The 112,809-nt window shown below is 33.3% G+C and overlaps 4 protein-coding genes across 4 annotated transcripts in view; 3 read left to right on the forward strand and 1 right to left on the reverse strand.

Moving 5' to 3' along the window:
- The window catches only part of LOC141299814 (putative transcription factor Ovo-like 1), an 18,870-nt gene extending 4,127 nt beyond the window's left edge, over window positions 1–14,743 (reverse strand). Inside the window, exons 1-2 of the mRNA XM_073830183.1 lie at window positions 14,706–14,743; window positions 14,518–14,564 (exon numbers count right to left, since the gene is read on the reverse strand). Of these exons, the coding sequence (XP_073686284.1) occupies window positions 14,518–14,564; window positions 14,706–14,743 (85 nt within the window). The remainder of the gene's footprint in view (window positions 1–14,517; window positions 14,565–14,705) is intronic.
- A 7,745-nt stretch (window positions 14,744–22,488) lies between these two features.
- Window positions 22,489–50,688, forward strand: LOC141299565 (ankyrin repeat and LEM domain-containing protein 2-like). The gene is made up of 13 exons (XM_073829934.1): window positions 22,489–22,623; window positions 25,335–25,691; window positions 27,667–27,828; window positions 30,015–30,202; window positions 35,250–35,438; window positions 39,863–39,985; window positions 40,059–40,122; window positions 40,210–40,394; window positions 42,483–42,589; window positions 42,661–42,809; window positions 47,013–47,352; window positions 47,439–47,570; window positions 50,148–50,688. Exons 2-13 carry the CDS (start codon window positions 25,346–25,348, stop codon window positions 50,308–50,310), a joined length of 2,148 nt encoding a protein of 715 aa, XP_073686035.1. The 5' UTR covers window positions 22,489–22,623; window positions 25,335–25,345; the 3' UTR covers window positions 50,311–50,688.
- A 7,102-nt stretch (window positions 50,689–57,790) lies between these two features.
- LOC141299698 (palmitoyltransferase ZDHHC8B-like) lies at window positions 57,791–94,107 on the forward strand. Its single transcript, XM_073830080.1, has 10 exons — window positions 57,791–57,873; window positions 70,834–70,955; window positions 74,317–74,474; window positions 76,852–77,024; window positions 79,302–79,404; window positions 79,465–79,556; window positions 81,159–81,288; window positions 83,410–83,518; window positions 83,603–83,709; window positions 90,537–94,107. Exons 1-10 carry the CDS (start codon window positions 57,791–57,793, stop codon window positions 91,350–91,352), a joined length of 1,893 nt encoding a protein of 630 aa, XP_073686181.1. The 3' UTR covers window positions 91,353–94,107.
- Window positions 94,108–103,624: 9,517 nt separating this feature from the next.
- Window positions 103,625–112,809, forward strand: part of arvcfa (ARVCF delta catenin family member a) — a 50,852-nt gene continuing 41,667 nt past the window's right edge. Inside the window, exons 1-2 of the mRNA XM_073829457.1 lie at window positions 103,625–103,960; window positions 111,228–111,356. Coding sequence (XP_073685558.1) covers window positions 103,940–103,960; window positions 111,228–111,356 — 150 coding nt within the window. The 5' untranslated portion in view covers window positions 103,625–103,939. The remainder of the gene's footprint in view (window positions 103,961–111,227; window positions 111,357–112,809) is intronic.

Here is a 112,809-nt window from a genome sequence, read left to right on the forward strand (position 1 = left end):
ATGAAAGACTTAGTGACCCTTTATATTTTCTCAAAATATCAGACTCTCAAAGATCAGACATATTTATGTAATTACACTACATACAGTATGTGCATTTTGTTCAAAGATGGTCTGTAGAATGGCTCTCTACTCTGTCACCCTCTCTGCCTCTCCCCCCTCCCCCCTGCAATAATGAGCTTCTCTGTGCCTGACTGAACGCACACACATACTGTAGAGACATTCACCAGAGTGACAGCAGGTTTCTGAGTTATCTTTTTAATTTTCTTTAATTCATTGAAGCTTGTATAAAATTTATATTTCCAGCACTTGCTCAGAATGATTAGATCTCTGTGTGAAAAAAGTTTTAAAGAGTTTGGATGCTGCACTTTAAAGATATAAAAATATTTTTTACTATATCTTTAAAAAATCACCATGTCCACACCGTTCAAGATATCCAAAATCCGCTCGCAATTTAACATCTTCAGAATCTTCTCTTCATGTTAAAAAAGTTTGGTGTGAACAGCTGGTTGTTCTTAGAAGTAGTGTGAATTTGTTTACAGCCTGATTTTTCAAAAAATCCACCTTCAAATCAAAATAGCCGGCTTCCTGTTGGTCTTAGCTAATGAGTTTGATTTAGAAAGTTGTCCAGATTGATGAGATTAATATATGTACAGAGTTTGGTGACTGTAGGAAAAACTAACCCCCCAACTTTTGTCAAAAGATGGCGCTATAGAGTGCCTGCTCCACGCCCATTTATGACCTTTTGCCAGTGTCTAACTATCATTAATATTGATGTGTGTGTTGAGTTTCATGAAATTCTAAGCATGTTATCTGCCTCGAAAAGACAGGAATCTAATTTTAAAGTTTGACATGTTGCCATGGCAACAGCATTCGATTTATCATCGACCCCTTTACATATTCTTATCGGCCGTGTTTTGACATGATTTTGATGAAGTTTAAAGAAAATCGAGTAAAATTAAGAGGCTGATTTCAAAGCATTTTGAAAATGACACACTTCCTGCTCCCAGTTGGTGGCGCTATAACTTTGACTCATAATAGTCACATTTATGGAATCGGCATCATACAACGAACAAACTGGTGAAGTTTCATCAGAATCAGGCAATGTGTGCAACAGTTATTAGACACTTCCTGTTTCTCATTTCTCGCCATAACTTTGTCGCCTTGCCACGGCCAAACCGTTCGAGATATCAAAAATCTCCTCGCAATTTAGCGTCCCCAATGTCTTGAGATCATGCTGACCGAGTTTGGTGACAATCCCATGGAATTCCTGGGAGGAGTACGTTAAATTCCAGAGCATGTGCTTTTTAAACAGCCCTAAATATCTCACTTCCTGTCAGGTGGAGCCTATGACATAGAGTACAAAAGTTGTTTGGCTCAGTGAGATCTATATGTGTACCGAGTTTCATATCAATACATGCAAGTATGTGTGCGCAGTACATCAAGTTTTCAAACTGTGTTCCAGGGGGCGCTGTAGAGGCCCTGAACCACGCCCGGGTCCCAGCCTCTTTGGCGTCCTGATGGCCGCAGATTCCGACGTGTGTGCAAATTTTCAAGAGTTTTTGAGTATGTTAAGACCCCCAAAAGTGCCCGGAAGGTTGAAAAAAAGAAAAAAAAAAAAAAAAAAAAAAATAATAACCCTTAGAAGAACAATAGGGCCTTCGCCCTTTTGGGCTCGGGCCCTAATTAAAGCTGCAAGCAGCGTTGACCGGGCCCTCGCCGTCTGGCAGTCGCCATCCCGATAGCATCAGGAAAACGGTGCCCAGTTGGCACATGCATTCACAGTAACCCTTTGGACTAACACTAACTGTCTCCCCTCCTGTCTGACTCTTTCTCTTGCCACCCATCCCCCCTCCTTACACTCAGCCACTTACCACACAAACACACACATAGAGTGCAGAGCAGAGTGAGATCAGATATGTTTTTTAATTTTCTTTCATTCGTGGAGTTTTGTATAATTATGAAATGAACTGTGTTTAATCAGAATGAATAGTTATTTGTATGAAAAAAGTTTCAAAGAGTTAGGATGCTGCACTTTAAATATATAATAAATCATTGAAAATTGAAAATGGAAAATTAAATTCTAGGCACGATATCTGCCTCACAAACACAGGAAACAAATATTTGAATGTATTTTGTATTTTTATTTATTTGCCATGGCAGCAGCATTTGATGCATCAGGGACACCTTTACAGACTCTCATCGGCCGTGTTTTTACATCATTCTGATGAAGTTTGAAGAAAATCGAATACAAATATATTGTTCGTTGTTCGTTCGTGTGTTAGTTCATTAACCATTGTTAACAAAAGAGACCCTATTTTAAATAGTTACCATGTTTTATGATCTACAACCATTTTTAAATATTATTTTAATGATCTATAAGCATCTGTGAAATAATTATAAACAAATTTATTAAAAATAAATACATATTAACTTAGTTGATGTATTTGTTTCTCATTCTAATTAAGTGAACTGAGCAGTATAGTGTCATACTTATAAGATTTTTTATTCTATCAGTGAGATTGTATATATGTATATAAATCATATAAGTTTTCCTTAAAAGATTAATAAAAGATTCTAATGCTCTTTAAGCACCTATACAAAATAATTATGTAAAAGTACACTGACAGTACAGTATATATAAACTGATTCTATGGATTATTTTCATTCTTATACACTGAGAATGAGCTAAATAGCATTATTGTTCAAACGATTCCTTATCTTATGAGGACCTCTAGTGTTCATCCCTGGTACTAGAGCTTTAATCTGACAAATTTATATGACACTTTTAATGTTTTTGGGGCCTCTGAGCATGATAACCTTTTGAAACTACACGTATTTCCTAAGAATTTCTTGTTCTTTATATGTAAAAAGTTTTGATGAGTTAGAATAATGCAATTTAAAGATATATGGAAATAACTCTTCATCTTTTTTACTGTTACTTTCATAAATCACCACATCAACACCGTTCAAGATATCCCAAAGCCGTTCACATTTTAACATCTTCAGTATCTTGGCATCATGTTGACAAAGTTTGGTGTGAACTGTCTGATTCTGCTATGAGTGATATGAATTTATTCACAGCTATATTTTTCCAAAAATCCACATTCAAATCAAAATAGCTGACTTCCTGTTGGTCGTAGCTAATGGGTATAAATTTTTTGCAAAAAAAATCTGGTGATCAAAAATGATTAGGCTGTAGTTAAGAACTGTTAGTTTTATGGACAGTTAGAATGTTTTGTATATGCAGACAAGGGCTTTATGATGGGCCTGATTTGAATTTAGAAAAATGTTTTATTTCTTAAACATGTTTGAAGTTCTTAATAGATTTCACTGTTGCACATTTAGTCTTTTTATTTTTTTACAGTAATGTGCATTTTGCAGTTTGTTTACATGGTGTACATTGGATGCACATATTTATGACTTCTTGTTACAGTATTCATTTAAAATAAAAGTTGTTTAAAATAAACAACTGTGTGCACCCTATTATTAATGTAGATGTGTATTTCAGTAATACACTTAAGTAGGGGAGTTTTAAGTTACCAGCATTTATATCAAAATATGGATCCCATGTCTGCAAAACTAACATTTTAAATGAAATATTGATAGCTAATCGATATCGAATCGAATTGAATCGAAACCATAAAAATAAGAATCGAATCGAATTGCTAAATTGGTCACAATACCCAGCCCTAATTCACATCCTAATGAATAAACAACCAAGAGTTTAAATATTCCCTTCTATCTCTTCCTCTCTGACTCTCTCTTTCCACCCATCCCCCCTCCCCACTCTCACCCTAACACTCAACAAACACACACCCACTTACCACGCACACACATAAGTGCAGAGCAGAGAGGGATCAGATTTGTTTTTTAATTTTCATTAATTCATAGATCTTTGTATAATTATGAAATGAACGGTGTCTGATCAGAATGACTAGTAGTCTGTATGAAAAAAGTTTCAAAGACTTTGGATGCTGCACTTTAAAGATATAATAAAATTACGGCTATCTTTTTTTACTCCGATTTCAATCAATCACCACATCAACACCGTTCAAGATATCCTAAATCTGCTCGCAATTTAGCATCTTCAGAATGTTGGCATCATGTCAAAAAAGTTTGGTGTGAATTGGTTGGTTTTCCCGAGAGAAGTATATAAAATTCCACAGCCTGATTTTTCCAAATATCCACATTCAAATCAAAATAGCTGACTTCCTGTCGATCGTAGCTAATGGTTGTAAATTGGAAATGTTTCTGGCTTGATGAGATCAATATATGTACCGAGTTTGGTGACTGTAGGACAAACTAAACCCCCAACTTTTGTCAAAAGGTGGCGCTATGGAGCGCCTGCTCCACACCCATTTATGGGCTTTTATCAGTGTCTAAATATCATTAATACAGATGTGTGTGTGAAGTTTCATGAAATTCTGAGTATTTTAAGTGGCTCCAAAACACAAAAAGCTAAAGTTAAAGTTTGATACGTTGCCATGGCTACATGATAAAAGTTATCGATAATGCAATTCACAGATTCTCATTGGCCATGTTTCAACATTATTGAGATGAAGTTTGAAGCAAATTGAGTAAAATTAAGAGGTTGATTTAAAAGCATTTAGAAAATGTTGCGCTTTGTGCTGCCAGTTGGTGGCGCTATAACTTTGACTCCTAATAGTCACATCTCTGTGATCGGCATCATAAGATGAACAAACTGCTGAAGTTTGGTCAAAATCAGACAAAGTGTGTTAAAGTTATTAGACACTTCCTGTTTCTCATTTCTCGCCATAACTTTGTCGCCCCGCCACGGCCAAACCGTTCGAGATATCAAAAATCCCCTGGCAATTTTGCGTCCCCAATGTCTTGAGATCATGCTGACCGAGTTTGGTGGCCATCGGTGGAAAGGTCTAGGAGGAGTATTTCAAATTCCATTGCATGCGCTTTTTAGACATCCCTGAATAGCTGACTTCCTGTAGGGTGAAGCACTGACTTTGAGCATGAAAGTTTTTCAGCCCGATGAGGTCTATATGTGTATGAATTTTGATAACTGTAGGTCAACCGGTGTGCGCTCCAGAGTCCCTCAAATGTATTTTTTTTTCATGCTGTGCCACGCCCCCCCCAGGTGACCCCCCCCATGTCAAAGTTGGTCCGGCCCTGATGGCCGCAGGTTCCAATGTGTGTGCAAAGTTTCAAGAGTTTTCGTGTATGTTAAGGGCCCCGAAATTACCCAAAACATTGATGAAATAATAATAATAATTAAAGCTGCAAGCAGCGATGAACGGGCCCTCGCACACGGGCTCACCGCCGACCGGTGGCTTTAGGAACACAGCAAACGGTGGGCAGTATGCTTTTAATACAGTAAATGTAGGAAAAATAGATCAAAGTCACTTAAATGTGCCAAACTTCCTGCTGCCAGCTGGTGGCGCTATGCCTATAACTGATTATTGGCATGTAGATGTGTTCAGGCCAGCACTTTCATCAAACATATGAGGTTTGGTGCAGATCGACCTTGGTATGTTTGAGTTAGTGAAAGATATGATATATCCTCGTGCCAACAGGTGGCGCTATGATAATATTTGAATATTGGCCTTTAGATGTCTTCAGGCCAGGACTCTTACCAAACCTGTGAAGTTTGAGGCAGATCGGATATTTTATGGCTGAGTTATAACAACTTCTATGTCCATGGCGAAACGTCAAACTTTGTCAGGCCACCACGGACACGCCCTTTGACGAAAACTCAAGATCTTCGCAATTTAACATCTCTAAGGCCTCTAGATCAGACTGACCAAATATAATGTTGATATCATTAAATCTCTAGGAGGAGTTTGGTACAAGTCATTTCCTGTTGCCAACAGGTGGCGCTGTGATTATAATAGAATATAGGCCTTCAGATTGGTTCAGGCCAGGACTCTTATCGAACATGTGAAGTTTGAGGCAAATCGGACATTTTATGGCTGAGTTATAACAAGATTTATATCCATGGCGAGACCACGAAATTTGCCAGGCCGCCACGGACACGCCCTTCAACGAAAACTCAAGATCTTCACAATTTAACATCTCTAAGGCCTCAAGATCAGACTGACCAAATATAATGTTGATTTACTTCAGATAGATGCCAACTGTGAACCAGTATGCTACAAATAAGAACATGTAATTCATGATGATAGCAAAATGTTATTATTGCTTCCTTTATATCCACCACTTCTGCTTAAATGTCATTGTTACCTATCTGTAAAATTTTTGTATAATATATTTTTGTATAAAATCAATTGTTGTCATAACTAAGAATCAATAAGGAAGACGGTGCCCAGTTGGCACATGCATTCACAGTAACCATCTGCTAGTTTGGATTTTAAGTTTACAGAATTGAAAGGGTTACACTTTAAAATCAACACACAGACACATACACACAAAATATAAAATGTTGCCATCCAGTTTCATTTGTTAAAATTAACTATATCAGTTAACATGACCAATAAATAAATAGCATTTATTAATGTTAATTAATATTAAGCTAAAAAAAGTATTCATATAAAGTTTATGTACAGTGAATTAACATGAACATGAACACAGTTCATGTGGGTGTACAGCAATACACAATAAAGTGCTCTATAAACGCTTCATTCTTTCAAAATATCTTTAAAAATCAAGTTGAGTATTTTAACGGGGTGATATATATATTTATAACTGTTCTTAAAATTATGGTTTTCAAATGTTTTGAAGAGATAACAGTAACGTTTGTTTTGTTGTCAAAGTTTGTCTTAATTTTTTATTATTATTATTTTATATTCAATAAATAACACTATGTAAATATTGTCTATCAATGAAGATAAATTGATCATGCTAAAAATCTTTTGCTATGTGACTGAATAGGACAAGTTCATGGTACAGTTAAGTAAAAAATAAATAAAAAACAACAACTGCAAAATACGAACAATGAAAGACTTAGTGACCCTTTATATTTTCTCAAAATATCAGACTCTCAAAGATCAGACATATTTATGTAATTACACTACATATGTGCATTTTTTGTTCAAAGATGGTCTGTAGGATGGCTCTCTACTCTGTCACCCTCTCTGCCTCTCACCCCTCCCCCCTGCAATAATGAGCTTCTCTGTGCCTGACTGAACGCACACACATACTGTAGAGACATTCACCAGAGTGACAGCAGGTTTCTGAGTTATTTTTTTAATTTTCTTTAATTCATTGAAGCTTGTATAAAATTAATATTTCCAGCACTTGGTCAGAATGATTAGATCTCTGTGTGAAAAAAGTTTTAAAGAGTTTGGATGCTGCACTTTAAAGATATAAAAAATTAGGTTTATGTTTTTTACTACATCTTTAAAAAATCACCACGTCAACACCGTTCGAGATATCCCAAATCCGCTCGCAATTTAACATCTTCAGAATCTTCTCTTCATGTTAAAAAAGTTTGGTGTGAACAGCTGGTTGTTCTTAGGAGTAGTGTGAATTTGTTTACTACCTGATTTTTCAAAAAATCCACCTTCAAATCAAAATAGCCGGCTTTCTGTTGGTCTTAGCTAATGAGTTTGATTTAGAAAGTTGTCCAGATTGATGAGAACAATATATGTACAGAGTTTGGTGACTGTAGGAAAAACTAACCCCCCAACTTTTGTCAAAAGATGGCGCTATAGAGTGCCTGCTCCACGCCCATTTATGACCTTTTGCCAGTGTCTAACTATCATTAATATTGATGTGTGTGTTGAGTTTCATGAAATTCTAAGCATGTTATCTGCCTCGAAAAGACAGGAATGTAATTTTAAAGTTTGACACGTTGCCATGGCAACAGCATTTGATTTATCATCGACCCCTTTACATATTCTTATCGGCCGTGTTTTGACATGATTTTGATGAAGTTTAAAGAAAATCGAGTAAAATTAAGAGGCTGATTTCAAAGCATTTTGAAAATGACACGTTTCCTGCTGCCAGTTGGTGGCGCTATAACTTTGACTCATAATAGTCACATTTATGGAATCGGCATCATACAAGGAACAAACTGGTGAAGTTTCATCAGAATCAGGCAATGTGTGCAACAGTTATTAGACACTTCCTGTTTCTCATTTCTCGCCATAACTTTGTCGCCTTGCCACGGCCAAACCGTTCGAGATATCAAAAATCTCCTCGCAATTTAGCGTCCTCAATGTCTTGAGATCATGCTGACCGAGTTTGGTGACAATCCCATGGAATTCCTGGGAGGAGTACGTTAAATTCCAGAGCATGCGCTTTTTAAACAGCCCTAAATATCTCACTTCCTGTTGCGTGGAGCCCATGACATAGAGTACAAAAGTTGTTCAGCTCGATGAGTTCTATATGTGTACCGAGTTTCATATGAGTACGTGCAAGTATGTGTGCGCAGTACATCAAGTTTTCAAACTGTGTTCCAGGGGGCGCTGTAGAGGCCCTGAACCACGCCCGGGTCCCAGCCTCTGTGGCGTCCGGACGACGGCAGATTCCGACGTGTGTGCAAATTTTCAAGAGTTTTTGAGTATGTTAAGGCCCCCAAAAGTGCCCCAACGGTTGAAAAAAAAAAAAAATAAAAAAAAAAAAAAAAAAAAAAACAAATAAGAATCCTTAGAAGAACAATAGGGCCTTCGCCCTTTTGGGCTCGGGCCCTAATAATCCTTAGAAAAACAATAGGGCCTTCGCCCATTCTGGGCTCGGGCCCTAATAATAATAATCCTTAGAAAAACAATAGGGCCTTCGCCCATTCTGGGCTCGGGCCCTAAAAATAAGAACCCTTAGAAGAACAATAGGGCCTTCGCCCTTTTGGGCTCGGGCCCTAATAAGAAACGGAGCAGATCCAATAGGGTCCTCACACCATCGGTGCTCGGGCCCTAATAATTAAAGCTGCGAGCAGCGATGAACGGGCCCTCGCACCCGGGCTCACCGCCGACCGGTGGCTTCAGGAAATCAGCAAACGGTGGGCAGTATGCTTTTAATACAGTAAATGTAGGAGAAATATGTCAAAGTCACTTAAATGTGCCAAACTTGCCGCTGCCAGCTGGTGGCGCTATGCCTATAACTGATTATTGGCATGTAGATGTGTTCAGGCCAGCACTATTATCAAACATATGAAGTTTGGTGCAGATTGACCTTGGTATGTTTGAGTTAGTGAAATATATGAGATATCCTGCTGCCAACAGGTGGCGCTATGATAATATCTGAATATTGGTCTTTAGGTGTCTTCAGGCCAGGACTCTTACCAAACCTGTGAATTTTGTGGCAGATCAGACATTTTCAGGCTAAGTTATAACCACTTCTATGTCTATGCAGAAACATCAAACTTTGTCAGGCCACCACGGACATGCCCTTTAATGAAAACTCAAGATCTTCACAATTTAACATCTCTAAGGCTTCAAGATCAGACTGACCAAATATAATGTTGATTTAACTAAATGCAATCAATGCAAGGACTTCAGATAAATGCCAACTGTGAACCAGTATGCTACAAATGATGATAAGAACATGATTCATGATGATAGCAAAATGTTATTATTGCTTCCTTTACATCCACCACTTCTGCTTAAATGTCATCGTTACCTATCTGTACAATTTTTGTGTGGATATTGCTTTGCTGGTGACTCCTGTTATAAGACATCACTCTTAAGTGCTACATAACTAAGAATCAATAAGGAAGACGGTGCCCAGTTGGCACATGCATTCACAGTAACCATCTGCTAGTTTGGATTTTAAGTTTACAGAATTGAAAGGGTTACACTTTAAAATCAACACACAGACACATACACACAAAATATAAAATGTTGCTATCCAGTTTCATTTGTTAAAATTAACTATATTAGTTAACATGACCAATAAATAAATAGCATTTATTAATGTTAATTAATATTAAGCTAAAAAAAGTATTCATATAAAGTTTATGTACTGTGAATTAACACGAACATGAACACAGTTCATGTGGGTGTACAGCAATACACAATAAAGTGCTCTATAAACGCTTCATTCTTTCAAAATATCTTTCAAAATCAAGTTGAGTATTTTAACGGGGTGATATATATATTTATAACTGATCTTAAAATTATGGTTTTCAGATGTTTTGAAGAAATTAACAGTAACGTTTGTTTTGTTGTCAAAGTTTGTCATAATTTTTCATTATTTTATATTCAATAAATAACACTATGTAAATATTGTCTATCAATGAAGATAAATTGATCATGCTAAAAAGTTGTATTTTTTTTAATCTTTTGCTATGTGACTGAATAGGACAAGTTCATGGTACAGTTAAGTAAAAAATAAATAAAAAACAACAACTGCAAAATACGAACAATGAAAGACTAAGTGACCCTTTATATTTTCTCAAAATATCAGACTCTCAAAGATCAGACATATTTATGTAATTAAAATACATATGTGCATTTTTTGTTCAAAGATGGTCTGTAGGATGGCTCTCTACTCTGTCACCCTCTCTGCCTCTCACCCCTCCCCCCTGCAATAATGAGCTTCTCTGTGCCTGACTGAACGCACACACATACTGTAGAGACATTCACCAGAGTGACAGCAGGTTTCTGAGTTATTTTTTTAATTTTCTTTAATTCATTGAAGCTTGTGTAAAATTAATATTTCCAGCACTTGCTCAGAATGATTAGATCTCTGTGTGAAAAAAGTTTTAAAGAGTTTGGATGCTGCACTTTAAAGATATAAAAAATTAGGGTTATGTTGTTACTATATCTTTAAAAAATCACCACGTCAACACCGTTCGAGATATCCAAAATCCGCTCGCAATTTAACATCTTCAGAATCTTCTCTTCATGTTAAAAAAGTTTGGTGTGAACAGCTGGTTGTTCTTAGGAGTAGTGTGAATTTGTTTACTACCTGATTTTTCAAAAAATCCACCTTCAAATCAAAATAGCCGGCTTTCTGTTGGTCTTAGCTAATGAGTTTGATTTAGAAAGTTGTCCAGATTGATGAGAACAATATATGTACAGAGTTTGGTGACTGTAGGAAAAACTAACCCCCCAACTTTTGTCAAAAGATGGCGCTATTGAGTGCCTGCTCCACGCCCATTTATGACCTTTTGCCAGTGTCTAACTATCATTAATATTGATGTGTGTGTTGAGTTTCATGAAATTCTAAGCATGTTATCTGCCTCGAAAAGACAGGAATGTAATTTTAAAGTTTGTCACGTTGCCATGGCAACAGCATTTGATTTATCATCGACCCCTTTACATATTCTTATCGGCCGTGTTTTGACATGATTTTGATGAAGTTTAAAGAAAATCGAGTAAAATTAAGAGGCTGATTTCAAAGCATTTTGAAAATGACACGTTTCCTGCTGCCAGTTGGTGGCGCTATAACTTTAACTCATAATAGTCACATTTATGGAATCGGCATCATACAAGGAACAAACTGGTGAAGTTTCATCAGAATCAGGCAATGTGTGCAACAGTTATTAGACACTTCCTGTTTCTCATTTCTCGCCATAACTTTGTCGCCTTGCCACGGCCAAACCGTTCGAGATATCAAAAATCTCCTCGCAATTTAGCGTCCCCAATGTCTTGAGATCATGCTGACCGAGTTTGGTGACAATCCCATGGAATTCCTGGGAGGAGTACGTTAAATTCCAGAGCATGCGCTTTTTAAACAGCCCTAAATATCTCACTTCCTGTTGCGTGGAGCCCATGACATAGAGTACAAAAGTTGTTCAGCTCGATGAGTTCTATATGTGTACCGAGTTTCATATGAGTACGTGCAAGTATGTGTGCGCAGTACATCAAGTTTTCAAACTGTGTTCCAGGGGGCGCTGTAGAGGCCCTGAACCACGCCCGGGTCCCAGCCTCTGTGGCGTCCGGACGACGGCAGATTCCGACGTGTGTGCAAATTTTCAAGAGTTTTTGAGTATGTTAAGGCCCCCAAAAGTGCCCCAACGGTTGAAAAAAAAAAAAAAAAAAAAAAAAAAAAAAAAAACAAATAAGAATCCTTAGAAGAACAATAGGGCCTTCGCCCTTTTGGGCTCGGGCCCTAATAATAATAATAATAATAATAATAATAAACGAAGCAGATCCAATAGGGTCCTCACACCATCGGTGCTCGGGCCCTAATAAGAAACGGAGCAGATCCAATAGGGTCCTCACACCATCGGTGCTCGGGCCCTAATAATAATAATAAACGAAGCAGATCCAATAGGGTCCTCACACCATCGGTGCTCGGGCCCTAATAAACTGAATCCAACTCTATTGTCAATTGTTTTTCAAATCCTTGATTGCTCACAATTATATTCACACTATTTTATCTACTAAAAGACCTGCTTAGAACAGCCAATTTAACTGATTGATATTCACCAAGACAAAAGTCCAAACTTAAGTCAACCTACATGATTTCACAAAGTATTTTAGCATCTTCTGAAACAATTTGGTTCTGTACAGTAATAATTCTATGTAGTCAACTGGATGGCATCAGGTAAAAGATAAAGCAGTTAATTTATAGAACCATATGTTTTCACACTGTTCACAGCTCTGGGTGTATGTAAATACTCATTTGAGCACAAATAAATGACTTGATCAGTAAATATTTCTTCTCAAATTTCAAGTTTTTCAAGTCCAATTTTTTCACTTCAAATGGACTGCAACCAAATAAAATGAGTAAAACAACATCTAACTCCATAACTAACAGTCTTATCTGACCCTTACTGAAACTGTTGATCTAATTTACTGTAGACAAAACTGATATCATGATTATATGCCTCAGTATATGGGAAGAATTCAGGGATGTGAATCACTTCATAAATGTGTTACATGTAGGTCTTAAATCTTTTTTAAATAAAAGTGTTGACAAATTATTTTTTGAGGAAAATAATCACTGAACAAGTTGTTTGAGAAACCTCTTTGATAACGATTATGTTGTGTATATTAATATGTACATATTCAAGGTGTATGGAAAAGACTGTTTTATTTAATGGGGTATAGCTGTAACTGTTGTAAATGACTGTGGACTAGGACACTGATTTATTTTTAGACATGCATCATATATGGCCCATCCTCCCTACTATATGTGACCCTGGAGCACAAAACCAGTCTTAAGTCGCTGGGGTATATTTGTAGCAATAGCCAAAAATACATAGTATGGGTCAAAATTATTGATTTTTCTTTTATGCCAAAAATCATTAGGAAATAATGTAAAGATCATGTTCCATGAAGATTTTTTGTAAAATTCCTACTGTAAATACATCAAAATGTAATTTTTGATTAGTAATATGCATTGTTAAGAACTTAATTTGGAGAACTTTAAAGGTGATTTTCTCAGTATTTTGATTTTTTTGCAACCTCAGATTCCAGATTTTCAAATAGTTGTATCTCGGCCAAATATTGTCCTATCCTAACAAACCATATATCAATAGAAAGCTTATTTATTGAGCTTTCATATGATGTATACATCTCAGTTTTGTAAAATTTAACCTTAATTTTTTTTCTCCTCACCAGATCAGTAGAGTAACCATACATTCACTCTGCTTTATGTAACTGGTAGACTCCCACTGTAATGGAGACTGTTCAAGGACAACTTGGTTTATAATTTATTATTAATGTCTAAATTGATTTCTGTAAATATGTGCATAACAACTCAACATACATAAAATATATGATTTAATGTGTAAAAATGTTTTATTTATTTTTTTTCAATTTGAATATACTACAAATACATTTTTAGATATTAATAATTGAGGGGTGCACAATAATCAAAAACCTTAATCAAGATTCATTTTCACTTAATCTTAAAATATCTTTACTTATTTGGAATTAATTTAAAAAAGACAACAAACTTAACACTTACAATGAGATTAGTAAAACGACAATAAACATTAAGATGTGATTGCACTTGATTAACATACAAGCGGTAAGAACACACGCACATATAGAAATAATTGTATTCAACGTTTTATATATAAAGGCTGAATTACTTGGTAAAAGACCACGATGTTGTTTATATAGCAAACACGGACTTTTACCATGGTAACTTCAGCCTTAAATATGTTAACAAGGCAGGTACGGATCGCTAACCACATTAATCCTCAAATATTAGCGGTTTTTATCTTTTAAAACCAACACTATTACAACTACATATGTATACATGTATACATTATTTTATAAATAATGTAAATAAATCATTTTTTGTCAACTAAATACCAAAAATTGCTGTTCTGTCCCTCTAACTCAATGTATTCCAATTGCCCGCTATGAACTTCCTGGAACTATTTGAGGGCTGCGTGTATCACGTGACGATCGAGCGTTTTGGACTTCCGTTGTCGCAACTCTCTCTCTGTATGGCTCTGCTCCATCATTACTTCTAACTGGTGACGCGGTGCGCAATGACAGTTGGGTAGTTTTCCCCGTCCACTTCCTGTGAAGTGAAGTACCGATGTTCCCTTATTCCCTATGCCGTTCACAGTGCCCTTCGAACTGAACATGTTCGCTCCCTTCGGTTTGGAATCTCACTTAAGATGGCGGAATACCCTGTGAAGTCCACTTCGCAGTCCACTTACGGTCGAATGGAACGCACCTTCGGTTTCGCCGGCGACACCCACAAGACTGACCACGCCAAAACAACTACAACGAACGAACAACAAGCAGACATACAATATACAACAAAACCAGACAATGCATGTATGTATGCAGGGTTCGAATTACGGGGGAGCTAAGGGGAGCTCGGCTCCCCTGAAAAGGACCTGGGCTCCCCTGAAAGCCTACTTTGAGACATTTAGGGGGAGCTCTAAAACACTTTCCATTTTTTGTGTTGCATATAGATTTTGATTTTCTGTACATTAAGGTTCCTGAAATAAATGAAGATATTAAAAATGTGTCAATGTTGTGTGTTTATTCGCTCATTACATTACTATTTCCGAACACTATTTTCTGCTGTCTCCTGCTGTGACCATCCATGCGTGGCGGCGCTGCACTGAAATTACTACGTTTACGTCACCACTTGAACTTCTCACTGAGTTGGTATTTGACTGTTAGCTTAAAGGTTGTACACTGTTTGTTTTTGTGTGGAAAGGTTGGTAGTGCCGATTGTTTTTTTGGCATATCTCGGACCCTAGGCTGACCAGAGAGACGCGGTTTTTTCACAGACAATTTATGGGGCAGGCAGCGAGCGGATCGTGATGAAAGGTCAGCTGAATTTGACACTATGTTTTAGGCTAGAAATCGCTGATACAACCGTTAAAGTCCCCCTGAAATCAAAATTAAAGTTTGTGGGCTTTTAGTATGAATATATTAGCCTTAAGATTATCTATAAGCTAGTGTGCTTCAAAACAATGACAAAATTCGCTTTTACAAGATATGGGCATTCAAAACTTACAGTCTCGTCACTTTCGCCAATATGAATCAACGATTTTGATGATATCACCGTGCACTTCAGCTTCTCATCAAACGTTCTGTCCAATCAAATGCTCTCTAGAGTCCGTAGCGTCCCGCCCCCTACACAGAGACGCAATACACGGAGCAGATCATATGCGCTCATATGTGCGATCGGCATGTATTAAACTAGACAGCCTCAGCATGATTATGATCACTATTTTGTTTTAGTAAGAGTTTCATATTGAATCTGTGGGGTAATTTATTAGACTGCTGTCATAAGCTTACAAATGCGACTTTAGGAGCTCAACGGCTCTGGCCCGAGCAGATATTAATGGAACGCTATTGGCTCTTCAAAATAAGTGGGCGGTGCTTAGCGATATGTTTTTGTTTCAGTTAAAAGTACGTCACCACATAGAATAACGCTGCGTGTTTCAAGGCACTTCAGTGGACCTTTAACTTCAACACTTGGAACACTCTGTGGATACTAATAAGAATGTCAAAAAGAAAGCAGACAAACCTCAGTCAATTTGGATTTACAAAACAAACGAAGAGGAGTGATGACAGCGCACCAGCTACAACAACTAGCTTGCCGCCGCCGCATCTGTCAAACAAGGTGCTTGCGTTTTGAAGTAAACGGTTTACATTAAGGCTACGTTTACATTAATCCGGATACATTTGAAAACTGAGTTTTCATTTTAAAACGCTCTCCGTCCACACTCGCGTTTCCAAGCGTTTTAAAAAAAGTTTCTCATCCACTGAAACGTAGGAAAACATTAAATTCGCCTTACTGCGCATTCGTAAAGCCTCCAAAATTATACAGACGTAATAAGTTTTCACGCAATTCTTCTGGCGGGATAATTTATGGAAATATCTCATCCACCACTGACGCGTCTATATCGCGCTCATTCATATTTTATCTGAAAAGCAGTTGTTGTTATGTTTTGCAGGACAGCAACTGTGAGTAAATTTCATCATTTTAGGACTGTAATTTGAAGAGTGTACAAGGTAGCCTAAATCTTTTTAGCAGCAGTACTGAATAGCACAGGCACAATTACTGGTGTAAACATAGATATCTATTGGTACAATATGCGTCACATGACTATAAATATGCGTCATCGTTTTCAAAAGCCTCCGTTTTCACAGTCCACACTACAACGTGAAAACGGCGTTTTCAAATTTATCCACTTTGGCCGGAGTTTTTAGAAATAATCGTTTTCTGTGGTAAAAACGGGGTTTTCGTGTAAATGAGAGGCCAAACCGCAGGGAAATATCTACGTCTTTCCTTCGTGTAAACGGGGCCTAAGTAAACAATAGGTGCGTTCGACTTCATGCGGCGCCGAAAGAAATCGGCTGCCGCCTTACAAAACAATGCATTCTGGTAAGATCATTTGTCCGACTTTGATCGGCGCTGCAGCCGCCTTTCGATCACGTGTGCCATCAAAGTAACGTGAGAGCAAAACGAGAGCAGTCGCAGAGGTCAGGCGCTGCAGTTGCTTAAAACCGACTGCGAAAGCCTTGATGACGACACACTTTATTCTCATTGGTCAGATTATGTGATGACAAGCACGACGTGTGCTGCGTGTTTTTCTTAAAAAAGTTCATGTGTGTAATCAATCTTTATATCGAATATCTGATATTCAAACAAAACATTATTGATAAAAATGAAGACTAGGCGATATGGTAAATATATATTCTTATTGTATAAGAGTTAAAAAAAAAAAAAAAAACTGGTCAACCAGAGGCCGTTTTTTAATGGATGTTGTGAGAGGCTTCACTACACTGAATAAACTGCTTATAAAAACTGAAAAATGTCCTATAGCTAACTACAAAACCAAGATACAAATAATAAGCGTCATATTTCATTACATTGAAGTAACTCACATACTTGATATGATCAACAAAAAAGCAAAACGATTGTAGCATATAGAATAAATGATAGGGTAACTTTTTTCTTTTATTTATTTATCTTATGTAGTTTCATTTCTTCTTTTTCTTTATTCCTTTTTTTTGTGTATGTTTGAAATACAGTCTCATCGTCTATAAGTGTCCGACTTGACGGCCGTCTCTTCACTCCTCCCCCGACTGCAAGCGGCTGCTCTCGCCAGCCGGCGGCAGGCTAGTGTAATGCATCTCGAACGCACCTTATAGGTTTACTGTAAACCTATTGTTTTAAATGCCCGAACATGCACCAAAAGCGTTAAAGTCAGTCAGGGAGGATCGGAAAATAGGGCTCCCCCGAAAGCCACTTTGTAATTCGAACCCTGTATGTATGTTTGATCGGGATGAATCTGGAACAGGGTAATGTAATGTAAGAAACTCTCAAGAGGGCGTGTGTACCTGCTCAACTGGCAACCAAAAGGAGAGGAAGTGGTGAGTATGAGTGTAATGTATGTGGTAGTAATGGGAAAATGAAGCTTTTCGAAGCACTGAGGCTTTACCCTCAACTGTATCGTAAAAAGGTTCATTACTCGAAGCTTTTCAACACGTTGCACACTGATGACATCTTGTGGTCAACTCAAAGGTGGAAAAAGTAGCTTTCGCGTCCCAGATGTCCAAGCGATTTTTAGACAGTTTCACAAAATAAATCAATTTGTGCTACGAAAACCATAAGAAATAATCAAATAAAAATGTAATTTTACTTACACAAGTTAGGGTCTATTCAATAAAAATGCATTTGGTTAGAGATGCGGGAGATCGACAAGACGTAATTGTCGTTAGTTCAAAAACAAAAAAATTACTTTTTTGACACTAAACTCCTGCGATCGCAATCGGGTTATGAACCTGGTTTATATCAATAGAAAATGTTTTTATTTGTGAAAAAAACTGACCGCGGTTGCTGAACGGAACAGAAAGATTGCATATATGAATATAACACGCATTTGTCATGAAGCGTATTGATTGGCAGACAAGTGTTTGAGGCTACAGAATTTCAAAATGACATGATTTTTTTTAAAGCAGACTTCGTGCGATTGTTGACAGGTATCTGAGGTTAGGGTCTATTCAATAAAAATGCATTTGATTAGAAATGCGGGAGATCGACAAGACCTAATTGTCGTTTCAGTACAAAAATACAAATGTACTTTTTGACACTAAACTCCTGCGATCGCAAAGGGGTTATGAACCTGCTTTATATCAATAGAAAATGTTTTTATTTGTGAAAAAACTGCCCGTGGTTGCTGAACGGAACATAAAGATTGCATATATGAATATAACACGCATTTGTCATAAAGCATATTGATTGGCAGACAAGTGTTTGAGGCTACAGAATTTCAAAATGACATGATTTTTTTTTAAGCAGACTTCGTGCGATTGTTGACATGTATCTGAGGTTAGGGTCTATTCAATAAAAATGCATTTGATTAGAAATGCGGGAGATCGACAAGACATAATTGTCGTTACAGTACAAAAATAGAAAATGTACTTTTTTGACAGTAAACTCCTGCGATCGCAATCGGGTTATGAACCTGCTTCATATCAATAGAAAATGTTTTTATTTGTGAAAAAACTGCCCGTGGTTGCTGAACGGAACATAAAGATTGCATATATGAATATAACACGCATTTGTCATAAAGCATATTGATTGGCAGACAAGTGTTTGAGGCTACAGAATTTCAAAATGACATGATTTTTTTTTTAAGCAGACTTCGTGCGATTGTTGACAGGTATCTGAGGTTAGGGTCTATTCAATAAAAATGCATTTGATTAGAAATGCGGGAGATCGACAAGACATAATTGTCGTTACAGTTCAAAAACAAAAAAATTACTTTTTTGACACTAAACTCCTGCGATCGCAAACGGGTTATGAACCTGCTTTATATCAATAGAAAATGTTTTTATTTGTGAAAAAACTGACCGCGGTTGCTGAATGAAACAGAAAGATTGCATATATGAATATAACATGCATTTGTCATAAAGCGTATTGATTGGCAGACAAGTATTTGAGGCTACAGAATTTCAAAATTACATGATTTTTTTTGAAGCAGACTTCCTGCGATTGTTGAGAGGTATCTGAGGTTAGGGTCTATTCAATATAAATGCATTTGATTAGAAATGCGGGAGATCAACAAGATGTAATTGTCGTTACAGTACAAAAATACAAAATGTACTTTTTTGACACTAAACTCCTGCGATCGCAAACGGGTTATGAACCTGCTTTATATCAATAGAAAATGTTTTTATTTGTGAAAAAACTGACCGCGTTTGCTGAACAGAACATAAAAATTGCATATATGAACAGTGTTGGGCAAGTTACTTCCAGATTGTAATACATTATATATTACTGTATATATTATATATTAGTTTCTGTATTTAAAATGTATTTGGCAAACTTGTATGAGATCGCTGAAACCGTTAATATTACAATACAAAAATATAAAAAGTACTTATTTGACACCAGAGCTCTGCATACGAGAAACTTAAATACATTTTCCATTTCCGTTTTCCTTTACATGAACTTTGGATCGTGTCACAATGAATCGAAACTCATCACATTTTTCTTATTTTCTTTTGTTAATCTGTTAATGATTTAAGTAAAATATATATTTATGTTTTTGTGCTCTGGTCCGCTGCTGCGCTTCTCTGACAATGACCTGGCAGCGGTTCACTGACGAATTGTCACCAGACTTTTCCATACAATTTATCGTTCGTTCTCGAAATTGAAATTATCAAGACATTTCTCCGGAGCACAACGTTACAAGAAAGACTGTCCAGTTTAGCTCTTCTAAGTATTGAGAATGCCTGCGCTCGCAACATCGACATAAAATCTGTAGTCAAAGTCTTTGCACACCACAACGCTCGCAATATAAATATAGACTAAATATTTATTCCTGCATGGATTTCAGTCTGATTGAAAAGCAATCAAATACCCACATCATATGAAATATGCTATTAATAATAAGGTCAAATGAGTCAAAGCAATGATAATTCACCACATTCATTACTGATAAATCAGTTATGCAAGGTGCACAATCAATTTTCATGCATGACATCACTGCTGGTGGGAGGGGCCCCATCTCGTTCTTTGCGGGGCCTCTAAGATGTGCGGTACACCACTGTATGTAATCCGTAAAGATGTATTTCTATATAAAGGCACGTCCAATGAGGAGATGGCCAGTAATTTTTTCTTCATCTCCATTATATCAGCATACCAGCATACTATCATCTTAAAAACACTGCAAGAATTAGATGTTTTGTTTCCCGTCAAGATTTGGAGAAACTTGTTCATGTCTTTATCACCAGCAGGGTGGACTATTGTAATGGTCTCCTCACCGGCCTTCCCAAGAAGACCATTAGACAGCTGCAGCTCATACAGAACGCTGCTGCCAGGATTCTGACTAGAACCAAAAAATCAGAGCATATTACACCAGTCCTTAGGTCCCTACACTGGCTTCCAGTTATGTTTAGGATAGATTTTAAAGTACTTTTACTTGTTTATAAAGCACTCAATGGCCTAGGACCTACATACATTGCAGATATGCTCACTGTATACAAACCTAACAGACAACTCCGATCACTAGGATCGAGTCAGTTAGTAATATCAAGGGTTCACACAAAACAAGGGGAATCCGCTTTTAGCTATTATGCCGCCCGCAGTTGGAATCAGCTTCCAGAAGAGATCAGATGTGCTAATACATTAGTCACATTTAAATGCAGACTCAAAACTCATCTGTTCAGTTGTGCATTTATTGAATGAGCACTGTGCTACGTCCGAACAGATTGCATTATTTTATGTATAATCATTTCTGTATTAATTAATTTGAAATCATTTTCTTTTTTAAATCATCTTAAATGTTCTTAATTTTGTTTTTATTGTTGTGATTATTATTTTAAATTTTTATGATTTTTATGCTATTGTGATTTTAATTCCTTTTTATGTACAGCACTTTGAATTACCATTGTGTATGAAATGTGCTATATAAATAAACTTGCCTTGCCTTGCCTTGCCTATTGGTGAATGTCTAAATATAAAAATAAGGAAAAGCCCAAAACAGGCCAGATTATATTTTTCGTTTTATTTTATAATTCTATTAAAATATAAAACAAATTATAATGGGGGGTTAAGAATATTTAATAAATAACACATTTTGCACAAACCTCCCTTTTTATTATTATTTTATTTTAATTAGGGTCCAGAATATTCTCCAGTGAGAACATAAACCACAGTTTGAAACAAATCTCCCTTTTTATTTTCATTTTATTTGTGTTTTTATTTTTTATTTCCATTTTATTTAGGGTTATTCTCCAATTCTCCAATTAGGGTATTCTCCAGTGAGAACATATACCATATTTTGGAACAAATATACATTTTTATTCTCATTTTATTTTATTTTAGTTTATTTAGGGTTAAGAATATTCACCAGTGAAAACATAAACCATATTTTGAAACAAATATCTGTTTTTATTTTCATTTTATTTGTTTTTATTTTATTTAGGGTTAAAAATATTCTCCAGTGGAAACCAATATTTTATTTTATTTTATTTTATTTTATTTTGGGTTTTTCTCCAGTGGGAACAAATAGCACATTTTGCACATATTTATTTTATATTTAATTATTTCATTTTGGGAATATTCTCCAGTGAGAACATATACCACATTTTGGACATATTTCTTTTCTTTAGATTATTTTTACTTCCTTTCACAATTCAATGTTACAAAATAGTTACAAAAATTATAATTAAAAAATAAATAAAATAGTTACATAAAAAATAAAATAGTTACAAAAAATAAAAAGGTTACAAAAAATAATAATTAAAAATTAAATAAAATTGTTACAAGAAAAAAAAATAAAAGTTACAAAAAAATTATAATAAAAAATAAAATAAAATGGTTACAAAAAAATAAAATAAAATGGTTTAAAAAAATAAAATAAAAATGTTACAAAAAATAATAATTAAAAAAAATAATAATTACAATAATAATAATAATAATAAAAAAATAATATGGTCAATGTGACCATTGCATGCGGTTCTGTGCTAAAACCGGCGGTGCTCAGTGAGTGTCTGTGCGGTGGCGCCCTCTGCTGGATCGCGCCGGCACATGCGCAGTGAGGCGCGCACACTCCTCCCTCAGCAGCGTGTCTCTTCTCTTCTGTTTGTAAAAATAAAACAAGATTGACTGTATTTAGTGTACGTTAGATATGTTTCCATTAGCGTTCAATTTGAGGTTCGGAAGGGTTTGTGATCATCTCCTTGTCTTTGTTTCGTTCTGTGGACGCGTTTGGACTCGACAGTGACGCGTTTCTACAGTAAATGTGTTCAAGTGTTCGACTTCTGGATCACTATCAGACTTTACTGCTTTGACAACCGACTGGTAAGAGTTTTGTCTTGTAGATTATTGTTTATTACATATATCTAAGTTGAAATCCAGCGGTGTAAAGCGTGTTCAGGCCTGTTTGTTTGATTAAAATATTCGCGACAGTCTTTCATCATCATCCTCCATATTAAACTGGTTCAGTGACTCACAGCAACAGAATGAACAGAAGTTCAGTCGATTATTAATAGAAGTTTCAGCTTTTAGTCAGAGATTCAGTTTATATGCTGGACACATTATTAACACTCCGTCATTTCAGTTCAAGTTCAGAAATCGTGTCGAAAAACGAGTATGTTGACTAGTTAACACTTTACTTCAGTATATACTGCAGCATAATTGACGTGAGGTATATTTTTGGGGTTCTTTATTCTTAATAACAATAAAGAACAATTAATAATCATCGTTTTTAATGTATATAGTTTCAAAGGAATTTTTAAGCTGTATATAAGCTCTATATATATATATATATATATATATATATATATATATATATATATAATACATGTTAATTATTTATATAATAAATATTATGTAATATTAGTGTAATTATATTTACTTTTGTTATATAAATATTTATAATATATATATATATATATATATATATATATATATATATATAATGTTAATTATTTATATAATAAATATTATGTAATATTAGTGTAACTATATTTACTTTTTATGCAAATATTTATAAAAATAGAAATATATTTATATATATAATTCATGTTGATTATATAATAAATATTATGTAATATTAGTGTAATTATATTTACTTTTGTTATATAAATATTTATAATATATATATATAATGTTAATTATTTATATAATAAATATTATGTAATATTAGTGTAACTATATTTACTTTTTATGCAAATATTTATAAAAATAGAAATATATTTATATATATAATTCATGTTGATTATATAATAAATATTATGTAATATTAGTGTAATTATATTTACTTTTGTTATATAAATATTTATAATATATATATATGTTAATTATTTATATAATAAATATTATGTAATATTAGTGTAACTATATTTACTTTTTTATGTAAATATAAAAATAGAAATATATTTATAAATATAATACATGTTGATTATATAATAAATATTATGTAATATTAGTGTAATTATATTTACTTTTTATGTAAATATTTATATAAAAAATATTTATATATATAGTACATGTTGATTATTTATATAATACATATTATGTAATATTAGTGTAATTATATTTACTTTTGTTATGTAAATATTTATAAAAAATAGAAATGTATTTATAATAATTTATTTATTAATAAATATATATTCATAATCAATTAAGGAGTTTATTCATAGTAAAAGTGTGTTGACCTGTTTGTTTTATTGTATAGTGTTTAATAGAGGCGCTAAAACCTTTTAATAAGAAGGGGAAAAATCAGTCTTCATTTAGAGCTGAAGAGATACAAGTTAAATGTTTTACATATTTTTTTTAATGTAATTAAACAAAATGTAAATTAATACATTTGTGTATATATGCAAAAATGCTAATATAAAATGATGATGATAATAATATTAATTATTACAAAATTGTTACAAAAAATAATTATAAAAAATTGGTTACAAAAAATATATAAAAAAATAATAAAAAAAATAAAATAAATAAAAGTTAAAAATAATAAAAATAAAATAGTTAGAAAAAAAATAGAAAAATAATTAAATAAAATAGTTACAAGAAAAAAAATAGCTACAAAAAAGAATAAAAATAAATAAAACAAATAGTTTAAAAATATATAAGGTATAATATATATGTATATAAATATATATAAAAAATAATAAAAAATAAAATATAAATATTTATTTATTTTATTTAAATTAATAAATTAGTGTATATATGCAATATATGCAGTATATATTTATGTAACTGTTACATATAAGTTTATTTTCTTTTTTGAAACAATTTTTTGCTTGATTTCAACTTATATATATATATATATATATGAGATGATGATGATAATAATATTAATAAACCTCTATTTTATTTTTTATTTTTTTGTTTGAATTTTTTGCTTCGTATTAATATTTTTTATTTATATTTAAATAACTTTTATATATAACTTTTGCAAAATATTTAACTATTTTTGCAAAATATAAATACATAATATCACAGACAAATATATTTCAAATATATAAAATTGCTAAAATAAAATGACGATGATAATAATAATAATGATAATAATAATAAAACTACCTCTTTTTTTTGTTTTACAATTTTTACTTTATTTTTGGCCAAAAATTTTATATATATATATATATATATATATATATATATAAAATTTTTGGCAAAAAAATATTGTATATCATCATTACTTTATTTTAGCAATTCTGCAAAAGTATATATATATATATATATATATATATATATGTATATATATGTATATGTATATATAATTTTGCAGAATTGCTAAAATAAAGTAATGATGATATACAATATTTTTTGTTTTACATTCTTGTGCAATAACAACAGCAAAAAAAAAAAAAAATTTTTTTTTAATATATATAAAATATATGATAATGCATTCAGCAGACGCTTTTATCCAGGTGAATCAAACATCTCATATTTGCTTGAAAGCTTTTTAATTAAATGTTAGAAATCAGTGCACTATTATATATTCATATATTTGACCGTTAATCCTAAAAAGTAGTGTGTTTGTGATTGTTCTCCAGTGTTGAGCGTAATGGAGGCGGTGCTGAAGAGACTCCAGACACTGAGCGCAGATCAGCTGAGAGGCGAGCTCAGCGGCGCCGGAGTCAAATGCGGCCCGATCACGGCCACCACCAGGAGCATCTTTGAGAAGAGACTGGCTCGAGCTCTTCTAGAAACACAGACGGATGGCAGCGGCGAGGCCGCGGTGCATTCTGGGAACTCACGTCCTGCCGAGGAGCTCCAGCAGCCAATCAGTGAGCAGAACAAAGAGGAAGCGACTCACGAAGCGGAAACCCCAGAGACGGAGTCGTCCTCAGAGAGTCCGAGTGTTTATTACGGCGTGTGTCCGCAGCCGGACGACCCAGCGGCTGAAGAAGGTCTGTGTTCTTTGTAGACAGATACGTATAATACAATATTACTCCAGTTAAAGTAAAAGTACTCCTTTTTAAATTTTTTCTCGAGTGAAAGTACAAAAGTACTACATTTTTTGTGTACTTAAGTTAAAAAGTACTTAACTATTTAGCAATTTTATAGGCTACTTAATTTAATTTTATATTAGCATATATTTTTTAATAATCCTCCTGTTCAAAAAGCCTTGGATTTGAAGCCATTTCGTTTTCACCAGTAAGAAAAAAGTGTTTTAAAGCTTGTTGTTTTGCAGAACGTCACAGTTATAAATGATACGAGAATAAGGCCTGAAGTTAGGAAGAACATTTTAAGGAAAATGTAATTATATTTTCATAATATGTTTCTTTTTTTCTCAAACATTGTGGTGTAAAAGCACCCCTGGACAAACGCCCCCAGACGGCATCACTTCCCACTTTGATAATTACTGTAGTTACCATGATCTGAACATCACATCTTTTCTTTTTCCCCTCAGATGTAATCTGTCTAGGTGGTTGATTATAAATATTTTGGTATAATATTTGGATAATATGTGCTCAAAAACATGTTGAAAAAAGCTGAGTATAATTTTTTTCAGGTTTCTTTGTTGTATATAAAGTTCAGAAGAACAGTATCTGAAATAGAGATCATTTGTAACATTATAAAAGTCTTTATCATCACTTTTGATCAATTTAAAGCGTCCTTGCTATATAAAAGTATTTTCTCTATAAATGATACTGACTCCAAGCTTCTGAATGGTATATTGTATGATGTTACAAAAGCTTTTTATTTCAGATAAATGCTGATCTTTGTTTCTATTCATAAAAAAATCCTGAAAAAATTTACTCTATTGGTTTATTGATAATAACAATAATAAAAATGTTTCTTGAACAGCAAATTAGCATGTTAAAATGATTTCTGAAGGATCATGTGACACTGAAGACTGGAGTATTGTAGAATGCGCACTCTGTGCCTCCGAAGGTTTCGCGCGATCATTAAAACGAAACCAAAAGTCAAACACACGCGCATTCAAAAGCAATTTTTTAATAGCCCACGTTTAGAGAGTGACTCCCCAATGCGTGCAAATAAGGCTACATAAAATAAATAGGCTGTTATTAGTATGTGGGCTATAATAAGTTGTGTAGTTGTTTATAACTCTGTATCATGCTTGAAAATTCGTTTTCTATTTGCATTTTGAATATTGAAAGAGTAGCTTACTTTGATTATGGCTGCATTTATTGTCTACACGACTAAGAAAGAACTGTGTCGTTTATTTTTTGTTACTTATACTGTAGATTTTTTAAAAATGCAGTGGTTGCCTGTAATTTAAATGGCTGAACCTATAATAGAAAACATAAACATCTTGTTCATGTACTCATATTTTAGTATTTTTAGTATTTCCACTACATACCAATTTGTTTAATAATATTTTTTTAAATTAAATTTTGTTTAATATTTATTTTTATAAAAAAAAAAAAAACAGGCAAGCAAAATATTTTGTTTAAACAATGCTCTTAAGTGTATGGTTACATGTAAATAAAAAGTTGTTTGTGTTTGCAGGTGTATGGTAACAGAAAACCAGAAATCAGAATATCTGCCGAGGTTTTAAGTCACTGAAAAAATTCTAATTTTTAAAAAAAAAGTCTAAATGTTTGCAACTGCCTTGACATAGTTTTTTTTTTTTAAGCCAGAATTAAATTTAATTCAATCAGACAAATATCTACCTGTTTATTTTAGTATGATCATTACATATATAAATGATTAAAAAAAAGCTAATAATAATAATAATAATAAAAAAGCATTTCTATAGGGAAATGTTATATCGCAAGAAATATCGTTATCGCGATATTCAACAACAATATCGCATATCGCTTATTTTCCCAATACCTTGCAGCCCTAGTTCTTTGTGTTTCTGAAAGTGTGTTTTATTGTGTCCGGTGCTGATGAAGTGATTTGTGATGGTTTCAGGTTCGCCGCACGTCTACGTCAATCAGACGAAAGCGCTGAAGGTCGTGATGAAGCTAAAGGGCAGTCGATTCAAAGCCTTCGCTAATAAAGAAGATGCTGAGAACTTTGCTAAAGGTGTCCGTGTGTCGCCACACAAACCCTCTCCTGAGAAAACCAGCGCAGGTCAGTCCAACTCTCACGTACAAACATGTAGGACCCTGTCCTGTGACCAGAAAACCAGTCTTAAGTAGCACGGGTTTATTTGTGGCAATAGCCAACAATACATTGTATGGCTCAAAATTGTACGTTTTTCTTTTATGGCAAAAATCATTAGGATATTAAAGGAACACTCCACTTTTTTTGGAAATAGGCTCATTCTCCAACTCCCCCCGAGTTAATAAGTTGAGTTTTACCGTTTTGAAATCCATTCAGCCGTTCTCCTGTTCTGGCGATATCACTTTTAGCATAGCTTAGCATAGATCATTGAATCCTATTAGACCAATAGCATCGCGTTCAAAAATGACCAATGAGTTTCGGTATTTGTCCTATTTAAAACTTGACTCTTCTGTAGTTATATCGTGTACTAAGACCGGCGGAAAATGTAAAGCTGCGATTTTCTAAGCCGATAAGATTAGGAACTACACTTCCATTCCTGTGTAATAGTCAAGGAAAATGACTAAATATTTTTTCATAGTCGCACGTAGTAATTTTTAGTCGCAAATGCGAGTGAAATGGTCGCACTGTAGAGAAATTTGCTACCTTAAATATATTAAAACTTAATTTTTGACTCGTGATATGCATTGCTAAGTACTTCATTTGGACAACTTCAACGGTGATTTTCTCAATATTTAAATTGTTTTGTATCATTAGATTCCAGATTTTCTAATATTTGTATCTCAGCCAAATATTGTCCTATCCTAACAAATCCTTTTATTTATTTATTTATTTATTTATTTATTTATTTATTTATTTTTCATTTTTTACTTGAATTTAGTTTTTGTTTTCCATTTGAATTTGTCTCCATACCATTCATTTTTTTCTTTTCTGGTTCTGATTTTTCTTGAATCCTTTATTTGTATTTTTTTCTTGTTTCCATTCTTCTGTTGTATGTATGTATTTATTTATTGTATTTTATTCTATTTATTTATTATTTATTTCTTTTTTCTTTTTTTTCTTTTCTGGAATGCTTTTTTTGTATTTTTTTTTCTTGATTCAATTGCTTCTGTTGTATATATTTATTGATTGATTGATTATTTTGATTCTTTTCTGGTTTTAATTTTTAAAACCATTCTATTTTTTTTTCTCTCCATATACTTTTTCCAGATTCTATTTTTCCCTAATTTTTCCTTTTTTTGGATTGAGTTTTTTTAATTTTCTTTTAATTAAAGTTAAATTAAATTAAAGTTCTTTTTTTTTATTATTTTTTGGATTTAGTTTGTTTGTTTTCTTTTTTAAATAGTTTTAGATTCCATTTTTGCCTAGATTTTGCCCCCCAACCCCCCCCCCCCCCCCCAACATTTACTATTTACGGATTAGATTTTTTTTTTTTCTCTTCGATTTGTCTATTTTCCATTTTCTGGTTTCAGTATTTTAAGTTCTACTTTTTCTGCATTCCATTTAAAAGGTTAAATTAAATTTAACTGATCACAAATCATGTCTAATTAATAAAACTCATGAAACTTATACAATATTTATACAGTTTTTAAATATTATTATTTTTATTTATTTTATTTAGTTTTTTAAAAATCCTGTTTTCTGGATTTCAGTTTTTAGTTGTACTTTTTCTGGATTCAGTTTTTTAATGGTTTAATTAAATTTCAATAACAAAAAGCATGTCTAGTTTAACTTTAATAATTAATTTTTTTATAATTTAATCATTTATTACAGTTTTCAGTAGCATGCTTTAGTCTTTAAATAAATTGTGTGTTGTTTGAACTTAAGTTTGCTGTATTTATGGTTTACTGTTAAAATTGAAACATGAATAAATAATTGTGATATTCCTTTAACATAAAGCTTATTATTATTACTACATTTGTACATTCTACTGAAATTTGTTTTAATTGCATTTTTGAAAAATTGAGACTTATGACTGGTTTTGTGGTCCAGGGTCACATATTGAGACACAACGAGCATCACGTCGCCTACAGATTCACATTTATGTTCACACACTCGTCCACATCTGATTCAGTCTGCAGACCTGCATTTGATTGATTGATACAAAATTTACACTGTAAATTAAAATTTTATGACTGGATTCTTCGATTCTCTTTGTTTTCTTCATGACTGAGATCGTAGTTGTCTAGACATGAAGCTTGTTAAGATGCCCCATGTGAAGTGCATGATGTGTTATTGATGGATGGTGTGTCCAGAGTGTCTGCTGAGTTCAGACGCAGTGAATCTGGAGAAGGCCAATGACTTTAAGAGTCCTCGAACACAAGACCTGACGGCCAAACTGCGCAAAACCGTGGAGAGAGGAGACGAGGGGACTTTCAGAGAACTCGTCTGGGGAAATCCACGATATCTCATCGGATCTGGTGACAATCCTACTATCGTGCAGGTGTGTTTTTTTGTTTTTGAAAGTGTTTGTCTCTTCCGCTCACAAAGGCAGTTTTTTTAATCAGTAATACCAGGGTTCGAGTACTGGAATGTGACTTTTTGAACTTTAAGGTCTGGAAAAACCCTTGAAAACAGCAACATTCCTGAAGAGATACTTGAAAACTGCTTGAATTATTAACCCGCGGCTACAAATAACTATTGTTCCTAAATGTTTAATAACTCTTGAACCGCTAATCCAATTTGAATGCTTTAGAAAGTAAAAAAAAAGTAAAAGTAAAAAGTAAAAGTCTTGTAATGCACAAATTCATATCACATTTGTCTCATTTGGATATTCAGAGGCTCCATCACATTTTCTCAGCACTGATTCGTCAGATCAAACCAATGCATTTGGGTCCTCTGAGCCAAACAGGAATGAATGTTGATGCTTAGTCCCACCCCTGTGCCCAGATTGGCTCAAACTGGCATCTATTCAACCAATAAACATAGGTTTTGGTCTTTTGTACCACCGATTAGCAAGTTTCTTTGGAAATCTGAACAAACGCAGAGTGAAAGTAAAGTGTAAAATTTATTTTTAAAACCATTCTATTTTTTTTCTCTCCGTATGCTTTTTCCAGATTCTATTTTCCAGAGTTTTTTTAATTTTCTTTTAATTAAAAAGTTATTTTGTTTTCTTTTGATTATTTTTTTCAGGAGTATATTTTTTCCCCCCGTTTTATTATTATTTTTTGGATTTAGTTTGTTTGTTTGCTTTTTTAAATAGTTTTAGATTCCATTTTTGCCTAGATTTTACCCCCCCATTAACTATTTATGGATTAATTTTTTCCCCTGGTTTTAATTATTTATTTATTTTTTTAGTTTTGTCTATTTTCCGTTTTCTGGTTTCAGTATTTTAAGTTTGGAAATCTGAACAAACGCAAAGTGAAAGTAAAGTGCATCTTGCGTGCATGAAAACAAATGCAAAATAAGACATTTGCATGACAGCATTCTTTGAAAAAGCACAGAAATACTCAGGACAGAGCCCTTTGACATAACACAAACCTAAAACAAGGATGAAACAGCAGGAATTTAGGTTTTGTTGTCACTAGGCGATGTCCCAGTAAAATAGATTCGGATGCAGACTACAGCCAGCAGATCCATCTATTTGGTTGTTATATTATGTAACTAATTCTTATACAGTTGATTATTTGTACTATTTTTTTTTTTTCTGTTGCCCTCTGTATATTTATCTCTCATTTTGTGTGTACAGTCGTGGCCAAAAGTTTTGAGAATGATACAAATATTAGTTTTCACAAAGTTTGCTGCTAAACTGCTTTTAGATCTTTGTTTCAGTTGTTTCTGTGATGTACTGGAATATAATTACAAGCACTTCATTCGTTTCAAAGGCTTTTATCGACAATTGCATGACATTTATGCAAAGAGTCAGTATTTGCAGTGTTGGCCCTTCTTTTTCAGGACCTCTGCAATTGGACTGGGCATGCTCTCAATCAACTTCCTGACTGATAGCAACCCATTCTTTCATAATCACTTCTTGGAGTTTGTCAGAATTAGTGGGTTTTTGTTTGTCCACCCGCCTCTTGAGGATTGACCACAAGTTCTCAATGGGATTAAGATCTGGGGAGTTTCCAGGCCATGGACCCAAAATGTCAACGTTTTGGTCCCTGAGCCACTTAGTTATCACTTTTGCCTTATGACACGGTGCTCCATCGTGCTGGAAAATGCATTGTTCTTCACCAAACTGTTGTTGGATTGTTGGAAGAAGTTGCTGTTGGAGGGTGTTTTGGTGCCATTCTTTATTCATGGCTGTGTTTTTGGGCAAAATTGTGAGTGAGCCCACTCCCTTGGATGAGAAGCAACCCCACACATGAATGGTCTCAGGATGCTTTACTGTTGGCATGACACAGGACTGATGGTAGTCCATTCTCCGGACAAGCCTTTTTCCAGATGCCCCAAACAATCGGAAAGAGGCTTCATCGGAGAATATGACTTTGCCCCAGTCCTCAGCAGTCCATTCGCCATACTTTTTGCAGAAGATCAATCTGTCCCTGATGTTTTTTTTTGGAGAGAAGTGGCTTCTTTGCTGCCCTTCTTGACACCAGGCCATCTTCCAAAAGTCTTGTCCTCACTGTGCGTCAGATGCGCTCACACCTGCCTGCTGCCATTCCTGAGCAAGCTCTGCACTGGTGGCACTCCGATCCCGCAGCTCAATCCTCTTTAGGAGACAATCCTGGCGCTTGCTGGACTTTCTTGGACGCCCTGAAGCCTTCTTAACAATGCAGTGGAAAGTTTTTTCCGGGATTAAGTTAATTTTCATGGCAAAGAAGGACTATGCAATTCATCTGATCACTCTTCATAACATTCTGGAGTATATGCAAATTGCTAATTGTGAATAATTTGGACTGTTTATATAAGACAATTAGTGCAATTGTTTTCACTATTTCCTACACTGTTGGTGTTTATTGTTCATACTCAGATTTAAGAATATATTTATCTGAAAAATAAACTTTTTTTTTTTTTTACTTTGTTTTGCTATTATATAACACTGTTTCTGCTATGACTTTACTCCTGAAACATTTTTTGCACAGGTCTATATTGTCAGTAAACTAAATAGGCCTGTTTTTCACTGAAAAGCGCCTATAATAATATTGTAACATATGGCTATACCTTGCTTGGGGAATGCTATTTATAGACAAAATTTTATTTGGAAATGTAAAACACTTAAATACAAATTTCCAAAGAAAAAATTCCAAACTTCAGGAGTTTTTGTTTGAGTACACAGTAAAAAAAACACCCAGTTGTTGCTAGCATTTTTCCTAAAATTCTAGAACTTCACAAATTTTCAGAGAAAACTAAAGGAAAATTGTCATTTTAAATTTGTTCTTATGTTTATATTGATATATGACAATTGATGCAAACTGCTAGAATAGGTCTGAAAAAAATGTACAAGTGCCTCAGGTGCCCCAAAAGTCCTTGAAAGTCCTGGAATGAAATTTTACAGTGTCTGTACAAAACCTGTAATACAGCAAAAATTGTAAAATAATGTTAGAATTCAAAAAAGATGTTTTCTATGAGAAAATCTGTAAAACTGTAATTTATTTCTGTGATGTGCAGCTGAATTTTCAGCATCGTTACTCCAGTCTTCAGCGTCACATGATTCTTCAGAAATCATTCTAATATACTGATATGAAAACAATGGATAAAACACAATCATTCAAAAGTTTGTGATAAGTGAAAAAAAACTAAAAAAAAAAGGAAAATTCATCGAGTAAAAAAATGTTAAATATTCTTACAATTTTAAACAGCTGATTTCTATGTGAATGTCTGTTTAAGTGTAATTTATTTCTGTGATCAAAGCTGAATTTTCAGCATCATTACTCCAGTCTGTAAGTAAAAAAAAAACCACTAAATAAATAAAGGAAAATTCATCAAGGAGTAAAAATTTTAAAATATTTTTTAAATGTGAAACAGCTGTTTTCTATGTGAATATCTGTTTAAATGTAATTTATTTCTGTGATCGAAGCTGAATTTTCAGCATCATTACTCCAGTCTTTAAGTAAAAAAAAAAAACTAAATAAGAAAAAAAGAAAATTCATCAAGGAGTAAAAATTTTAAAATATTTTTTAAATGTGAAACAGCTGTTTTCTATGTGAAAATCTGTAAAACTGTAATTTATTTCTGTGATGTGCAGCTGAATTTTCAGCATCATTACTCCAGTCTTCAGCGTCACATGATTCTTCAGAAATCATTCTAATATACTGATATGAAAACAATGGATAAAACACAATCATTCAAAAGTTTGTGATAAGTAAAAAAAAAACTAAATAAAAAAAGGAAAATTCATCAATGAGTAAAAAAATGTTAAATATTCTTACAATTTTAAATACCTGTTTTCTATGTGAATGTCTGTTTAAGTGTAATTTATTTCTGTGATCAAAGCTGAATTTTCAGCATCATTACTCCAGTCTGTAAGTAAAAAAAAAACCACTAAATAAATAAAGGAAAATTCATCAAGGAGTAAAAATTTTAAAATATTTTTTAAATGTGAAACAGCTGTTTTCTATGTGAATATCTGTTTAAATGTAATTTATTTCTGTGATCGAAGCTGAATTTTCAGCATCATTACTCCAGTCTTTAAGTAAAAAAAAAAAACTAAATAAGAAAAAAAGAAAATTCATCAAGGAGTAAAAATTTTAAAATATTTTTTAAATGTGAAACAGCTGTTTTCTATGTGAAAATCTGTAAAACTGTAATTTATTTCTGTGATGTGCAGCTGAATTTTCAACATCGTTACTCCAGTCTTCAGCGTCACATGATTCTTCAGAAATCATTCTAATATACTGATATGAAAACAATGGATAAAACACAATCATTCAAAAGTTTGTGATAAGTAAAAAAAAAACTAAATAAAAAAAGGAAAATTCATCAATGAGTAAAAAAATGTTAAATATTTTTACAATTTTAAATACCTGATTTCTATGTGAATGTCTGTTTAAGTGTAATTTATTTCTGTGATCAAAGCTGAATTTTCAGCATCATTACTCCAGTCTATAAGTAAAAAAAAACACTAAATAAATAAAGGAAAATTCATCAAGGAGTAAAAATTTTAAAATATTTTTTAAATGTGAAACAGCTGTTTTCTATGTGAATATCTGTTCAAATGTAATTTATTTCTGTGATCGAAGCTGAATTTTCAGCATCATTACTCCAGTCTGTAAGTAAAAAAAAACTAAAGAAAAAAAGAAAATTCATTAAGGAGTAAAAAATGTAAAATATTTTTTAAATTTAAAACAGCTGTTTTCTATGTGAATGTCTGTTTAAGTGTAATTTATTTCTGTGATCAAAGCTGAATTTTCAGCATCATTACTCCAGTCTTCAGCGTCACATGATTCTTCAGAAATCATTCTAATATACTGATTTGTTGCTCAATAAACATTTCTGATTATTATCGATGTTGTTTTTGGAAGATTTTACAAGCATTTTTTTTTTTGTACAAATTAAATTTTTGGTTGAGCTGTTCTTTTAACACCAAGTATAATTTTCTCATGGTTCAGGAGGGCTGCAGATATAACGTCTTGCATGTAGCGGCCAAAGAGAACCAGGCGGGTATGGCTCGTCTGCTGCTGGAGACGCTGGAGGACCCTGAGTTCATGCGGCTCATGTATCCTGACGATCAGGAGCTCATGCTGCAGCAGCGAATACGATACATCGTCGACCTGTACCTCAACACTCCTGACAAAGCTGTGAGTAATTATTAGTAGTAGAATTAATATCTTACCGAAGCAGTGAGTGATTAAGTTGGCTTTCAACTTAATATTATTATTCTTCTGAGACTAAGATTTCTGACTAACTCCTCCTGGAGCTTTAACTCTCCAAACTCCAAACTCAGGCCAGATCTTCAGACTGATCCGACTCACAGTTTTCCTAAAAATGACGAATAAAACTGGGAAAAATCCCATAGACTTACATTGAGGGAATGTTTAAATGATCAACGCTATTCAAACTCACACTGACCAAACTCCCACAATCCCTTGAGACTCAATCAAACTTCCCTTCTATCAACTATATTTTTATTATAATAAAACTCATTTAAATTATGCTAGTAACTTGCTAATCATGCTAACAACATGCTAGTTACTTACTAATCATGTTAGCAACATGTTAGTCATGCTAGTAACTTCCTAATCATGCTAACAACATGCTAGTAACTTACTAATCATGGCAGCAACATGCTAGTAACTTGCTAATCATGACAGCAACATGCTATTCATGCTAGTAACTTGCTAATCATGCTAACAACATGCTAGTAACTTACTAATCATGACAGCAACATGCTATTCATGCTAGTAACTTACTAATCATGCTAACAACATGCTAGTAACTTACTAATCATGGCAGCAACATGCTAATCATGCTAACAACATGCTAGTAACTTACTAATCATTACAGCAACATGCTATTCATGCTAGTAACTTGCTAAGCATGCTAACAACATGCTAGTAACTTACTAATCATGGCAGCAACATGCTAATCATGCTAACAACATGCTAGTAACTTACTAATCATGACAGCAACATGCTAGTCATGCTAGTAACTTGCTAATCATGCTAACAACATGCTAGTAACTTACTAATCATGGTAGCAACATGCTAGTCATGCTAGTAACTTGCTAATCATGCTAACAACATGCTAGTAACTTACTAATCATGGCAGCAACATGCTAGTCATGCTAGTAACTTGCTAATCATGCTAACAACATGCTAGTAACTTACTAATCATGGCAGCAACATGCTAATCATGCTAACAACATGCTAGTAACTTACTAATCATGGCAGCAACATGCTAGTAACTTGCTAATCATGCTAACAACATGCTAGTAACTTACTAATCATGGTAGCAACATGCTAGTCATGCTAGTAACTTGCTAATCATGCTAACAACATGCTAGTAACTTACTAATCATGACAGCAACATGCTATTCATGCTAGTAACTTGCTAATCATGCTAACAACATGCTAGTAACTTACTAATCATGGCAGCAACATGCTAATCATGCTAACAACATGCTAGTAACTTACTAATCATGGCAGCAACATGCTAGTAACTTGCTAATCATGCTAACAACATGCTAGTAACTTACTAATCATGGTAGCAAAATGCTAGTCATGCTAGTAACTTGCTAATCATGCTAACAACATGCTAGTAACTTACTAATCATGACAGCAACATGCTATTCATGCTAGTAACTTGCTAATCATGCTAACAACATGCTAGTAACTTACTAATCATGGCAGCCACATGCTAATCATGCTAACAACATGCTAGTAACTTACTAATCATGGTAGCAACATGCTAGCAATGCTAGTAACTTGCTAATCATGCTAACAACATGCTAGTAACTTACTAATCATGGCAGCCACATGCTAATCATGCTAACAACATGCTAGTAACTTACTAATCATGGTAGCAACATGCTAGTCATGCTAGTAACTTGCTAATCATGCTAACAACATGCTAGTAACTTACTAATCATGACAGCAACATGCTATTCATGCTAGTAACTTGCTAATCATGCTAACAACATGCTAGTAACTTACTAATCATGGCAGCAACATGCTAATCATGCTAACAACATGCTAGTAACTTACTAATCATGGCAGCAACATGCTAGTAACTTGCTAATCATGCTAACAACATGCTAGTAACTTACTAATCATGGTAGCAACATGCTAGTCATGCTAGTAATTTGCTAATCATGCTAACAACATGCTAGTAACTTACTAATCATGACAGCAACATGCTATTCATGCTAGTAACTTGCTAATCATGCTAACAACATGCTAGTAACTTACTAATCATGACAGCAACATGCTAATCATGCTAACAACATGCTAGTAACTTACTAATCATGGTAGCAACATGCTAGTCATGCTAGTAACTTGCTAATCATGCTAACAACATGCTAGTAACTTACTAATCATGACAGCAACATGCTATTCATGCTAGTAACTTGCTAATCATGCTAACAACATGCTAGTAACTTACTAATCATGGCAGCCACATGCTAATCATGCTAACAACATGCTAGTAACTTACTCATCATGGTAGCAACATGCTATTCATGCTAGTAACTTGCTAATCATGCTAACAACATGCTAGTAACTTACTAATCATGGCAGCCACATGCTAATCGTGCTAACAACATGCTAGTAACTTACTAATCATGGTAGCAACATGCTAGCAATGCTAGTAACTTGTTAATCATGCTAACAACATGCTAGTAACTTACTAATCATGGCAGCCACATGCTAATCATGCTAACAACATGCTAGTAACTTACTAATCATGGTAGCAACATGCTAGTTATGCTAGTAACTTGCTAATCATGCTAACAACATGCTAGTAACTTACTAATCATGGCAGCCACATGCTAATCATGCTAACAACATGCTAGTAACTTACTAATCATGGTAGCAACATGCTAGTCATGCTAGTAACTTGCTAATCATGCTAACAACATGCTAGTAACTTACTAATCATGGCAGCCACATGCTAATCATGCTAACAACATGCTAGTAACTTACTAATCATGGTAGCAACATGCTATTCATGCTAGTAACTTGCTAATCATGCTAACAACATGCTAGTAACTTACTAATCATGGCAGCCACATGCTAATCATGCTAACAACATGCTAGTAACTTACTAATCATGGTAGCAACATGCTATTCATGCTAGTAACTTGCTAATCATGCTAACAACATGCTAGTAACTTACTAATCATGGCAGCCACATGCTAATCATGCTAACAACATGCTAGTAACTTACTAATCATGGTAGCAACATGCTATTCATGCTAGTAACTTGCTAATCATGCTAACAACATGCTAGTAACTTACTAATCATGGCAGCCACATGCTAATCATGCTAACAACATGCTAGTAACTTACTAATCATGGTAGCAACATGCTAGTTATGCTAGTAACTTGCTAATCATGCTAACAACATGCTAGTAACTTACTAATCATGGCAGCCACATGCTAATCATGCTAACAACATGCTAGTAACTTACTAATCATGGTAGCAACATGCTAGTCATGCTAGTAACTTGCTAATCATGCTAACAACATGCTAGTAACTTACTAATCATGGCAGCCACATGCTAATCATGCTAACAACATGCTAGTAACTTACTAATCATGGTAGCAACATGCTATTCATGCTAGTAACTTGCTAATCATGCTAACAACATGCTAGTAACTTACTAATCATGGCAGCCACATGCTAATCATGCTAACAACATGCTAGTAACTTACTAATCATGGTAGCAACATGCTAGTCATGCTAGTAACTTGCTAATCATGCTAACAACATGCTAGTAACTTACTAATCATGGCAGCCACATGCTAATCATGCTAACAACATGCTAGTAACTTACTAATCATGGTAGCAACATGCTATTCATGCTAGTAACTTGCTAATCATGCTAACAACATGCTAGTAACTTACTAATCATGGCAGCCACATGCTAATCATGCTAACAACATGCTAGTAACTTACTAATCATGGTAGCAACATGCTATTTAATGCTAGTAACTTGCTAATCATGCTAACAACATGCTAGTAACTTACTAATCATGGCAGCCACATGCTAATCATGTTAACAACATGCTAGTAACTTACTAATCATGGTAGCAACATGCTATTCATGCTAGTAACTTGCTAATCATGCTAACAACATGCTAGTAACTTACTAATCATGGCAGCCACATGCTATTCATGCTAACAACATGCTAGTAACTTACTAATCATGGTAGCAACATGCTAGTCATGCTAGTAACTTGCTAATCATGCTAATAACATGCTAGTAACTTACTAATCATGGTAGCAACATGCTAGTCATGCTAGTAACTTGCTATCTATCTATTAAAACTTTAAGCTTTTAAAACTACTTTAAACTTCAAACTATTTCACACTGAAAACTGTCAAACTTAATTAAAACAGTAATTTAAATTTTTTGGCCTGGTTTTTTCAAGCCAACTTAAAGTTTGTCTTGACAAATTTTTTAATCTAGTTATTAACAGTACTAATATCTCACCGAAGCAGTGAGTACTTCATGCACATATGTCACACTGACAGATCTGATGTGATGTGATGTTGTTCCTAGAGCAACGAGACGCCGCTGCACTTCGCGTGTAAGTTCGGCTGTCCGGAGGTGGTGGATGTTCTCTGTTCTCATCCCAGCATCGACAAACACTGCAGGAACAAATATGACCAGAAACCTTCCGCTGTAAGAAACTACAATCATATTGAACATGTGTCACTCTCACATGTAAAAATAACGGCCTGTGTTCATTTGGCAGATGATCTGTGAGCGCAAAAACAAGAGTAAGGAGGTGAAGCAGAAGATCATGGAGTATCTGGAAGGTCTGTTTCCATCGTGTCGCTCTGGTTTTGTCAGTGCAGTGATGTAGGATGTGTTTCACTGCTGGGTTTTTGGTGTTTTTGTCGCAGACAGATTTTATGTGCCGTTGTTGAGGGCCGCAGATAACACACTACATCCAGTCATCGGCGTTCCCTGGTGTTCCAGTTCACCAGAGTCCGGGGATCAGTTATTCAGTCCCAAAAAGATAATATACAGTCCCAAAAACCCAATGATGACCGTCAAGGCTTTTGCTGGGCCTCTGAATTTATCAAAGGTACTTTATATCTCTTTGAATCTCATTTTTTATTGCAAAAATGAATGCCAATCAAAATAATGACGTTATTAATTACAAGAATTTTAAAGTAAATGTAATAAATTTTTATTAAATTATTATTTTTATTTAAAAATATAATGTTATGTTTTAAATAAATTAAAATAATGCTAATAAAATTATAGTGATTACAATTTCTGTTGGCGCACAAAGTATAATAATGGTTTTAAACCATTTTAAAATTAATAACATTAATTATATTATTTGTTATTACTGTAATATTATTATTAATAATATTAACAAGCATGCATGGAATTATTATATTTATAAAAATTATTAAAGTATTATAACATTTAAAAAAAATACATTTTATTATATTATTATAATATTTTTTTAATTACTATTAGTAGTAGTAGTAGTAGTAACAGTAATATTAAAAAGGGATTTTTAGGTACTACATTATTGTTGTCATTATTACAAACAATCATAATAATTATTTTTATAATTTAAATAAATATAATTTATTGTTATTAAAATTATATTATATTACAGTTTTGTTAGCACAGAAGTTAGTATAATAATAATTTTAATAATAATTTTAAAATTAATAACATTATTATTATTTTCAATAGTAAAAATATAATGTTATTATTTTTTAAATAAATTGTTTTAAATATTGTTGTCATTATTACAAACAATCATAATAAATTATTATTTTAACAATTTACATAAATAAAATTTATTAGCACAAAAGTTATATTAATAATTGTAATATTTTTTTAACTAATAAAATTAATATTTTTAATTTTTAATAATTTAATATTATCATTGGTAATAATGATAATATTTTTAGTATTCATTTTATATTATATTTAGTCATATTTTTAGATATCATAGTATTGTCATTATTATTACAAACTAGCAAATTGTTTTTTAAATGTAAAAAAATATTGTTAAAATTATATTTTATTACAATTTTGGTAGCACAAGTTAAAATAATAATAATAATAATAGTAATAATTATAATAACAGTTTTTAAATAATATTATCATTTGTAATAATATTTTGTGTTGTTGTTTTTATATTATAACATTTAGTGATGTTTTTAAATATCACAGTATTGTCCTTAGTATTGCATGAGTTATTGTTTTTAAAAGTAAAATAAAAATTATTAAAATTATTATATTACAGTTTCTTTTGGCACACAAATTATAATAATTTTAATAGTAAAAATATTAAAATAAATAACCATATAATTATTATTTCAATATTAGTATTATTATTGGTGGTAGTAGTAGTAGTAGTAGTAGTAGTAAAAATTGTGTTGTTTTATTTTTAAATAAATAGTTTTAAAATTTGTCATTATTACGAAAAATCATAGTAAATTATTATTTTACTAATTAAAATAAATACATTTTATTATTAAAGTTATATTATATTACAATCTTTGTTAGCACAGAAGTTATAATAATAATTTTAATAATAACTTAAGATTAATATTATAATATTTTTTTAGTATTATTTTTATATTATAATATTTAGTAATATTTTTAGATATTACAGCATTGTCATTATTATTGCAAACTAGCCAATTGTTTTTATTCTTTTACATTTTATTGTGAAAATTATATCTTATTACAATTTTGGTAGCACAGAAGTTATAATAATAATTTAAATAACTTTTTTAACATTAATATTATCATTTGTAATAATAATATTTTTGTGTTATTATTTTTATTTGTAACATTTAGTGACATTTTTAGATATTACAGTATTGTCCTTATTGCATAAGTTATTGTTTTTAAAAGTAAAATAATTTTTTATTAATTTTTATATTACAGTTTTTTACAATAACAATTTTAAAATTAATAATACTCATTTTATTAGTAGTAATAATCATCATTATTATTAATAAGAGAGACAAAGAACATTAAACAAATAGTCTAAAAAGTCTAAACAGGGGGTGGGAGAACATACAGAAATGTCAAACAAATACATCATTCAAACTAAACACAGATTGGCAAATAACAAACAGTAAAACAAAAGTCAGATTCACAAAGCAGTTAAACTGAGGTCCTGATTTCCTTTCAGGCCGAGGAGTTTCACAGACTGTGGAAGACGCCGCCGCGGGAGCGAGCCGGATACTTCCATCACATCCTGAAGACTGATTCAGAGCGCGGCGCAGAGAGAGTCGGCAGGTGAGGACCTTCATTTAATTAATAACATTAAACTCCATTACTCCAGTAATCCTGCATGGCTGTGTCCACAGAGAGCTGGCTCATGAGATGGGACACCCGTGGGCCGAATACTGGGATTTCCTCAGCTGCTTCATCGACCTGACCAGCACTGATGGCCTGAAGATGCTGGAGGAGCATCTGAGCTTCACAGAGGACAGTCTGATCAACCATTCATCCACAGGTACAGCAGCACACAGTCACTTTCCGGAAAAAGGTTTTTTTAGATTTAACATTATTGCTATTATACGATGGCGTTTTAGTGCCAAGGAGAAAAAAAATCTCGAAATACTACGAGAATAAAGTCGGAATACTACAAGAATAAAGTCGCAATACTATGAGAATAAAATCTAAATATTACGAGAATAAAGTCGGAATACTACGAGAATAAAGTCGCAATACTATGAGAATAAAATCTAAATATTACGAGAATAAAGTCGGAATACTACAAGAATAAAGTCGCAATACTATGAGAATAAAATCTAAATATTACGAGAATAAAGTCGGAATACTACAAGAATAAAGTCGCAATACTATGAGAATAAAATCTAAATATTACGAGAATAAAGTCGGAATACTACGAGAATAAAATCTAAATATTACGAGAATAAAGTCGGAATACTACGAGAATAAAGTCGGAATACTACGAGAATAAAGTCGGAATACTACGAGAATAAAGTCGGAATACTACGAGAATAAAGTCGGAATACTACAAGAATAAAGTCGGAATACTATGAGAATAAAATCTAAATATTACGAGAATAAAGTCGGAATACTACGAGAATAAAGTCGGAATACTACGAGAATAAAGTCGGAATACTACGAGAATAAAGTCGGAATACTACGAGAATAAAGTCGGAATACTACGAGAATAAAGTCGCAATACTACAAGAATAAAGTCGCAATACTATGAGAATAAAATCTAAATATTACGAGAATAAAGTCGGAATACTACAAGAATAAAGTCGGAATACTATGAGAATAAAATCTAAATACTACGAGAATAAAGTCGGAATACTACAAGAATAAAGTCGGAATACTACAAGAATAAAGTCGGAATACTACGAGAATAAAGTCGGAATACTACAAGAATAAAGTCGCAATACTATGAGAATAAAATCTAAATATTACGAGAATAAAGTCGGAATACTACAAGAATAAAGTCGCTATACTATGAGAATAAAATCTAAATATTACGAGAATAAAGTCGGAATACTACAAGAATAAAGTCGGAATACTACAAGAATAAAGCCGCAATACTATGAGAATAAAATCTAAATATTACGAGAAAAAAGTCAAAATACTACGAGAATAAAGCCGTTGAAACGCTCCGAGAATGAATTGTCGAAACGCTAAATATTATAACTTTAATTGCTACGATTTAATTCTCATAATATTTTGACTTAATTCTCCTATTATTTTGACTTTATTCTCATAGTATTTCGAATTTATTCTTGTTGTTTCTATTTTATTCTCAAAATATAACTTTAATTGCTACGATTTAATTCTCATAATATTTCGACTTTATTCTCGCAATATTTAGATATTATTCTCGTAATTTTGACTTCATTCTCAAAATATTATAATTTTAATTGCTATGGTTTAATTCTCGTAATATTTCAACTTTATTCTTGTAATTTCTATTTCATTCTCAAAATATTATAACTTTAAATACTATGATTTCATTCTGATAATATTTTGACTTTATTCTTGTAATTTATTTTTTATTCTCAAAATGTAACTTTAATTGCTATGATGTAATTCTCATAATTTTTCGACTTTATTCTTGTAATAATTTAACCTTATTCTCATAATATTTAGACTTTATTCTCCAAATATTATAACTTTAATTGCTACAATTTAATTCTTGTGATATTTTAACTTTATTCTCTGAATATTTAGACTTTATTCTCTGAATATTTCGACTTTATTCTTCAAATATTATAACTTTAATTGCTACAATTTAATTCTTGCAATATTTTAAATTTATTCTCTGAATATTTAGACTTTATTCTCCAAATATTTAGACTTTATTCTCAAAATATTATAACTTTAGTTGCTACAATTTAATTCTCGTAATATTTCGATTTTGTTCTTGTAATATTTAGATATTCACGTAATTTTGACTATTATCAAAATATAATAACTTTAATTGCTATGTTTTAATTCTCTTAATATTTAAACTTCATTCTCGTAACATTTCGACTTTATTCTCAAAATATTAACTTTAATTGCTACGTTTTAATTCTGATAATTTTTCGACTTTATTCTCGTGATATTTTGACTTTATTCTTGTAATTTCGACTTTATTCTCGTAATAATTTTACTTCATTCTCGTAATATTTCAGCTTTTTTCTCGTAATATTTTGACTTTATTCTCGTAATTTCGACTTCATTCTCAAAATATTATAACTTTAATTGCTATGATTTAATTCTTGTAATATTTCAACTTTATTCTCGTAATTTCGACTTTATTCTCGTAATAATTTTACTTCATTCTCGTAATATTTCAGCTTTTTTCTCATAATTTCGACTTTATTCTCGTAATTTCGACTTCATTCTCAAAATATTATAACTTTAATTGCTATGATTTAATTCTTGTAATATTTCAACTTTATTCTCGTAATTTCGACTTTATTCTCGTAATAATTTTACTTCATTCTCGTAATATTTCAGCTTTTTTCTCGTAATTTCGACTTTATACTCGTAATTTCTATTTCATTCTCAAAATATTATAACTTTAATTACTATGATTTCATTCTGATAATATTTTGACTTTATTCTTGTAATTTATTTTTTATTCTCAAAATGTAACTTTAATTGCTATGATGTAATTCTCATAATTTTTCGACTTTATTCTTGTAATAATTTAACCTTATTCTCATAATATTTAGACTTCATTCTTGTAATATTTCGACTTTATTCTCAAAATATTATAACTTTAATTGGTATTTCATTCTGATAACATTTTGACTTTGTTGTAATATTTTGACTTTATTCTTGTAATTTATTTTTTATTTCAAAATGTAACTTTAATTGCTATGATTTAATTCTCATAATTTTTCAACTTTATTCTTGTAATATTTTAACTTTAATTGCTACAATTTAATTCTTGTAATATTTTAACTTTATTCTCTGAACATTTACACTTGTTTCTCCAAATATTTTGACTTTATTCTCAAAATATTATAACTTTAGTTGCTACAATTTAATTCTCGTAATATTTCGACTTTATTCTTGTAATATTTAGATATTCACGTAATTTTGACTATTATCAAAATAGTATAACTTTAATTGCTATGATTTAATTCTCGTAATATTTAAACTTCATTCTCGTAACATTTCGACTTTATTCTCTAAATATTAACTTTAATTGCTACGATTTAATTCTCATAATATTTGACTTAATTCTCCTAATATTTTGACTTTATTCTCATAGTATTTCGAATTTATTCTTGTTGTTTCTATTTTATTCTCAAAATATAACTTTAATTGCTACGATTTAATTCTCATAATATTTTGACTTAATTCTCATAATATTTTGACTTTATTCTCGTAATAATTTTACTTAATTCTCGTAATATTTCAGCTTTGTTCTCATAACATTTCGACTTTATTCTCGTAATATTTATTTTTTATTCTCAAAATGTAACTTTAATTGCTATGATTTAATTCTCGTAATATTTAAACTTCATTCTCGTAACATTTCGACTTTATCCTCGTAATATTTCGACTTTATTCTCAAAATGTAACTTTAATTGCTGTGATTTAATTCTCATAATTTTGTGACTTTATTCTTGTAATATTTAGATACTCACGTAATTTTGACTATTATCAAAATCGTATAACTTTAATTGCTATGATTTAATTCTCGTATATAATATTTTAACTTTATCCTCTGAATATTTCGACTTTATTCTTGTAATATTTCGACTTTATTCTCAAAATAATAACTTTAATTGCTATGATTTAATTCTCGTAAAATTTAAACTTCATGCTCGTAACATTTCGACTTTATTCTCGTAATATTTCGACTTTATTCTTGTAATTTTGACTTTATTCTCGTAATATTTCGACTTTTTTTCTTGAAACATTTAATCTTGTAATTAAAAAACTATTATTCTTTTTTTAATGTAATTAAAATAATTTTTATTAACAATTTTTGTTAAAACAAACATTAAAATTGTAATAATTTTAATGACAGTTGCATTATTATTATTATTATTATTTTTTTTTATAAGTAGTAGTTGTAGTAGTAACAGTACTAATTATTATTTTTTTTTTATATATATATATATTTTGCCCAAAGCTTCAAAAATGATCTTTTTCTGTCTATTATCTCATATGTCAGTTCTCAGAAAGTCCTGTGTGTGTTTCTGTGTTAAAGGCTGTTCTGCTAGATCAAGGTCGTTTCTTAATTCATCTGGAGCAGCAGAAGTGTTCCCGGTGTGTGACCTGATGCAGGAGTTTGAGAAGGTTCTGGTGTCGTCTGAAGTGATGGAGCGCAGCGCTGACTCCGGTTGTGCGGCTGACGATGACGGCTCCAGCTGCAGCTCAGAGGAGTATTTCACAGCCGATGAAGACTCTGATGACGGGACGTCCCGAGGAACACGCACCCGTCTGGACTCATCCAGCTCTTCCAGCTCTTCGTTTAAATCAACACACAGTGTGACGGATGTCCACAGCGGCCCAATGCACCGCCGCAGAGCTGATGTGTTTATAGTGGGGTGAGATGGAGCGTACTGCTCAGATTCATGAATGGAAATGCATTTACAGAGCTCCTGTTTTATTCTTCTGCTTTTATTTTGGTTAGTAATTCACCAACCAAGCTGGACACTGATGTTCTTTTAGCGCTGAATGACTTGGAGATTGAGCAACACTCACATCCCAACCTCATCAGCTGGAAGAACAAGATCTTGGCCTTTTCTCCTTCACAGCGACAAAGGTAATGCTGCATCGAGAAAACTCGAAAATATTCTTTATTTAGTCTTGCGTGTTTATAATTTAATTCTTAAACGAAATGTTATTAAATTCACAAACTTTATTCAGTTAGGTTTGTGAATGTTATTCTTAAATGTGTTTTTTTTTTCTTAATTCAATCATATTTTCCATTCATTAATTCTTCATAAACTATATTGCATTATTATTAATTTATTAATTGTTGACATTCAATTTATTTTTTATTCTATCAATCATATTTTCCAATTATTATTTGATTCTTAAATTCTTAATTTATTAAACAATGTTATTCACAAATGTGTTCTTTATTTTGTCAATCATAATTTCCATTTATTATTTGATTCTCAAAATAAATGTCATTAAATTCATAAACCATATTAAACTATTATTAATTTAATAATCTTTGATATTAAATTTATTTTTCATCCTATCAATCATATTTTCCATTTATTATTTGATTCTTAAAATAAATGTTATTATATTCATAAACCATATTAAACTATTATTAATTTAATAATCTTTGATATTCAATTTATTTTTCATCCTATCAATCATATTTTCCAATTATTATTTGATTCTTAAATTCTTAATTTATTAAACAATGTTATTCACAAATGTGTTCTTTATTTTGTCAATCATAATTTCCATTTATTATTTGATTCTCAAAATAAATGTCATTAAATTCATAAACCATATTAAACTATTATTAATTTAATAATCTTTGATATTAAATTTATTTTTCATCCTATCAATCATATTTTCCATTTATTATTTGATTCTTAAAATAAATGTTATTATATTCATAAACCATATTAAACTATTATTAATTTAATAATCTTTGATATTAGATTTATTTTTCATCCTATCAATCATATTTTCCAATTATTATTTGATTCTTAAAATAAATGTTAACAAATTCATAAACTTTATTAAATTCTTAATTTATTAAACGATGTTATTCACAAATGTATTCTTTATTTTGTCAATCATAATTTCCATTTATTAATTGATTCTCAAAATAAATGTCATTAAATTCTTAAACATTAATAAATTAATATTAATTTATTACTCAGTGTTATTCTTAAATTTTAGTTTATTCTATCAATAATTTTTTTCCATTTATTATTTGATTCTTAAAATAAATGTATTTTTAAAATAAATTATTAATAATTTCTTAATGTTATTCTTAAATTTATTCTTTATTCCATCAATCTTATTTTCCGTTTATTATTTGATTCTGAACATAAATGTTATTAAATTCATAAACTATAATAAATTATTGTTCAATTTTTTTTAATCAATGTTGTTCGTAATTTATTCTTTATTCTGTCGAACAGATTCTTAAAATAAATGCATTTTAAAAATAAATTATTATTAATTTATTAATTAATCAATGTTATTCTTACATTTATTTTTTTCTTTATTTTATCAGTCATATTTTCGATGTATTATTTGATTCTTAACTTAAATAAAACATAAAATATTCATAAACATTATTAAACTATTATTAATTTAATAATCAGTGTGATTCTTAAATGTATTCTTTATTCTGTCAATCATATTTTCAATTTATTATTTGATTCTTAAAATAAATGTATTTTCAAAATAAATAATTCATTTATTAATCAATGTTATTCTTAAATTTATAATTTTATTCTTTATTCTATCAGTCATATTTTCTATTTATTGTTTGATTCTTTACATAAATGTTATTAAACTCATAAACCATATTAATTTAATAGTAATCAAGTTTTTCTTAAATTTATACTGTATTCTTAATTTTGTAAATCATATTTAGTTAATTTATTTCTTAAAATAAATGTTATTAAATTCATAAACAATAAATATATAATTTTTTTCCTTAATCTGTCAGTCATATTTTCGGTTTACTATTTAATTCTTAAAATAAATTTAATTAAATTTATCAACTTTATAATAAATGTATTAATCAATGTTATTCCTAAATGTGTTATTTATGCTTTTTTTTCTACCAATCAAATTTTTCATGTATTATTTAATTCTTAAAATAAATTTGTAAACTTCATTAAATTATTATAGATGTATTAATCAATGTTAATCCCCCTTTTATATCCTGGTGTTTAAGTCACATTTTATTATTACATTTAGAAATAATGTAAAATACTGATAATTAAACTAAGACGTGTAGAAACATTATAAACTCTATTCAGAACAGAACAGGAATAAAAATTAGTATAAAAACAAGCATAAATTATAGTGGCTTACATTACAAATATCATTTACTATAAACGCCATGTCTAAACAAATTAGTTTACAGCAAAAGTAAAACTAGTGGCATTTGTGAAATGCATTATACAAATAAATAAGGGCCAAATGTGTGCATTTGTGCATGTTTTGCATGTTTCTGTGGGTCTTAAAGAGTCTTAAATGTTCCTTTATTTAACCCAAATAAAACCCTGTTTGCACTGGATTTTAAGTTGCATCTGATTTTTTCCAAATTTATAATACAATATTTATTCCAAATGTGAAAATGTCCTGTATTTGTATTCTGCTGTACTGAACTGAAATGCGGTGTGATTTTCAGCTGGCCGTCGCCCTCACAGATGAACCGATCCGCTGAGAGCCGCACTTCCCCGGTCTTCAGATTGAACTGGTTAACCGTCTCGCCCAAGTTCAGAAGCCCTGGTCACTTTAACCCTCAGAAGTTCACCTTCAGCCCACCGAACAAATCCTGCAGCCATCTTTAAGCAGAACTTCAGATGCTGTCACACTTTACAAACTCTTAATGGAGCTTTTATTACAAGTTAAACTATGTTTTATGCAACTTTCGATTTTTGCACAGCCTATAATAATTGCACTAATTTTCCAGCATTATAATGTTTGTAAATGCAGGGAAAAAATGCTGCGTCTAAAGTATGGTATATGTAATATATAATAATAATTATGCATTGAACTATGTTTCATTGTTACATAAAGATTTGTTAAGAAAAAAGTCAGGTTGCATTTGGTATATTTTCTTAATTCACACGAAGGTGCAGAATGACCTAGATCTGTGTGCATGTAAGTATAACAGTATTAATCAAATGCAAAGCCTCTTTATTTCTCTGTACCAGCAGATGGCGCTAGTAAAGGACTCTTTAGCTGTAAAGCTTGATGTTTACTATTTCATTTTTAAAATTAAATTGAAAAAAAAACTAACATTTGCAATACTTGCTCCGAAATCCCGATCGGAAACAAAAGATTTGCAAACCTGCACTCAATCACGAGTCCTGATATGAATTAAATGATTCGCTCCAAAGTTATGATTTGAATCAAAAGATTTGCGAATCATTATTTTATATCAGAGCTAATCATTTGCTAATCATTCAATTTCGCGAATCCATTCAGAACTTCAGATTTAAATCAAATGATTCGCGAACCCGCTTTGAAGTTCCGATCTGAATCAAAAGATTTACAAACCATCATTTCAGATGGGGACTTCAGAGCGCAAATCATTTAATTTGTGAAATGATTTGCGAATCCGCTCCGAAGTTCAGATTTAAATTAAATGCTTTGCAAACCAATTCGAAGTTTCAAACTGAATTAAACGATTTGCAAACTGACTCCAAGGTTCTGATCTGAATCAAACGATTCACGAATTTAATTTAAATAATGAATCCGAAGTTCTGATTTAATTTAAAAAATTCGCGAACCAATCCCAAAGTTCCGATCTGAATTAAACGATTTGCAAACCGATTCCAAGGTTCCGATCTGAATCAAACGATTCACGAATTTGATTTAAATAATGATTAGCAAACCCGCTTTAAAGTTACAATCTGAATCAAAAGATTGACGAACCATCATTTCAGATCGGGACTTCAGAGTGCGGTTCGCAAATCATTTAATTTACGAAATGATTCGCAAATTCCGCTCCGAAGTTCCAATTTATATAAAATGATTTGCAAACCGATTTGAAGTTCCGATCAAAATCAAACGATGCGTGAATCCGATCTGAATAATGATTTGTGGAACCGCTTTGAAGTTCCAAACTGAATCAAAAGATTTATAAACCGTCATTTTAGATCACGACTTTAGAGCACGGTTCGCAAATTATTTAATTTCCAAAATGATTCCCGAATTTGCTCCGAAGTTCTGATTTAAATTAAATAATTCGCGAACCGATTCCAAAGTTCCAATCTGAATTAAACGATTTGCAAACCGACTCCAAGGTTCTGATCTGAATCAAACGATTGGCGAATTTGATCTAAATAATGATTCGCAAACCCGCAAAATCAAATGGTTCGCAGACTGACTCTAAAGATCCATTCTAAATCAAATGATTCACAAACCTGCTTCAAAGTTCCAATCTGAATCAAAAGATTCTCAAACCATCATTTCAGGTCGGTACTACAGAGCGCAGTTCGCAGATAATTTAATTTGCGAAATGATTTGCGAATCCGCTCCAAAGTTCTGATTTAAATCAAATGGTTCGCAAACTGACTCTAAAGATCCGTTCTAAATCAAATGATTCACAAACCTGCTTCAAAGTTCCAATCTGAATCAAAAGATTCACGAACCATCATTTCAGATCGGGACTTCAAAGCGCAATTCGCGAATCATTTAATTTGCGAATCCACTCCGAAGTTCTGACTGAAATCAAATGGTTTGGGAACCGACTTCAAAGTTCCGATCTAAATCAAAAGATTCATGAGCCATCATTTCAGATCAGGAATACAGAGCAAGTGATTTTATTTGCGGAATGATTTGCGGAATAAGTTCCGATTTAAATGAAATGATTCGCGAACCGACTCCAAAGTTCCGATCTGAATCAAACGATTCACGAATTTGATTTAAATAATGATTCGCAAACCCGCTTTAAAGTTACAATCTGAATCAAAAGATTGACCAACCATCATTTCAGATCGGGACTTCAGAGTGCGGTTCGCAAATCATTTAATTTACGAAATGATTTGCAAATTCCGCTCCGAAGTTCCGATTTATATAAAATGATTTGCAAACCGATTTGAAGTGCCGATCAAAATCAAATGATGCGTGAATCCGATCTGAATAATGATTTGTGGAACCTCTTTGAAGTTCCAAACTGAATCAAAAGATTTACAAACCGTCATTTTAGATCGCGACTTTAGAGCACGGTTCGCGAATTATTTAATTTGCAAAATGATTCCCGAATTTGCTCCGAAGTTCTGATTTAAATTAAATAATTTGCGAACCGATTCCAAAGTTCCAATCTGAATTAAACGATTTGCAAACCGACTCCAAGGTTCTGATCTGAATCAAACGATTGGCGAATTTGATCTAAATAATGATTCGCAAACCCGCAAAATCAGATGGTTCGCAGACTGACTCTAAAGATCCATTCTAAATCAAATGATTCACAAACCTGCTTCAAAGTTCCAATCTGAATCAAAAGATTCACGAACCATCATTTCAGATCGGGACTTCAAAGCGCAATTCGCGAATCATTTAATTTGCGAATCCACTCCGAAGTTCTGACTGAAATCAAATGATTCGCGAACCGACTCCAAAGTTCCGATTTGAATTAATCGATTTGCAAACTGACTCCAAGGTTCTGATCTGAATCAAACGATTCACGAATTTGATCTAAATAATGATTCGCAAACCCGCTTTAAAGTTACAATCTGAAACAAACGATTGACGAACCATCATTTCAGATCGGGACTTAAGAGTGCGGTTCGCGAATCATTTAATTTGTGAAATGATTTGCGAATTTGCTCCGAAGTTCTGATTTAAATGAAATGATTCGCGAACCGACTCCAAAGTTCCGATCTGAATCAAACGATTTGCAAACCGACTCCAAGGTTCCGATCTGAATCAAACGATTCACGAATTTGATTTAAATAATGATTCGCAAACCCGCTTTAAAGTTACAATCTGAAACAAACGATTGACGAACCATCATTTCAGATCGGGACTTAAGAGTGCGGTTCGCAAATCATTTAATTTACGAAATGATTTTCAAATTCCGCTCCGAAGTTCCGATTTATATAAAATGATTTGCAAACCGATTTGAAGTGCCGATCAAAATCAAATGATGCGTGAATCCGATCTGAATAATGATTTGTGGAACCGCTTTGAAGTTCCAAACTGAATCAAAAGATTTACAAACAGTCATTTTAGATTGCGACTTTAGAGCACGGTTCGCGAATTATTTAATTTGCAAAATGATTCCCTAATTTGCTCCGAAGTTCTGATTTAAATTAAATAATTTGCGAACCGACTCCAAAGTTCTGATCTGAATTAAACGATTTGCAAATCGACTCCAAAGTTCCGATCTAAATCAAACGATTCACAAATTTGATCTAAATAATGATTCGCAAACCCACTTTAAAGTTACAATCTGAATCTGAATCAAACTTCTGATTTAAATCAAATGGTTCGCAAACTGACTCTAAAGATCCGTTCTAAATCAAATGATTCACAAACCTGCTTCAAAGTTCCAACCTGAATCAAAAGATTTACGAACCATCATTTTAGATTGGGACTACAGAAAGCGATTCGTGAAGCATTTAATTTGCGAAATGATTTGTGAATCCGCTCTGAAGTTCTGATCTGAATTTAAAAAATTCACGAACCATCATTTCAGATCGGGACTTAAAAGCGCAATTCGCGAATCATTTAATATGCGAATCCACTCCGAAGTTCTGACTGAAATCAAATGGTTCGGGAACCGACTTCAAAGTTCCGATCTAAATCAAAAGATTCATGAGCCATCATTTCAGATCAGGAATACAGAGCAAGTAATTTTATTTGCGGAATGATTTGCGGAATAAGTTCCGATTTAAATGAAATGATTCACGAACCGACTCCAAGGTTCTGATCTGAATCAAACGATTCATGAATTTGATCTAAATAATGATTCGCAAACCCGCTTTAAAGTTACAATCTGAAACAAACGATTGACGAACCATCATTTCAGATCGGGACTTCAGAGTGCGGTTCGCGAATCATGTAATTTGTAAAATGATTTGAGAATTTGCTCCGAAGTTCTGATTTAAATTAAATAATTTGCGAACCGACTCCAAAGTTCTGATCTGAATTAAACGATTTGCAAATCGACTCCAAAGTTCCGATCTAAATCAAACGATTCACAAATTTGATCTAAATAATGATTCGCAAACCCACTTTAAAGTTACAATCTGAATCTGAATCAAACTTCTGATTTAAATCAAATGGTTCGCAAACTGACTCTAAAGATCCATTCTAAATCAAATGATTCACAAACCTGCTTCAAAGTTCCAACCTGAATCAAAAGATTGACCAACCATCATTTCAGATCGGGACTTCAAAGCGCAATTCGCGAATCATTTAATTTGCGAATCCACTCCGAAGTTCTGACTGAAATCAAATGGTTCAGGAACCGACTTCAAAGTTCCGATCTAAATCAAAAGATTCATGAGCCATCATTTCAGATCAGGAATACAGAGAGCGTTTCACGAACCATTTAATTTGCGAAATGATTTGTGAATCCGCTCTGAAGTTCTGATTTGAATAATGATTCACGAACCGCTCTGAAGTTCTGATCTGAATTAAAAAGATTCACAAACCATCATTTCAGATCGGGACTTCAAAGCGCAATTCACGAATCATTTAATTTGCGAATCCACGCCGAAGTTCTGACTGAAATCAAATGGTGCGCGAACCGACTTCAAAGTTCCGATCTAAATCAAATGATTCACAAACCCGCTTCGAAGTTCCAATCTGAATCAAAAGATTCATGAACCATCATTTCAGATCAGGACTAGAGAGCGCGGTTTGCAAGTAATTTTATTTGCGGATTGATTTGCGGAATAAGTTCCGATTTAAATCAAATGATTCGCGAACCGACTTCAAAGTTCCAACCTGAATCAAAAGATTTACGAACCATCATTTCAGATCGGGACTTCAAAGCGCAATTCGCGAATCATTTAATTTGCGAATCCACTCCGAAGTTCTGACTGAAATCAAATGGTTCAGGAACCGACTTCAAAGTTCCGATCTAAATCAAAAGATTCATGAGCCATCATTTCAGATCAGGAATACAGAGAGCGTTTCACGAACCATTTAATTTGCGAAATGATTTGTGAATCCGCTCTGAAGTTCTGATTTGAATAATGATTCACGAACCGCTCTGAAGTTCTGATCTGAATTAAAAAGATTCACAAACCATCATTTCAGATCGGGACTTCAAAGCGCAATTCACGAATCATTTAATTTGCGAATCCACGCCGAAGTTCTGACTGAAATCAAATGGTGCGCGAACCGACTTCAAAGTTCCGATCTAAATCAAATGATTCACAAACCCGCTTCGAAGTTCCAATCTGAATCAAAAGATTCATGAACCATCATTTCAGATCAGGACTAGAGAGCGCGGTTTGCAAGTAATTTTATTTGCGGATTGATTTGCGGAATAAGTTCCGATTTAAATCAAATGATTCGCGAACCGACTCCAAAGTTCCAGTCTAAATCGAATGATTCACAACACGCGCTTTGAAGTTACGATCTGAATAATGATTCACGAACCATAATTAAAGATCGGGACTTCAGTTTCATGAAATAAATCCTCTCCTAAATTCTTGTTTAAATCCAATGTTTCCCGCTCCGAAGTCACAATCTAGATCAAACGACTTGCGATATGCGCTTTGAAGATCTGATTTGAATCAAATGATTCGCGACACGCGAACCGACAGTGAATCAAGTGGCAATGCAATGGTTTAAATGATTTGGAGTTTCGACCCGAAAAGCTTAGTTTCACCCATACATGCTTTTTATCACAAGCAAGGTCAAAATTGCCTCTTTTAATGTTTTTTTGCTAGTGAACCGCTTAGACTTAATGATCGAAGTGACGACTTTGAATCAGTCAGAGCGGTTTCAGCGTAAATGACTCACTCAATTGAATCACTTTGTTCCTGCTGTTTTGCGTCTTTAGCCGTGTTTACACGACACTGTCAGTACTACTGCTGGCTTAGCTCGCTAGTTTTATGACATAACTTGAAATAAGCAGAAAAGTATGATGTTTTATAAATAAAATATGCATATTTCCATTTCAAGGATACGGATCTAGGAACATATTGAGGAGAGGTAAGCGGTTTACTGCTAACTAATGATGAAACACGCCATTAATATAACGAGCTGCAGCTCTAAATACATGTTAGAAGGAAACATTGTGCATTAAGATGGAGTTTGTAGCTTAATTCACTAGATTTGAAATAGTTTGAGCTGCAGTTCAATAGAAATTCAGTTAAAAGCATCCAGTCATCTCATACCATTAAAGTCAATCTTACATTTATCAGCTTATTTTGTAATAAATATTTGATTGCATTAGTCTATATAGAGTGATAGTCTGTGTAAAAAGAGCAAATAGGACAACAACATAAAGATGAAATGTGCACATACAGTGCCTTGCAAAAGTATTCATACTCCACGTTTTGTTTTGTTTTGTTGCAGCATTATGTTAAACTGCTTTAAATTAGTTTTCCCCCACATCAATTTACACTCCATACACCATAATAAATTTGCACAAATGTTAAAACCCTATTTTTTGCTTTGCCATTATTATGGAGTAGGGAGTGTAGATTGATGTGGGGGAAAAAAAGTAATTTAAAGTAGTTTAACATAAGACAGCAACATAACAGAATGTGAAAAAAATGAAGGGGTATACTTTTGCAAGGCGCTGTATGTGTTAAACACATCAGGTATATTTAACTGTTTGATAAAAATGATTGCTAAGGACAATTAATTAGTTGTTAGATATTGGTAGAGACATGTCCCAAGCATCCCTATAAAATTTCTACAGCCTTGTCCACAGATGATTTAAGATTGCATAAAAACAATTAATGTAATGTGACTTATCAAATTAAATTGTATTTTAATTCTACACATAAAACATGTGGGACGCTTTATTTTAGACGAGCATAAACATCCATGTCAGATTAGTGACTACTGAGCTGTGCATAAAGCTAAATTAGGCTATTAGTGTGTGAGATGTTCTGATGCCAGGCATTGTGAGCTTGCTAAGCCACACCCACCATTCCTTCCTGTCCCACCCTCTACAGGCCACACCCACTGCTCCCTCCTGCTCCGCCCACTTAGCAGCCCCCTGTATAAATAATCTGAACTCAGTGACTGAGGATTGACACACTCACACTGCTTTGATCTGCTGATGATGATGATGAAGGTGTGTTTGAGAGTGTGATTGTCTGAGTGATTGATGGCTGTTGCAGATGCAGGATGCGCAGGAACAGCGCTTACATCCCAGTGTCCACTGCTGCCGCTCTGCTGGTCACTTCGTCCACGCTGTTCTTCGTTTTCACGTAAGGAACTTTTGCTTTGACAGATGCATGAATTTTTTTCACGATAAACCTGAAGCCTTTATATATAATGCGTTATGAAAGTATTTTATTGCATTAATTATGTCCATTAATAATGCACTGTATAATTAATAATTGATTTTTAATGATTTAAAAAAATAAGTTTCTTCTGTTCATCAAGGCTGTGTTCATTTGATTAAAAATACAGAAAGAAAGGTAATATTGTGAAATATTATTACGATGTAAAACAACGTTTTTCTATATTAAAATGCATTAAAATTTAATTTATATTTGAAATTAAAGATGAATTTTCAATATTTTTTTAGAACCTGTGATACTTTTTTCAGAACTCTTTGAACAGCATTTATTTAAAATAGAAAGGTTTTCTGACAATATACACTACTGTTTAAAAGTTTGAGGTCAGTCACAAAGTATGTCTTACACTAATTATAAGTGATAGCATAGATTTACATTGTTAAAAAAGATTTATATTTTGAATAAATGCTGTTTTTTTTAACTTGTTATTCATCAAAGAATCCTGAAAAAAGTGTCACAGGTTTGGCAGCACAACCGTTTCCAACATTGATGATAAATAAATAATGAATAAATCAGCATATTAGAATGATTTCTGAAGGATCATGTGACACTTGAAGACTGGAGCAACAGCTGATGAAAAATCAGCTTTGCATTACAGGAATAAATTATATTTTAAAGTATATTCAAATAAAAATCATTATTTTATATTGTAATAACATTTAGCATTTTTCCTGTATTTTTGATCAAATAAATGCAGTCTTGATGAGCATAAGACACTTCTTTAAAAAAAACATTACAAGTTACTGATCCCAAACTTTTGAGTGGTAGTGTGTGTATTAATTGTTAAACCTATAGAATGCGTTAAAACACAAACAATTTCAAATGTTTTCACATGCAATTATAAAGAAACGGCATTTAATTCAACATGCATTTTTAACATAATTTTTTTTTTTAAACAATTAGGTAACATAATGCATAATAAATGTTTTAATGCATTAATTATGCCTTGTAATGAAGCTTATAATGCATTGCATGACCCATGAATAATTCTATAATATAATGCATATCTATTCATTGTTACACCTTTAGAAAGAAAAATGCATTAAGGCGAGACACTGCAGGTGAATAGGGTAAAAAAATGAACTAATAGTTATCACCTTGCTTACTCAGGTGATTGATTACATTGATAACTGCAAACATTTTTTGTATTACAAGTTTTCGAAAATGTTAGGTTTAAATATGCAAATGAGCATTATTTAATGAAATTTGCATGCATTTCTAGTACAAAAATCTAAACACTGGATGAAGATTTATTTTAGAGTCAAATGTTTTAATTTTGGGTGTCTCGTTTTATCACTCCATAATTCAGAAAATACTTAGAACAGGCAGAAAATTATAGATTTTTTACAGTTTTTCTGGGGAATAAAATGTTGTATAAAGTCAAGCCAATTCTATATGAACAAATCCCTCTGTAAAAACCTTTAGGATATAGACAGGAATAAAACTGTAAAGTTTGGTGTGTGTAAGTGCTACTGAAGTGGAGATTTATGGCTCAGTGTAATTGAAATCTATTGCCACAAATAGATAAACTGCTATAAAAGAAACACTAGCACTGTTTTTGGATGCTTTCTTTCCACTAGTCTGAAAAAACACTTTATGAAAAACCAAAAAGCCCAAAATCTCAAACTTGACAGGTGCACGAAAAAACAGTGTTTTTGCCTGCAGTGTCTCCCCTTAAACACATAAAGCTTCAAATATTATAATGCATTATATAGTACATAATGAATCCTTTTATAATGCATTGCACATAAAAGCTTCAGATAAAGTGTTAACTTCGTTTAAGATTATTCCTGAAAGAGTTTTGTCACAAATGAATCAAAAGCAGTGTATTTTTTCAGTATTTCTGTGTATTTTGAACACAACAGCACGTATATTGAGTGATTTGTGTGTCTGAACTGATCTGAACTCCATATTGAGACGGATTTTAATCCAGCGCTGAAAGTAGGCCAGTGAGCCACGCAAACAACCGCTTATGTCCTAATATTGCACGCTTATTTTTCCAGCGCATCCGGGACTTTCTACATGTATTGCATTGTTTTTCTCCATGCATGTGTGTTTCTTGTGGTTTTATTAGTGTGTATGCATGGCCTGGTCTAGTGTTGTCTAGTGTTGATGTGAACTGGATGTTGCTGATGCTGTGTTCGTCCCAGATTTGAGCAGATGGGAAGTTGAGGATTAGGATTTGCCGGCGGTGCCGTTTGATTCCCGTCCCGCAAGAATCGGGGTGTTGATCAGGCGTGTGACCCCTGATGAGTTTAAGCTCCACATCTGTCATCGGGACAGAATGAGCTTCACACGAGAAACACACAGCGCTCATACAGGTGATGAAGAGACACTGAGATCGGATTGAGCTCATGATAGACGAGTGTGGTGGGAAATTTGGTGAGATTAAACGAAACTCTGATAATTAAAGATTTCACTGCAGAATGATCACAGAAACTCAGTAGCAGTGGTGTAGCAAGTCAGCCCCGGGCCCATATGCAAAAAAATGGGCTCCAATTCGGTTAATTTAAGTCCATTCATTATTTGTAGCAAGTCTCAGCCTATAAATTCTGTCAATTTTATGATAAAATGCAAACAAATAACAATAAATATCTTTAAGATCTTTAATTTGTAGTGAGATAACTATATTCGCCTCAGATCAAGCGGCATGTGAATCAATGTTTTTTTCTTTATCAAGAATTCAGTCTGTGACTGACAGTTACTAGTTATGAGTGATTTCGTACTTTTGATCGCTGTAGCGCCCCCGTCAGGCCGATTGGGGCGAGCATTGGTGACGTTATAGGGGGTGTGAGTACTACCATTCCTCCAAGTTTCAAGTCTCTACGACTTACGGTTTGGTCTGCACTATCAGTTTTATGTGGAGATTGCTGATCCTTGACCATTATATGTGACCCTGGACCACAAAACCAGTCATAAGGTTAAATTTTAAGGTTAAAGCTCAGTAAATAAGCTTTCTATTGATGTATGGTTTGTTAGGATAGGACAATATTTGGCCGAGATACATCTATTAGAAAATCTGAAATCTGAGGGTGCAAAAAAATCAAAATCCTGAGAAAATCACCTTTAAAGTTGTCCAAATTAGGTCCTTAACAATGCATATTACTAATCAAAAATTACATTTTGATACATTTACAGTAGGAATTTTACAAAAAATCTTCATGGAACATGATCTTTACTTAATTTCCTAATGATTTTTGGCATAAAAGAACAATCAATAATTTTGACCCATGCAATGTATTTTTGGCTATTGCTACAAACATACCCCAGCGACTTAAGACTGGTTTTGTGCTCCAGGGTCACATATGGTCAGTAGGGTTCAAAATATTAATAAGAACTACAATAGTACCTAGAATAACACAGGTTTGGACACTGATATTATGTATATTTTTAATCTAACGGCTTCTGCGTAAATTGTTTTTGTGTTTCAAATATTTGTTCTGCCTAAATCAGAATTTCATTCTAAAACCGTTTCTGAACTAGAGATGCATCCCTATTCTGAACACTTGAGTTGAAGTGAATAGTGAAGAAGAAGCTCATCACATGTGTTTAAAAGCATCCCATGATGCACTGATGATCAGAGCTGAAATCTAAACAAGAAAGTCATTCTCAGACTCCCATCTGTGTCTGGAGAGACGTGAATGACTGAGACTAAATTGTTCTTCTGTTTAATGACTTGTGTGTTAATAATCTGCATTCGTTAGATGTTGTTGATCATATTTTATTTGATAGTGCATTTATGCTGTAAATGCTCCAGTAGGAAGGTTAACATTTAACTCAAGCTCTGAATATGTCTGAACCACAGAATGCATTGCACCTCCAGTTTGTTTGTGCCTGTAATAAGTGATTATTTTCATAATAATAAGTGTGTTATTGTTATCTTTAGTTTATGAGACATCGCTCAATCTACTAGTACAAAAATGGCACTGATCAGTCTGTTTCCATCAGTGATTCTGTCATTAATGTTTGTATTTTAGATCTAATGTTAAGAGAAATGTTGTGAGTGAATCAGGTAACATGATTAACCCGTCTGCTATAATGATGGTAATATCTGCCTTATTTGCTGCCGTTGGACTGAATATGAGTTGGTTTTTGTCATTGTTGTGTGCAGATGGTCAGAAATCAATGAAACATCAGCCATAATCCGCTCATAAGAAATCTGCATCTTAAAGAGAAAAGCCTTTGTCCTCCATACAAATCATTTGTTCGTGACCTATATCCAGATTAACTCACTTTCATTATATATTTTATAAAAATATGAACCTGTATTGAGAGTTTTTCACTGTTACTTTAAATTATTATTTTCCCTTATTACTGCAGCGTCTAAAAGTTTTACTTTTGAGTAATTTATATTTAAATTAATTTGTTATAGTAATGCGTAATTTTTTTATAGATTATTTTTTCATTATTTGTACTTTGTTTAGTTTTCTTATTCAACTTAAACTAAATCAACAAGCATGGTGCAAAGAGAACTTCAATAGTATGATACAGATGTGTGTATATATATATATATATAAAGGGAAATTTTTAAAAAAAGTATAAATCGCCAGATATTAAAAAAAAAATCTCTGATACATATGATGTTAAAAGGTCAATCAAAGCAGAAGATCACAATGATTATATCTTGAAGCTATACAGAAAAATAAATAACACACAAACAAAAAAAAATTAAATAAAAAATATTCCAAAGAATCTATTTATAATGTTAAATTGTAAATGATTTGTATTTTTCATAAATTTCCCCACTGTATTTCAGATCTGTATAAATAAGAAAGCATCACATCAAATATTATCAAGAGGTATAAATACTTTCAAATTAAAATTATAAATGTTTTTTCAGTTGAAAATGTAATATTTTTTAATTGTAGTAATAAGAAATTAGGTGGAATTCTGACTCTTTTCTCACAATTTGAGCTTGTTTCATAATTTGGATTTTTTTTTTTTAATTCTGGAAAAGTCAGAATTGTGACAAAAACTTTTTATTCTGTGGTGGAAATAAAAGAGAATTGTGAGATGTTGACTCATATTGTCATAAGTCATATTGTAGGATATAAACTATAGATTTCAGAGAAAAGAAAATGAAGAATTGTGAGATGTAAACTTATAATTGTGAGGGGAAAAATCTCCACCACTAAATTAAAAAAAAGGAATTTTGACAATATTTCACAATTCTAACTTTTTTTTCTCTAATTTGTGAGTTTATGTCTCCATTTTTTTTTTTTAGAAAAACTCAAAATTCAGAGGGAAAAAGGTCATATTATAAGATGTAAACTATAAATTTCAGTGTAAAAAGTAAGAATTGTGAGGGGGAAAATCTCAGAATTACCACAGAATAAAAACAAACAAACAAACAAATAATTTTGACTCTTATTTCACAATTTTGACTTTATTTCTCTCTTAATTGTAAGTTTATGTCTTAAATATTTTGAAAAACAATTTTGACAAACGTGATTGACAATGTGAGGGTCGTATTTATTTTTTAACATGCAAAAAATTTGGACAAAAAATATCGGACCTTAAAAGGGCGGAACGAAAGCATCAAAATTCAAATGAATCAAATAGAATCGACTCAGAAGAGATGTGAATGAATGCACGTGTGTCGCCTGATCCACAAATGCACATTTTAATCGCTACATGCACAAATTATGATACTTTAATACAAACCATAACATTTGTATTTAATACAATACAAACCATTTGTATTTACAAATATGTCTCTGTTTGAACAAAATGCTACACATCAATGTAATTCTTAACTATGCAGACACCGGTTGGAAAGCATTTGTTTCAGTGTAGTGACCAAGCGGCAAGAAACCAACACGGAAGTGGCTTAAACTGCAATTGTGACCCTGGAGCACAAAACCAGTCTTAAGTCGCTGGGGTATATTTGTAGCAATAGCCAAAAATACATTGCATGGGTCAAAATTATTGATTTTTCTTTTATGCCAAAAATCATTAGGAAATTAAGTAAAGATCATGTTCCATGAAGATTTTTTTGTAAAATTCCTACTATAAATATATCAAAATGTAATTTTTGATTAGTAATATGCATTAAGAACTTAATTTGGAGAACTTTGAAGGTGATTTTCTCAGTATTTTTGATTATTTTGCATCCTCAGATTCTAGATTTTCAAATAGATGTATCTCGGCCAAATATTGTCCTATCCTAACAAACCATACATCAATAGAAAGCTTATTCATTGAGCTTTCATATGTTGTATACATCTCAGTTTTGTAAAATTTAACCTTATGACTGGTTTTGTGGTCCAGGGTCACAATTCATCGACTGGCCGCTAAACTGGCTGCAAAAGGGAGTAAGTCCCATTGACTCCCCATGTTAAAATGTTTACATGTTTACAGCCTGGTTCAAAAAGTGGTTTTGGTCTATAGGGTTGCCACCCGTCCCTTAAAACACGGAATTGTCCCGTATTTGAGAATGAAATTGCGCGTCCCGTTTTTTGAATCAATACGGGACGGGTTTTGTCCCGTATTTTTTATCATTTTTTTAAAGCAGCGTCTCATGCAAATCATCCCACACGCATTTTATGAAGATGCCTCCTTTCCTACTTTTGATTGGGTAATACTTGATGTCATCGCTAGTTCTATTAGTCTTTTTAACTGTCCAGTGAGGAGGGCGGGTCTTTTAAGCAGAGTCTGCCAAGTCTAAAAATGGCAGAAGATGCTTCTCAAGGTAACCCTTGAGAGGTGCGTATTTCTGGATAAAAACACTGCAAAGTTTAACATTTTCAGTCGATTTTTAATCGATTGTGATCTACATGGAGTTAAAAAATAACTTCCGTTTTTTATTTAGGCTTGGAAAATGATTAATTTTCGTAAGAAATTGTGACAGCACACACTTGTCACGCTTGTTAATGTGGATGTTTTTCGGGGTACAGTTCTAATGTAACTGTGATATATCCATGTAATGAAATTTTAATGTACAATAAATAAAATTATTTTCTTCTCATTGCTTTCTCTGTCTTCAACCCCAACATTTTAGCCTTTCTTGCGCTTCAGGTCAGAACACAGCTCATTCCCTTTGAAATACTGGGGGGGAAAATAGCATGTTGCTAGCATGATAAGCATTTTGCTAGTATGATTAGCAAGTTACTAGCATGTTGTTAGCATGATTAGCAAGTTGCTAGCATGTAGCTAGCATGATTAGCAATTTGCTGGCATGATTAGCAAGTTACTAGCATGTTGTTAGCATGATTAGCAAGTTGCTAGCATGATTAGCAATTTGCTAGCATGATTAGCAAGTTACTAGCATGTTGTTAGCATGATTAGCAAGTTGCTAGCATGCAGCTAGCATGATTAGCAATTTGCTAGCATGATTAGCAAGTTACTAGCATGTTGTTAGCATGATTAGCAAGTTGCTAACATGTAGCTAGCATGATTAGCAATTTGCTAGCATGATTAGCAAGTTACTAGCATGTTGTTAGTATGATTAGCAAGTTACTAGCATGTTGTTAGCCTGATTAGCAAGTTGCTAGCATTTAGCTAGCATGATTAGCAAGTTACTAGCATGTTTGCTAACATTATTAACAAGTTGTTAGCGTGTTGCTAACATGATTAGCAAGTTACTAGCTTGTTGCTAGCATGATTAACAAGTTACTAGCATGTAGCAAGCATGATTAGCAAGTTGTTAACATGTTGCTAGCATGATTAGCAAGTTACTACCATGTAGCTAGCATGATTAGCAAGTTACTAGCATGTCATTAGCATGATTAGCAATTTACTAGCTTGTAGCTAGCATGATCAGCAAGATACTAGCATGTAACTAGCATGATCAGCAAGTTAACAGCATTTCGCTAGCATGATTAGCAAGTTGTTAGCATGTTCCGAGCATGATTAACAAGTTACTATTTTGTAGCTAGCATGATTAGCAAGTTACTAGCATGTCATTAGCATGATTAGCAAGTTACTAGCTTGTAGCTAGCATGATTAGCAAGTTACTAGCATGTCCCGAGCATGATTAACAAGTTACTATTTTGTAGCTAGCATGTTTTTTAGCATGTTTCTAGCATGTTACTAGCTTGTAGCTAGCATGGTTAGCAAATTACTAGCATGTAGCTAGCATGATTAGCAAGTTACTAGCATGTTTCTAAATTGATTTCTATTTATCAATTTGAGTCATCGATTTTGGCGATTTTGCATCCCTAATGTTTTTAAAGGCTATCGGTGGAAAGTCCTCAGAGGAGTATCTTTATCTGAATAGCTGACTTCCTGTTCACGGTAACTGCAGTTATATATTACCTTTTTTGTATTTTTATTCCATGGCAGAAGCAAGCTTCCATACAGATGTGTTAAACCGTTATAATGGGCCTAAAACTGCATATTTAGCATTTCAGAATGAATATCTTACTGCTTATTTTTCTATTTTTGGAGTGAAATGTGAGTGTATGTGTTCTTAACATTGATTTTGCTGGCGTTATTCCATGTATTAAGTATAGTTGTGTTGTTCAGTGTGGTTTGTTCATATGGATCCAGCAGTTTTGTGCGGTGAGCGTCAGGCAGACGGGTCTGTGATCCTGTAATCTGGGATTAGTGACGTTCAGACCCTCTTCCCCCCGTTACTCCTGCTGACACACATACAGAAATATATCAGAAAACCAGAGAACTCAGAAACAAATCCACCTCCTCTCCAACCGGAGCCATAGCTATCATGCTGTAGTTTCCCGTCTTTAATTTGATCTCACAAATTCATTCAATTCAGTGAAAACCTGAGTTTAATCTGCGTCCCAGCGGCTGTGATTACCTCTGCATTTAATCTCATGCTCTGGATGTAATCATCCGCTTCAGTTTCCTTTTTTTGACTCATCCGCACTTTCATTTTTTCGCTTTGTGAAGCTGATGGTCCTCAGGGGCCGATGAGCCTCTCAGATGTTGGAGATGAAGCTTCAGAAAGGCAAAAGACGTTTGATTCGACTCGACTGAAAGTTTTGCTCGTGAATTATTCATCATGGACTACATTTGATCTAAAATAGGGAGGCATGAAGGCGATCTGAATTGATTATTGGTGTCTTGATATGAAACCAACATTATTTCATGTGATGTTGAAACAAATTCTTAAAGTCAACATGTGCACCTCATGTTTGCATGTTGAGTATCATATTTGATCAGCAGGCTTGAATGGCTCATATAGTCTGAAAAACTGATCAGTTTTAATCAGAGACTCAAACTGAGCAAAAATATGAAATTGGCACAGTTGCAACTGAAAAAAAAGGTCATCAAGACAAACTTTAAGTTGGCTTGAAGAAAAAGCCTTATCAGAAAGTGTGAAAAAGTTTTAAAGTTTTAGGAATTGTAGAAATTTGATGGTTTTCAGTACGAAAAAGATTGACGTTTAAAGTAGTTTTAAAGCTTGTTAGAAGGCAGTACAGTCTGTCAGATGGATGGATGGATGGATAAATGGATAGATAGCATGTTTTAGCATTTTGCTAGCATGATTAGCAAGTTACTAGCATGTTTTTAACATGATTAGCATGTTCTTAACATGTTTCTAACATTTTTGTAACAAGAATAACATGTCAATAGCATGTTGCTAGCATGTTTCTAGCATGATTAGCATGTTTTGTAACATGATTAGCATGTTTCTAACATGATTAGCATGTTTCTAGCACGAATACCAAGTTACTAGCATGTTTCTAACACGATTAACATGTTTCTAGCATGTTTATATCATGATTAGCATGTTGTTAGCAGGTTTTTAGCATGATTAGCATGTTTCTAGCACGATTACCAAGTTACTATCATGTTTCTTACACGATTAACATGTTTCTAGCATGTTTATATCATGATTAGCATGTTGCTAGCATGTTTCTAACATGATTAGCATGTTTCTAGCACGATTACCAAGTTACTAGCATGTTTCTAACACGATTAACATGTTTCTAGCATGTTTATATCATGATTAGCATGTTGTTAGCAGGTTTTTAGCATGATTACCATGTTGCTAGCATGTTTCTAACATGATTAGCATGTTTCTAGCACGATTACCAAGTTACTAGCATGTTTCTAACAAGATTAACATGTTTCTAGCATGTTTATATCATGATTAGCATGTTGTTAGCAGGTTTTTAGCATGATTAGCATGTTGCTAGCATGTTTCTAACATGATTAGTATGTTTCTAGCACGATTACCAAGTTACTAGCATGTTTCTAACAAGATTAACATGTTTCTAGCATGTTTATATCATGATTAGCATGTTGTTAGCAGGTTTTTAGCATGATTAGCATGTTGCTAGCATGTTTCTAACATGATTAGCATGTTTCTAGCACGATTACCAAGTTACTAGCATGTTTCTAACACGATTAACATGTTTCTAGCATATTTATATCATGATTAGCATGTTGTTAGCAGGTTTTTAGCATGATTAGCATGTTGCTAGCATGTTTCTAGGATGATTAAAATGTTGCTAACGTGTTGCTAGCATGTTTCTCGCATGATAAGCATGTTGTTAGCATGTTTCTAGGATGTTTGTAACATGATTACTATTAACATGCCAACAACATGCTAATAATGCTAACAACATGCTAATTAGGCTAGAAACGTGTTAACATGTTAATCATGTTAGAAACATGCTAGTAACTTGCTAATTATGCTAACAACAGGCTACTAATGCTAATATCATGCTAGTGACATTCTAATCATGCTAGCAACATGCTAGTAACAGGCTAATCATGATAAAAACATGCTAACAACATGTTAATCATGCTAGAAACATGCTAGTAACTTGCTAATCATGTTAACAACAGGCTACTAATGCTAATATCATGCTAGTGACATTCTAATCATGCTAGTAACATGCTAATAACATGTTAATAATGCTAGAAACATACTAACAAAATGCTAAAACTAGGATAGAAACGTGTTAACATGCTAGTCATGCTAGAAACATGTTAATCATGCTAGTAATGCTAACAACATTCTAATCATGCTAGCCATACGCCAGTAACATGCTAATCATGTTAGAAAAATTCTAGACTCATGTTAGAAACATGCTAACATGTTATTGATGTTAACAACGTTATCAACATGCGAACATGTTAACATGCTAGCAACATATTAATCAAGCTAGCAACATGCTAGTAACTTGCTAATCATGCTAGCTACATGTTAGTAACATGCTAAATAAGTTAAAAACATGCTAGCAACATGCTAAAACATGCTATATATCTATTTTTCCATCCATCTATCTGACAGACTGTATTGCCTTCAAAACATTAAAGCTTTAAGCTTTAAAACTACTTTAAACTTCAATCTTTTTTAAACGAAAACCATAAAATTCCACAATTTCTCAAACTTTTATAAATTTGAAAACTTTTTCACACTTAATGGTCAGGCTTTTTCAAGCCAACTTAAAGTTTGTCTTGACGAACTCTTTTTTAAATCTATTTCTCATTGAAAATAGTTGGTTGAATTTGAAGAAAGCAGTGGCACTGTGAAAACCAAAGATTATCAGTGATCTGAATACTTATCCAGGCGAGGAATGGGCCAAGATTGCAGTAGAGAGCTGACAGAAGCTTCTCAGCACTTCCAAGTGATTCTGCACCAAATTCTATAATTTTAAACATTAATGTTTAGAGCCAATTTGATTTTTTTCATTCCACTCAGATGTGGATTAATCAGCTTTCTCTAATAGTGTACTCATGCCTTTGTGTAATAGTTTTCAACCAAATTTTGTTCTCTGCAGCAAAATGTCTTGCAGCTCAAGGGGGTTGAATAATTTTAATTGCAGTACAGCAGATACTGGTATAAAATGATGTAAATATCAGTAGTCGCTCTATATCTCCAAAAATAATTCTTAGGAAGAAGAAATTGAAAAGATCTAAACATATAATGCAGTGCAATCCAATGATGATTGAGAGATCAATGTTTTGGAGGCTTGAAAAGATCATTCCTCCACTGAGGAACAGAGAAAGTAAAGCTTCTGGGAACAAACGCTCCTCAAAAGATCCTGATGATCAGATTTGAGACTAAAAAATGATTGATGGAGAATCAAGTAAAGCCAAGCTGCTTCAGTCCAGTAAGTATTCAATTGGAAATATTACTACAGTTATTCTGATGTTTACTTGATGAAAATCAGTTAAAGGGAAAAAATTTACAGATAATGTACTCACCCCCTTAAAGATGCTCATGTCTTTCTTTCTTCAGTCATAAGGAAATGGTGTGTTTTGAGGAAAACATTTCAGGATTTCACTCCATATAATGAACTTCTATGGTGCCCCCGAGTTTGAATTCCAAAATGAGGTTTAAATGCAGCTTCAAAGGACTCTAAATGATCCCAGACGAGGAAGAAGAGTCTTATCTAGTGAAACAATCGGTTAATTCCTTAAAACATTTACAATTTATATACTTTTTAATCTCAAATGCTCATATTGCTGAAGTAGACGAGACAAGCATTTGAAGTTAAAAAGTATATAAATAGTCTTTTTTTTTTTTTTATTAACCCATCGTTTTGCTAGATAAGACCTTTATTTCCTCAGCTGTGATTGTTTAGAGCCCTTTGAAGCTGCATTTTTGAAGTTCAAACTCGGGGCACCATAGAAGTCCATTATATGGAGAGAAATCCTGAAATGTTTTCCTCAAAAAACATAATTTCCTTACGACTGAAGAAAGAAAGACAAGAACATCTTGGATGACAAGGGGGTGAGTACATTATCTGGACATTTTTGTCTACTCCTTTAAAATTTGACAGCAAAAACACTGAACACAATGAAGCACCAGCTGAAGGAGGACGCTTGAACAATTACACTAGAAGAGCTTTTACTTGATAAAATACTCAACTATCAATCAGATGACAGAAGACACATTATGTGTAACAGGAAAGTGTTGATCAATTCTAGATCTGATGTTTCTCTCAGGTGTCCGTGGCTCATGGTGAACGTGTCTCCTGCTCTTCCGCCATGCGTCGGGATCGTCTTCCTCTTCGTTATGGCGAACTTCATCATGGCCATGTTCATGGATGCCGGCGTGTTCCCGAGAGGTCAGTGGAGTCAAACATAGACATTAACCTTTAAAGGCCGGCTAAAAATAACTATGGTTCTTAAATGTTTAATAACTTTTGAACCACTAATCCAATTTGAATGCTTTAAAAAGTCTCGTAATGCACAGAGTCTATTCTTTTCAGTGGATATTCAGAGGCTCCGTGGTGAGCGTGATTACGTCATCACATTGTCTTCAGCACTGATTCGTCAGATCAAACCAATGCATTTGGGTCCTCTGAGCCAAACAGGAATGATTGCTGATGCTTAGTCCCACCCCTGTGCCCAGATTGGCTCAAACTGTCATCTATTCAACCAATAAACATAGGTTTTGGTCTTTTGAACCACCGATCAGCAAGTTTCTTTGGAAATCTGAACAAATGCAAAGTGAAAGTAAAATGCGTCTTGCTTGCATGAAAACAAATTCAAAATAAGACATTTGCATGACAGCATTCTTTGAAAAAGCACAGAAATACTCAGGACAGAGCCCTTTGACATAACACAAACCGAAAACAAGGATAAAACAGCAGTGCATATCGGATAAAGCACTGGAATTTAGGTTTTCGTGTCACTGGGCGATGTCCAGGTAAAATAGATTTGGACGCAGACTACAGCCAGCAGATCCATCTATTTGGTTGTAATATTATGTAATTAATACTTATATAGTTTGTAAAGATTTTTTGCACTATTTCTTCTGTTGCCCTCTGTATATTTCCCTCTCATTTTGTGTGTAGTTTGTGAATAATTTGGACTGTTTATATTTTTGTTGCACAAGACAATTTGTGCAATTGTTGTCACTACTTCCTACACTGTTGGTGTTTATTGTTCATACTCAGATTAAGAAAAAGTAACTTTTTTACTGTGTTTTGCTATTATATAACACTGTTTCTGCTATGACTTTACTCCTAAAAAGTTTTTGGACAGGTCTATATTGTCAGTAAACTAAATATAATATAATGTTATATATAATAATAATATTGTAATATATGGCTGTAACTTGCTTGTGGAATGTTATATATAGACAAAATTTTATTTGGAAGTGTAAAACACCTAAATACAAATTTCTAAAGAAAAAAATCCAAACTTCAGGAGTTTTTGTTTGAGTACACAGTAAAAAACACCCATTGTTGTTAACGTTTTTTTTTTTTTAGAGAAAACAAAAAGAAAATTGTTCACCCAAAAATGAAAATGTGATGTTTATCTGCTTACCCCCAGGGCATCCAAGATGTAGGTGACTTTGTTTCTTCAGGAGAACACAAACCAAGATTTTTAACTCAAACCGGTGCAGTCTGTCAGCCAAATAATGGCAGTGGATGGGCATCAAACCTTTAAAAGTAAAAAAACATGCACAGACAAATCCAAATTACACCCTGCGTCTCGTGACGATGCATTAATGTCCTAAGACACAAAACGATCGGTTTTTGGGAGAAACTGAACAGTATTTATATCATTTTTTACCTTTGATACACAGCCACGTCCAGCTGTCCTGAGCACGAGTTTATCATCCGGCTGTGTATCAAAGGTAAAAAATGATACAAATACTGTTCAGTTTCTTACAAAAACCGATCGTTTTGTGTCTTAGGACATCAATGCATCGTCACGTGCCGCAGGATGTAATTTGAATTTGTCTGTGCATGTTTTTTTACTTTTAAAGGTCTGGTGCCCATCCACGTCCATTATTTGGCTGACAGACTGCACCGGTTTTTGTTAAAAATCTTGGTTTGTGTTCTACTGAAGAAACAAAGTCACCTATATCTTGGATGCCCTGGGGGTAAGCAGATAAACATCACATTTTTAATTTTTGGGTGAACAATTTTCTTTTTACTATCCCTTTAAGGACACAAATATTGTAGATGTCAGGGTATTTCACGTTGGGCCATTCATCTGGATCATTTCTCCAACAAAAGGAAGGTAAGGAGAAGGTGCACTGACATAGACCAATAAAAGTTAGTTTCTCAATATATCTCCAACCTTTCAGGGTGGTGAAATGATCCTTTGACATGGTTAAAAATAATGAATGTTTACTGTTGCTTTTAAATTTGAGTAATATGACACATTGCGCTCTGCTTTTGTCGACAGTTTATAAAAATGTAGTTCTGTGTTTTTTAATTTGTTTACTGTACGCCTTGTCACATAGCAGCTTTTAGACATTGTTCAGTTTTTTGTTATAAGTCAGAAATGACAAGGAATCAGCTTCCCGCAATACAAAGTCAATGGAGAGCGTTGGATTGTTTTCCCCCCGGTGTGGGCCTGGTTTTCAGATTATGACGTGTGGCGCTCTGTCTCTATATACATAAAATATACATTAACTCTTATTAAAGCAAGTTCTTCAGTCAAGAGCAGTGAGTGATTTTTCTTTGTGTTTTGTTTTATTAGCCTACCATCACCCAAAGATGACAATTCTGTCATCATTTACTAATGGTAAATAATGGGCTAATTTTCATTTTTGGGTGAACTAACTCTTTAACTCTGACACCACAACACACGTAATCTCAAATTCTGACACTTTTTTTTCTCAGAACTTTTTTTTTTGCCATGGATTTGAAAAAATAAGGTAATTTTAACATGTTGTTAGCACATGTTTTAGCACATTGTTAACACAGTTATCATGCTGTTGGCTTGTTTCTAAAATGATAAGCACGTTGCTAGCATGTTATTAGCATGATTATCATGTTTATTGCTAGGATGTTTTAACATGTTGCTTACATGTTTTTATAATGTTGCTAACATGACTTTGCATGTTGTTAACATGTTTCTAGCATCTTTTTTGTATTATTTTTTTCTCATAATTCTGTCTTTTTTCCTCACAAGTGCAAGTTTATCTTGTAGTTGCAATAATGAATCCATATTTGCTATTTGTACTTTTTTCTTAGTATTTCTCTCAAAATTGTTAATTTTTTCTTTTAGAATTTATTTAGAATTTACATTTTGCAATTCAATTACGTTTTTTTTCCACCACAGAAAATGTATTATGTATATCTAACAGATGTATAAATTGTAAAAAAAATATTTATATGTACACTACCACTCAGTGTGGAAAGTTTGGAATCAGTAAGATGTTTTTATGTTTTTTTAAAGAAATTTCTTCTGCTCATCAAGGCTGTGTTCATTTGATCAAAAATACAGAAAAAATGTAATATTGTGAAATATTATTACGATGTAAAACATTGTTGTTTTTTTAATTTCACAATTCAGATTTTATATCTCACAATTCTGAGTTTCTCACTATTTTCTCTCAGAATTGCAAGATTAAAAATTGCAATTACTCTTTTTGCTACTTTTCTGTGGGGACACAAGCTTCCATAGTAATCTCTCATTAAGTGCGCACCACTGCTGGTCTCACGCTTTCTGTTTTCTCCACAGCGAATGAGGACGAAGACAAGGACGAGGACTTCCGTGCGCCGCTCTTCAAGAACGTGGAGGTGCGCGGCGTGCAGGTGCGCATGAAATGGTGCGCTTCCTGTCATTTCTACCGTCCGCCGCGCTGCTCGCATTGCAGTGTGTGTGATCACTGTGTGGAGGTGAGACAAATGCTAAAACACTAAAAAATAAGATATATAAGGCCTCCATTTTTTCCTGGCATCCTTTGGGTAGCATTACTTAAGCAATAAGGTACGAGAGGCCGTGCTGTATCATGAATAAATCACGGCTGAAGGGCGTTGTTAGGCAACCCCTGCAACCCCTTCAGCCGTGATTTATTCATGATACAGCACGGCCTCAAGTACCTTATTGCTTTTATAAAACGGTTACCACACAATAAAAATATTAAAATCAAAAATATATATTAATTTATATATATTAAGTTGTACGTTTTCATAAAGTAAAATCATTAACTGCCTTCCGCTGTAAAAAGTAGTCCCTAACTGCTGCAGCTGTGTTTACGTTGCTAAGGGTGGTTGCTAAGGGGGTTCAATGATACACAAAACCGTTGAGTGAAGCGGTCATAGCAGTGCTGTATCATGAATACGACACAGCTGCTGACCAATCAGAATTGAGGAATGGAACTAACCGTTTTATAAAGCAGAATAAACACTCTTTCAAGCACAATAAGATGCAAAAGAGAACATAATTCAAAAATAAAAGCTGTGACTTTTAATTACAATTCTTTTATATTTTGCAATTCTGACTTTTTTCTTGCAATTCGGTTTTATTTTTCCTGCAATGGTATAAAGAAATGTAAAAAGCTAATTGTGACTTTTTTTTTTTACAATTCTGAGTTTATATCTCACAGATTTAGCTTTTCTCTCAGACTTGCGAGATAAAAAGTTACCCTTTCACCTTTTTATGTTATTCAGTGGCGCAAACAAGCTTCCATAATAATAGGAACATGCTAACAACATGCTCTTTAAATATAAACATGCTAATCATGTTAGAGTCATGCTAGCAAAATGTTAGTAACTTGCTAATCATGCTAACAACATCATGTTAGAATCATGTTAGCAACATGCTAGTAACTCTAATCATGTTAACAAAATACTAATAACATGCTAATCATGTTAGAATCATGCTAGCAAAATGCTAGTAACTTGCTAATCGTGCTAACAACATGCTAATCATGTTAGAATCATGCTAGCAAAATGCTAGTAACTTGCTAATCATGCTAGAATCATGCTAGAATCATGCTAACAACATGTTAATCATGTTAGAATCATGCTAGCAACATGTTAATCATTCTAGAATCATGCTAGCAACATGCTAATCTTTCTAGAATCATGCTAGCAACATTCTAATCATGTTAGAATCATGCTAGCAAAATGCTAGTAACTTGCTAACCATGCTCACAACATGTTAATCATGCTAGAATCATGCTAACAACATGTTAATCATGTTAGAATCATGCTAGCAACATGCTAGTAACTGTAATCATGTTAACAAAATACTAATAACATGCTAATCATGTTAGAATCAAGTTAGCAAAATGCTAGTTACTTACTAATCAGGCTAGAATCATGCTAGAATCATGCTAACAACATGTTAATCATGTTAGAATCATGCTAGCAACATGCTAGTAACTGTAATCATGTTAACAAAATACTAATAATATGCTAATCATGTTAGAAACATGCTAATTATGCTAGAATCATGCTGGTAGTGTGCTAGGGCCTTGTTAATCATGTTAACAGCATGCTAGTAACATGGTAGTATGCTAGTAACTTGTTAATCATGCTAGAATCATGCTACCAAAATATTAGTAACATGCTAATCATGCTAGAAACATGCTAATTATGTTAGAATCATGCTAGCAGTGTGCTAGTACCTTGTTAATCATGTTAACAACATGCTAGTAATGTTAGAGTCATGCTAGTAAAATGCTAGTAACTTGTTAATAATGTTAGAATCATGCTAGCAAAATGCTAGTGATTTGCTAATCATGCTAACAACATGCTGGTCATGTTAGAATCGTGCTAGCAAAATGTTAGTAACTTTCTAATCTTGTTAGAATCATGCTAACAAAATACTAATAACATGCTAGAAACATGCTAATTATGCTAGAATCATGTTAGCAGTGTGCTAGTACCTTGTTAAGCATGTTAGCAACATGCTAGTAACATGGTAATCATGCTAGAAACTTTCTAGTAACTTGTTAATCGTGCTAGAGTCATGCTAGCACCTTGCTTATCATGTTAACTAAATGCTAGTAACCTGCCAGTCATTCTAGTAACATGCTCATCATGGTAAAAACATGTTAATCCTGCTAGAAACATGATAATAACATGCTAGTAACGTGCTAATGAAACTAGAATCATGGTAACCACATGCTAGTATTGTATACCATCCTAATGTGGTTTCTACATTGATTTGGAGATTTAATGTGAAGTTATGAAAATATAAATATTATTGTTTGTGCAATTTGTTTATTTTTTAATCAATAAGCACTAATATATGTAATCTGTTCAGGACTTTGACCATCACTGTCCGTGGGTGAACAACTGCATCGGGAGACGCAACTATCGCTTCTTCTTCCTCTTCCTCCTGACTCTGAGTGTTCACATGGTGGGTGTGTTTTCCGGAAGTCTCCTGTATGTTCTGGATCATCTGGAGAACCTGTGGGAACTGCACGCCGCGGTCACGTATCCTTCAGCTCCATGATTGTGAAATGACTCAAACACTCCTGCTGCTGTCTGTCATTGGTCAGTGTGATAGATAGTCCCGCCCCCCGACTCACGTGATTGGTCAGTCAGAAGTTGACACAAACCGGGTCGCTCAAGCAAAACACTGTAATGTTCTGAAAGCATCACAGTATTTCAGTCTTCAGGAAGAGACTCTGAGCCAGTGTTATTTTAGTATTATTTACAGTTTTTATATATTGAATTAGATTTTTTTTTAACTATTAAGTTGGCATGAGAAAGGCAACTTACTGAAATGCCATTTGAACTTACAGTTATTCTTCTTCTTCTGACTCTGAGACTGAATTTTCTGACTGCTACTCCTCCTAGAGCTTTAACTCTCCAAACTCCAAACTCAGTTTAGATCTTTAGACTGATCTTACTTAGTGTGCTAAATAGATTCAAACTCCAACTGTCAAAATTCCCACAATCCCTTGAGACTCTATCAAACTGCCCTTCTATCAACTATAATTATAATCCATTTAAACTCAGTCAAACTAACTTACTAATCATGCTAACAACATGCTAGAAACAGGCTAATCATGCTAGAATCATGTTAGAAACATGCTAAAAATGCTAGTAACTTGCTAATCAGGCTGGAAACTTGCTAGCAACATGCTAGTAACAGGCTAATCATGTTAGAATCATGATAGCAATGTTCTAGTAACTTGCTAATCATGCAAACATGTTAGCAACATGCTAGTTACATGTTAGTCATGCAAGCGACATGTTAATAAAATGCTAGTAACTTGTTAATCATGATAAAAACATGCTAGTAACAGGCTAATCATGCTAGAATCATGTTAGAAACATGCTAAAAAAATGCTAGTAACTTGTTAATCATGCTGGAAACATGCTAGCAACATGCTAGTAACTTGTTATTAATGTTAGAATCATGTTAACAACATGCTAGTAACAGGCTAATCATGTTAGAATCATGATAGCAATGTGCTAGTAACTTGCTAATCATGCAAACATGTTAGCAACATGGTAGTAACTTGTTATTAATGTTAGAATCATGTTAACAACATGCTAGTAACAGGCTAATCATGTTAGAATCATGATAGCAATGTGCTAGTAACTTGCTAATCATGCAAACATGTTAGCAACATGCTAGTTACATGTTAGTCATGCTAGCAACATGTTAATAAAATGCTAGTAACTTGTTAATCATGGTAAAAACATGTTAGAAACAGGCCAATCATGCTAGAATCATTTTAGAAACATGCTAAAAATGCTAGTAACTTGTTAATCATAAAAAAAATAAACATACTACCTACTTGATAATCGTCCTAGAATCATGTCAACAACATGCTAGTAACAGGCTAATAATGCTAAAAACATGCTAATCATGTTAGAAACATGGTAACATGCTATTAACATGACAATCAAACTAAAATCATGCTAACAACATGCTAGTAACATGCTATTCATGACAGAAACATGCTACTAATTTGCTAATCATACTAGAATCATGTTAGTAACTGTCTAGTCGTGCTAGAATCATGTTAGCAACTTTCTAATCATGTTATAATCATGCTAGTAACATGCTAATCATGCTAGAATATTGTTACCAACATGCTAGTAATTTGTAAATCATGCTAAAATGCTAGTAACATGCTAATCATGCTAACAACATGCTAGTAACTTGTCAACCATGTTATCAACATGCTAGCAACATGCTAATCATGCTAGTAGCTTGCTAATCATGTTAGAAACATGTTAGTAATTAGCTAATCATTATAGCAACATGCTAGTTACATGTTAATTATGTTAGTAACATGCTATCTACCTATCTATTTTTTTAAACTACTTAAAACTGAAAACCTACAAACTTCTAGCTTTTAAAACTTTTTTAACTGTCCGTTTTAGCTTTCTCAAGCCAACTTCAAAGTTTGTCCTGACAAGCCTTTTTTATCCAGGTTTTTTAAAAATTTTTATTTAACACTTATTATTTTCAGTAATTTTGTTATGTTTTGTCATTTTAACTTTTATATGTTACTATATATGTTTACTTTACTTTTATTTCAGTTGTAGTTGTTGTTTTTTTACTTTAAGTTTAATTAAAAAAATTATGCAAGTTTGTCATTTTTATTTATTTATTTTTTAGCTTTATTTAGTTGAATTTAAGTGTAGGTTTCAGTTAACAGAAATGCTTTTAATGCTTTTTTACCCACGTTACAAACTATCCAAGTGTCTGAAACACGAAGCAGTGATGAGTTCTTGACGGTGTGTGTTCAGTCTGGCGGTCATGAGCATTTCAGCTCTGTTCTTCATTCCCGTCTTGGGTCTGTCCTGTTTTCATCTGGTTCTGGTGGCGAGAGGACGCACCACAAACGAACAGGTAAGATCATATCTGACATGCATCGGTTTCTGCATTTATTTTGATTAAACTGCATCACAGGTGACGGGGAAGTTCCAGGGAGGAGTGAATCCGTTCACACGCGGCTGCTGTCAGAACGTGCAGTTTGTGCTCTTCAGTCCCATCACACCGAGGTCAGAGCGCTTTCACACTTTAAAACACTCATTTACATCAAAATCATGATGTTGATCAAATCCATATGCTGTTATCATTTCTGCGTTTCCTTACCAATAAAATAACAGCATGCAGAGTGAAGCAAATGAAGACCTCATGCTATTTTTTAACAATTTAAAGTAAATTTGAAGTTATTTTAATGCACATTCGTGTTGCATGATATACCAGTAATATTAAAATTAAATATTAACAAATTGTAATATTTAAGGAATATTTACCTGAAAAATTATTTACCAAAATTAATTTACAAGAATATTGTAAATACACCAGACAGCATTTCTGAGGAAAAATAAATAAATAAATATATATATATTTTTTTTTTAATAAAATCAAATTACTCTTTATAAATTAATTAGACATGCTTTTGGTCATGATTATTAAAATTTTATGAAACTATTAAAATGGCATGCAGAAAATAAATAGAAAACAGATTCACAGAATTTGATCAAAATTAATAAAACATATTTTATAGGGCCTTAAAATTAAATTTTTGCTAAACTTTTAAGAAATTGCTGTTAAATCATGTACATTCCATGATTTTAATTAATTAGACATGCTTTTTGATCATATTTTTATTATTTTAAATACAAACAGTTGACATGTAATGATTGTGCTAATACTAATAATACAAATATTACAGGAATATTTACCTATAATATAAAATCTAATTAATATTTATTAATTAATTAGACATGCTTGTGATTATTAGTATTTAATTAAACTATTAAAATGGAATGCAGAAAATTAATAGAAAACAGATTAACAGAATTTGATAAATTAATAAAACGTGTTTTATAAAATAAATATAAATATTATAAATATTAACCTTAAATATTATATGTGTGTGTGTGTGTGTGTGTGTGTGTGTGTGTGTGTGTGTATATATATATATGATATATATATTTACCAGATAAATTATTTACCAGAATTTATTTACAGTTTAAAATTGTAAATACAAAAGACAGTATTTCTAAAAAAAATAAAAAAATAAATAATTCTTTAGAAAATCGAGTTATTTATTAATTAATTGGACATACTTGTGATTATTAAATTTACTAAAACTATTACAATGGAATGCAGTATGTTTCACGATATTAATTAATTAATTAATTGATTAATTAATTAATATTTGTAATGTAACCATTAAAATAGAGTCTAGAAAAATTCTAAATGGGAAAAACTGAATCCAGAAAAATTCCAACAAATTTGGAGAAAAAAAAAATTGAATTTTTTCTTTTTTTTTTTTATTGTATTTGTCCTTTAGTTTGTTACTTGTTATTAATAACAAAGATAAAATAATAAAAATTGACTTTATTAAAATATGCAACAATAGCTAATAGTTGCAACTCTCACGCATTAAATAATGCAGAAAATACCCAAAAGGTATTAGCATTTATGCATTTAGGACATGCTTTTATTCAAAGCTATACATTTTTATCATACGTATTCCTAATGCATTTTCTTATGAATCAAACATCAAGGATTGGCAAAGCTAGTTCTTGCTGATAAACTAACAGCATGCATGTTGATTTTTAACATTGATGTTGCTCTTTCAATATCAGGTACACTGAGAAACTCAGTGACAGATTGCCGCTTCGCATTCAGCCTCCTTTCCATCACCCAGAGTCCCTCAAACTGAGCCCCGTGAAGAGCTCTGATGGCAGCGACCCGAGCCAAACGCTCCCGATCAAGGTACTTAATGCCCATAAATACTTCATTTGTGGTCTAATGAAGAAATGAATGAGGTCAAACAGCAAACTTGACCTGCGTTCAGCGGCATTAACCTTCAGATGTGCTTTATAAACGTACTCACTTAGATTCATGGATGAACATACAGTCAATTTACTAAGATACTGAAGCCTAATGATTATTTATGGAATGTTTTCAGCTTATGAATGTTAATACATGTGTATTATCTATACAGTTTTTATTATTTTTTGTTTTAGTTATAGTTACTTTAGTTCATCAAGTTAAACTAGGTGAGTAAAGTTTGTAGACAAACTTTGATTTGCCTTAAAAAAGCATAGCCAGAAAGTTTGAAGTAGGTTTAATTAGTAGTTTTAAAAGCTTGAAGTTTAGACACTAGATAGCAAGCAGAGTCAATTTTTTGTAACATATTTTATCAAGTTACTAGCATGTTTCTAGCATGGGTTGGTTGCATGGGTGTTGCTAGGGTACTTGGGGTGGTTGCATGGGTATTGCTATGCGGTTGCTAAGGTACCTGGGCAGTTGATATGGTGTTGCTGTGCGATTGCTAAGGTATCAAGAATGGTTGCTAGGGTGGTTGTTAGGGTACCTGAGTTGGTTGCTAGGGTGTTGCTATGCGGTTGCTAGGGTATCAAGGATAATTGCTAGGGCGGTTTATAGGGTACCTGAGTTGGTTGCAAGGGTGCTGCTATTTGCTTTCTAAGGTACCCGGGGTAATTGCTAAGGTGTTAGTATGTATTTGCTAGGGTGTTGCTATGTAGTTGCTAAGGTACTCTGGGTGGTTGCTAGAGTGTAGTAATGTGGTTGCTAGGGTATTCAGGGTGGTTACTAAGGTACCTGGGTTGGTTGCTATGTGATTGCTAGGTACTCAGTGTGGTTGCTAGGGCAGTTGCTAGGGTACCTGATTTGGTTGCTAAGGTGTTGCTGTGCGGTTGCTAGGGTATCAAGGATAGTTGCTAGGGCGGTTTTTAGGGTACCTGAGTTGGTTGCAAGGGTGCTGCTATTTGCTTGCTAAGGTACCCGGGGTAGTTGCTAAGGTGTTAGTATGTATTTGCTAGGGTGTTGCTATGTAGTTGCTAAGGTACTCAGGGTGGTTGCTAGGGCAGTTGCTTGGGTACCTGAGTTGGTTACTAAGGTGTTGCTATGTGGTTGCTATAGTACTCGGGTGGTTGCTAGGGTGTTGCTGTGGTTGCTAATGTACTTTGGGTCGTTGCTAGGGTGTTGCTGTGTGGTTGCTATGTACTCGGGTTGGTTGCTAGGGTGTTACTAGCATGTTGTTACCATGATTAGCAAGTTACTGGCATGTTTCTAGCATTTTGCTATCATGATTAGTAAGGTATTAGCATGATTCTAGCATGATTAGCAAGTTACTAGCATGATTCCAGAATGATTAGCATGGTACCAGCATGATTCTAGTATGTTACTAGCATGTTTTGGCATGATTAGCATGTTACTAGCATGATTGTAGTACGATTAACAAGATACTAGCATGTTTACTCAGGTTGTTTGCCAGGGTGTTACTAGCATGTTGTTACCATGATTAGCAAGTTATTGGCATGTTTCTAGCATGTTGCTATCATGATTAGTAAGGTACTAGCATGATCCTAACATGAATAGCATGTTACTAGCATGATTCTAGCATGATTAGCAAGTTACTAGCATGGTTCCAGAATGATTCTAGTATGTTACTAGCATGTTTTGGCATGATTAGCAAGTTACTAACATGATTAGCAATGTACTAACATGATTCTAGCATGATTCGCATGTTAATAGCATGATTAGCATGTTACTAGCATGATTAGCATGGTACTAGCACGATTCTACATTTTGTTGTAGTTATAGTTATTTTAGCACATCAAGCTTCCACATTCCACAGCTGAAATAAAATATTTTTTACGTGATTTAAGTTAACATTATTTTATTCCAAGTAATGAAAAATGTTTTTTTTTTTATTTTTTATTTTTTTTATGATTTCAGTTTTAGTTTAATAACCCTGGTTTCAAAGCAGCTTCCCCATCCATCATGCCAGATCACAGTAAGAGTGTGATTATATGTCTCTATCACTGTCTGTGTATCTTTTGTGTGATTTAGTTGTGTTTGTGTCAGTCTCTAGAGGAACTAGATGCTTCAGACAGCAAACGTCTGACCAGTCCACCTCCACTGCCCCCTAAACCAGATCCAGTCCTGCTCAAGAACCATTTGGCAGCGTTGGAAGGTGGGTGGACATGTGGCACAGTCGTGTTTCTGGACGTCTGAAATGCTAAATGTCTTCATGTCTCCTCTATGTGTTTTCTAACAGAGAGTTTGCTCCAGTCCAGAGCTCTAATGCCTTCAGGACACAATATGAATCCACTTCAGACATCAGAGTCGCCCTCCAGAGTGCTCTACCAAGTTCCCAGAGGTCAGGTAAGAACACAGATTTATGCAAAAATTGTTTAGCCGAAGGAGAGCTGGTTCTCCCACTGTAGCCTGTGTTCACCCAAGGATTTTATTCTCCTGTGGCCATCCAAAGGGTGTTTATCTTTCCTTGTCAGCGTCTCCTCAGGCTGCTCACTGGGGGAATAAAGCTTTATGTGTTGTATTTCCAGCAGCCGCTTGTTTAAACTACATAGAGCTTGCTAATTACTTTTGGAAAACTTTTAAACATTTAAATATATCAATCAAACAAAACCAACCAACATTTAAATCTCTTAATAAAACACAAATCTCTAAAATCTCTAATTAGAATGAAACCAACTATAGTTTAAATCTCTTTATGGGACAAAACCGACCAGTGCTTAAATTTCTTAATGGGGTGAAATCTACCAACGTTTAAATTTCGTAATAGAACGAAACCGACCAACGTTTAAATCTTGTAGAAAGAACAAAACTAACCAATGCTTCAAACTCGTTTTAGAACTAACCCAACCAATGTTTACATTTTTTTAATTGGGCTGAAAGTGACCAATGTTTACATTTCCTAATAGAACAAAACTGACCAACGTTTAAATCTTGTAATAAAACAAAACCGACCGACGTTTACATTTCTTAATGGGCTGAAAACTACCAACGTTTAAATTTCGTAATAAAACAAAGCCGTCCAATGTTTAAATTGCCTAATAGAACAAAATCGGCCAACGTTTAAATTTTTTTAAAGGCCTGAAGACTACCAACATTTTAATTTCGTAATAAAACAAAACTGCCTGACGTTTAAATTTCATTATAGAACTAAACCGACCAATGTTTAAATATCATAATAGAACAAAACCAAGCAATGCTAAAATCTTGCAAAAAAAAAAAAATCTAAAGCAACCAACATTTAAATCTCTTAACAGAACAAAACCGACCAACGTTTAAATTTCGTAATAGAACAAAATCCGCCAATGTTTAAATATCGTAATAGAACAAAAACGACCAACGTTTACATTTCGTAATAGAACGAAACTGACCAATGTTTAAATCTCTTGACAGAACAAAATGACCAACATTTAAATGTCTTATTGGGACAGAAACTACTGACGTTGAAATGTCATAATAGGAATAAACTGACCAACATTTAAATCTCGTAATAGAGCAAAAACGACCAACGTTAAAATCTCGTAATAGAACAAAAACGACCAACGTTTACATTTCGTTATAGAACAAAATCAGCCAACGTTTACATTTCTTAATGGCCTGAAAACTACCAACATTTAAATTTTGTAATAAAACAAAACCGTCCAACGTTTAAATTTCATAATAGAACAAAACCAGCCAATGTTTAAATATCGTAATAGAACAAAAACGACCAACGTTTACATTTCGTAATAGAACGAAACCGACCAATGTTTAAATCTCTTGACAGAACAAAATGACCAACATTTAAATGTCTTATTGGGACAGAAACTACTGACGTTGAAATGTCATAATAGGACTAAACTGACCAACATTTAAATCTCGTAATAGAGCAAAAACGACCAACGTTAAAATCTCGTAATAGAACAAAAACGACCAACGTTTACATTTCGTTATAGAACAAAATCAGCCAACGTTTACATTTCTTAATGGCCTGAAAACTACCAACATTTAAATTTTGTAATAAAACAAAACCGTCCAACGTTTAAATTTCATAATAGAACAAAACCAGCCAATGTTTAAATATCGTAATAGAGCAAAAACGACCAACGTTAAAATCTCGTAATAGAACAAAAACGACCAACGTTTACATTTCGTTATAGAACAAAATCAGCCAACGTTTACATTTCTTAATGGCCTGAAAACTACCAACATTTAAATTTTGTAATAAAACAAAACCGTCCAACGTTTAAATTTCATAATAGAACAAAACCAGCCAATGTTTAAATATCGTAATAGAACAAAAACGACCAACGTTTACATTTCGTAATAGAACGAAACTGACCAATGTTTAAATCTCTTGACAGAACAAAATGACCAACATTTAAATGTCTTATTGGGACAGAAACTACTGACGTTGAAATGTCATAATAGGACTAAACTGACCAACATTTAAATCTCGTAATAGAGCAAAAACGACCAATGTTAAAATCTCGTAATAGAACAAAAACGACCAACGTTTACATTTCGTTATAGAACAAAATCAGCCAACGTTTACATTTCTTAATGGCCTGAAAACTACCAACATTTAAATTTTGTAATAAAACAAAACCGTCCAACGTTTAAATTTCATAATAGAACAAAACCAGCCAATGTTTAAATATCGTAATAGAGCAAAAACGACCAACGTTTACATTTCGTAATAGAACGAAACTGACCAATGTTTAAATCTCTTGACAGAACAAAATGACCAACATTTAAATGTCTTATTGGGACAGAAACTACTGACGTTGAAATGTCATAATAGGAATAAACTGACCAACATTTAAATCTTGTAATAGAGCAAAAACGACCAACGTTAAAATCTCGTAATTGAACAAAAACGACCAACGTTTACAGTTTGTAATAGAACAAAATCAGCCAACGTTTAAATTTCTTAATGGCCTGAAAACTACCAACATTTAAATTTCGTAATAAAACAAAACCGTCCAACGTTTAAATTTCATAATAGAACAAAACCAGCCAATGTTTAAATCTCGTAATAGAGCAAAAACGACCAACGTTAAAATCTCGTAATTGAACAAAAACGACCAACGTTTACATTTCGTAATAGAACGAAACCAAACAATGTTCAAATCTCTTGACAGAACAAAATGACCAAAGTTTAAATGTCTTATTGGGACAGAAACTACTGACGTTTAAATGTCGTAATAGGACTAAACTGACCAACATTTAAATTTCGTAATAGAACAAAAACGACCAACGTTAAAATCTCGTAATAGAATATAACAGACCAACATTTAAATCTCTTAAAAAAATAAATAAAAAAAAAACGACCAATGTTTAAATGTCTTAATGAGACAAAAAAAACTATCATTGTTTAAATGTCGTAATAGAATGAAACCAACCAATGTTTAAATCTCTTAACAGAACAAAACCTATAAATGTTTAAATCTTATAGTACAACACTGACCAACTTAAATCTCTTAAAAGAACAAAACCAACCAAAGTTTAAATTATCTTTATGGGACGGAAACTACAGATGTTTAAATGTTGTAAAAGAACAAAACTGACCAACCTGTAAATCTTATAATAGAATGAAACCAACCAATGTTTAAATCTCTTGACAGAACATAATGATCTGCATTTAAATGTCTTATTAGGACAGAAACTACTGATGTTTAAATGTCGTAATAGAACAAAAACAACCAACATTAAAATCTTGCTATAAAACGAAGCCGACCAACATAAAATCTTGTAATAGAATATAACAGACAAATGTTTAAATCTCTTAACAGAAAAGCAACCAACGTTTAAATTTCTTAATGGAACGAAAACTACTGATGTTTAAATTTCGTAAAAGAACGAAACCAACCAACATTTAAATCTCTTAACAGAACAAATTCGACCAATGTTAAAATGTTTTAATGAGACAAAAACTACAGATGTTTACATTTCGTATTAGAACCAAACCAACCAATGTTTAAATGTTATAATAGAACAAAACTGACCAACATTTAAATCTTGTAATAGAATGAAACCAACCTTTTAAATCTCTTAACAGAACAACATCTATCAATGTTTAAATCTTATAGTACAAAACTGACCAACGTTTAAATCTCTTAACAAAACCGACCGAAGTTTAAATTTCAACAAAAATGAACAATGTTTAAATCTTTTGATTAAAAAAACCTCACTAACATTTAATTTTCTTAAGAGAAACGTTTTGTAATAAAATTAAACGCTTAAATTTCGTAATACAATGAAAATGTCCAATGTTTACATTTCGGAATAGAACGAAATCGACCAACATTTAAATCTCTTAACAGAATGAAACCAACCAATGGTTAAATGTCTTAAATGGATAAAAACGACCAACGTTTAAATGTCGTAATAGAATGAAAACGACCAACGTTTAAATCTCGTAATAGAATGAAAACAACCAACGTTTAAATTTCGTAATAGAACGTAAACGACCAATGTTTAAATCTCTTAACAGAATGAAAACGACCAATGGTTAAATGTCTTAAATGGATAAAAACGACCAACGTTTAAATGTCATGATAGAATGAAAACGACCAACGTTTAAATCTCGTAATAGAATGAAAACAACCAACGTTTAAATTTCATAATAGAACGTAAACGACCAATGTTTAAATCTCTTAACAGAATGAAACCAACCAATGGTTAAATGTCTTAAATGGATAAAAACGACCAACGTTTAAATGTCGTAATAGAATGAAAACAACCAACGTTTAAATTTCGTAATAGAACGAAAACGACCAATGTTTAAATCTCTTAACAGGATGAAAACGACCAACGTTTAAATGTCGTGATAGAATGAAAACGACCAACGTTTAAATGTTGTGATAGAATGAAAACGACCAACGTTTAAATCTCTTAACAGGATGAAACCAACCAATGGTTAAATGTCTTAAATGGATAAAAACTACCAACGTTTAAATGTCGTAATAGAATGAAAACAACCAACGTTTAAATTTCGTAATAGAACGAAAACGACCAATGTTTAAATCTCTTAACAGGATGAAAACGACCAACGTTTAAATGTCGTGATAGAATGAAAACGACCAACGTTTAAATGTTGTGATAGAATGAAAACGACCAACGTTTAAATCTCTTAACAGGATGAAACCAACCAATGGTTAAATGTCTTAAATGGATAAAAACTACCAACGTTTAAATTTCTTAATAGAATTAAAACGACCAACATTTAAATCTCTTAACAGAATGAAAACAACCAACGTTTAAATCTCTTAACAGAATGAAAACAACCAACGTTTAAATGTCGTGATAGAATGAAAACGACCAACGTTTAAATCTCGTAATAGAACAAAAACGACCAATGTTTAAATCTCTTAACAGAATGAAACCAACCAATGGTTAAATGTCTTAAATGGATAAACACGACCAACGTTTAAATGTCGTAATAGAATGAAAACAACCAACATTTAAATTTCGTAATAGAACGAAAACGACCAATGTTTAAATCTCTTAACAGAATGAAAACGACCAACGTTTAAATGTCATGATAGAATGAAAACGACCAACGTTTAAATCTCGTAATAGAACAAAAACGACCAATGTTTAAATCTCTTAACAGAATGAAACCAACCAATGGTTAAATGTCTTAAATGGATAAAAACGACCAACGTTTAAATGTCGTAATAGAATGAAAACAACCAACATTTAAATCTCGTAATAGAATGAAAACAACCAACGTTTAAATCTCTTAACAGAATGAAAACGACCAACGTTTAAATCTCGTAATAGAACAAAAACGACCCATGTTTAAATCTCTTAACAGAATGAAACCAACCAATGGTTAAATGTCTTAAATGGATAAAAACTACCAACGTTTAAATCTCGTAATAGAATTAAAACGACCAACATTTAAATCTCGTAATAGAATGAAAACAACCAACGTTTAAATCTCTTAACAGAATGAAAACGACCAATGGTTAAATGTCTTAAATGGATAAAAACGACCAACGTTTAAATGTCGTAATAGAATGAAAACAACCAACATTTAAATCTCGTAATAGAACAAAAACGACCAATGTTTAAATCTCTTAACAGAATGAAACCAACCAATGGTTAAATGTCTTAAATGGATAAAAACGACCAACGTTTAAATGTCGTAATAGAATGAAAACAACCAACATTTAAATTTCGTAATAGAATGAAAACAACCAACGTTTAAATCTCTTAACAGAATGAAAACGACCAACGTTTAAATCTCGTAATAGAACAAAAACGACCAACGTTTAAATGTCGTAATAGAATGAAAACAACCAACATTTAAATTTCGTAATAGAATGAAAACAACCAACGTTTAAATCTCTTAACAGAATGAAAACGACCAACGTTTAAATCTCGTAATAGAACAAAAACGACCAATGTTTAAATCTCTTAACAGAATGAAACCAACCAATGGTTAAATGTCTTAAATGGATAAAAACTACCAACGTTTAAATCTCGTAATAGAATTAAAACGACCAACATTTAAATCTCGTAATAGAATGAAAACAACCAACGTTTAAATCTCTTAACAGAATGAAAACGACCAACGTTTAAATCTCGTAATAGAACAAAAACGACCAATGTTTAAATCTCTTAACAGAATGAAACCAACCAATGGTTAAATGTCTTAAATGGATAAAAACTACCAACGTTTAAATCTCGTAATAGAATTAAAACGACCAACATTTAAATCTCGTAATAGAATGAAAACAACCAACGTTTAAATCTCTTAACAGAATGAAACCAACCAATGGTTAAATGTCTTAAATGGATAAAAACTACCAACGTTTAAATCTCGTAATAGAATTAAAACGACCAACATTTAAATCTCGTAATAGAATGAAAACAACCAACGTTTAAATCTCTTAACAGAATGAAAATGACCAACGTTTAAATGTCGTGATAGAATGAAAACGACCAACGTTTAAATCTCGTAATAGAACAAAAACGACCAATGTTTAAATCTCTTAACAGAATGAAACCAACCAATGGTTAAATGTCTTAAATGGATAAAAACTACCAACATTTAAATGTCGTAATAGAACGAAAATGACCAACGTTCAAATCTCTTAACAAAATGAAATCGACCAATGGTTAAATGACTTCTTGGAAACTGTGGCTGCATGTTCTTCTAGATGTTCCTTTGTCTGTCAATGTAGATGGGGTCGAGGATTTCCCCACTGGTTCCTCAGGAACACGCATCTGAACCCAGCCTGCTCCAGTCTGAGAATCATGTCAACACTCTGACTCTGAACTCACGCTCTCTGAGTCTCAAACACTCCAGTCGCCGCGGATCCGAGCGAGCCGAAATCCCACAAGCGCCCCAAAGTGTCCTCAGCGGCCGGACGGGGAGCCTGTCCTACGACAGCTTGCTGCGTCCCATCGGCATCCAGGCGCCGTTTTTACCCATGGATCCGCCTCAGTCCCGCGGCTCCGTTGATATGCAGCAGATTCCGGCACGCAACTGCAGCCCGGTGTTCATTCACATGAACCGCGAGCCGTCGCCCGTCCGCTACGACAGCCTGCCCAAACCACTCATGAGCTCCATCCAAGAGCGCCGTGAGCCCGACGACAAGGACAAACCTGCGCAGGCTTCTCTCGGGCCGGACGCCGGCATCTACGACACCCCCAGCAGACGCAGCCTGCCGCTGGATTTCCGCGGACCGTCGTCTCGCGGTCCAACTCCTCCGGCATACGGCTCACGGGAGTTCCTCCTGAGCAGCGCGGCGTACGGCTACGGGAGTCGCTCGCATCTGTCCTCCTCCTCGTCTTCGTCGCTCACCCGCGCGCCTCGGACCGCCAGTTCGCCGCTGCACTTTAACCGCTCTTTATCGCCCTCTATCTATCAGTCTCTGGACCGACAGTCACAGCTCCCTTCGTCCTCGTTTCCCGCTCCTCCTCCCACCTCATCCTACGGGCCGCAGAAAGCACTGGCTTATATCAGAGGAGGAGAAATACCTGAACCAGAACTATGAGTCCTGATGAAAGCGTCCGTTTAGAGACGCAATGGAAAACCTGGAAATATGAGGGAATTTTAAACAGATAGTTAACCTAAAAACAAAAGATGTTTTGGTAACCAAACAGACCCCATTGACTTCCATTGTAGGGGAAAAAATACTATGGAAGTAAATGGCTACCGGCAACTATGGAAGCCGTTTCTGCCACTGAATAAAAAAAAGGTAAAAAATTTATTGCGACTAGTTATCTCACAAATCTCACCTTTTTTCTCAGAATTGTGAGATAAATGCTCACAATTGCGAGTTATAAAGTCAGAATTGCGAGATATAACCTTGCAATTCTGAGAAATTAAGTCGGAATTGTGTGATATTAACCTCACAATTGTGAGTTCTAAAGTCAAAATTCCGAGATATAAAAAGTAAGAATTCCGAGATATAAACTAGCAATTCTCAGAAATGAAGTCTGAATTGTGGCATATAAACTCAAAATTGCGAGTTCTAAAGTCAAAATTCTGAGATATAAACTAGCAATTCTCAGAAATGAAGTCTGAATTGTGTCATATAAACTCAAAATTGCAAGTTCTAAAGTCAAAATTCCGAGATATAAAAAGTAAGAATTCCGAGATATAAACTTGCAATTCTCAGAAATGAAGTCTGAATTGTGTGATATAAACTTGCAATTGCGAGTTATAAAGTCAAAATTCCGAAATATACCAAGTCAGAATTCCGAGATATAAAAAGAAAGAATTCCGAGATATATACTTGCAATTCTCAGAAATGAAGTCGGAATTGTGTGATATAAACTCGCAATTGCGAGTTCTAAAGTCAAAATTCCGAGATATAAAAAGTCAGAATTCCAAGATATAAAAAGTAAGAATTCTGGGATTTTTATACTTGCAATTATCAGAAATGAAGTCGGAATTGTGTGATATAAACTTGCAATTGCGAGTTCTAAAGTCAAAATTCCGAGATATAAAAAGTAAGAATTCCGAGATATAAACTAGCAATTCTCAGAAATGAAGTCTGAATTGTGGCATATAAACTCAAAATTGCGAGTTCTAAAGTCAAAATTCTGAGATATAAACTAGCAATTCTCAGAAATGAAGTCTGAATTGTGTCATATAAACTCAAAATTGCAAGTTCTAAAGTCAAAATTCTGAGATATAAACTAGCAATTCTCAGAAATGAAGTCTGAATTGTGTCATATAAACTTGCAATTGTGAGTTCTAAAGTCAAAATTCCGAGATATAAAAAGTAAGAATTCCGAGATATAAACTAGCAATTCTCAGAAATGAAGTCTGAATTGTGGCATATAAACTCAAAATTGCGAGTTCTAAAGTCAAAATTCTGAGATATAAACTAGCAATTCTCAGAAATGAAGTCTGAATTGTGTCATATAAACTCAAAATTGCAAGTTCTAAAGTCAAAATTCCGAGATATAAAAAGTAAGAATTCCGAGATATAAACTTGCAATTCTCAGAAATGAAGTCTGAATTGTGTGATATAAACTCGCAATTGCGAGTTCTAAAGTCAAATTTCCAAAATATAAAAAGTCAGAATTCCTAGATATAAAAAGTAAGAATTCCGAGATATAAACTAGCAATTCTCAGAAATGAAGTCTGAATTGTGTGATATAAACTTGCAATTGCGAGTTATAAAGTCAAAATTCCGAAATATACCAAGTCAGAATTCCGAGATATAAAAAGAAAGAATTCCGAGATATAAACTTGCAATTCTCAGAAATGAAGTCGGAATTGTGTGATATAAACTCGCAATTGCGAGTTCTAAAGTCAAAATTCCGAGATATAAAAAGTCAGAATTCCAAGATATAAAAAGTAAGAATTCTGGGATTTTTATACTTGCAATTATCAGAAATGAAGTCGGAATTGTGTGATATAAACTTGCAATTGCGAGTTCTAAAGTCAAAATTCCGAGATATAAAAAGTAAGAATTCTGGGATTTTTATACTTGCAATTATCAGAAATGAAGTCGGAATTGTGTGATATAAACTTGCAATTGCGAGTTATAAAGTCAAAATTCCGAAATATACGAAGTCAGAATTCCGAGATAGAAACTCACAATTCTGAGAAATGAAGTCTGAATTTTGCAATATAAACTCACAATTGCGAGTCATAAAGTCAGGATTGTAAGATATAAACTTTTTTTTTCTTCTCAGAACTGGACTTTATAACTGGCAATTGTGAGTTTATATTTGCAATTCTGGCTTTATATCTAGCAATTCTGACTTTATAACTTGCAATAGTGCATTTATATCTCATAGTTCTGAGAAAAAAAGTCAGAATTGCAAGATGTAAACTTGCAATTGCAAGAAAAAAATTCATACCTTTTTAATTTTTTTATTCAGTGGCGCAAACTGGCTTCCATAGGCAACTGTTTGTTTACGAACATTCTTCAAAATATCTTCTTCTATGTTCAACAGAAGAAAGAAATTCATACAGGTTTGGAACAACGGATGAATAAATGATGACAATTTTAATTTTTGGGTGAACTATCGCTTTAACAAACAGTGATGATCCAAAAAAAAATAAAAAAAAATTCAATCGGTCTAAAAATGTATTGGTCAAAAGGGGTTGGAAACACTGTAGAGATGCTGATATCCCATCAAAAACATATTTTCTACTTTAAAAAAAAATCATTTTAACTTAAAATATTTTTAAAAAATACTTATTTTCAGCTAGTTTTTTAAGGCATCATTTCTAATTTTTATTTAATAACTAAAATTAATAAAAATGATAGACATTTAAAAACAGAAAAGCAACAGATTTAATAAAACTTTAATTAAAATGAAAGTAAAAACAGAAAATATACAAATAAAATCTAATTTAAAAAAATAAAGAACATATTGATCATATTAAAATAACTTTATCCCAACAGGTATTCTTCCATTTATTTATTGTAAAAATGTATTTACAGGAATATATTGCAGTCAGTTATTCTATGAGTCAGAAAAATGGATTTAAAAAAATAATAATAACTCAAGACAGTAGCCAATGTGACATAACATTTATAAACAAGCAAATCTATAAGTAAGAAAAGATTTTACTACACTAAAAGATGCAAAAGACTTCATTGTGTGCTTTAATTAAAACACATTTATTTGTTAACAGTATTATTTAATGTCAGATATATTTGTTTTGTTACTTCTGTTTTTTTTCTGTATCATTATTGTGTTTTATAATGTAATTCTTGGCTAATAAAGTTTGATTTGTTGACTTGATGGTTTTGGTTTCTGCTCTTATAATGAACTTTATTTTCTTGTTAATTTTAGATCTGAAATAGGGTGTTGTAGGTCAGACTGTTTTAATAAAGGTCACAATCCCACACTAAAAAAACAGATTCCCTTGATGTCAGTGAAGTAGACAGGAATATTATCAGGATTATTACAAACTTTATGGAAGCAGAAGTTCCCTCTGGTGTTCACTGAGACAAATTACATGCGGTTCATGAACTGGAAAGTTCATGTGTAAACAATATACATGTACATCTTAAACAAATCAGTCTGAATATACAAGTGTAAAAACTGATGCAAAGTATGGAAAAGCACATCATCAGACTGCTTTTAATATTGATGTGCCAAAATGAATAAATCATGCAGTAAATATTGTTTATTTGAGCTTCCTGTGCTCACATTCAGCCCTTTCTGATTACACCCAGTGATCGCGATTCGTGCATTAGTTGTGTTCCCGTGATGGAATCACTTACCGCCTTTGATCAAATATTAAGAGTGCTACGCGCGCTCCCGCCAGACTTTGAAAGGCTTTTTATGGAGAGGTGTTTGATGTGCCGGTTCGCCTGAGGTGGACTGATAACGAGGAGAACTAGCGAGCTAATGCAGTGGTAGTACTGACAGTGTCGTGTAAACAATTGAGTGAGTCATTTACGCTGGAACCGCTCCGATTGATTCAAACCTGTGACTTCGATCATTCAGCTCAAGCAATTCAATAGCAAAAAGCAGTTATAGCCATTCGTTTTCAAATTTAGACATCGATTGTAATGATTGTAATCATTTGATTTAAATCGGAAATTTGGAGCTTGTTCGCAAATCGTTTGATTCAAATCGAGACTTTGGTGTGGGTTCATGAATCATTAGATTCAGATTGAGACTTTAGTGCAGGTTCACAATTAATTTGATCGAGTTTGGAACTCGAGTGTGTTCGCAAATCATTTGATTCAGATCGGGACTTCATTGTGGGTTTGCGGATCATTTGATTTAAATTGGGACTTCTGAGCTTGTTCACGAATCATTTGATTCAAATCGTGACTTCGGTGCGGGTTCACAAATCATTTGATTCAGATTGGGACTTCATTAAGGGTTCGAGAATCATTTGATTCAGATCGTGACTTCAGTGCGGGTTTATGAATCATTCGATTTAATTTGGAACTTCGAAGAGGGTCCACGAATCATTTGATTCAGATCGGGACTTGGTGCGGGTTCATGAATCATTAGATTCAGATTGAGACTTTAGTGCAGGTTCACAATTAATTTGATCGAGTTTGGAACTTCAGAGTGTGTTCGCAAATCATTTGATTCAGATCGGGACTTGGTGCGGGTTCATGAATCATTAGATTCAGATTGAGACTTTAGTGCAGGTTCACAATTAATTTGATCGAGTTTGGAACTTCAGAGTGTGTTCGCAAATCATTTGATTCAGATCGGGACTTGGTGCGGGTTCATGAATCATTAGATTCAGATTGAGACTTTAGTGCAGGTTCACAATTAATTTGATCGAGTTTGGAACTTCAGAGTGTGTTCGCAAATCATTTGATTCAGATCGGGACTTCATTGTGGGTTTGCGGATCATTTGATTTAAATTGGGACTTCTGAGCTTGTTCACGAATCATTTGATTCAAATCGCGACTTCGGTGCGGGTTCACAAATCATTTGATTCAGATTGGGACTTCATTAAGGGTTCGAGAATCATTTGATTCAAATCGTGACTTCGGAGCTTGTTCGCAAATCATTTGATTCAGATCGGGACTTCAGTGCGGGTTTATGAATCATTCGATTTAATTTGGAACTTCGAAGAGGGTCCACGAATCATTTGATTCAGATCGGGACTTCACTGCAGGTTTGCGGATCATTTGATTTAAACTGGGACTTCGGATAGTGTTCAAATCGGGACTTTGGTGTGGGTTCATGAATCATTTGATTCAGATTGGGACTTGTGTGGGTTCACAAGTCATTTGATTTAGTTTGGATCTTCAGAACGAGTTCGCAATTCATTTGATTCAGATTGGGACTTCGGTGCGGTTTCGTGATTCATTTGATTTAAATCAGAACTTTGGAGCATGTTTGCGATGAATTCAAATAGGGACTTAGGTGCGGGTTCATGTATCATTTGATTCAGATCGAGACTTCAGTGTGAATTCAGATCGGGATTTCATTGCGGGTTTGCGGATAATTTGATTTAAATTGGGACCTCGGAGAAGTGAATCATTTAATTCAAATCAGGAATTCAGTGCAGGTTCATGAGTCATTTGATTTAGTTTGTAACTTTAGAGCATGTTCGCAAATCATTTGATTTAAATCGGGACTTTAGTGTGGGTTCACAAGTCATTTGTGACCCTGGACCACAAAACCAGTCATAAGGTTAAATTTTACAAAACTGAGATGTATACAATAAATAAGCTTTCTATTGATGTATGGTTTGTTAGGATAGGACAATATTTGGCCGAGATACATCTATTTGAAAATCTAGAATCTGAGGGTGCAAAAAAATCTAAATACTGAGAAAATCACCTTTAAAGTTGTCCAATTAGGTTCTTAACAATGCATATTACTAATCAAAAATTACATTTTGATATATTTACAGTAGGAATTTTACAAAAAATCTTCATGGAACACGATCTTTACTTAATTTCCTAATGATTTTTGGCATAAAAGAAAAATCAATAATTTTGACCCCATGCAATGTATTTTTGGCTATTACTACAAATATACCCCAGCGACTTAAGACTGGTTTTGTGGTCCAGGGTCACATTTGATTTAGTTGAACGTGTTCGCAAATCATTTGATTCAGATCGGGACTTCAGTGCGGTTCGTGAATCATTTGATTTAAATAGGGACTTGGGTGCGGGTTCGCGAATCATTCAATGTACAACTTAGTATGAATATAGAGATTTATTTATTTAAACATTTATTGTAAAAGTACATTAAATTTTTGTGTTAAACAACTAATGATTCATATTTAATTTTTTTAAATACATGGCAGTAAAATTTAAAGTGCTTTCTTAATAAGTATAATTTTATATATATATATATATATATATATATATATATATATATATATATATATATATATATATATAAAGATGGTTCATGCAGTCTCTTCTGGGAACATCATTTTCAACCTAAAGGTGAGTCCTACTATTTACAGAAATTCTTACAAACATTTAAATTAATATAAGCTTCATCGATAAGGTAATTAATATTAAATTTAAAGTTTTGTCTTTAAATCAAATAGAAACAACTAAATGGTTGATGTTGTAAATGTTGACTGTTAAGGTTTTTATATTTTACAGTAAAAACATATTGCGCTAAAGAGCTATTTTCCAATATAAGGAACCTTATCTGCACTTGAAAAGTTCCATGGATGTTTAGGGTTCTTCATGGAATACCAATAAAGAACCTTTATTTTTAAAAGTGTACAGTTAATCAAGTCTTCACTGTAGCATTTTTACATTCTTCTCCTGTAGTAACGTCATGTTTTAGTGTGTATTTCTCAGATGAAATTATGCAGTGCTTCATTAATTCACATGACTTACTCTGGATGTTTTATCTCCATTAATGGATTCTCATTCTCTCTAATGAAGATGGTGCACGGGCTGCACGAGGCTCGCTGCTGTCTGCCTGATTTTATGGGTGAAACGCAGTGACGTTCGGCTGGATTTCAACACTCTCAGTCCCGCATGATGAAATGCCTCCTGTGGTGGCGGCTGAAAGAGCCGAATAAATCATCCGGCCGGATAGCTGCTCTCCGGGGGAAGTTGTCTTACATTCATTATTAATCACAATTCAGAAAGAGTTGTTCCCTATTTATTATTCATCATAAAACTGCTCTGGCCTCTTTCCCATCGCAGCGTAGCTGGAGGGAGTGTTTGCATTCGCCACAGGTGTGTGACAGATCCAACCTTCAGCTGATCCAAACTGACTCCAGTCTCACCTCCAGATGAAACCACATTCACAAACCACTTTACTTCCATATTCCTCACAGTCAAAGGAATAGTTGTTCTAAATGTAACTGTTCCATCCCAGATGTACATGAGTTTGTTTCGTTATCAGATTTGTAGAAATGTTTTATTCCATCACTTGCTCTGCAGTGAATGGGTGCCGTCAGAATGAGAGTCCAAACAGCTGATAAAAACATCCCAATAATCCACAAGTAATCCACACCACTCCAGTCCATCAGTTAACATCTGGAGAAGCTGAAACAAATCCATCATTAAGATGTTTTTAACTAAAATACAACTCCATAATCCATAATAAAATGGTCTGGTCTGAATCAGGAGATAATTCTGCACAGATCAAGCACCGTTTACAAGCCAAAACAGTCCAAAACAAATATGGGAATCATCTGATTTAAATTGGGACTTTGGTTCGTGAATCATTTGATTCAGATCGGGGTATAGAAGTGGGTTTGCGAATCAATTGATTCAAATTATGGACTTCAGAAAGAAATATGAGGCTGGATTTTGATGTGAGAGTTTTTCACTGGAAATAGTGTTATTATGGATTATGGACTCGTATTTTAGTTTAGTTACGAGCTTTATTAATCTCCTTGGGGCAATTAATTCAGGCTTTCGTGGTGCTTCACATCTACAACACTTAACAGACACATACAGATATTCATAATACGCCAAATACATAGAAAAATAAATAAATAAATTGCAAAAAAAGATAATAATAAAATAAGTTAATTAGATATATCAGCTAATTCAACTAAATTTATTACATAGATGTATTGCTTTTTAATGTGTCCGATAAGACCCCATTAGTTAACCCTTTGTTTCCTGTCTGTTAAAAAATTCATAATCCAAAAAAATAAATCATAATTAAAATTTAACTGATACGTTTTTGACCTAAAATGATAGATTTCAAAAAATTTTATTAAAAACGTCTTAATAATGGATTTGTTTTAGATTTTGTCTTTTCCAGATTTTAACTGATGGACTGGAGTGGTGTGGATTACTTGTGGATTATTGTGATGTTTTCATCAGCTGTTTGGACACTCATTCTGACGGCACCCATTCACTGCAGAGGATCCACTGCTGAGCAAGTGATGGAATGACACGTTTCTCCAAATCTGATGAACAAACAAACTCATCCTAATCTTGGATGACACAATTTTCTTTTTTGGGTGTACTGTTCCTTTAAGCCACAGAAGCAGCATGTACTATATCTGTACGGTCTGAATGAGTTACTGTGTGATTATGTAAATGCTGTCAGAGGGTGTCAGTGAATCTGTTTCAGAAACAAGCGTGTTTAAGCATTTGTGTGGGTTTACACTGTGGGACTGATGGAATCTGATGTTTGTGTGTATTAATTACCTCATCAAGAGCATCTCATGATGGAGTCCAGCAGGTGCTCAGGCACAGATCTCACATGTAGGTGTTTTTTATGGCATGATCTAGATTCTGCCTTTGTTTAATTCTACTAAGTGACATAAAGATGAAAATGCATCCTCGTCTGATTAGTATGCATGATTAAATGGGCTTGTTTATTGCTCAATTAGATGTTTTATGTGTCACAGGTTGTTTTATGAGAATGGAGATCAGTGTGATAAAACACAGATGAATCTACTGAGACGCTGATGTCGCCTGTCTCCACCTGTGCAGGTGAGTTGATGTGTTCGCGCATGTTTTTAAGGCCAAAACCAAGAAGCAAGTTGCATTTTAGCACTTCCGCTTCTATCATCCTGAAGTCAATGAGTTCATTTTTATTTTTATTTTTTTTTGGTTAAATGCCTAATTTTGAACAGATGTTATCTTTGGAGCGGAAATAGTGGTATTTTAATTGTAAACCTCATACTTTGTTTTGCTTATTTCAGTTAATGCCATACAACTAGTGAGTTAAGCCAGTAGATGTATTGACAATGTAGACATTGCTGAAGGAACGAAAAGCAGTGGAATAGACAAACCGATTTAATAGAGTGAGTCATTTACGCTGGAGCCACTCCGATTGATTCCGACTTGTGACTTCGATCATTCAGTTTAAGCGATTCACTAGCAAAAAAACTGATCAAAAGAGCCATTCGTTTTCGAATTTCGACATTGCTGTAATAATTTGAAAATCTTTTAGAATCAGCTAAACCACTGCGTTACATAATGATTCACTGTTTAGAAGCGATCCAATCAATCATTTGATTTAAATATGGACTTCAAAATGCATAAAAAAAGGACTTTAAATTGCATATTGCAAATCTTTAGATGTAGATTGTGACTATGGAATGGGTTTGTGAATCATTTTATCATAACTTCAAGTATCGCAAATCATTTGATTCAGATCAGAACTTCGAAGTGGGTTTGTGAATCATTTGATTTAATTAAGGACTTCAAATTGCATAATAAAAAATGTACGTGTTCACGAATCATTTTATCAGAACTTTGGAGAGGGTTTGTGAATCATTTGATTTAAATCAAAAGTTTGGAGTGGGTATACGAATCATTTGATTTCGATTGAAACCTTGGAGTGTGTTTGCAAATCATTTGATTTAGACTGGATCGCGAATGTGGATCGCGAATCATTTGTTTTTTAGATCGGAACTTTGAATCATTTGATTTGGGTCGGAACTTTGGAGTAGGTTCACAAATCATTTGATTTAGATCGGAACTTTGGAGTGGGTTTGTGAATCATTTGATTTGGGTCGGAACTTTGGAGTTGGTTCACAAATCATTTGATTTAGATCGGAACTTTGGAGTGGGTTTGTGAATCATTTGATTTGGGTCGGAACTTTGGAGTGGGTTCACAAATCATTTGATTTAGATCAGAACTTTGAATCATTTGATTTGAGTCGGAACTTTGGAGTAGGTTCACAAATCATTTGATTCAGATTAAAACTTTGAAGTGGGTTCACAAAGGATTTCTTGAATTAAATGGTTTGCAATATGCGCTCTGAGATCCTGATCTGAAATGATGGTTCGCAAATTTCGGAGCGTGGACCACAAATCATTTGATTTATATTGGAACTTTGGAGGGAGTTTGCGAATCTTTTGATTCAGACATCGGTGCAAGCTTTTTTATTAAACAGTAGAAAACGATTAGGACAGTGCAGCAAATAAATATCTAAAGAAAGAAAGTATACATAAATACAAATCCCTTAAGAAAATTAACTGTTCTTTTAATATAGTAAGATTGTAGTAACTATGTTTTTTGTATAACCACAGTTTTACTACAAATACTATTGTTAAACTATGGGTAGTATAGCAAAACCACGGTTAATTTGTTTTTACCATCTTGTAAATTTTATAAATAAGGGATGTGTTACCAGGTTAACAAAAAAATGTCCCCACCAATGCCAAAATCAAACCTGCACCTTTGCTGTCCCTTACAAATTTAATTTTCATAAGGGATGGTGTAGTTTGTTTTTAGTCTACGTTTATCTTTTTTTTTTTTTTTTTTTACTTATGCTCATTGCATTTAGCTTTCAAAATGCATGAGCTGTGTTCATCTGTGAAGATAAAAGGTGTAAGAATCCTAAATTTAAGATGATTTTCTGCAATAATCCAAAAGCCAGTCAAAAAATCCAGTTGGGTTTTTGCAGAGGGAACCAGGATGATGTGAACTTCAGTCACACATCATCTCTACAGCACTTTATTACCATGACATTGTTTATGAAAAACATGTTTAGTGGAGCAAATGTGCTTCTCTATAATACCCTAATATTACAGTGAGTTGTTTAGCAGCAGATGAACTGGAGAGAAATAACTGCAATACTCTCATTAACTATTCATTGACTTTGAACAGTCAAGAAACTTTAATGTTCTGTTTTAGTGTCTGAGTGTGAGATGGAGAGAGTGTGTGTGTGTGTGTGTGTGTGTGTGTGTGTGTGTGTGTGTGTGTGTGTGTGTGTGTGTGTGTGTGTGTGTGTGTGTGTGTGTGTGTGTGTGTGTGTGTGTGTGTGTGTGTGTGTGTGTGTACTTGTACAGCTATCTTTGTAAGGGCCGTTTGAGTTTTTGACCATCAGAGTGAGGACAATTTTGTAAAGTGAGGACATTTTGGCCAGTCCTCACTTTCTAAAACTAAAAAGGCCTGTTTGAGGGTCAAGACTTGGTTTTAGGGATCAGGTTATAATTGGGTAAAGGTTAGGTTTAGGGAAAGGAGTTAGAGATTGCATTGTGTCAATGTATGACCTCACAAAGATAGCTATACAGAGTTGTGTGTGTTGTTGGGGAAAGTTACTTTTAAAAGTAATGCGTTACAATATTGAGTTACTCCCTAAAACAGTAACTAATTATGTTACTTAGTTACTTTTTATAGAAAGTAATGCGTTTTGTTACTTTTGCGTTACTTTTTAAATCTGGGCAGGGCTTGCTTATTTGTTTTTAATATAAAAAGCTCTATTTTTGTCAAATGTAAAAGCCTTTTTACACCAAAAGCCTCAGGCTTAGAGAAAAGTTAATTGACGTCTGTACAGTAGACCACAGAAGAAAAAATGTCAACTCTTTAGCAGTTAAAAAAAAGGAAAACAAATGTTAGATTATCTTGAGTAATTTGTGCTTATTAGTATGGATGAATTGGATCATCGAAGGTCAGCAGCAAAGACATTGTTTAATAAAATGGGATTAAATACATAAAGGATATTAGTATTATTTAACATTTAATTATTGCAGGTTTCCATTGAATTTCAGTGTTTTTATTCATTTTGAAGAACACTGTATCTGTTAATCTAGTGAGTGAGATGAATTAATGCATGTTCACATTTATTCTAGAACTAAAGTAACATCTTACTCACAATTTCTCTCAACATGAGGACAGGAGAGCTTTTAATCAATAAATGAGGGAAAAAGTAACTCAGATATTTTCTTGTCAATTAAAAAGTAATGCGTTACTTTAATAGTTACTTGGAAAAGGTAATATTATTACGTAACTTGCGTTACCCCAACTGTGTGTGTGTGTGTGTGTGTGTGTGTGTGTGTGTGTGTGTGTGTGTGTGTGTGTGTGTGTGTGTGTGTGTGTGTGTGTGTGTGTGTGTGTGTGTGTGTGTGTGCTGCATCAGTCGCATTCGCAGCTCCTATTCTCGTTCGCTCTCATCTTTCTGATGCGGTTTAATGAGCGCTAATGATCTCATTTAATGAATGACAAACACTAACTGGATGTGGTTCTCCTCCTCGCTGGGCTTTGAGGAGTGTGTGTGAATCGTGCTGTTGATTCAGCATCTCCTCCACTGCGCTGAGCTGCGCGCGCGCGTGTGCGCGAGGCTGGGGGTGTGTGCGCGCGTGTGCATGCGTGTGTGTGCATGTGAGAGCATGATCGAGTGCATGTGGACGCGGGCAGGAGGAAGGATGGCTGCTCATGTGTGAGCCGCAGACAGACAAACAGCTGTATTTACCCGGAGAAACCGCGCACACCGCTCTGCGTCGCCAGCATGCCTGCGGAGGTGAACGAGGTGAGTGTCTGCGTCGCTTTTCCCGCAGCGCGATGATGCTTGTGCGTCTGCAGCAACAGCAGTAGTGGGTGCCAGAGCTGGGTGGGCATCGCCTCGCCTCGCCTGCTCTGGATCTTTCCGTGCACCGCTGCTGCTGTTTGCGTGTGAAGCAGAATCGCAAGTGAACACGGAGGATTGATGCAGCATGCGTGCGCTAGCGCTCATACCGCAGGGGCTCCGCGTTCTTGCGCGTCTGGCAGTGAGATTTAAACTCTGATGCCGCGCTGGATGCGGCGCAACTCCTCCGGCATACCAAAACACGCAGCTGCGCCCGCGCTCCAGCCACTGCAGGCGGCATATGCAGAGCCGGGTGAAGTTGCTCGTCTCTCCGTGATTCATGTGTCCTACTTGGGCTTGTGACAGCGGATCCACTGCCCTTGAGCGAGTCACTGACACTGAGTGCATGAGATGGATGATGCATGATGGATGGATGGGCCACTTCACATGACGTAGTGGGTAAGACTGGCTACAAACCGCGTAAAGCATCTGCTGTTTAGTGAAGTGGGAATTCAGCACCGAAAAACATGAATTGACTCTGGTTTTTAATTGATGCTCTTGTTGCGGCTCATTCATCAAGACAATAGCGTTCGTCTTTATAGTCTTTCATCACCTGCTCCACCTCTGTCTGAAACGACTTCTCTTATATGCATATTTTAAATAAAATCATTTGTGACCCTGGAGCACAAAATCAGTCATAAGGGTCTTTTGTGACCCATTCCATTAATGTATGGTTTGTTAGGATAGGACAATATTTGGCGATGCAAATTTGAAAATCTGATCTTTGAGGGTGCAAAAAGATTTAAATATTGAGAAAATCGCCTTTAAAGTAGTGCAAATGAAATTCTTAGCAATGCATATTACCAATCAAAAATAAAATGTTGATATATTTACAGTAGGAAATGTATTAAGGAAATTACTGTAGGAATTAAGTTGAATAGATATATTTGTAGCAATAGCCAAAAATGCAGTGTATGGGTCAAAATGATCAATTTTTCTTTCATGCCAAAAATCATTAGGATATTAAGATCATGTTCTTACCGTAGATATATCAAAAGTTAATGTTTGATTAGTAATATGCATTGCCAAAAACTTCATTTGGACAACTTTACAGGCGATTTTCTCAATATTTAGATTTTTTTGCACCCTCAGATTTCAGATTTTTAAATAGTTGTATCTCCTCCAAATATCCCATCCTAACAAAACATACATCAATGGAAAGCTTTTTTTATGATGTATAGAAAAACACTGATGTGCCTAAAATGTAAAAAAAATATATTTTAAAAAAATTGACCCTTATGGATTATGTGGTCCAGTACTCAGCACTTATGTTCTCTACAGGTAAAAGAAAACTAGTTTAAGGGTCAACTATTGATGTATTGTTTGTTAGGATAGGACAATATTTGGCTGAGATACAACTATTTGAAAATCTGGAATTTGAGGGTGCAAAAAAAAATCTAAATATTGAGAAAATCACCTTTAAAGTTGTGCATTTATCAAAAATTTAATTTTGATATATTTACAGTAGAGAATTTATTAAGGAAACAGTAGGAATGAAGTTGAATAGATATATTTGTAGCAATAGCCAAAAATGCAGTAAATGGGTCAAAATTATAAATTTTTATGCCAAAAATCATTAGGATATTTCATGTTTACTATCATGTTTAAAAAATGAGAAAAGCGCCTTTAAAGTTGTCCAGATGAAGTTCTTAGCAATGCATATTACTAACCAAAAATTAAATTTTGATATATTTACAGTGAGAAATTTACTAAATATTTTAATGGAACGTGATCTTTACTTAAAATCCTAATGATTTTCGGCATTAAAATTGATCATTTTTGACCCCTACGATGTATTTTTGGCTGTTGATCCAAATTCACCCGTGCTACTTAAGACTGGTTTTGTGCTCCAAGGTCACATTTGCAGTGTTTTTGTTCATATTCATATTATAAATACTTTTTTTGCTCATTTCTTCCGTGTGAAAACTAGCCACGGTGTTACATAAGTGAAACTGTAGTATGCATGTGTGATTTTGGCAGATTGGTTATTGTTATTCTCAAATTCCATGTTGCAGATAGTGGTACATTTGTGGTTACTGATGTTTGACTATAATACTGTAGTTGAACTCTGGTTACTGTAGTATTTTCATAAGGGCCAAATTAGTCAAAATTCATTTTCAAGATTTTTTTAGTCTCATTTGTGACCCTGGACCACAAAACCAGTATTAAGTAGCATGGGTCAAAATTATGGATTTTTCATTTTATGCTAAAAATCATTAGAATGTTAAGTAAAGATTATGTTTCATGAAGATATTTTGTAAAGATCCTACCGTAAATATATCAAAACGTAATTTTTGATTAGTAATATGCATTGCTAAGAACTTCATTTGGCCAACTTTAAAGGCGATATTCTCAATATTTAGATTTTTTTTGCACCCTCAGGTTTTCAAATAGTTGTAATCTCTTTGGGTTCTAATCTTAAATTGTCTAATTTGCTCTAATTTGCTACAGAACCAAGATATATCTGCATATTTTCATTGCATATTCATGTAGGATTTATTATGAGGAAGGGATGCACAAACACACCTTTCTGGCTTTTTCCTGAATCTTTTTAGATGAAATGAAACCTGTTGAGTTACAGGAACCTGAAATGACAAAAGTCAAGTCACATTTATTTTGCAGTGTTTTTTTTTTTTAAATCTGGTTGCTTCAAAGCAGATTCACATTAATAATGGAATCAAGTCAGTATTTGATTTAAATGTCTCTGAAAGCCAAAAGTGAGTTTGTGCATTATCTTTACAACAAATGATGCTTGCTTTGCTTGGTCATCTAATGCAATAATAATATGAGTAGAAATTCATTAATTCGATTTCATTGTGTTTGTATAAAGACCACTGAATCAACACTGACGTGATTCAGTTGAATCAACTGACTTGTTTGCATCATTGATTCAGTTATTTTCCGGTTTATTGTTGTGAACTGCATTGAAATTATCTGTCTTATATATAGCATTATGCAATGCAATCCTGAACCTTTTTTATTTTTGTTTTAATAGCACTAAATTCTTCCTTGAAAAGCCAGGAAAGTGATTCACTTTACAGTTATTAAACTGAACTGAATCAACACTGACTTGATTCATTCGAATCAACTGACGGTTTGCATCATTAATTCTCTTATTTTCCTGTTTATTGTTGTGCAGTTCTTTGAAATTTTACTTTTAAGCACTGCTTTACAGCAGAATCTGAATTTGTCTTGAATTTATCTCATATTTGTTAAAGTTTGCAATCAATTTCAGATCTAAGCAGCTCTACAGAACAATAGAGTAATTAATCAACTCAACTCAGTTCATGTCATTGCATGCATTGATGCACAAACACACTTTTGGCCTTTACAAAGACATTTGAATCAATGACAATAAAGATGCAATTAAATTCATATATTTGTAGCAATAGCCAAAAATACAGTGTATCAATTTTTCTTTTATGCCAAAAATCATTAGGTTATTAAGATCATGTTCTATTAAGATATTAAGTACATTTCCTACCGTAAATATATCAAAACTTTAAATTTGATTAGTAATATGCATTGATAAGAACTAAATTTGGAAAAACTTAAAAGGCTTAAAAGGTTTTGTACCCTCAGATTCTAGATTTTCAAATAGTTGTATCTCAGCCAAATATTGTCCCATATTTATGATGTATAGAAAACAATTGATGTTCCTAAAAATTTATCAGCAATCATATTCTCTACAGGTACAAGAAAACTAGTTAAGAGTGCTGGTAGATGTTAGTTAATAAACACTAAGCCCAGAGCGATGCAGGCAGAATAAACCAGTGTTTGAGACTGATGCTGGTTTCCATGGCGTCACCGTTCGACTACATCAACAGCCCATCCATCCTGACGTCTCTCTCTCTGTCTCTCGCTCCTGAAGCATTTCATCAGGCGCTGGCGTTTAAAGAGATTGCTTTATGATGGAGATCCAGTGATTATTGTGAGCGATGGAAACACTGGGAATAATGCTGAACTCGACATGCATGAAACGACTCGATCACATTTGACTTCATAGAAGGAATGATCATCATGCAGCGCAGATGCATTTCAGATTGAATGAGACCTGTTGATTTAGAGTGAGCTATAATATACCTGTGTATTTATATTGCATATTTAAGTGTGATTTAGTATAAGGAGGGCTCTTTTTAGATTGAATAATACCTGTTGAGTTACAGGACTTCAAAATAAGTGCATACAAAGTCAGGTTTATTTTTCACAGTGCTTTTTTAAATCCGGTTGTTTCAAAGTTGTTGGTTTAAATGTCTTTGTAAAAGCCAAATGTGTGTTTGTGCATCATATTTACAACAAACAATGCTTGTTTTGCTTGCTTTCTAATGCAATGATATGAACTGAAATTAAACATGAGTTTAATGACTCTTGTGTTCTGTAAAGCTGATTATATCTGAAAACTTGAGCAAATATGAGATCAATTTAAGACATATTCAGATTCTGCTGTAAAGCAGTGCTCAAAAGTCAGTAGTGTCATTATTCAGATCAATTCAGTTCAGTGTTGATTCAGTTCAGTTCAATAACTGTGAAGTGATTCACTTTCCTGGCTTTTCGAAAAAAATTAGCATTATATGCAATGCAATCCTGAATCTTTTTTATTTTAATATTAATATGTAATACAGATGATTTCAAAGCAGTTCAGAACAACAAACAGGAAAATAACAGAATCAATGATGCAAACTGTCAGTTGTTTTAACTGAATCAAGTCAGTGTTGATTCAGTTCAGTTCAATAACTGTAAAGTCCATCAATTATAATTATTTGAAAACTATTTCATGAAACTATCTAAATTTTTATCTAAAAGCAACTCTACAGAAGACAGTGGTGTTGTTATTCAGATCAATTCAGTTCAGTGTTGATTCAGTTCAGTTCAATAACTGTGAATTGAATCACTTTCCTGGCTTTTCAAGGAAGAACTTAGCATTATGCAATTCTGAACCTTTTTTTATTTTAATAGCGCTATATATATATATAATACAGATGATTTCAAAGCAGTTCACAACAATAAAAAGGAAAATAACAGAATCAATGATACAAACAAGTCAGTTGATTCAATCGAATCAAGTCAGTGTTGATTCAGTTCAGTTCAATAACTGTAAAGTTCATCAGTTATGAAACCATTTGAAAACTATTTCATGAAACTATCTCAATTTTTATCTAAACCAGCTCTACAGAAGACAATAGTGTTGTAATTCAGATCAATTCAGTTCAGTGTTGATTCAGTTCAGTTCAATAACTGGAAAATTAATCACTTTCCTGGATTTTCAAGGAAGAATTTAGCATTATGCAATGCAATCCTGAACCTTTTTTAGTTTCATTTTAATAGCGCTGTATATAATACAGATAAGTTCAAAGCAGATCACAACAATAAACAGAATCAATGATGCACACAAGTCAGTTGATTCAATCGAATCACGTCAGAGTTGATTCAGTTCAGTTCAATAACTGTAAACTTCATCAATTATAAAACTATTTGAAAACTATTTCATGAAACTATCTAAATTTCTGTCTAAAAGCAGCTCTACAGAAGACAATAGTGTTGTTATTCAGATCAATTCAGTTCAGTGTTGATTCAGTTTTTTCAATAACTGTAAAGTGAATCACTTTCCTGACATTTCAATGAAGAATTTAGCATCATGCAATGCAATTCTGAACCTTTTTTTTTATTTAATAGCGCTAATATATAATACACATGATTTCAAAGCAGTTCACAACAATAAACAGGAAAATAACAGAATCAATGATGCAGACAAGTCAGTTGATTCAATCGAATCACGTCAGAGTTGATTCAGTTTAGTTCAATAACTGTAGTTCATCAATTATGAAACTATTTCAGTAATTATCTAGAAGCAGCTAGACAGTAGTGTTTGTTATTCAGATCAATTCCCTTCAGTGTTGATTCAGTTCAGTTAAATAACTGTGAAGTGAATCACTCTCCTGACTTTTTCTAGCAAGAATTTACCATTATGCAATGCATTCCTAAAACTTTATTTTAATTTTAATAGCCCTATATGCAATACAGATCATTTCAAAGCAGTTCACAACAATAGACAGGAAAATAACAGAATCAATGATGCAAACAAGTCAGTTGATTCAATTCCATTTAATAACTGTAAAGTTTATCTATTTTAAAACAAATTCAATTTCTATCTATAAGCTGTAGTACAGAAGATCATTATTCAGATCTCTTCTGTTAAATTATGATTCAATCCAGTTTAATAACAATGTCAGTGTTGCGAAATGAATCAATTATGAAATGAATGTGCTCTACAGAAGACAACAGTGTCATTATTCTGCTCAATTTAATTCATGCATGTGTGAATGTCATTGCATTAAATCAATTAAATCAAAGCAAGTGTCATTCATTGTAAGAAAGGATGCAATGAACACTTCTCTGGCTTTTAAAATAAATTAGTAAATGATAAAGGAGTAGATCCAGTGTTATAGATGTCAGTTTATTCACGTCCAATCCGTATAGAGTTATTTCTCGCTCGTGTTAGCAGATACGCTTCAGATGTTTTTCCCCAAGTGTGTGAGCGGTCTCTTGAAGTGTGTGTTGTGTTTATGAAGCTGCGCTCATGTATAATTCACCACTGCTCTGGAGGAACTTCTGCTTGCTTTTCTTAAGCGTGTTTGAACCGTCGCTGAGTCCAGAATAATTTAGTGAAAGGAAATCACCCAGAGGTGTTTTTACACCAAAGCTGCTTTTACCTCATGATGCTCTTTTATCTGGAGATGTTTATAGCGCTGTATATAATACAGATTGTTTCAAAGCAGTTCACAACAATAAACTGGAAAATAACAGAATCAATGATGCAAACAAGTCAGTTGATTCAATTGAATCACGTCAGTGTTGATTTAGTTCAGTTTAATAACTGAAAAGGTAATCAATTATGAGACTATTTAAAAATAATTTCATCAAACTATTTAAGTTTTTATCTAGAAGCAGCTCTACCCAAGACAATAATGTTGCTATTCAGATCAATTCACTTTAGTGTTGATTCAGTTCAGTTCAATAACTGTGAAGTGAATCACTTTTCAAGGAAGAAATTATCATTATGCAGTGTAATCCTGAATCCTTTCCATCCGTTCATGAGGATGGTTTGTGGTGAATCAGTGAAGATGAGCTTGTTTGGATGCTAACATTCATGTTTTTTCTTTTTGGTCCTAAGAAGCTGGATCCAGAGGAACCACCGGCTGAAACTTCAGCTCCAGACACCAAAGAGCAGACGGAGGAGACGGCAGAAACCCCGTCCTCAGACATCTCCAACCCCGGAAGCTCAAGTCACACGGAAATACATGTAGGAACGCTGCATCATCAAAGATTTGTTTATATAAAGAACCGGTTAAAATAATGATTTCATTGTTTTCAGGTTTAAGGCAAGCAATGAATATTTAAATCTTTTAAATCCTTCTTTTTGTTCATTTATTGCATTGCCTAATGATACCCTGCTATTCAGCGAATGCAGACAGATGTGAATTTCCTCCTGTTTTTTTCTTTTGTTTATGTTCCATGAAGATATTTAGTAAATTTTTTCTACTGTAAATAGATCAAAACTTAAATTTGATTAGTAATATGCATTGCTAAGAACTTAATTTGGACAACTTTAAAGGCATTTTTCTCTATATTTAGATTTTTTTTTGCACCCTCAGCCAAATATTCTCTTAGCCTAACAAACCATACATTAATGGAAAGCTTGTTTATTCAGCTTTTAGATTATGTATAAATCTCAATTTACAAAAGATTTTGTGGTCCAGGGTCACATATCTAAACATTCTTAACCCTCCTTTTTAAAAATCTGTATAGGATTTTCTCATTCCTTGTCTGTTTGAACCGAAAGAATTGTTATTTCATAAGCAGCTTCTCATTAATGAATGAATGTGGAAAATACAGTATCAGTAGTTTAAATGTTACCTTATTTTACTGCATTTACCCATTACCCATTTGATTTTTAATTATTAAGAAATTGAGATTCTTTGAAATGTCTTAATATACCGACAAAAACTATGATGCACAAAATGTATGTAGGTCAAAGATGAAAAAGGGTTTAAGCATAAAAACAATAAGTGTAATACTGATTCAAATTGTTGTTGTTTTTCCAAAAAAATACTAAAAAGTTTTCTGTTTGATTTAATTGTATTTTTGTTTTTGTTTTTCTGAGCAGAAAATAAATATCATACATTTTGTCCCTGATTTACAGAAGACACCCACTAAAATGTCATTCAGTGTAATGATCTTGTCAGGCATATTTACAACAAAAAATATTTATGACATATTAAAAGAACTAAAAATGCTAATTAGTTGTAATTCTACATTTTTAAAATTTGCCACTATCCTAGGTTTTGCCCATTTGTCAGTAAAACATTTTTACTCATTTAAAACATAATAAAAATTAATATGCTCCCTTATTCTTTTATATATTTTAATATGTACAAGTCAGAATAAGCATGTTGTTTGAATTTTTATATAAATATTATGACAAAGTAATATTATTTCAACCAAATGTTTACATTTTATTGTCCAAAAACGTATTTGAAACCTTAAAAGTAGACACTTTACTTACATTTAACATGCTTTCTATGGACATAAAAACACTGTAAATTTCTTTAGACCCATATATTTTTGTCAACACTGATGAGATTTTATGTGAATATATCATAGTATGAAATTTAAAGAATATATAATCAGAGAATTAATATGAATTAATTAATTCAATTTCTTTTCATTTGCAACTCATGATTGCTCAAAAACAG

The sequence above is a fragment of the Garra rufa genome, chromosome 23 (genome assembly GCF_049309525.1).
Source record: "Garra rufa chromosome 23, GarRuf1.0, whole genome shotgun sequence".
NCBI lineage: Eukaryota > Metazoa > Chordata > Actinopteri > Cypriniformes > Cyprinidae > Garra > Garra rufa.

Excerpts from the sequence above, each read along its gene's own strand:
- LOC141299698 (XM_073830080.1), top strand. The coding sequence starts at position 57,791 with ATGCGCAGGAACAGCGCTTACATCCCAGTGTCCACTGCTGCCGCTCTG. Across the intron at positions 57,874-70,833 it reads ACGCTGTTCTTCGTTTTCAC|GTGTCCGTGGCTCATGGTGA; the intron begins GTAAGGAACTTT and ends TGTTTCTCTCAG. Across the intron at positions 79,557-81,158 it reads TTCAGTCCCATCACACCGAG|GTACACTGAGAAACTCAGTG; the intron begins GTCAGAGCGCTT and ends TTTCAATATCAG.
- LOC141299565 (XM_073829934.1), top strand. The coding sequence starts at position 25,346 with ATGGAGGCGGTGCTGAAGAGACTCCAGACACTGAGCGCAGATCAGCTG. Across the intron at positions 40,395-42,482 it reads GGCCTCTGAATTTATCAAAG|GCCGAGGAGTTTCACAGACT; the intron begins GTACTTTATATC and ends ATTTCCTTTCAG. Across the intron at positions 47,571-50,147 it reads TCTCCTTCACAGCGACAAAG|CTGGCCGTCGCCCTCACAGA; the intron begins GTAATGCTGCAT and ends TGTGATTTTCAG.